Source organism: Chelonia mydas, chromosome 26, assembly GCF_015237465.2.
Source record: "Chelonia mydas isolate rCheMyd1 chromosome 26, rCheMyd1.pri.v2, whole genome shotgun sequence".
Taxonomy (NCBI): Eukaryota; Metazoa; Chordata; order Testudines; family Cheloniidae; genus Chelonia; species Chelonia mydas.
In genome coordinates, this window is record NC_057859.1 from 4,902,195 (window position 1) to 5,027,221 (window position 125,027).

The window sequence follows — 125,027 nt, forward strand, 5'->3', positions numbered from 1 at the left end:
TAATTATCTCTTTAACACTAATGCCTGAGAGACTCATAGGGGAAAGATATCCTTGTTAAAGATGTGGATAGGGGTTGAGAGAGCTCTCAGTCCATATTTCCATGTTTTCAGCTAAGACCCCCCGCAAAAGATAGCATAGGAGACTGCTCTCGCTGCTGGCATGCTCCCTTGTGGCGGGGCATTGGTGTAGTAGGCTTTTCTCCATCTGACTCCCTCTGCTGACAATCTCTCCTGACCTGCAGTGGTCTCTCTTCCCGTAACTCAGCCCTCTGGCAGAGTCACGATTCAGTCCCATCCCAAGGCTCACAACTAAAAGTCCAAATGTTCCTTTTAAAATGGGCTTCAGCCCTGATTCTGGACCCCACGGCCATCACACCCTCCTCTCAGGGCTCTGAGTCATCTTTTCCCCCCTCCCAGGGCCCCACACCACCAGCTAATAGGGGAACCCAGCCCCCAGCCCCTCCACTGGGCTCCAATCCAAGGACCCCAAGACAGGCAGCCAAGGTTCATGCCACCAGATGTCTTCCTACCAGGCTTTTCTCAAGCCCTCTCCACCACAACCGCTCTAGGTTCATCCAACTGTCAGCATTGGGACTCACAGAGTCATCCCCTGGAATCTCCCAATAAAATCACAAACCAATAAGTGTATTTAAACCGACTGCCATCCTCCTTGCACTTGACCTTGCATCCTTCTCTAGCTTCCCTCCTCTATTCCCCAGTTAAAAACCTCCTGGGATTCTCCTAGCAGATCCGCTCCTGCTCTCTTTTCAGGAAAAAATCACCAGAGCCTGCTCCACCCTAGCATCATTTCAGAAAAATTTGGGTGTTGGGGGGGACCACAGGGGCAGGGCACAGATCAAAATTGCATTAGCATAGAGAATATTATATGTGATTATATTGTATCTTACAAGGTCAGGTGGGGGACACCCAAAATATGGAAGACATAATGGAGTAGATAGCCCTATGAAAAGTCTGGGTTGGGCAACTGCCCCCCTTCTTCCATCGTAAATGACACCACTACACCCTGGCTGCTTGCCAGCCTTCTCTACTCCGGCAAGGACCCCGTGACTAGCTAGCTCTCCGTCTGTCTCCCAGTGTTTCTCCTTGACCCACTCTAATCCCCAAGCAACAGTGCTTGCAAGGTTCCTCTCTCTTTCCCTCCAACCCCATTTCTGGGCCACTCTTTCTCTCAGCCCCTTCCCAGCTGGGCTTCATCTTCAATTAAGCAGCTGTGTGTTAGTTGGCATCTCAGGCTCACTTTAACCCTTTCATCACCTGGATAGGGAATACACCCCACCACAGATCGAGATTACCATACTGGCTCAGACCAAGAAGGTGCAAGCAGCTCTGCAGTAGGCAGATATGGCATATGGGGGGGAGGGATAGCTCAGTGGTTTGAACATTGGCCTGCTAAACCCAAGGTTGTGAGCTCAGTCCTTGAGGGGGCCATTTAGGGATCTGGGGCAAAAACTGGAGATTGGTCCTGCTTTGAGCAGGGGGTTGGACTAGATGACCTCCTGAGGTCCCTTCCAACTCTGATATTCTATGAACCTGCCTCTAAGAGAAGTTTCTTCCTGACCCTCACCTCATTAGGGGTGACAGGTTTCAGAGGGGTAGCCATGTTAGTCTGTATCAGCAAAAACAACGAGGAGTCTTTGTGGCACCTTAGAGATTAATAAATTCATGTCCGGAAGCAGCAGGGTTGATATTCCCTTCCAAAATTTGGATATTATTTTGAACAAGGTTTGACATTCCTGATATTTCTAGGGTTAAAAAAAAACAAGCAGGGAAAAAATGCAGACCCCCCTCCCTCCCCCCCAAAAAGAAGACCCAATCCAAGTTGTTTTTCCTTTTGAAAATCAGCTTTAGGGGCAAAATCCTTCAGTCCTTTCTGAGGCCCGAGATCTGCTGATTTCTTTGGCATTTAGCCAGCATAAGGCACACAAACTTTGGCCCTAAATACCCCACATGCCAGGCATCCAATTACTCCCTCTGCCCCGTCCTCTGGAGTCCCAGATAGCTGTTGATATTTTTCAGCACCAAACTGCTTTGCACATCTGGCTTTCTGTTTACAGTGCCTGTCATTCCCTTAGCTGTTATAGGAGTGAATATATTAAAGAGCAGTCTGGGTTTGCAAAGTGACTCCTGCAAGAGACGTGACATATTTATCTTCCCCTTGGCAACTTCCACATCAAATCTGTTTAGTTTTACAAATTTCAACGGGGACATTTATTTCTCCCCACTAAATTTTCTGGCTCCAACTCACTCCTGGAAAACGGAGCTGTGCTCTTCTTGCTCTGCTCTCTGCATCATCCCTGATCATGAAGATGAGGGTGGGGGAAGAGAATCAGAATTTAGCAGGTAACTGGGTTAATGCAACTGAATCCTGCTTCCTCTGCTGGGCTGAGAGTAGTAGCTACTGGTTTTGTCAGTAAAGGAAGCATATGTGACACATACGGCTCAAACGGCGAGAGGGTGTAGTCCAAAGAGTTGGGCACTGGTCGGAGAGTCAGAAATAAAGATCTGTTTCTGGCTCCGCCACTGGCTTGTTGCGTGACCTTGGGTGAGTCATTTTATCCCCCCCCCCCACTTTGTTTTGTTTATTTAGACTGTAAGTGCTTTGGGGGCAGCCAGTGCTTTCTCTTACTATAGGGGTGCATCTATGCTGCAGCTGGAGGTGTAATTCCTAGTTTGGGTAGATGCACACGCTTTAGCTCTGCTCAGGTTAGCATGCTAACAATAGCAACCTGGCAGTGGCTGCTCAGGCCATCTACTGGAGTATGTACCTAGGATTCCAGATGGGCTTTTACTCTGGCAGCTTGCTTGAGCTGCCATCTGTGCCAACGTGGCCAGGCGGCTGAGTTGGCATGTCGCCATGTATCCGAGCTGGGAATTACACCTCCCCGCTGTAGTGCAGGGATACCATGTGTATGTGCATCTCCCAGCACAGGGGAGCCCTGATCTGTAAACATTGGTACTGGCACCCAAGAAATGAACAGTTTCACTTTTTGTTTCTCGGAGGAGGGGCCGTGCAGTGCTTGATGGTTACTGTTCACAAGAGGATCCTGCCACCTGGCTTCATTCCATGCAGAGCATCAAACCCAGCATTCGGTGCTGAGGAACTGATGCTGAGAGCTGCAATGTCCCTTGAAGTCAACTTGCAATGCAGGTGCTCAAGGCATTGTAAGGGGTGAAATTCACCCTGTGCGGAGTGCCAGTGCAAAGCCCAGACATCAGCGAAGTCCCACTTCGTAGCGTGATGCTGGTCCTATACCCCAGAATGAATTTCACCCTCCCACTCCTGCAATGGGAGCTCTGAGCACAGAGCTGAGAGCAGCCATTTGCTCCTTGTCACAGAGTCCTAGGGTTTAAGGCCAGACGGGACCACCGGATCACCTACTCTGACTGTCTATCAAGCCACTAAACACCATCGCTACACCAAGCCCAACAGCCAGAATTAGACGAAGTATTACAGTCCTCAAAAGAATAAACTGTAGTGTGCCACATGCAGAGAACTAGAGGGACCAAGGTGCATGCCTCTGCAATGGTGGGGAATTGCTTTAGTGAGCTATACCCAGATGATCCCTGCAGGCGAACGTCAGCCCACACTGCAGAGCAAGACAAAAAAACTCCAAGGTCACCGACAAGCTGACCTGGGGTGAAATTCCTTCCTGACCTTGAATCTGGTGATCAGTTGGACTCTGAGCCTGTGAGCTAGAATCAGCCAGCAAAGCACCTGAGAAAGAGAATCTCAGTACCACCTCAGAGCACCAGTCCACCCCATCCATCCAGTGTCCAGTCCCATCTATGTGTACAAGAGATCCCCTGTCTTAACGGCAACTTTGCTTATGAGAAAGCTTGATCAGCTGAGCCTCCCTTGGCCCATAAGGAGTTATGGAAAGCAGGAGTGCAGCCCAAATTGGTCTCAGAGGATCGTACAACATGGTGATGAAAAGAGGACTGTGGAATTGTGATTGTGCAGGACTCCAATTCCTGCAGGAGGCTGAGGACTTGTGGCTAAACAACAGGGCATCTGGTGTTCAGTGCAGGCTCTGAGAGGGCTTATCTCACCGCTCTTCACAAAACCCCTCCCCTGGCAAATTTCAAGTAGCCTTGGGGACAACCTTGGGGATTCTCCTCTTTGAGGGCCTTTGTCGAATGTGTCCATGCCGAGGGTGGGGGCTTGCATGTGTGTGGCAGGATTCGGGGAAGATTTCTGTGATTTTCTGCCCCACTCCATTGAATCACACAGTTCTGTGTTTCATAAGGAAGGAGCTGTTTCCCCTCCGGTGAGGGGGGCCCACTTCTGCAGAGTAAAGAGCATACATGGCCATAGCAGGGCTCTTCCTCCCATAATGCAACTCTCTCATTCTGCAGGGAGCCTTCTCTCTCAGAGCTGTAAGGTAGCAGGGGGAGGCCCAAAGCAGAAGGAGGTTCAGTCTCGCCTCACCCTGCAAACTCCAAGGGAATCTGATAAACAGGACATAGATCTGGCTTTGCAAAAAAACCTCAGATCTGATCAACTGTGTTATGCAAGCCCCAAACCATGCTTCATTCTGCCGAATCTGTATCACACAGCTCCACCGAGTCAAGCCCAGCGGTTGAAGAGAGCAGGCACTGAGCTCTCTCCCGAAGACAGGCACTGCTGAGGGTAATGTTAATGCCATTAGTAAAAGGTGTCGTTTCCAGAGCACACTAGGGATCCTTCATGTACAGCAAATAAGTAGGCAGGTGTGCGAGTAGCTCATCATCCCCAGTGGGAAACACCTGAAGCTACTCACACAGGTATTGAGAAGCATCTCTAAACAGTAAACAGGGAGAGGAGCTTGACGTATATACAAACCAACTGTGCAGGAGTAGTTCTACAGGGGAGGTCCACAAAGAAAGCCCAGACCCCTCCAAACAATGAATCCTGATGGGGAACCTCGAGGAGTGGGGTGGGATTCCAGAGTGGATGGGCCAATATAGCTGAAGGTTATAGGAAAGGATGGGGCAGCATTTAGGTGACAGGACTCAGGAGACCTGGATTCACTTCCCTGCTCTGTCACAGACAACATGACGAAGTCACTAGGGGCCAGATTTTTAAAGGTGTTTAGGTGCCTATGGATGCAGCTAGCACCTACTCAGTGGGAGTTGGGCACTTTTGAAAATCCCATGATGCGCCTAGCTGCTTCATTCAAGGCCTAGATCTCTTTAAAAATCTGGCCCTAGGTACCTAACAGCCTTAGGAGCCCATGTCTCATTTGCAGAAGGGACTCGGGCACTTTGGAGCCTAACCACATTGAAAGCCAATAGAACTAAGGCTCTCGGTACCTCAGTCAGGTTTGAACATGAGACATAGACTCCTGAGTCACTTAGATGTGTTTGAAAATCTCCCCCTTAGCCTCTCTGGGCTTCAGTTCCCAGGGACAACAGCAGTGCCCGGCCTTATAGGGGTGTGGTGAGAATAAATGCATAGACTCTGTGAGGTGCACAGACACTGTGGTAATGGGGCCATATAAGTACCTAAAATAGAGAGATTACCTGATCTCACATGGAACGTAAGATATCCGACTACCCAGTGTGGACAAATGCCTTCTCCCAGCCCAGTCATCCCTCTGCTTCCAGTTTCCATGGACTGGGTCAAAAATGACCGTTTAGAAGCCACACACTTTGACTGCTGCTGCACTTGGCGGGGGCACTGTCCACAGCCAGCACGAGGACATCAACAGAGCAGCAGGGGCCAGGCGCTTTGAACTAAACAGGACGCCATTTGCTTCCTATGATGTTTATTTTAGCCATTGGTTAAACTTATTGGTCGCTCTCCTGTTCCCAAAGCCCCATCAGCGGCTGGGAGAATTAAGGTTTTGTTTTTGTTCTTGGTTTTATTTTATTTTTTCCATTATAGACATTATTAAAAAAAATAAATTTTACAATAATACATTTTGTTGTTGTTGTTGGTTGATCATTTTAAAAAAAGGAAAGAAAGGAATTACAAAAAAAAGCCACACAGTATATGGATATGGTTATGTATATACATACATATATGTTGATATAGGTGGTCTCTATATACATACACTATATATGTATATATAAAACAAAAGAAAACGGAAAGAGAATAACATACAGAGGCCCTCCATCCATGGATGGCCTCTCCCGTCCAACCCAAACCCAACAGGACAAAGGAAAAGATCCCCATCGAAAGAGCAATTTGGAAACATCGAGACAACCTTTTAACGGTGGAGGTTTTTGTCTTTGATTTTAAAATTTTCACCAATCCCAGGAAAGGAAAAGATTTAAAGAGACACCCACCCCACCTTGGAACTGGCAAAAGAATCCCCTGGGTTCCGAGCAGCCTGCATCCTGATCCAGTGTTTGCCCATCCAGTCAGGGATGCAGCCTCAAAGGGGAGATTGGGGTCCGCATGTGAAACGTTCATTGTTCCCCCCCACACACACCTTCCCCACCGTGGTTTGAGTGGGGGACGTAAAACACTAGCATGTGGATTTCCCAGGACACAGAATACCAGACTTCATCTGGGGTGGGAATTAAACATATAGAATTCTCAAGCAGCAAAGAGAAACTGAACATGGGAAAGAAAAAAAGTCTCTGTCCTTCGCTCCATCCTTCCACCAGCCTCCTGCAAACAGCTATAGTGATTCTGGCACTGCCAGAGTCCATCCAGGAAGTGGCAGGTCATTCTCTGTCCCTTGGCCTTCACCAAAGCTTCAGTAGGTCACTGCCTGTTCCCCCTAGTTCTGTTCACAGCTTTGGATCCATTGTTTGTGTGTGCACACGTGTAAGTTTGTTGTGAGTCTCAGGCTCTTGCTTCACAAAGGAAAAAAAACATAAGTACCTATAAAAGAAAATGATCAAAGTTCATCCGCTGGGATGCATGTCCACGCAGAGGTCGGTGCTCCCAGGGCCGGCGTTAACTCTATTCTTGCACATTAAGTGTCTGACACAAGGATTCTCTTTTATTTAATTTCTCAAAAGCAGAAACCCTGGGAGAAAACAAGTTGAGAGAGAGAGAATTCTTGCAAGAGTTTTTGGGTGTGTGTGCGCGCGAGTGTGGGTTTCGTTGGCATTTCCTTCACAATGCGGTTCCTCTCTCCTTTATAACGCCAGTTTCACAAGAAGGAATGGGAGACCAGAGAGGATACCCCTGGCTGAATGTCGGCTGCCAGACGCCTTCTGGTCCACAAAAGTCTTCTGGTCTGGCATAATGTCTGTGGTCAGCAGTGTCTGTGAGCAGAGGAATGGAAAACAGGAGTTTAGTACAGTGGCAGAGCTCTGTGTTTGCATAAGGAAAGCATCTGATCTTATCTTGGAATAATGTATCTGCTGTAATAAACACTGTTTCTACCTGCTCATAGATTTTAAGACCAGGAGGGACCAATACATCTTCTAGTTTGACTCCTGCATAACTCAGGCCAGAGAATAATAGCCAGTTATCTCTGTACTGTGCCCAGTAACTTGTGTCTGTCTACAGCATATCTTCCAGCAAGGGATCCAATATTGACTTGAAGACATCAAGAGATGGATAATCTACCACTTCCCTTGGTAGCTTGTTTCAGTGGCTTTTTCCCTCAGCGTTGAAAAATCGTGCTACCAACTGTAGCCAGATCTGGTTGGCTACTAGGGTAGGGTGGGGATCTTTGGGAAATAGCTTTTAATTTCCTTCTGAATTTGGGAGGGGATTTAAAGAAATCAAAGAGCTTGCATTTTTCTCAGATATCGGAATTTTTTTTCCACATTTTTGATTATTTTCAAAACTGAATTTTTCATTTCAAAATCTTGATTTTTTTTCAAAATTTTTAGGCATTTCTCCCTCAAAATTTTTTGAAAATGTCAACCCTGCTCTGTCATTTGTTAAAAAAACAGGTGAATTTTTTGTGTGTGAAAATTTCATCCAAAATCTCCCTTTTTTTGGTATTTAAAAATGTCATCAACATTTCAGTAGCTGAAGAAAAAAAACATCATGTCAACCAGCTCCTCACAAAGCTGCCGGGTCACAGCTGTGCCAAGCCAACTCTGCTACAGCAGATGTAAACAGAACACTTTGAGTCTCAGTCATTATGGTGCCAGTATGGACGCATCTAGCTGAACAGTAATGCTATGCCTCCCACTGCTATCCTACGGTGCACCAGTGGCCTTGTGAAATCTCCCAGAATGCACTGCATATAGAAGCTGAGCTGAGTACTGTGGGAGAGATACCCAGAGGGCATTGCAACTGAATTGCTTTAGTGCGGATGAGAAGCAAACCTTCAAGGGGTCCTTAAACCGATTCAGCCTGGCTAATGTGGACACACTAAACGGTTTGTGCTTAATCCAGCTGAATAGAAATGGTTCCGTTCTCTCGTGGAGACAAGGCCTAAGATGCTAAGCACTCTCTGGCAAGATGATTGGCCCCTTCAACTTCCCATTGCTTCATTGCCTGGACAATGCCTAGATTCCAAGGTGATAGGGGTTATGGATAGGTCTACACAGCAATTAAGCACCAGTGGCTGGCCTGGGTCAGCTGACTTGGGCTCGCAGGCTGTAAAATTGCAGCGTAGACACTCAGGCTCAGGCTGGAGCCCTATAGGAACACTTAAGATTGAACACATAGAACATTGCAGAATCGGGCCGTAATTAGGGTTAGCACATATTCTAGAGCCAGCAAAACACAACAGGAGTGAGTAGGTGTTACGGGTACACACATACAGTACCACTGAGATGTGGAAACGGAGTAGGAACAGGCTCATGGGATTTTAAAAGCCTGGCTTTTTTCTTTAATTCCTTAAAGGGTAGCTCTGTAGATACAGCAGTTGAAGACCAGCTCAGCTTAGAGAAATCTTACAGTCCCAGTAGATATGCTGAGCCTCATTTGTAACTGAATCTGGCTCCATCTCTTGCCTCTATTGGCATGTATGCATGGCACAAAGCACCCCTCTGCTCACACTTCCATGCTCTCCAGCCTGCCCCTTTCTCTCTTCCCAGGAGATGCCCCTGACACATACCTCCGAGAAGCAGAGACTGTGCTCTTTGGATTTGTTTAGCTTCGGTCCATGTTCCTGTGGAGGAGAGAGAACAATCCAGGAGGTCTTGCCAAAGGTCTTAGGGTTTCATGCAACCTGAAATCAGACCTGGTAGCCAACTATCATTACCCCCATTTTATAGATGGGGAAACAGAGGCAGAAAGAGCTAAAGTGACTTGCCCAGGATCACACATGAAGTTTGTGGCAGAGGGGGACAGAGCGCAGGAGCCCTAACTCCCAGCCACCTTCTCTAGCCACTATATTACATTCCTTCACGGAGCTGGGAACAGAACCCAGGAGTCCTGACTCCCAGGCACTTGCTTTAAGTAATAGGCCATCCATGCTGCATCGTAGACAGACTGTGCTTGGTCAGAGATTAACACCTGTAACGGCCATGGAACATCACTGGTCACTCCTCACAGTCTGCGACAGACTAAAGGGGGTGCAAGGAAGCATCTTTGTCGGGCAATTCCAGACCAGGCTTCCTCCTTCCTGTCACTTCTCTTTAATCTCCAAAAAAAAGCAGTAAGATCTACCTCCGGTGTTACGCTGCGGATGAGACAAATCATTCCCTTTAGCTGGTAAGAAAGGAATGTGCTGGCTGTTCTGTGCCCTTGGTTCTAAAGGCCTGACTCATTCCACCAGCCCCGCTCAAACATGCTGTCCCTCTGGAGCACACTAAGCCCAATTTCATGGGAGCTGAACTTTTGTCATTTTCCACTGTCCTTGCAGAGCCAGCCTGCAAGGGCACCCCAAACTGTTTTTATTCTGATCACAGGCCTGCAATTACCAGGCTTCCACATTTGCATGGGGCATTTGAAGGCAGTTCAGAGTGTGTGTCTGGTGTTGAAACATTAAGTCTCTCGGTGTGCTCTGCGTACGCTGGGGCTGCCAGAAAAGCTTTGAGAAGGAGAGAAGAAAGAAAATTCTCATCCCTCACTCCCTGGGCTGCTTAGCCTCTCTGCTGGACTCCTGCCTAGATCTGGGCAGATAGTGCAAACAAAATAAATCTGCAAATATCCATTCAACTTCTGCAAACTCCGATTGACTATATTCACATCTCTCATATTCCTTGCCTGAAAGTCTTCCAGCAGATGAATCCAGATATCATTATTATTTTTTATATGGCAATACTGCTCGCAGGCCCCACCCAGGTTGGTGGCCCCACTGCGTTCAGTGCCATACAAACATATAGCAAGAGACAATCCCTGCTCTGAGGAACTCACGGCACAAAGACTCACAATGTAAAATTTCACACGCAGGGTATGTCCACACTGCAATTAAAAACCTGCGCCTGGCCTGTGCCAGCTGACAGGTTTGCAAGACTCAGGTTACGGGTCTGTTTAATTGCAGTGTAGATGTCCAGGCTCGGGATGGGGCTCAGGCTCTAGGACCCTGCAAGGTGGGAGGGTCACAGAGCTCAGCTGCAGCCCACGCTGAATCATCTACACCTCAATTAAACAGACCCGCACACCAAGCCCTGCAAGCCCGAGTCAGCTGGCACAGGCCAGCTGTGGGTCTGATTGCAGTGTAGACATAACCTTTGAGAGGAAATTCTGAATCTGCATCAGGATGGGCTTGTTATCTAAGGCCCTGTCTTCCCAGCAGTGTTATCTTGAGGTGTAACTCAAGTGTTTCCCCTACACCAATTTCCTTCCACACACACGCATCTCTAGCTTAAGATAAGTAGTGCTTTCAACTGAGGCTAGCTGGCTTGTTGGGTGGGGGCTGGAGGTCAAGCACTGCAGATGCTGGAGCTAGTCATGCAGTGGGGATACAGCTACTCTGTGCAACTCGAGCGTTGTTTGCTGTGTGGCCACTCGCACGCGAGAGGCATTAACTCAAGTGTCAATAACTCAAGCTAACCCTGCAGTGAAGACAAACCTGGAAAGCTTGCCTTCACTGGAATGCCAGGTTGTGTTAGAACACATCCTTGACGAGTTATGTTAACTGACATGCTGTCAAACACGACTTTGCTGGGACTGTTGCTTTGAGCATTGTGTTGTAGGCAAACCCTTCTGGATCTATATATAGGCTCAACCCCTGGCATGGTATTAAACACGGAGGCCCCTGTGGACCCTGACACAAGTTGTGATTTTTAACATTGTGTTGGTTAACGGGACTCCTGATGGCTGTGTTCTAACATCACCTACATTTCTAGGGAAGACAAGCCCCACATCAGAATCCAGCCAGGGAGCAGAAGCAGTTCAATGTAGCTTAGGCAGCAAATGGCGCTTGTTGCGTGCTGCAGCGGAGGGACCGTGGGGATGGGGAAACAGCCCTGAGAAGAGTTCAGATTCTGTATCAGGTGGGTTGCCCCTACAGACAATTTTGTGACTTGTCTCCCACCAGTAACAGCCATATGGGCCAGCACAAGCATAGACAAGGGCAAGCCGGGGTTTGCATGAACTGAGCTAGCTGGAGGTGATTCCACTTACAAGTTTCCATGGCTTCTGAGGGCTGAGCTAAAAACTGGAGCATAAGTGCCGAGGGGCCACAGCCGCTGCTTGTGCTGCATTTGGGTTTGGCAGCGGGGCAGCTACTCCGACTTCGGGCCATCAGGGCTACTCCGGAGCATACACGAGCCTAAATATCCTTCCAGTTTGTGTCAGTCTGAAAGGGGCTGTGGGTTTAGCCCCATTCCAACCACTGGTTCTAAGCCAGCGGACTGGCCAGTCATACCCAAGCTACGCTCTCCCATGAAACCCTTGTGAGAGAGAGCTGAGAAAGGTAAGCTGAGGGAGGGGAATAAGCCTCTGAAAGGAGCAGGTACAGTTCACGAACAAAAGCACTAACAAGAGGCTCTCCCAGTCTCGCTGCAATAGGGCTTTTAGTGCCGGAGATGGCCATAAAAGCACTGAAGTCTCTCTCTGTGAAGTGAGATGGGGTCATTAGACTTATCTCTTCCTTTCATCCTTTTGCGGTTCCAACAGTTAAAGGGGAAATGGGCAGACTCAGGAAAGTGGGATTCACACTGTCTGAGTGAGTTGCTGGGGCACGGGATTTTCATTCACACTTCAGAGCCCACAGTGCGCCCGGGGAGGCCACCGATGCACAATGGTCAAGTGCACGCACACACACAAATACACACGTGGACACACACATGGGGCTATTGCTGCTCTTCCAAGAAAAACATTTACGGAAGTTCAAAAAATACAAGCTAACTTTTTCTTTTCATTTCTTGCCCAACGTCAGATAGTGAGTCAGAAGCAGACCGAGACATGAATCCCAGGAGTGTTTTCTAGTCCCCTGGCTCTCACCGACAGAGCACACCCTTAATTCTTGACAAAGGGGTACAAACTGAAAAGCTAAGTGCATAGTACTCTTCTCAGCGGCCCTGATGTAAATGTGAGTAACCCCACTAAGGTCAATGTTGGTGTCACTGCACTGGGCTTAGTTCTTCTCTCACTTGCATTAGTGTAAATCTGCAGTAGCTCTGGTGAGGTCAATGGAGTCACACCAGTGCACATGATAGGAGACCGGGCCGGCTCCAGGCCCCAGCGTTCCAAGCAGGTGCGTGGGGCGGCGGTTAGAAAGGAGCGGCAGTGTTTCCGCCGCCGCGGCAATTCGGCGGCAGCTTCTCCCTTTTGCTGTCCACGGCAGTTTTTTTCACTGCTTGGGGCGGCAAAAACTAGCTGGCCCTGATCAGAGAATTAGGCCTAATGACGTTAATGGAGATACTCCTGATTTACACTATTCCTGATGTACCCAGTGGATCAGTGCTCACTCGGGGTCAGATTCTGATCTCACCCAAGTGTACGTCAGGAGCAACTCCACTGACTTTCATGGAATTATTCCTGATTTTGGAGTAAATCCAGTGTCACACCACTGAGGTCAGTGGAGTAACACAGACCAAGTCCTCTGTTGGTATATTTGGGGCAGCTTGGCTAAAGCCAATGGAGCTGTGCCTGTTTTCACAAGTAGAGAACACAACCCTCCTCACCGTATAGAGGATCAGAATCAGGCCCTGTGTGTTCCTCAGGTATCACTCCTATTAGGGTTGTGCTAATAATGGGTGTTTTGGTTCTCTGGCAATTCTGAAAAAATCAGGGAAAAATTGTTCCAGGGCAAACCGAAAATGATTTTTTTTTTTAAAAATGTCAGCATGTCGAAAAACAAAAAGAAATAAATAAATGTCAGGTCGAATGAAATGTTTTGTCTTGACAAAATCACAGTGTTTGGGGTTCTGGACCATTTTAAAATATCTGGAGGGTTTTTCCAATAAAATTACAGGACATTTCAAAGCACAAAGTTGTTCTTAACCCCCCCCAAAAAATCGAAACATTTTGTTTCATAAAATGTCAAAATGAAACGTTTTGATTTTTTCCGATTTTGTAAGGTGTTTTTCAACCAAAACTTGGTTGGATCTGACTCCAATTCCCAACCAAATCTGCATTCCTCACTGAACAAGAGTTACGGCGAAACCATTTTACCTAGCTCTCTTCCCACTGAGTTCTCCCTGAGTAGCAACTGAGCTCAGGGTCTGACCTAGTGGAGTTCACTGGGTTTACTACAAGCAAAACTAGTCCACTAGTAATTGACTCCAGCAATATACCGCCACAGCACCACCACCAGCCCTTCCGTCATCAGGTGGCAAATGGAGCAGAAGATGCAGTAACGCTGATAACAGCGTTGTTTTTCCCTTTCTTCCCACTTAGAAGGAGAACAATTCTGCCAAGCGTGTCTCACAATGAAAACTGAGCCGAGTGCCCACCAAGGCAGCGGCGGGGCCCTGATGTGCCGCAATTCTAGCATGAAATTGAGCTGCTGATTGTCTCACGGAGTGGTAACTAGAAAACATAAGATGTAATTACTCAAGCATGCCGGATCTAATTAGAGGCTGCCCAAGGGTGACATTGCTGCCTTCACATGTGCTCGACAGCCTGAAGGAGAAGAAGAGACTTACTTTGTTTCTGCAGAGGTGGATGGAGAATCATCCTCCGGTTGGGACTGTGAGTAGGAGATGCCCGTCTATCTATCTAGCTCTTTGGGGCAGGGACTGTCTTTCTATGTGTTTGTACACTTCCTAGAGCAGATCAGGGCCTCTGGGCATTACCATCTGATAAACATTAAAAGACAGGGGGGCCTGCAGAGCGATTCCATTATCTCTCTGTACATCACCCCAATAAGTGTGGTAGCTTGATGCTTCCCCTGCCTTCAGCAATGCAGCTTCAGGTGCAGGGATGAGGGGAGCAGTAATTTCCATATGGGTCTGAGGCTTCATCTAGACTAGGATTGAAGGTTATTGGACTGAGTTAGCTATCTCGATTCCAACACCTTCTAAAACTCTAGACCAGATGAGGTAAATTGTACTAAAGCACGTGCTAAACTAGCTGAGTTAAAGCCTTGCTATAGTGCAACTTGCCTTGTCTTCACTAGAGTTTTAGAAAGCGTTGTATCGAGCTAGCTAACAACACATCTTTCAGTCCTAGGTATAGCTATACTGCAATCATTGGGCAGAGTAGACCTACTCGAGCTGGCTTTAAACTAGCGAGCTCAAGTACCTGAATAGCGCAGCAGCACCCAAGTTGGACAAGTCCACCTGGGTGGGTAGCCCCTGCTGAAGCACATGCTGCTGCCATGTCACTGCTCTCAGTACCCGAGCCAGCTAGATTAAAGCTAGCCCAGGTGTGTCTCCACAAGCTGCAATCACACCCCGTGACCACCGTGTAGACAGATCACTCCTCTAGGCAAAGCTGTGAAGGAGAACGCCAAATGGGCGTGGCCAGCTCCTGCTGCAGGATGAGGATAATTCCCAAGCAACTGGAAGTCTGCAGGGCCAGAGGAATTTGAGGAGGCCAAGGATGGAGCCGTGAACTGTGGTTTGAGGTTTAAATTCTAAGACCCTTACCAGCCCATGTGGGTTTGTTGTTGTTTCTGGATTTGATTCAAAAGCAGAAGGGACCTTATTTTCCAGTTCTGGTTCCTGTTTGATTATGGCTGAAATCTCAGGAGGGTAGCTCAGAAGGTAAATCCCACAAAATCAGCTATAGTCCTAAGAGATTAGCTATTTGGGGTCAACATCTTAACAGAACCACTTGCCAAGGTTTCAGTGCCCTGGAACCTGAGGACTGGCCCTGATTCAGCCTCTGACATAACCTTAATCTTGATCCAGATCCAACCACCTCCTCTCCAGCCCATCACCAGAAGGATTACATAGCAGTGTATGCACATAGGAGCATACGTGCGTGCCGTAAATCCACGGACTGAGGGGCACTTTCAGCTCCCAGTGCTCAAGACTAGCCTGTGTGTAAAGCCAACCTGGGCAAAAACTGGTAGCCAGTGGGCCACTGCATGGGAAAGCATTAGCCTATGAGATATCCAGCCCAAGCAAGAGAAGGCTAAAAGAAATCAAACCATCTTATACACATAAAGTGAGCACAGCACTGGGGCTGTTCAGGAGCCCTGGGGGATTCTGGGTAATAGACATGTATCAGGGGTGGGCAGAGCCCGGTGAGATTCTGGGTAACAGAGAATACAGTACTGGGCAGGGGTCAAGAGGATTCTGGGTAACAGAGAATTTGGCGCTGTAACAACTCAAGAGGTACACTTGCAAACAGCAGCCTTCAATAGACAACCCTCACTTTCCAAGGCCGTAGGCTAAGCCCCGGCAGGCACATCGATGTGGGGAAGGCTTTGGCCAAGGTAGGTCCATGCATCCAATTAACATGCGTCTTCTGTAAAGAGGGAGCAGGAGCTGGAGCTGAGGTCCTACCTGAACAGAGGTGCAAGTTGTGATCACACTTGTGTCATAGATGGTGTTGCTGTCATTGATGTCATCTGGCAAAGCAGGGCTCTTTTCTGTCTCAGGTGGCAGGGTGACAGGCAGTGAGGGGTTTTTGGGGGACAGGTTGACATCCGTACCATTGCCGAAGGCCTGAATGGCATTTCCTGCGAGTAGGAAGAGAGACAGTGAAACCACATCCCCAAAGCCCTATCAGCTTCTACGCAGACAACTCACAGGGCACATAACAATAAATACTGAACATGCTGTGATTCCCCATGGATCTGAAAACACTTTACAAACATAGGAATGGATTAACGCTCACAAACGCCCCCTCCTCATGAGACAGGTCAGCATAATCCCCATTTTATAGATGGGGAAACTGAGGCACACAGAGGGGCTGCAGCTTGCCCGAGGCCACACAGCAAGTGGGTGGTAGAGCCCAGCTCAGAGGCCATGGTGGACGTAACATCCAATCACTATACAGCATTACTTCCTTAGACTGGAAATGGAACCCAGGAGTCCTGACTCCCAGGCCACTGTGCTAATCACTAGACCACAATCCCTTCCCAAGGCAAGGAGTAGAACCCAGGAGTCCTGACGGCCAATTCCCTGCTCTAACCACTAGAAATATTGCTTGCTGTGTTTTGGGGTTGCTCCCAGCTGGTTGTATCAAGCTTCATGGTCATCAGGGATCGGGGCCAGAAACTGACTTAGATAATGACTGAGAGGCAGCCACTACCACCTCACGCCCAGACTCTCACACCAGCAGACCATGAGAGGAGACAGTTGCTGGGGCTCTGTTGGACCAGCCGGACAGCCTCTTCCTCGGGAAGGGGTCTGCTTGCTTCGAGGCAGCTGCAGAAGCAAAAGCCCTCAAGCTTTAGTTGCACACATCCCACTTTGAGAAGCATGCCACGGCAGAGAAAGCCAGGAGCCCCTAGCTGGCAGTGGGATGCCAGGGCCAGGGGTGGGAGTGAGCTGGCATCAAACAATGTGGGCAAGTTATTTCTCTTCCTGTCAGGCTGTCATCACTCATTCATATGCTTCTTTCTTCCTGGCCGCGCTCCTTCTCTCTCTCACACACGCTCTCTATCCACCTATTCTTCCAATTCGCTGCTCCTCTCTCCCGCTTCTAATTCCAGCCCTCCTTCCTGCCCAGACTTCATTGCTCTGGGGCCTGTCGCCTTGAGGTTCTGCTTCATTAGCTCTGACACAGACCCTGCAGATCAAAGTGTTTTCCTCTCCTTAACCCCTCCTCCCCCCTCAGCCCCAAGCCCGTTTCTCAACTATCACTAAATCCCACCGCAGAGGGGATATGTCTTACAAACTCTCGTCTCTAGCAGGGACCCCACCCCCTCCCTGAGCCCACGGAAGAGGGTTGAGGGCAGCAGTGCTGGAACTAGGGGTGTTGCCACACCCACTGGCTTGAAGCAGTAATAATAAACACCAAATGCATGATTTCCATCATCAGCACCACCACCCCTGATCAAGGGGACTCTGTGTCGAGCATTTACACTTCCCACGGATCCCCCAGGACGGTCCTGGAGTCCTCCCCACTCCAGCCCGTTGCTGTGCAGAGCTTGTCAAGTGGCTCTCCCATGCAGAAGATTGGGCTGGCAGCAGTTCTGCTGCTCCCATAGCAGCTCCTCCTTCCCCGTCTCTCTGTCTCTCACACACACGCACACGAGGCCCTAGCCTGTTTCAAGGTGGCAGCTTGGGGCAATTCTACCCAACGGTACAAGAAAAGCTTCCAAAGGGGGTCGGCAGGGGAAGGGGCAACTAGGCCCCGTGCCCAGCGCAGAGATAAATGCTCAGGTGCACTGCCTCCAGCCCCGCTCCCCCCTGCGGCGCCGTCACAGAGCATATGGCAAATGCTGACGGAAGTGGCACCAATTACGTCTTTTCCATTGAGCCCCGATTCCTCTCCAGCTCTGCATGCAGGAGAGGCATCTCGGGGGTGCGGCGGCAGCGTTTAGGGAAGGCAGAGAAAAGGAGAGAGCGATGGGATGGGAGTGACTGGAAAGCAGAACTAAAAATACCGTCTGGTAGAGGATCTTCCACCTCCACCTCTACCCTCTCCCTATCTTCCTTCCCCATCACCTCCCATCCTCCTCTACCTCCTTCTCATCCGTCATCCCTCTCTGCCCCTTGCTACACTCACCCTCATCCCCCAATTTCAGCATCCCTGCTCCCTTCACCAGGCTTCTCTTCCTGCCCATAGGCATTCTCATCGGTCCTAGATGCACCATGGGCAAAGCACACCAGAGGCAGAGGTTTCCAGCTCCCCCAGACAGGGACAATGCACAGGAGCCAGAAAGCTGGAAGAGATCAGCTGCCAACCACATGGTTCAAAGCCACTGAGTTCAAGATGCTGCCCTTCCCCCCGACACACCTTAATCTTTCCTCTCTCCACCTTCTGCGCCCTGAGACCCCTATTGCTCATTGCAAAGGAAAAAGAAATACCAAATGAGCAAGGGGGTAGAAGAGTTAGGTAGCATTGCCAGGGTATATGGTTTGATTGTGAGTTTCATGGTAGTCGGTGTTTTACTTAGAACCCAGTATCTAATGTAAGTGACTGCATGAGGATCTCAGTTCTTTTGAAACGAAAGTTAAGATTCCAACCTTCCTGGTGTGACAATCACTAGTCAGCCCATCAAGATACATATAACATTTATAAAGTCAGTGTAGTAGTCTTTGAATATTCCATGTATCTACAGCATCTGTCACACCTGGTTACAGAGAAAAGCTTAAAAACATGACCCAAGTGTTCCTTAAAGGCTCAGAAACTAGAAGGCAAAGAAAAAAAAGCCCCAAAGTTGTGGGAGTATGGGGGTTAATCTTATGCATATTAAACTTATTTCATTATATTGCGGCCCTGACTCAGGGGTTGGGGTTGGCAGTACTGGTAATAGGAGAAATTGAGAAGAGCTGAGGAACTCGGAGTTCACAAACCTGGAAGGAATTATACTTGGAGTGGAGACAGGGACTGGGGCTTAAGGACACAGGGTACAGGAAGGCTAGCAAGTTAAAGAAGTATGGACTGGATGAATGGACTATAAAGTGAATAGAAAGCTGGCGAGATCATCGGGCTCAATGGGTATTGATCAACGGCTCGATGCCTAGCTGGCAGCTGGTATCAAGCGGAGTGCCCCAGGGGTTGGTCCTGGGGCCCATTTTGTTCAACATCTTCATTAATGATTTGGATAATGGGATGGATTGCACCCTCAGCAAGTTTGTGGATGACACTAAGCTGGGGGGAGAGGTAGATATCCTGGAGGGTAGGGATAGAGTCCAGAGTGATCTAGACAAATTGGAGGATTGGGCCAAAAGAAATCTGATGAGGTTCAACAAGGACAAGTGCAGAGTCCTGCACTCAGGATGGAAGAATCCCATGCAGTGCTACAGGCTGGGGACCGACTGGCTAAGCAGCAGTTCTGCAGAGAAGGACCTGGGGATTACAGTGGATGAGAAGCTGGATATGAGTCAGCAGTGCGCCCTTGTAGCCAAGAAGGCTAACGGCATATTGGGCTGCATTAGTAGGAGCATTGCCAGCAGATCGAGGGAAGTGATTATTCCCCTCTATTCAGCACTGGTGATGCCACATCTGGAGTATTGTGTCCAGTTTTGGGCCCCCCACCATAGAAAGGATGTAGACAAATTGGAAAGAGTCCAGTGGAGGGCAACAAAAATGATTAGGGGTCTGTGGCACATGATTTATGAGGCAAGGGTGAGGGAACTGGGCTTATTTAGTCTGCAGAAGAGAAAAGTGAGGGGGGATTTGATAGCAGCCTCCAACTACCTGAAGGGGGGTTCCACAGAGGATGGAGCTAGGCTGTTCTCAGTGGTGACGGATGACAGAACAAGAAGCAATGGTCTCAAGTTGCAGTGGGGGAGGTCTAGGTTGGATATTAGGAAAAACTATTTCCCTAGTCGGGTGGTGAAGTACTGGAATGGGTTACCTAGGGAGGTGGTGGAATCTCCATCCTTAGATGTTTTTAAGGCACGGCTTGACAAAGCCCTGACTGGGATGATTTAGTTGGGGTTGGTCCTGCTTTGAGGAAGGGGTTGGACTAGATGACCTCCTGAGGTCTCTTCCAACCCTAATCTTCTATGATTGTATGTAGATGGAAACAGACCTGAGTCTATCTAGCATATCAATGGCATGTTGCAACTGCAGTGGCTTAACTGAGCTACATGATGAGGTGGGGAACGGGTGTTGGTGGGACAAGGCAATAACACATTTGTTACCTACCTCTGGACTCCAACATCTCTAGCACTCACAAGTGAAATGAGCTTTGGCAGATCTCAGTCTAAACCCTGGCAGCCATTGAGCCGTACAACAAAACGGACACACGCTTTTGATGGGACTGGTAAGCTCTCCGGAGAACCTGGAGTCTGGAACAGTGGAGGATGAAGCCAGTCCAAAAGTTCCATGCGTCACGCATCTCACACAATGAGATTTGGCAGATCTGTTGTGCCTGCCTCCGTAGCTTGGAAAATGCCATGCCACTCTCAAACGTGACATAGCAAGTGTCATTCACTTTGTGGGTTGGCTGTGGTGTCACCGACCACCAGGCCACACTCTGGTCCCGGGGCTAGGAAGCCTGACACCCAGCATTCCAGTGCTGCCTCACAAAAAGTACTATAACCCACTGATGAAGTGTGTCTCCCTGTATGGGCTAGTCCATGTAGAGAATAACAGCCTGCTTAGCGCAACAGCTCGTCTTAGATGGCTGAGGTGTATGCTGTGGCACTAAAGGCCCTGGGTTCAAATCCTGATAACTCATGTGGGGAAAAACAGCGTGTAGTGGTATAATTAAACACTGGGTCCTAATGAACATGCATAAGGGGGCTGTATAGGTAACCTTATCTGCCCAATACCTTTCATCAGCATGAAATCCTCATGATATTTTAAAGGAGAAGTTAAAGAGTAAATGCAAACTATCGGTGAATATGCCCATTTGCATAGTATGTCCTACATGGGGCTGTACAAAGTGTGGCAACTGTGCACATCTGGATGGAGGTACACTGGTACAGCTGCATAGGGTGAGCAGGCAGGAATAGCAGGAGGGTGGGGTCTGCAGGCCAGGATTATGGGGCAGTGGAAACATTGGAGTGCGGTGGGGAATGGGGCCCCATGACTGGAATAACAGGTGGTGCGCTAAAGGTCAAGAGTGAGGGGAACTGGCGGAGCTGCATTTGGGGAATCCAGAACTGGAAAAACAGGGGTGCTGCTGGTCAGGATTGAGGTGCATTATTAATAATAATTATTATATTATTTCTTTATTTACTATTACAGAGTACCAAGGGAACCAGGGCTCCTACTTCCTTTTCTACAGTGCCTCCTGGTGTGAAAGCGTGCTTGGTAACAGTGCCTTCTGTTTCATGAGTGTGCTAGGATAATCCTGCAGGGCAGGGCTAAATTGCAATGGCAGAATAATCCAGGCCTGCTTGCACCCTGTTGTTATCCCCAAAACAGATGAAATTAGCTTGGCCATTAAGCAGGAATGGGAATGTTGTTAGCACTAAGGCGAGAGAGCTTGACGGTAACATTTTCAGACGATTAAATTGAATAACAACTGATTAAATGGATACCATTATAATAAGTAACGGAGAGAATGACGCTCCCGGAGCTCAGCACACCAGAGCCTCCTTCATCAAAGGGACCTTGTCAATAGCAATCTGGAAGGTTGTAACGTTTCCCAAAACTCCACAGAAAGCAAGCCCAAGCCAGAAGGAATGTCCTACATCTCCTTCCTGTTCAGAGACATGGAGCAGGAGCTCTGACAAGGTCTCGTGGAGAGGCCAGAATAGCTAGGAGGTTACAGACACCTGCAGCACGACTGCTGAAAGAAGCTTGCAATACTGATGCTGTGAGCTCCCACCAACACAAAAATGAGTGCTTCTGCAGCATAGCATACGGCACTCCTTGGAGTCCTTTGCACCGGTACTCTTAGACTGCTTCCCACAGCTTCTCCTGCTGGGAGAGGCTGGGACTGGAATAGCTGGGAGCTCCCCCACAGCCAGAGCTCCTGCCCTGCTCCCTGGGCAAGGCCAAAGCCCTTTCAGACAAACAAAGAGTGAAGAGCGGTGCCTTACGGAGACATGGATTTTCCGTGAAGTCTCTCAGGAACTTCTCACACTCCTCCTCCATGTTGCCGCTCCCTCTGCAGGAGCACCAGGGTGACACCGTGATGCTGGAGATGCTCGAGTCAATGTAGTTGGGCGTCATATCAAACCCTGCTCAGGAGGAAGGAAACGGAAAGGGAATCAGGGGCCAGTAGAGCAAAGTCTGACGGAGAGAAACAGCTCTGCGCTCCCTCCTGCCCCGACAGCCTCCCCTCACAGCAGGGTGGGCTTTGCACCAGCTTGGCTCTCGTCTTCCATGCCCAGTGGAATCCCCATGATCCAGGCAGATCTAAAGGGAACTGAAGATGGCCCATTCTGGCCCCCAGCTCTCCCCAACCCAAATGGCTCTGAGAGACCCCCACTACTAGGGACTCTCCCTCTAGCTGCTCACTCAGGAACCAGCTCAGGGTCGGATCCACAGGACAAAAGGGGAAGCAGGTAACTCAGTGGGAGATGAAGGGAGGGTAACAATTTGGTCGTGGGCGAAAGGCTCCGTGTCCCATAACTAGCCCCTGGTATTGTCCTGTCTAAGCAGACACATGGCTCTTGGTCCCTCTGAGCTGGCCTGGTCCCCTGCTCCTTCCTTCTCTCTGTGGGAATCTCGTCTGACTCAGACATGCTGCTTGCCTGCTGAACCTGCCCCTGGGTCTCTCTTCAGGCCCAATGAGCAGAGCTGCCCTGACAGCTTCACGCGGGGACCGGGCCCACCCATCATCCCCTCTCCGTTCCTGGTGTCAGGATGCCTTTGAGTCCTGGTGTCAGGATCATAACAACACTTCCCGGTTGCCCTCTGCGGCCCCTGTGACACTGCGCATTAATTGTGGGGCAGGAGATGCGCTCCGGGTCAGAGCGAAGCCGAGCAAAGCGAAACCCTGGACTGAAGAGCGAAACTGAGTTGGAGTGACAAGATGGCCGGATTTGCTATCCCTGAAACTCACAGCTCTCTCTCCTGCAACCTGCACCCTAGGATCTAACCTACTGCCAAAGACCGAGGGAGCACCCCTCTGGGGAAAGGCCAGTCGGCATGGGCTGAGCATGGCAAACACCTCTGCCACCTTCAGTTGTTTTCTCCCAGTTGCGCCTCTAGAACCAGATTTGTCTCCAGTAATAATACATCCTCCTTTAGCAACAGAGCTTGCTGTACATAGCAAGGCCAGAATCACTGTCCCCCTTTAACACGGGGAAACTTGAGACTTACCCAAGGTCACGCAGCAGGTAGAGCAAGGAATAGAGCCCAGCTCTCCAACCTGGGCCCTATCCACTGGACCACAGCATCTCCATAACCCCACCCCGCAGCCAATGCACAAATGGGTTTGGCGCCTTTGCTCTTGTGAGCAAAGTGGAAGGCTCCTGCAGATACAAGTGGTTGTTCTTGCTGGCTGCAGCAGCCTTGCTAAACTTCCAACATCTGCATCCACTACCACCCCTCCAATACGCCCCAGCACTAAGTTATTCTGTCTCTAAAGTGTCAAGTCCCCCAAGCCACGATCCATAAACCAGTCCCCCCCAAACCCAGACACTGATTGAGAAAGGCAACTCCACTGTGCTCTGCATGATGAACAAGACAGACTCACCTATCATCCCTGCGTAGGCGCCCAGACACGCCTGGTAATTATCCCCGGGGCAGCTGGTAAGTGACTGGAAAGAGACTTGACAATTTGTGTGAAAATCTGCCAGTCTCGACCTGGTTACAAAACACAAGAGAGAGAACAGGGTTTGGTTGGTTTGTCTGTTTTTTTTTTTCTCCCTCAGAACTAGTAAATTCAGTGGTTTTAAAGCAGAGAGAAAAAGAAGTGAAGAGAAAGTATTAGAGAAGAGAGCTACAGGAGAATAATGGCTAGGATCTGCCAGCAATATTTTCATGTATATGATCTCATTCTGTCATCGATCACACTCATGCAGCATCTACCGATGTATATCAACCATGGCTCAACACCGTTCAGGGAGATGGTGTTACTGCATCACCGTAACAGGGCATTTATGTGATTGGGAGACAGATTTGAGTGCAAACACGCACAAATACATTGACACATGGTGACTTACATCAACCTAACTTTGTAGAGTAGACCAGGGTAGGTTTTGAACATAGCTCACACCCAGAACATGAGGATGCTCTGAGGATCAATTGCCCTCCCACCCCCTTAGATGGGCCAACTTGTGTGAAAAGCACCAGCAGACTCAAGTGAGAGGTTTCTGTGCATGGATGGGACTCTGGTTAGGGCCAACACTTGAGTAGAACTCAAGTTAACTTTGCACTAAAAACACAAGCCCTCAGAAGCAAGAATCAGAATACACAGAAACCACAAAGGGGACAGGGTGGGCTGAGGTCCCAGGCCTGCCCCTCAAGAACAAGCAGGTTCCCAGATCTCTTTGCTGATTACGGCCATGCTGATCACCGCAACCTTACAAAATTCCACTCCTCACAGGGAGTAAGATTTCCTGATGGGCGAATGAGCTATTTATAGGGGTTGGGTTGTTTGGGGGGTGGGGAGTGTTGTTTTTCAGGATCATGCCAAAGGTTGGGTGAGTAGATTCAAAGCCTGGGCTAGTACATTTCCATTGGGCTTTTGTAAGGCTGGATTTACAGTGAGGAAATGATATGGCTATACACATATGGAGAGAAAATCAGAGTGCCTAACCCAAGCAGACCCATGCAAATTTCATATGGCTTCTCATAGGAACATAACAATTGCCATAGCAGATCAGACCTGGCTCTGACAGTGGCCAGCATCAGCTGTTTCAGAGGAAGCAGCGAGAAACCCCAGTGGACAATTAAGGAATAATCTGCGCACAGGGGAAGATTCTTCCCGATCCTCATCAGTTAGTGGCTGGTTTGTGCCCTGAAGCAGGAGGATTTATAACCCTCAGCTACTCAGCAGCTCACTGGGGACAGAATGAGACAAAGCCCTTCTTTTTACACACACCCACACTGGGAAACCAAAAGGGAAATATTTCACCTTGTTTCCCCATCGTTGTTTTAAACAGGCTCTCACAAACCCAGCGAAACCCAGGCACAAAGGCCACCACTTCCCCTGCCAGTAAGAGACGCTGGTTTGGAGCAGGAAAGTCTGGGGAAAAGATTCTATGAAACATCAGTGACCCATTCTCTCCTGCCCGGCACCCAGCCACTGTACTATGCACTGCGCACACAGCAAAAACCAGGAGAATTCACATCAGGCCTCTTGCAACCTTGCTCGCAAGGAGAGACACAGATCAAAGCTGTCCTTCATGGCCTACTTTTTCTGCAGCTCACTTGGCAGCTGTCCTTGGGGTCTCCCTTCCTTGCTGCTCCTAGGGATGGATGACACACTGCCCTAAGGCCCACTGAAGTCAGCGAGAGCCTGGCACGCTTTTCCTGACAATTGATGGGGTACGGATTTCTGAGCTGTTTACAGTTTGTTCCTAAGCCAGGATGGGAACAGGCACTAAGGGACTAATTCTGTGAGGTGCAGAGTGCAATCAGCACACCCCGGCTCTAGAGGGAGCAGAGAGTGCCCAGCACCTCGCAGGATCAAGCCTTAACGCTTTCAAAGCCTGAAGGGCTGGACAACCATTGAGGGGGTTGGGTGACAGGCACATCAGAGCCCCTTCCCGCTCCTCTGAGTGCAAACGCTCCCCGCCTAAATGGCTCGTGCTTGCTTGATCTCAGAGAGATGTGGCTTCTGAGCACAGACGAGGCTGATGTGCCTGTCCGGCTCGTTCCGAGTGGCTGGGTCCTGCCATCCCTCAGCCCCCCGGGGGGTGACAGAAACAGAGGGCTTCAGAGCCTCGCCAGCCAGAACAGCAGGAAGAACTCCCTCTCTTCGCTTCAAACCTCTCTCAACAGCCTGACCTGCAAGCTCCTCTCTGACCCACTCAGGGGATGGTGAGAGCAGCCCTGCTGCAAGGCGTGGGGCCGACTCTCCCCGTTGCAAGAGCTATCGCTGTGCTCTCACGTTGCCACAAGTTTCATGCCATTAGTGTCTGGGTCCACGTACACCGAGAGGTGTTAGCATTACGGATGGGCCGAAGCAATAGCTCCTTCTGGGAACATCCCCGCCCCAGCAGTCACAACTAATGGCTGCAGCCAAAACAGGGCTCCCATTGTGCCAGGTGCTGTGACCCCATAGAGCGAGAGAAAGTCTCTGCCCTGGAGAGCTTACAGACCGAAGCAAATTAGACAAACGAGGGCAGTGCCGTCCCCCTGTTTCACAGAGATGCAGAGAGACTAAGGGTCACCCAAGGAAGTTTTCAGAAGCACCAAGAACTGAACTCAGATCTCCTACATCCCTGTCCGATGCCCAAATCACAAGGCTACCCTTTCTTGTGTTTGACGCTTTGGATTCAATAAAACCTGGATCTAAATCACCCTTTGCTGGTTTACACCACGCTGCTACAGTCACCCAGTTACACGGCTGGCTGTGTATGTTACCCTGGGCCATAGTAGCTACACTAGAAATACTAGGAATAGCAAAGCCATAGCTACACCATTATACAATTACATTGGTATCCATGCGTGTTGCATTATTATTTACATTGCATGTACTGTGAGTAACCCTATACTCATTGGTCCTTGCTTACTCAGGGTTCTTCCACTGAGGAAGGAGTGGTGAGCTGGGGCCATCATTCATGTTGGTGTCCATGTACTGCACACAGATTCCTAGTTACCCTGTAAATACTATAAGGATGGCATACAAGATACTGCCCTAATATGCTTAGCTAGTTACCAGCAGTAGCTGGTGTGCTGGGACATTGCTCATTCTTTAAGTACTGCCTAAATTCAGAGTGCTCTGTAAATTTCATATCCTTGTTTGGCCACGTTGCTGCCAGCATCGTTACAGGATTGTATAATTTCATTGCTGGATCTTATCGGCCCCTGAAATGTTAGAGGTTGGCGTGCAGTTGAAGTGCCTGGGGTTGGGTTGTTTTTGTGATTTGCCAGTGACATTGACATACAAAGTTGCAGGTTTACAAAGGGAATAAGAAACCAGAGGCTCCGCTTCCCCATATTAGCTCCCCTCTAGGCTCTCATGCTCACCCCAATGCACCACTGGCAGTAGCTCTAAGCTACAGGGTAGGCAGAATGAAGGTGAAAAACAGGCCATAAGAAAGGGAAAGGATGACAGTGGTATCAGGGACTAGGGGCAGTGGGGGAACGGACCAGAACATCCTGCTTCTGAGCATCACATAAAGATGCAAATAAAGCCTCTTCCCTTTCTTCCGTGCCTTTGCTGGGGCTAGTGGCTAAGTCAGTGGATTGAAAGCCAGGCAACTTCAGTTCTATTCCTGGCCCGGCCTCAGACTGCTGGAGAAGTCACTTTGCCTCTGTTTTCCCTCACACCCCTTGTTGTCTTCTCTTGCTTCTCGGTGGCAGGGGAGAGACAACCACCAGAATATTTGTTACGTAATGGGAGGCTCTCGGACACCAAGGTGATGATGGCCACGTGGGAGCATGGCTATTATTATTATGTGTGTTATGGTAGCACCCAGGGACCCCAAGTGAGATCATTGCGTGAGGTGCTGTAAAAACACAGAATGAGACAGTCCCTGCCCTGTAGATCTTACAAAGACAGAACCAAGGGCTGGGGTGAAGGATGGCACAAACAAGCAGAGCGAACACAGTGATGGTCTGCAAATGACACGTTAGTGCCACCATTTCAATTGGTGTCTTCCTTTCTTCGGAGGATGGGGTTTTCTTGGGGCTGGCTAAACAGGGAGAGAAAGGGAGGAAGAGGGGACTCTGAAGAGAGGGAGGTGAGAGGAACGAGGATAGATAGATAGATAGATAGATAGATAGATAGATAGATAGATAGATAGATTTCCAGAAAGGCCGATAACAGGAGCTCCATATGGAGTTAAGGAGTTTGCTTACATTACAGCCTTACAGCTGTAAGGCTTGCTGCCGCCAATCGGGATTTTCTTCTCAGTTACATCAAAGCTGCCTTGCAAATCGTATCATTTCAATCTAAAATTGAACTGGCAGCGCTGGGCAGGGAATTTTCTACAGTTGGGAAAGCTGGCCAAGAAAGAAATGGGGTTTCCTCCCAGGAACAGAAGTAATAGTTGAACAAGAGATGAGTCAACAGAAAAAACCACAAATCCAAGCATAGAACAGCTTTGGCATCTCTAAATGAATACTCTTCTCGATTCAGTTTAGTCAGTTCCAACCATCGAACCCATGGTGCCTTATCATTATGTATATTGCAGTAGACCTGCATGCCCCACTGTGCATACACCTAGTGAGAGACAGTTCCTGCCCCGAAGAGCTTACAGTCTAAACAGACAAGACCAGCAGAGGAAGCAGTCTACGTGACAGACCCACAGTCACAGGCAGAACATGGAATAGAACCTAAGTCTCCTGAGTCCCAGTCCAGTGCCCTAATACCTAGATTATACGGCCTCACCATAATACCTGGAATAGGTGCCCCATATGCACTGAAAAAAACACCACATTGTGGAACTCAGAAACAATAACAGAATCTCCCTCATCAGGGTTTGCAACATATTGAGGACTGAATTGTGACTCAGCCAAACCGGGTCAATGTAGCCAGGTCCCCTGACATCATATTGCTCTGTGTAGTGAAGACCTTGGCTTTCACAGGGGAGTCTCCCCTGAGCGATTTTTTCTTGCCTCTTTCCCATTTTTTTCTTTTTGCTTCCTTGTTAATTAAATGTCAGCTCTCTACAACCAGTGATTGAATTATCCAATACTACCTGCCTACAGCCATCCAAATGGATCAAAATAAAGGGCGGAAATTGTGTTATTTTTTAAATACGAATGATTTGGTTCCACAGGTTTTTGATCACATTAAATGGAGGAACAAACAAAGCCGTGATTGAATGAAGTGGAAGGATCTGCAGTAATACCCTCCATTTATACAATGCTTTTCGCCACAACAGATATCAAAGCCCTCTACAGAACGAGTGACAGATCCTGCCGAAATGCGGCCGCTCCTTGGGTGGAACACAGCAGTTGTTTACGAGCACGTAGCAATAACAATTGAGGGCAGGATGCAAGTGGTTGGAAAACAAGGGTCAGAGGGAAAGTGGTGTAACTTGTGCCAGTCTGGCATTCCATGTGTGTCCAAAACTAAGTGTGGCTGGCTCTGCTGTACATGCCAAAGGATTAGAAGTGAAACATGCAACAGCCACCAGGAAACTGGAAGATAAACAGTCGTCCCATGCGCTGTATCTTATACCCTTCTCCTGCTGCTTATTAAGCCCTTATGTGTAAGTTACACTCATTTTTGCTCTGAATTAGCACTTACACTTACACCCATTTGCTGACTCACTTACTGCCTATCTACAGACTACATTTTCCAGGGCTATGTTAATGGGATGTGCCAATCTTAATGGGATTGGGGCCTTTAGACACTAGGGTAATATAAATAATTAACAGTAATAAATAATAACATAATAACAACAGTAATAATAATAATGCAGATGACACCACCATTTAGTCCACTGATAAATCTGGCCCAGAGACCTGCCGTGGAGCTGCATCTACTTTAGACAGAGAAGAAAGCTCGTCTTGTGGTTAAGACACTGGACCTGAGAGAAGGGGGCTCAATTGCTGGCTCTGCCACAGACTCCCTGTGTGACCCTGGGTAAGTCACTTAGGGAACGTCTCCGTTGCAACTGGGAGTGTGCCTCCCAGCCTGGCTAGGCAGGGTTGTGCTAGGGTTAGCCTGAGCTAGTGCCCTAAACACAGCAGTGTGGACGCTGTGGCACTAGTGGAGGCTTGGGCTAGCCACCCCAGCTCAGATCCACCTGAATCCCTAACTCTGAGCTCTGATGGCTTGGCCAAATCTCCACCAGGGCAGCAATATACACACAGCTATTCATAGCACAGTTCTGTCTACCCGGGCTGGGAGGCAGGCTGCCAGATGCAGGGCAGACGTACCCTTAATCTCTCTGTGCCTCAGTTCCCCACTGTGACATGGGGTTACTCATCTTCCTCCTTCTCACTGCTCATCTATTTAGACTGTCAGATCTTCAGGGCAGAGATTGTCTCTCACTCTGTCTGTACAGCGCCTAGCTCTGGGCTTTTGCTACTGTAATTACATAACCTGGGCCCAATTTGCCACGTCTCCCATAAACTCATGAACATCTCTACCTGCAGAACACAGGAGACTACAGGACTGGGTATCCTGAACCCCTCCTCTTGTGGCTTCCAATGTGCCTGCCACAGACATTCTGTACTGAGAGTAGAGAAGCCCTGACTTCAGCATTAGGGTTAACGATATGCACTACTATCCAGTTGGATCATGAATTCTGGAGTTGCTAAAGCTAAAAGGTCCCAGGGGATTCCTGGATTTGCAGAGCAGCCCTGGTAAAGGGCAATGAAGAAATCTTTCTCCTCCTCTGGATACAACATTCTCTTGCTGGAGTTAGGCAGCGTAAAAACAATAGTTTCCCTCGATTCATTACCAGCCCGGAAACAAACAGCAAGGTATGATACAGCTCACCAGAATTAATGAGCTCAGATATCACTTCCTCCTGCATGTCTCACCCCTGGCGTTTTCAATTCTCCTAAGCAGGCGAGGCGACGCTAAAGGACACAAGTGCTCAGGCAGGAACTTAAAAATGGATCAGTCCTGATTCTCAGTGACGCTAAGGCCTGTTCTATGCTGCTCGGGAGTGGAAAGGAGACTTAATGTGGGAATAACTGGCCCCATGAGAATAACCTCTGTGCAGAGTGTCTTCCCCGGCTGTTGAATAGCTGGTTTTATCAGGTCCATACATGGAGCCTGCTTCCAGCCCACTTGGGTAGGGACGTGTCCCCAAAGAGCAGTGTATTACAGCTGTTCTCTGCTTCCCAGGGCCTACAGGGGGCCAGCAAGCATGGTAAAGAGTTCAGGATGCAAAATTTCAGTTTTGCCGTATTCTGAGACTCAATTGTCCTATGCCCTCTGTCTAGCTAGGTGCCTATATGGCCTTTGCCACCACAAGATCTGAGTGCCTCTCTCCTGTTTGAAGGGATTGCCCAAGAGAAGTATTCTGAATAACCAGCAGCATAACAAATTTGTCTTTAATGACCAAGGGGGAATGGGCAGCACAGAGGACAGCAGGGGAGAGAGAGAAACAGCAAAGGGAAAGGAGATTCTCTATTACACCTTAGCCACCAATTCCCGGGCTTCCACCTCCTGGCTAACGCCTCCCGACATGCTGCAAGCAGAGACACCAACCGAGGGTATGTCTACACTGCAACTGGGGTGCGATTGCAGCTTGGGTGGACATACCCACAGTAGCATAACTAAAACTAGCAGTGGAGATGTGGCGGCAGGGGTTTTGCAATGCGAATAAGTACCCAGTGTTCCCGGTGGGATTGTGCAGCCCACACTGCGGCCTGCGCCGCTACGCCTACGTTGCTGTTTTAAGCCATGCTACCGTGCGTAGAGCTAGTGCAGGGATGTCTACCCAAGCAGCAATCACACTTCAGATTGCAGTGTGGACAGACTCGGAGAGAAAGGAGTGCTTGCTGCTTGCGTGGCGGGAGTGTTCCATTCAGGAGCCACCGATGTGGGTTTTAATTCCCTCTTCTCTTGTGGAAAATGTGAGAACAAAAGCAAATCGGAACGTCCTGGCCCCTGATCCAACTCCCCCACCCTTCAGTACGCGAACTGTACATGTTGTCAGCCCTCAGGAGGGAAGGACGTCAACGCATACATCCGCCCCCCCCCCCACCTCACCCCCAGTTCAGAGCCAGCTCCCACTCCTTGCTGGAAACAAACCTCTCCTTCCTGTCATGCTCAGCTCTTTTGTTTTAGTGCCACTCGTAAATCCAAGGCAAAGCTACCCTGATAGCACTCCACTCCTCCTCACAATGCAGTGGATTAGGCTTCAGTAAACCTGCTTGTTTATTTCCCTGGTCTGTGATATTATGCTCCCAAAGGCAAAGACACTTTTCCACAGCCTGCGGCAGAATCAACACAGTGACAGGCGCCCTGGGCTCCAGCCTACAAGTCTCTGAGCACTCCATCCCATACCCAGTAAAGCACCTACACACCTGTAGAGTCTCAATGACGTCAACTCACGTGTTTAAAGTCAAGCACGTGTTGAAGTGCTTTACTGGAGTGGCTTTGGAGCGCTCAGAACCTTGCAGGATTGAGAACCTCCAGGGTCTTCACTGAGGAGCTAATCCGGGCTCTAACCAGTGTTTTAGACTAACTCTCCCTCCCGTCCACACCGAAAAACCGTTTACCCAGGTCTGGAGGTGCTTCAAGCCCGGGCTACCTGGCCCAGCTGGGGGGTGCAGGATAGAACCCAGGCTACACTTTCACTTGGGCTTTGCAATGAGGACGCAGGCTAAATCACTCGAGTGCTGATAGTCCTGTAATGTTTTCCCATAATTCCCTCGGTAAGACAGACAAGTTCTCCCACAATTGACAATTGGCTGGGAAAGAATCAGACTATCTCTGCTCAAAGAACCATTGGTGGGTGCAGAAACAGTGAGGTCACAGTAACTCAGATATGGCTTTTCGCAGCATGGGTACTCACACCCGAGCGAAGCTAACACACGTGTTCAGACAGCCATGCAGATCAACTGGGCTAACTCTGCAGTGAAGACACACCCTAAAAGGGGAAGGAAAGTTGTGCCACCCCTCTGCAAAGATTTCACCCTTTCTGCAAATTTCCTAGCAGGAAGGTATTTTCAAGGACACAGCCAAATTTAGGAGAATATTCATAGGAAGCAAATGTGGAGGGACAGAACGTCCCCTGATGTAAACCACTATAGCTCCATTGATTACGCCAGTTCGCCCCAGATGAGGATAAAGCAAACTGAATTTGCAAACACAGCCATTCATGCTGGAAATCTGATTGTAAGGGTGACACTCCTCCCACCAGGGAATGGAGTTAACACCATGTGACTTAGGGGCGCACGACACTATCTCCGGCTATGGCTGCGGCTGCAGGTGTCATTTCCAGGTTGGGTGGATGCACATCTACTAACGGTGTGGACAGAGGCATGGACTAACCACCCAAGTAGACACTGAGGGTCTTGGATGGGATTGTACTTGAGCGGCAGCTGCTGCTTCTGCTGCCTAGCACCATTCCAGCCACACTGCTGTTTTTAGCATACTAGCTTGATCAACGCTAGTGTGTGTGCATCTACCCGAGGTGGAAGTTACCCCTTCAGCTGCAGTGTGGACATACCCTCAGTATTTGAATACGGAATGGTCATGAAGAGCTGCTCACCAACAACCCACAGACCAAGAATTGTTCTGCAAATAATCTTGAACAAGGGTCTGTTCACAAACACACAAAAAAGTAAGAGGGAAACTCACAAGAAAGAACACAGGGATTGCCAGACTGGATTAGAACTGTGGTCGACCTAGCCCAGTACCCCATTTCTCTCAGTGGCCAAGACCAGCTGCTTCTGAGGCACGGGCAAGAAACCCTGCAACAGGCAACTGTGGGATAATCTTCCCCCGACAAGAAGTTTCTTCCTGACCCCCATTAATTAGAGGTTGGTGAATGCCATGAAGCATGGGGGTTTCTATCCCTCACTGAATACATATTTTGGTACAGATCAATCTGAAAAGGCAGCATCTGTGGAGAAACAAGAGGAAAGGTTTGCTCTTGCTAGTGGTACAACTGGAGATACAACAGCAAGCAGGCTGCAAACAGAAACAGCTCCTGCTGAGAAGTGACACGTGAAAGGAGAAGGGATGCCAGGATAGATGCTGAAGGGAAAGTTAAGCAACAAAGCCCAGTACCAATGGAATGGAAACCTGTGGATACAGCACCCCAGGGGGGAATGAGAACACCAGTTTGTATCATTCTGATGTGGCTGAGCCACCTTACTGAGCATCTGCTCAACCCCACAGAGTCAAAGACATCGAATGCAACCAGCTGTGAGCTTTGTCAGCTCTGGGTGTGAAGAGCCCTGCCTGCCTTCCCCAGAGAAAGAGCATCGGCAAGGGTGAGGAAAGAATACGGTGCTGCTCAGGAAGCCACTGCTGCTGGCACCTGAGAAGGCTGGGTGCCACTCACCGCTTCCATCTGGGACTTACATTTCACAGCTGGAGTGTGCGCTCTGCTAAGTGGGTGCTGTCTAATAAATAGAGCAGGGGGACTGTGACTCAGAGGACTTGTGCTCTATTCCCTGCCCTATGCCACTGATCTGCTGGGTGACCTTGGGCGAGTCATTTCACCTCTCTGCACCTCAATCTGCCCATCTGCAAAATGGGGATACTACTCCCTCCTGGCGTGGGATGGGGGGCATTTGTGAGGGTCAATTCATTAATGTGGAGCTCAGCTACTATGGTGATGGGCACCAATGCAAAAGCACAGATAGCATGCTTGCAAGGTGCCTAGAGATCCAGAGAGGGCAGGGACTAGAGAAGGGCAAAGAATTATTATTAGAGATGATCCTGGAAGAGAAATCTAGATCCAAACCAGCCCTACGGGGGTTGTGCAAAATCTGTACCCAGATCTGGATTTCCCAAATGGCCCCTAGCTTCATAATGGGCCAGACCAAATCCCTGAATCCCAGTTGCCACCCAGCTCTGGGCCATTCAGCATCCAGGCAGCTTGAGCCCATCTTTGATGATGCAACATGAGTCGCAGACCATGTGAATTCAGAGCAGGGGAGACCTAGCTCCCACATCTGCCACCTCTCTTCTAGCACCCATTGCCCTTGGTGTTGCTATTACCACCTCCAGGCTGACCTCCATGGATGTCCAGCCTGCGCCTCTTCTACTTCTGCCTGACCCCTTTCCTCGGTGCCCATCCCAAACATTCCTGCCCTGCTGCAAAGGCATGAACCACCCTGCAGGAGACAGCCAAAGCTGCAGCTAGACTGCAGGGGACAGAGGGCTGCAGAGTCCTGACTCTAACGGATGGGCAAAGGGGTGGTGTGAGAAGCTCTAACCCCATTGCCCACCGATGCAGGGAATAGTCCCTGTCCCTGAGCTCCCTGGGGGTCTGATCCTCCTTGCAGATGTGCTGGTGTAAATCAGGAGTGACACCACTGAAGTGGTGCTGCATTGGTGTGGACCCAGTGCAAGCAAGCTTAGAATCAGACTGCATGAATGCAAGCAGCAGGGAGCGTGTTAGTGCAGCCAGGGGTGTGAGATGCTCCAAAGTAGGTGTGCCCCCCCCACACTTCTTTTTCACATCAGCTGGTGCAACTGCGCTATGCATTGGAAAGCGTGCTGTTCCCATGAACAGGAGGCCACTTCTGAGCATGCACCTCCTAGGGCATTCATACCCACTGCAGGTTGTATGTTTCTAGGGGCTGCAGCAATGCCTCCCCATGCACAAGGCAGAGAGAAGGGAGGGAGACTAAGAACGTAGAGTCTAGTCTACCCTAGGAGTCTGGAGTCCTGGGCTAAGGACCTGATCCAGCTCCCACTGAAGTTAATGGGACCCTTTCCACTGACACCAGCGAGGTTAGATCTGGCCTTAAAAGCCCCCATAATCTCTTGCCAATCTGCAGGCAAGGGGGGACTTGCCCCACTGCAGAAAAACTCTGATGCTTTCTAAACATCCTTGTGCTAAGAAGGTACTTGAGCTCCTTCTTTCCCCCACCCTCACCCCCGCCCTTCCTCAGGAGATAAAGTTCATGACAGCATCTCCCTCTCCCAGAATTAGAGACAAAGTTATGTCAATTCCCTTAAAAAACTGTGGCAAGTTCATCACCGAGCGTGATGGAAATTTGTCAGCCCACTCCCCGGGGCCCTGCTCCTGGCTTGTAGAATCCTCTAAGGCAAATGTTATTCTTTTCATAATACATGACAAGCCAGCTGGTAATCTTTCCATAATATCCAAGCCAGATGTCACTCTTTCCATTATATACAATGAGTTCACAGTCATTGGATGAGATCCTAACTGCCAGGAATAAACCTTATTGGAATAGTTCCATGGCTTCTCAGATTTCTGCCTTTAAGTGCCTCGATGAATAGAGACATAGCCAAGTCCATTTTAGCAGCAACGCGGGGAACTCATGCCAAATTGCTGCTCACAACTCCAGGCAGCAGGTGGGCCCGGGCAGTCTTTGCCTAGAAATCTGAGATCTACTTTGGAGTCAGCTTCCCTGGCAGCTGAGGTCAAATCCCATGAAAGAGGGAGGAGGAGGAGGGAGAGAGAGAGAGAGCGTGCACCAAAAATCTTGGCTGTCAAGTTTTTTTCCTGAAATCCATCCAAGAAAAAAAGGAACAAAAAAGGATTAAAACAAAAGAACAAACAAGCCCAACCCAAATGCTGAATTTCAAAGTTAAAATTCTCCGGCTTGTTTCCCCTTTGATGAATTCATCTCGGAAATGTGTTTTCCTTCTGGACGAAAAGGCCAGGACAATTCAATTTGGCCGGGATTCCCTGGCTAAGGTTTCCTTGTGCCCTTTAAAGGAAAACAGGCAGAGCGCTGTTGAATTTGACCACATTAAGTTAGCTAAGTCACCTGCAGCTGTTCCAGTCATGGGAGGTGGGAAGGGTGCAGTGCCAAGATTTTCCAAGTAACTAGTCATTTGGAGTGCCTCCATTGTCTTATGACCAACATGGGACAGCTTGAAGGGGCTTGAATGTCAAAGTATGGAGCACTCAGGTCCCTTTAAGACATCTGAACCTGGACACCCAAAATCACTGGTCACTTTGGAAAATCTTGGCCTGCGGTTACTGATATCAGAGACAAGGTGGGAACAACAAACCACTGCCAATCTGACCTGGGAGAAAATTCCCTCCCGACCCCAAATATGGTGATCAATTAGAACCAGAGCATGTGGGCAAGACCCATCAGCCAGACACCTGGGATCATCTACCAGGATGATCAAAGGAATGGGGAATCTACCTTAGGAGAGAAGACTTAAGGAGCTAGGCTTGTTTAATCTAAAGAAACAAAGGCTGCGGGGAGATACGCTTGTTCTCTATAAATACATCAGAGGGATAAATACCAAGGAGGGGGAAGAGTTATTTAAGATAAGGGCCAATTCTGGCACAAGAACAAATCAATATAAACTGGTCTTCAACAAGTTTAGGCTTGAAATTAGAGGCAGGTTTCTAACCATCATGTGTTGGTAATCCATCGCTGACCATAATGTGGAACTGTATCAAAAACTTTACTGAAATCCAGGTAGATTCTATCTACTTCATTTCCTTTGTCTAGAAAATCAATTACCTTCTCAAAGAAAGAGATCAGGTTGGTCTGGCATGATCTACCTTTAGCAAAACCATGTTGTACTTTATCCCAATTACCATTTACCTCTATGTCTATAATTACTCTCTTTCAAAATTTGTTCTAAGATCTTGCATACAATTGAGGTCAAATTAACAGGTCTGTAGTTTTCACTCTTTTCCCCTTTCTTAAATATAGGTACTTTGTTAGCAATTCTCCAGTCACAGGGTACGACCCCTGAGTTTACAGATTAATTAAAAATCTTTGCTCTTGGGCTTGCGATTTCATAAAACAGTTCCCTTAAGATTCTTGGATGAAGATTATCTCCCTGCACCTTTTGGTCCCATTAAGTTGTTTGAATTTGGCTTCCAGCTCGGATATGGTAATTTCTACTTCCAAATCCTTGTTCCCATTGGCCACCCTGCCGCACCTCCAAGCTCTTAATTACCCCTATTAAAAACTAAGGTCCCTCACAATCTTGTAACATATTTATCCTCACAGCACCCCGTGAGGCAGGGCAGTGCTATTTTCCCTATTGTACAGATGGGGAACTGAGACCTGATAGACTAAGGCCCAGAGCCTCAAAGGTATTTAGGCACCTAAATCCCATTGATTACACTTACATACCTATGAGAATCTGGGCCTCAGAGACTTGCTCAAAGTCACACAATGCCCCCCCGCCCCATCATGTTTGGAGGCAATTCTGGTTTTTATATGAATGAACGTTCTTCGAACCTATGATTAGGCCACAACTGAGATCACAGCCACATTGTGCTCATTGTTGTATAGACCCAGAGTGAGAGGCAGTCCTTGCTCTAAAGAGCTAAACAGACAAGACAGACAAATGGTAGGAGGGGAAACAGAGGCACAGGGAAGGGAATCATCTTACCAAGAGCCACACAGCAGTATAGCCAGGAATAGAACGCACATCTCCTGAACACTAGGCAAGGACCCTAACCATTGGGCCACGCTGCTAATGCATATAATTGCCTAGTTACCCTTGTACATTGCTCTCTAATTTCATGTAAGCATTTCAGATGCCGTTTGTCAGTGCCAGCAAGACACCCACACACCAGCATTAAAAGTCTCTTCCAGAGCATTTCTTAGCCAGCAAGGACTCCTGAGGGCTGTAACACTTTGGTCTCGTTTCTGTGGTTGGGTTTAGCATGGGGGTGCGGTGGGTGGCCTGTGCTAGACAGGATGTCAGACTAGATAATCTGGTTGTCCCTTCAGGCCTTAAACACTATGACTCCATGAGAATGGATGCCAAAGTGCCCAAGTGGCCCTAACTGTGCTCTTTCCTGAGCGCCTGGCAGGGTCTCCACATAGCACCAGAAACAGTTTGAGGAATTCGCTGCCCCATGAACCATATCACGCACTTGAGTATTTCACGCAGAAAACATCCACAATGTGGAAATTATTCAAGATGCGTTTTCACGGGCCCTTTACAAGGACTGAGGCAAAACGGCTTTAATAGACAAAGGCGTCCACACACCAGCTCTGACGTGCCCCTCCCTCAGCAGTTCAGCGCCTGTCTGAGTAGCTGCGATGCGCCATGAAACTCTCAAGAGCGCAACCCGAGGCAGAAGATTTTCAGCCACCCACCGGGTGGGCAGGACGAAAGTGCTAGAAAGACCAATACCCTCATTGCTGCCAGAGAACTTCCGCGCTCGGCTCGGCCTCTGGCGCCGCATCCCCCTGCCTTTGTTTGGTTAGGGGGAGGGTTGGCTATGTCAGAGCATCCCGGGAGTGTGCACCTCACACAGACAAGCCCCTGCTCACCAAGAGCTTTACAAACCCAACAGGGCACACAGTAAACTCGCAGTTGGTAGGCTGGGCTGAGATTTCAGGAGGGATCTGTAGCGGGAAGAGCAGGACTGCACGGGAGGCCGAGAGTGTTGGGAGCCCTGGGATTCTGCAGCAGCATTTAATGGGCTCCTCAGACACTGCCCCCTCTGAGCCCTGGGGCCCAATAAGCCATGCCAGGGGAAACCTTCCCATGCAGTATCTATGCAGACACTTGCCTTCCCCAGCTCAGCAGCGGCCCCTCTCATTCACTAGCCTGTTCCTTCAGCATAGCCTCCTCAAATTGCCACTCAATCCCCTTCCCTTATGTTCATTCTGCCTGCTCCTCGGGCAACCCTGCTCCTCGAGCAACCTCTCCAAGGTCCTCCAGGACACATGTCCATGATGCTCAGTTTGCACCCTGGGTCCACCAGGGTGTGTGCGCAGAGCACAAGTGGGGAGTCAAAGGAAGGGTGACAGATTGGGTAGGGCCCAAGCCCGGGACTTAGACTGGATAAGTAACCATGGATAAGTCACCTAGCCCCTCTATGCCTCAGTTCCCCCTTTGTAAAACAGGGATAACAGTACTGCCTTGCCTCACAGAGGTGAGTTGAGGATAAAGAGTGCAAGGCCCTCAGATAACACTGTAACAGGGTGAGTATAAGTCCCTACACAGATAGGAACAGAGCTGGGTGGATAACTTACACAAAAATGAAATTTGTAGGGAAAAAATATGTTTTCCATTGAAAACAGAAGCCACTAGATGGATGATGCAGTTCCATCAGATGACCCTGGCAAAACGTATGACCAATAAGGAGAATGATTCTTTTTGCATTTAATTGTTCAAGTTCAGAAGTGATTTATGTCTGAGATGTTGTTAAGAATGCATGCCCGTGAAAACATGTGTGCAACACAGAAGAGTTTGGTGTTTGTGAGGACTGTGGTTGGTTAGCTAAAGGAGTCCAAAGGAAAAGAGAGGGAAGCAGGGGAAAAATCCACAAGAGGAGCATTTATACATGTTTCCTCATCAACATGTCACTCAAAAAAGTAATATGGAAATTTCACTTGGCCCACGAAGAGCTATTGGCCCAGATTTGGAGACTAAAGTCAGTCATTAAGGTTTCAGAGTGTGACACAGAGGAATCTTAGTCATGCTTTAAGTGCAAATCTCAACTGAACCTTAGCTCTGGAATCTGTACCAGGGAATATCTTGTAACAAATGTACACACACCTGCCACTTTATAAAAACCTTCCTGTCATAATGGAAGCTGATGATGAACAAAAGCAAAGAGGGGGAGGGGAAAGAAGAGGAGCACAAAAAAACTAGACCCTGTAAAAACAGCTAAACCTAGAGGCAGTGAATAGCTGTGTCTTTGATGATAAACTTAAGATAAGTTATTATTTAGAGGACTAAGGATTTTGGGTACATTAGATTAGAGAGAGAAATAAATTAGGTCAGATAGCCAATAGGTCGGCTGCAAAGATAAGTCCACTTCTTCTTTGAATTAGGAAATAAAGTCACCCATATTTTTAAGGACACTCCATTTTGATTCATCACAGATAAGTGCACTTGAAAGATTTTTTTATCCACTCGCCTATGTTCAAAACCTATTATTACCCAGGAAGAGACGGAAAGAATTAAATGCACACATCATTTGATTTTAATTGAAGGAATGTTCTATTTCATTGAACTGCTAACTAAGCTGAACAAGAGATTGTGTTTACATAAGCAAACCCTGAGTCAGTATAGACTGGCTGTCACATTAAGTCAATACTTATGAAGGTTCTCTATTTAATTATTCAGTGAGAATTGACTTATTATTGTGTTAAGAGTGTGGTTAGCCTTAAGCAAGGTAGCCACTGAGCTGAAAGATTTCTTTAAACTTTCTTTGAATGCTGATCTGGTTTCTGCTGAAGATTTGAGGTCTTTTATCATCATCATCTTTCCGACTAGTGCAGCCACCTCTCTTGTGCAAAGGAATGAATTAGCGGGGAGGGGAAGAGGTCTCTGTTTTTCCTCTCTTTCACCTCTTCCTTTGGTTCTCTTTATTCCCCTTCAGCATTGCACAGGAGGACAGATCCAACAACCTCCATGCAGAAGTCACTATGCTGGGTGAAGAAGGGACTTTGCATTTTTCTAAAGCACATTTAGGTAAATCATCAATTATTGTGAGTTGGGAGGAGAATTTTCCCCAGGGGCAGGTCATTCCATCACTGCAGGGTTCCTTGCACCTCCCTCTGAAGCAGCTAGAGCTGACCACCACCAGAGACAGGATATTGGGCTAGATGGAGCCCTGCTCTGCTCTGCTTTGCTCTGGAGATTCCTAGGTTCCTGCTGGAGATTTGCATTTAGGAGTGACTGGCTGGCTCAGAGGAGCATGATGGGCTGTAGAACCATTCACCTCTAGCTCACGAATTCAAACCCAGCCTAGGTCATTACTGGTGCAACTCTGCTGCCATCTGACAGTTGTACAGAAGTGTGCATGTGGTGGGATGCCGTCCTGCTCCCAACACACAGGCATCTGCATTGCAAAGAGCTCTGCAATCATTAGCAGTCTCTGCTGAGACGCCAAGGACTCAGTGCACCGTGGCAGAGACCCCTCCAGTGAGACTGAAGTCATTCGTAGGGGCAAAGCACGAAGGAAGCATGTCACATTGTGTCTGTTGTGTGGATGAGCAATGGGGTTTTTCCCCCTCTCAAGAGCTGTCAACCCAGTGCCAGATTCACCCTACAAGACTGTAAACTGAAAATATAAATTGAGCAAAATTTTAACTGGTGACTGGATAAATGACCCCTTGGCCTGTCCCATTTGGGACCAGTTACTTTGGCACGGTGTGAACAGCAAGGCAAGGAGCAAGGCAATGGAGAATCTGGCCCTCCATGTTTTCCATATACCCATCTGCAGCAGGGAAGGGACAATCCTTGCAAATGGATTGAGTGAGGCCCAAAAGAAGGCTGGAGGTTTCAAGCATAGCAAGCATCCCTTGGTACCAAACCAGGCTGACTAATCAGGGAGTGATGCTGAAGGAAGCTACCATCTAGGCCCCCCTCTCACGCCCAGGGATATCTAAACCTCAGTCTGGGGCCTTAACGGGAAAGGAAGGATTCCTTTATCACACACAGATTTTACACGACAGTCGGAGCATCCTTCATCTAAAGCAGTGCAGGCGTAAAACAGAGCAGGTTGGGTAACAGCCTGAACCCCTTTGGATTCCCTCTTCACAGTCACCCTTTGAGACCTTGATCAAAAGGTACAGCCCACCAGAAAAGCACATCGGTAGTGGCAATTCCAGTGGGCTTGCTGTCAGCTGGTTTCTACTGGTTTCTACTGATCCCTACTGATGAAGCAGAAGGCCGAGGAACCAGTAGTCTGACCCAAGTATTCTGAACTCTAGTTGCCAACAGGAAATGGCTAACATTTGGCAACTGGAATTTCAGCGACAGTGCAACTAGGCACAACTGAGTGCTAACCTGGTGGCATGACAATGAGCAATGGGGAGTTCCCTCTCCCTTCACCATGCGGATATGAGCATCCAAAGACACTCAGCCAAATGCAAGCCTACCAAGTGGGGAAAGCAACCCAATAAGATCTAGTCAAGCTCAGATGATAACGTTAAACCATGCCATAATCCAGAAAGTCCCCAACAGGCAGTCAGCAGGAATGCCTGCTTCCCATCTCACTAGATAGAGAGATTTATCTATTCTATTCATTTCTTCATTTATTTTTCCGAACACTAGGTAAATCCATGTACATATTTTTCCCCTTCTTCTTCTTTCCGGGGGAATATCTTGACAGCTAAACAGCAGCACTGAGCCACTCTCATTACATGTTGTAATGAAAAAGTTGAGCTGCTCCGATGCTGTTTATCAAGGAAACATTCATTATAAACGACATTTTGCTTGTACTAGCAAAGGATATGAAGCTGGGGACACAGGTTAAATACTATAATCAGTGCCAGAATCGAATAATCACCCTCTCCCCATCCCATAAGTCAATTGTTTTAGGGGGAGAGGATTGGGAAAGGGGAAAGAACCTGAAGAAGAATTAAAAGCCTCCCTGCCTTTGGATGCTGTGGAAATTCAGTCTGTAGAGGATGGGAAATTCTTAAGCACCAGCATCAGTGAAGCATATAAGACCAGATTATTTGTGGTCTTGACTTGCTGATGCAAGATGAAAAATACAGCAAACTGCAGCTGCTGAAATCAGCTTTTTTTCCCCCTCTTTCCTTTCCCCTTAGCTGAGGTTAGTGTTTTGCAAAAGGCTTTTATATTCTGGGAGCTAAAACCTGTCCATTGCAATCAGACACACAGCACACGGAGTTTGTCAGAATTCTCAGTGGCAGAGGGGAAGGCTTCCTGGCATAAAAAGCCTCGCAAATCATAACGCTCCCTCCTCTCACTCTTCAGCACTCAGAGAACGGGAGAGGGCCAGGGCTTGGGAACTGGAGGGTCTCTCAGGGGCCTTTCAAAAGGCATCATAACATAAATGAGGAGGAGGAGGAGGATTTCATGCTAAGGCACCTAGAGATCTGGCCTCTCCAACCTCCCCTCTCCACATCCCAAATTTCTTTGAATCCAACCATCTGGTGAGGAAGAACAGAGTTTCAATAAGACTGAGCAATGAAGAGGCAGAGTCGATTGAACAGAGTCGATTTACGGATGGGCTTAGACTGTGCAGCTCACTTCACCTGTACCCTGGCCAGCATTTCAAGCCAAGTATCTGGTGGCAACAGTTAGTGTAGTAACCCTAGTGCATGCCCAGGCATTCCAGCTTTGCACTGCTGGTCTCCACACTGCAGCGAGGGATCCAGGACTAGACTAGTAAGGAATGCTGCAGTCTAGGACTGATGTGTCTCATTAGAAGTGAGAGAGAAGCTCAAGACTGGAGGAGCAGGGGTCAGCTCAGGTTGAAAAAGGTGCATTGGCTGAGCTACTGGGACAGGGCAGGAAGACTAGAAAAATCAATAGATGCTAGAAAATGAGAGTAAGGCACATTGAGAGACTGGGTAAGTTGCACCAGGGCTGGAATAGCCAAGGGGGCTGCAGAACACAATTACAGTGCACTGGGAAAGTTGGATGGGTAGAGGCGGTGGTCCCAGATCTGGAATAGCAGCGTGGCTTCAGGTTGGTGTTAAAGCACATTAGCAGAGCTGTGGAAGTGCCCAGGACTAGCCTACCAGGGGGTGCTGCAGCTGAGAATCGGTGCAATAGTTTGTGTGCTCAGAACGCGGATTTGGGAGTGTTGGGCCTCAGATAGCACACTGAAGGCAGGTCAGGATTGCACGGCATCAGCAGAACAACAGCCCAGGACAGGCGGCAAATCAAGGCTCTGGCAGAGCCGGAGAAGGAGTGAGGGGCCGAGGCCTAGGATGGTGCTACAAGTCCAGAGAGAAGGGCATCAGAAATGATAGGTGGAGGGCTTGGGCAGGAAGCTTGCCCAGCACTTATCCACGTTGGCCCAGGTCCCAGTCCTTTATGTTTGTGAGCCCCATACTAAAGAAGAGGTGGTGTGTGAATTACAGAAACTTGGAGACCCAGCTAGCAGAAAGTCCTGCTCCTTTAGGATTTGGCTAGGATTGGTCACAGCTGTTCAGGGTATTTCATTGGAAGCTGCAGTTTGAAACAGTTCTAGCCCATGGCTTAGGGAGACATGTTTGCCTCATTCTCCCCCCAGAATCCTGGGACTTTAGGATTTCTTTTACCCTACAGCAGGCAGGAGAGTCCCTTGCCCAAACCATTGACAACCCTCAGGAATAACCAATCCGAGAGGTATTGGCACCAGGTCCTTGCGGCAGAACCAAGGGAGTGCCCAAAAATCATGGCACCTGCTGCCATCCCATTGCTTCCTCTGCTTGTGTGTTACAGCCCCTTCCCCTGCCCTGAGTCTGCCCTGCGTAGTTAGTTTGTCAGCTCTTCAGGGCAGGGGCTGTCTGCTCCTCCGTGTCATGCAGCGCCTGGCACAGTGGGGCCCCATTCTTGGCTAGTCCGTAGGCACTACCATAATAAACAGGATTAATGCTAATAATAATGCCGAGGGCATTTTGCCTTTCAGTAGACATCTGCAGCCTGTAAACTAAAAAAACGTAGCACAGAGGCACACAAACCTGCCTGGAACAGAGTCTAATCAGAAACGCTGATGGCACGGGCACGGCCATTGCACTCCAGGAGACAGCTGACCTCTTTGTATTGCTCCTGTTACACTGCAAGCAAATAAACATGCTTCAGCTAGTTCCAAAGCCTAGGCTTGTACCCAGGGGCCCTGGGAGCTTTCTGCAAACTTCCCTGTCAACATTCACGCAATAGGTTGATACACAACTAGGACCCCAGGTACCTGAGTTGGTGGAGTTCCTGGGAACCTTTCCACTGAGTTCCATGGGCTTTGGATTGGACATGAAGGGGCTGGATTTTTTTAAAAAATGGGCTGAGGACCTCCAGCTGCCAGTGAAGTCAATGGGAGTTTGAGGTGCTTAGCACCTCTGAAAATCATGCTGTACATGCAGAAACAGTGTCGGTACCTGGGGGCTGCACTCAAGCCGGTCTACAGGTGTTCGGTGTCCAGAAGTAGCATGAACGGAACCGATTCTCCTTGTTGCGCACCCTAGTGTAAACCAGGTGTAACGCCACTGAAATCCACAGAGTCATATCAGGGTGCAGGCAGCACAGGTGTGGGAGCAGAGTCAGGCCCAGAGAGGCTTCTTGCTTCGATAGAGCCCCAGGAAGCTCTAGCTCAATCCAAACTCATTTTCCAGGTGAGCTGTTCTCTGGGGTGCTAAAGCACATGGTCCAGCAGGCTCTATGTCTAAAGCCAAGTCCCGTATCAGAACTTCCCAGAATGGGGTGAGCTTGGAAATCCAGGCCAGGCTCTGCAGCCTGGGTGCCCTTTCTAAACCCATCACAATTAGGTCATTGAGCCGGACCCAGGCAGTGCTCAGTGACGTCAGCGGGGGCTGCAGATGCAGCTCAGCACCTCTTAAGATCAGGCCACCAGGTTGCGATTCACCCCAGCACCAAGACCGTGCACCATGTCAGCCTCCCTGGGCAGCACAACTATAAAACGGGGCTGCTGCATTTGCAGGCCCATTCCAGCCGGCAAACTAAATCAGTTCCAAATCTTCTCCTCCCACCAGGGAACTATACCCAGAGCCAATTCCAGATGGGCACAGAAATCCAGTCCATGTTTCTATTCTCTTTATTCCAGGTGCATGAATCCTCTCTGACTGTAGGAAATGCGTGCTCAGCCTGAGGGCCGCAATGATTGACTTGCGTCAGTTGCAAGTAAATCCAAGGGTGGATTTTAGTGCCCAAGAGGAATGGATGCTGGCGCTGCCAGAGCCCTCAGCCAGGAATCTGGGGCTCTTGTAGAGTGTGTGGCTGTGGCAAGACACCGATGGTAGCGTATGCAAACTCACTGCCGGCACAGACCTACATCCAGCTGGCTGGTTAGCAGAGCAGTAGAGAGCGCAGCTGTGAAGGGCAAAGCCATGGAAGGGGAGCTAACTGCCTGGGCAAGGTTTGCGTCAGCTGGCACGGCCTCCGATGGTCTAAGGCAGGGGAATAGCTGATCACGCCATGGTGGGAGTGAACAGCATCCCTATTGCTCTGGCAGCATTTGGCTTCACCAGTGCAGGGGTGAAGCCGTTACTGGTTTTGAGGCCCTGCCCTCTTGGCCCTCTACAGTTTGGACTTTTCTAATCCTGCCCTTGCCCATTCGGGGCAGCCTGGGGCATCCGCAGAACACAGTGGGTGTCTCTGGGTAACAGCAATCCAGCCCTCAATGGAGCAACGTTAGCGGAGACTGGAGGTAAAGTGCAAGCAGCACGTTGTTCATTTCACCGCCTTCTCTCATACCCACAAGGCCGTTTATATGAGCTGCAGCCCTCCAGGCTGGTACACTGCCTGCTAGTTAAAATACCTCCATCTCCAGCATTCAGAAAATAGCTGTCTACAGTATTGCTTTCAGCTGTAATGGAAAACTGATAGCTTTTATCTCCCCAACTTTATGACTATTGATGGGACAGAGGCCAGTGTCTGACGACCATTTAAAAGCCAGCCCTGTGCAGTCAGAGAGCAGCAGCAAAAAGCAGTGAAATCTCCAGAATGATTGTCTGGCTGAGCATATGGCACCAACATCCAGTAAACAAAGCAACTAAAAAAAGAAAGAAAAGAAAAACTTTCCATCTGGGGGCAGGGGAGGGGAATCAGAAAAAAAATATTCCAGTATTGACTTCTGCAAGCATTACTTCTCCAAGGTCAGTCTCAGTCCCGTGGTGTTAGCCATCCTGCCTGCCCAAGCTTCATAAGGGGAGGATGGGAGTTTAAGAACGTCGGAATTGCTGTACTGAATCAGACCAGTGGCTCACCCAGCTCAGTCTTCAGAGTTGCCCACTTTTGCTGTTTTATTATGAGTCTTGCAGCATTTGATGTTTTTTCTTAAAGCTCCAGTTCCTGGATTCATGTCATTACATGAAAATTTCACTTTATGGTTAAAAAACTAAGTTTCAAGCCTTAGCAGTTGGGAAGAAAATTGGGAAAATGTGAGTGTAACCCTAGGGGGTAAGAAAGCAAACGGCAAAGAAAACAAATCCAAAAGTATTGCTGGGCATAGGTCAGCAGTTCATTTTTCTGCAGGATTTTGAGATTTGGACGTTTAGCTGCATTCTAAATTGGAGTAAAAATTTCAAAGGAAAGAAAATTCCAAACCATTTTTTTTGTTGTTGCTGGTCAATCAAAATGTTTCGATTTTGACATTTTTTAATTTGTATTACAATATATAATGTTAGACACAAATAGTATGTAACACAACATTTAAGAAAACCAGCAAATTGGAGAGACAAGTTTCTGCTGGGAGACAGCCAGTCAGTGCACTAGACTTATCACCTCTAGAAGTCTCAGTGTGGGTCTCAAGAACTAATCAGTTTGCTGTTTCCTTGACCTGTTCACCCCCACATGCGCTTCTCACTCCTGATCTATCCTGATGCTCCATTTCAAGGCTCCTTCCACACAGCTCTACCAATGGGTCTCAATCCTGACCCTCAGAACCCTCTGCCATCCCAATGTGATTCTTCCAAACTCTGCCCTCAGTCCCGAAGTACAGCTCTTCCTGGGGTCTGCACACAAGTCTGCCAATGCCCTTCCAGCCTGCCCAGCAACCACAGTCCTGGGTCTTTCCTGAGCAGAGCCTGCCTCTCATTCCAGACTGCCTGGTATTTCTGGGATAAGGAACTCCTGGCCACCCATGCTGCAGGCATGCATTCACTATTTTGTAGCAATTGGCTCTGAACAGCTTCCGCTGCGATTCCATGCAGCTGCTTTCTCGCTGGTGGCTATGCACCGAACCCTCCGAGAATAGGCAGAAACCTTTTTGTAGCTACAGCGGTGTCCATAGCCAGCTCGCGGTCACCGCTTGTGTCTGTAATCTAATTCTGTACGCTCCTTCTACTAGCACAGAATTTACACATGCTTCATCTCCTAACACAGGCTACGGCATCCGGCACCGCAGCAAACACCCCCTTCTGCCTTTTGCCACCACAACCCCGTTCAGCCTGCAAACGCCCCTCTTTTCAGGGACTGGGGCCACACATTGCACTAAAACCCAGCCTGTTCCCAGGTGACTAGGGATTGGAGTGAGATTTTCAGAGCTGACTAAGGGATTCAGACGCACAACTTCCATTCATTTCCATGGGACGGAGTATCTAAATCCCTGTGACAAACCTCAGAGCTGACTCTTGGCAGCCTGAGCTGTGGTGGAAGATGGGACTGGAACAGAGACCTGCTGTCTGCAGAGACCTGAGTGGCAGTGAAAGATGAAACTAGAATTCTGACTAGAAAAGCACCAGTGCTTCCCAGGCTGCACTGAATAACGGCACTGGGTTCCCAGCTGTTCAGCTCGTGTGTGCCTATTTCTTTGAATGCCCGCTAATCCTCTCTCATCAGTTGAGTTGCAGCGCTTTCACCAACTGTTGCATCAGGGCCTGCTCCAAACACTGGAGGGTGTTTACCTGCACATCCCACTCTCCTGGCTTGGGGATGTTTTGAACTGGGCCATCCTGAACGTGGGACTCCCTCGCTTGCCATTTTGAATCTCCGAACTCTGATTCTAACTCATCAGAGCTGTAAATTCTGACTGACCTTCGAAACTGAGCTGCCAACCGAAATCTAGCCCAGGCCAGATGTAAATACTGCTTGACAGCAGTTGAGTTGCCTCTGTGATAAGTTGAGGGGTCTCAGCCAGACCAGTTTCAACTGGACAAGTCACAAAACCAAACATTTTAATGGATGCCGTTGTGGGCAGTCTCAGCAGAGGCCAAAAACTGAATGGATCTTGGAGTGGGAACTCCTCCCTTGGCTCTTACCCTAGAAGAAAGTCCCTCCAAGCCCAGGATGAATCTTGCCCTGCTGTTGCCCATGTTAGATTTGTTCTGTAAAAACGTGACATCAGAGCCTGATCTAAAGCCCATTAAAGCCAGTGGGAGACTTTCCACTGATTTCTAGTGGGCTTTAGATCAGACCTCCTGGCCAAGATTTTCAAATCTGATTTGGGGGGGGCCCAACTGGAATTGGCTTAAAGGGGCCCGGTTTCCCAAGGCCTGGTGCTCAGCATGAGCTGAAAAAATCAGGTGAGCTGATCATCTTAAAAAACAGAGGTCTCCAAAAGCCCTAGTCACTTGGGAACAGCATCTGTCTCCAAGAAGGTGAGAGGCTTCCCCAGCATGAAATTCACCAAAGTCTTCCGTGAAAAGCACGTCTCTCCGGGTGGCTCTGCTTTTTTTGGTTTGTTGGGCTTTTTCCTCTTGCACCAACTGCTGTGAGATAACAGCAGATATCTCTGCTTAAAGGTTCTCCAATTACAGTTCATGTTGCCTTGCATTAGCAGTGGAAGTTGGAGGCTTAATTACCTCCCATCCTGGCAGAGAAGCTTTATCTCTTCCTTGTGTCGCGATTAGGTAGCATTGCTGCTTGTTGATTTGCTTCAGAGTGCAATCAGCACTCTTGGCCCCATGTAAAGATTAACAAGATGAGCATCATGCAATGACTCAGGACTGGTAAGTACAGGCACATATCAGATTCTCAGTGGTCCAGTCAATGAACTTACTGTACGTGGCCCAGTTACCCTCCACTTTCAATGGCAGTTGACTGGTTCTAATTCCATTCTGTACAGAAAGTAGTGTTGCACACTACCCTAGCTGGGTCATTTTCACAAGGACATCTAAATAAAGGTCACGTTCTCCAAAGGGTCCAGCACCCAGCAGCTCCCACTGTCACATTCATGGACAGATTTTCAACCAAACCCAGCACCCAACGTGCTGAGCTCTTGTGAAAATCTGGCCTCAGTTGTGGGTGCTGAGCACTTAGAAATCTGACCCTGAGCTCTGGTCCCAAAAGACAGTGCAACTTTATTTGGTATAACCCAAAGCTTGCACTACTTCCAAAAGGGGATTAGGGAGAGGGACAGAGGCACCTACCCAGACATCACTAGGCCAAGACTGCATCTATTCATAATACTGAAGGAGTATCCACCTTACAGACCTCTTTGTCTATACTCCTTCCCTGACACCTCCTGGCCTTCTCCTCTACAGCTCCTGCCATCCGCCTCCCTGAACCCTCTCTGACTGCCCTCCGTCTCTTTTCACCTTCCTTCACTCTAGTCCTATGTAGTGCCTCTTAACCTCTTCCCACATCCTCCAATCTCATTACCTCTTTAAAACATGTTTTGGAATAGACAGCCCATAGAGAAGATGCTCCACTAAACTAATTTGCACTACTTTACACTGGCCTGGCTAGTGTGTAAGCGCACCACTGCCCTCTATTGGATGGAATCTGAATTGCTCAACTGTGTGTCCCAAGCCCTGTACTGCAAACAGCTGGCGGAGGTTCTTTCTGAGCTCAGGAGGGTGGGCTCTGTGCTTCCTCTGAAGCAGGAAGATCTGTGTCAAGTCTTAGGCAGCTCCCAGTTTGTTAGAGTATCCAGAACTAGCACAAATGTCTGGCCACCATAGTGACACCTCTGTGCTACCCACAGAGGATCTAAGAGGAAGCCACGCCAGCTGGTCCTGAGGAACGATGAGGTTGACATCCTCCAAAGGAAGTCATCAGAGTTTGTTACTGTGGCAGAGGTTCTGGAGCCATGACTATTCTACGCCACCATCACTGCACTTGGAGGGGTAACCCGGGAGCTGATACAGGCTGCCTGAGGCTGCAGCCCAATTGAGACAGATGCAAAGCAAGCAAGGGCAAAGCCGGCATGCTCTATTTATACACATTCCCAGCATGCTGAGGTTGGAATTACAGCCTTGGCGGTGGCTCACGGCCAATGCCTTGTTATTTATAAATGTACAGCGCCTTGGAGACAAACAAGGGAGAGGAGATGCCTTTCCAGCAACAAACAGAACTACAAACAAACATCAGGCTCTTTCTGATGCTCCCAAGTGAGTGTAGAGCCTGCCTGCCAGCACATCTTGCCTGGAGCCAAAGAGGATGCGTCTGATACCAGGGGAAAGGTTACCATGCATGGCATCTCGCTTCCCTACCAAACCCACCAGAGCTTGATAAGGCTCTAATCCTCCATGGGTTGCTGGGAAATGGCTGCTAGTGACTGGGGAGGTTCCGTTCAGATAAGAGTCTGGCTGCTTAGTCAGCCCCATGAGGTTCCCTTCTGAGCTACCCAGGCTCCAGCACATGCTGGAAAAGCAGTTTCTCGCTCTCTGTGTTCCCACTGCCCTGTCCATCTCATACTAGTAGGAGCCACGTGAAGCAGATGTTCTCAGATCTCAAAACCAGGATGGGTCCAGCCTTCTGGGGCAAAGGGTCGGGGCAGATTTTGTGTCTGAACCCCGTCCGCCCATCGCTAACAAGAGTCTGATTTGGGTTGGATGCCAACTCATTACGATTGTAAAGATTGGGCACGGCCTTGCTGAGATGGTCAGGGAAGCCCGGACTGACCTTACAAGTTAGTGCTGATATTTATCAAATGGCTCCACCTACAGTGAGGGCTGGGAACAGTTTCACAGTTGTAGTGAGTGATACTTCACAGGCTGGCACAGCTAGGCTAGCGACATACAACTGCAGTGGGCACTGGTTCATCCATCGCTGGCTACGTCTTGTGCATGTAGGAATCAACGGCAGCTGCACTGGAGCTGCCCACACAAGGCCATCACATGGACTGCTCACAACCCTCACACAGAACCTTCTTAATTCAGTGCAAACCCAGGGAAATGTGGACTATATATCTGCACAGCTGACTGTCCCTTAAGGAGCTTGGGCTGCCCCAGCTCCATAGGGTATCTCTACACTGCAATAAAACACCTATGGCTGGCCCATATCAGCTGACTTGGGCTTGGGCTGCAGGGCTATAATATTGTAGCGTAGATGTCTGGGCTTGGGCTGCAGACCGGACTCTGGGGGAACCCCACAAGGAGGGAGGGTCCCAAAACCCAGAGGTCTACACTGCAGTTTTATAGCCCTGCAGTTCAAGGCAGCTGACACGGGTCAGCCGCAGGTGTTTAATTGCAATGTAGACGTGCGCTATATGAGCAGAGACTGATTCTGTCCAGCTTCAGTGCATTGCATAGGGAAGTAGAAGTGGTATCCCCAGGAATGCCGAAATCTGCTCTCCCCAGCTCCAAATTTACTGCGCCATCGTGGGAAATGCAAATGAAATCCCTCGGGGAGCAGAAACCTCACCTGAGCAGCTCCAGGAGATTCCTGGATGCTCAAGACTCAGCTGGCAATGGATAAGCCAGTGCCCACCACAGCCAAAAGGCTAATAGCTTTGGGAACAAACCTGTAGGCAAGTGTTCACTTCTCAGCCTTTCCAACAGAGAGAGAGGGCTGGGTGCAGGTTCCAGTGGGAACAGCAGGTTCCTAACCCTTCTGCAGGGACAGCGCCATAGTTAGATGCCATAGACAGAGAGTCTCAGCAGCTAGATAGACAGACAGACAAAGTCATATAGACAGGGGCAGCGGGAGACTCAGATACACTGAGACAAGTCTATCGCTAATGATGTTTTTCCTTGGCCGGTTCTTCCGTGCATCCTTGTAACATCAGTCAAGATTTTCCTCTCTCTGATCTCAGATGACACTCTCCTCCAGCCCGCAACACAACAAAAGCGCACAGACCAAACCAACTCAGCTCCCCACGTGCCAACCTCAATGGTCACATCCCCAAACACCCCCTCCCCAAACTGCCTCTGTCACACAACACTCACATTGTCCCGACCCCCAAATTGCTCACCCCAAGGTGCCCCTTACGACATTCCCGCCAAATCCTCCAACCCCCACAAATCATCCCAAACACACCAAAGGGCCCCAGCATCCAGATAACCCCAACACAGACCACCTAACCCACACATATGCGCCTAGATTTATCTTAAGACACATGCACCCCAACACACACACCCCTGGGAGAGACAGTAAATGCAGGGTTTGCCCTCCTTTTGGTAGTCTGATGCCCATGTCACAGCTGGCCCTGTGCACTCATGGTGCCTGACACCCAGAAGCCTCTTGGCCTCCATCAGAGGATTTTTATTACACTGCCAACAGCTCTGCTCTGCTGTTTGTCCACAGTGGGACTGGCTGGGTTGCTGCCTTCCCACCGTAAGACTGGCGCTCACAACATTGATGCCTGCTTCTAGCCCCAAGGCCCAAAACACCCCCAAAGCAAACAACACTGAAACTAATCAACCTACACTCCCCCCCCCCCGCCCAGTATATTAATAACGGTTTTGAAACAACCACCCTAACTCCAAGCAAAGATTGTTGGGATTTTTATCCCAAAAGGGGAGAAGTGCCAGAGACTCCAGGAAACCCACCAGGGAGTTCACTATTGCTATTGATTTTAAGTGGAAAGTGCTCAGATCCCACACTGATGGCTGGCACCACAGAACCCACAGAGAGTCTCTCAGCACCATTAATGCTCAGGCTCAGACTGGCCCGAGAAAGGCCCCCAGAGCAAGTATCACCAAATTCCACAGCTTGGCACAAACGCCAGCTTTGTTGCAGGGATAGGAGAGCAAGTTACGAGGCTGGGCGGGGGTGGGGGAGGAGCAGAGCCAGATTGAGGGTCACTGGCAGAGCTGTGGAGGGTCCCAGAACTCGAATAACCAGGGGTGCTGCTGATGGGGATTGAGGCACCTGGGCAGTCGGGCGGGTAGGGAATTTTTCAACAACACTTACTGTAATTGAAAAAGGCCAATTTGTCGAAACCGAAACTTTTCACTGAAGTGGTGCAGGATCAACAAAACTTTTCCCTGGAAGGTTTCTTGGGCCCAGGATGGAATTCCTCATCAAAATGAGAGAGCCCCAGTGATCAGGGCATGCAGCAGGGATGTGGGAACCCACGTTCAGGTCCTTTGTCTTCCTGATTTGGAGCAGGGACATAACCCTGGGTCTCCACCATCTCAAGTGGGTGCCCTGACCCCCAGGGTATTCTGCGGTGGGGGGGGTCTCTCCTGCTGGAGCTGTTGCATGTTGCACTGGGTCAGGGCCAGAAAGACTGACTCTATAGCCCAGTGGTAAGGGCACCAAATCAGGGAGAGCAGGGACTTGAACCTGGATCTCTCGCATCCCAGGTGAGTGCCTGGCCACCTTGCTTTTCTGGGGTGGCACTCTGGCTATGTCTACACAGCTAAAAAACTTCAGCGTCCAGGTCAACTGACTCAGGCTCGCACTGCTAGGATAAAAATAGCAGTGTAGACATTCAGGTTCGGGCTGGAGCCCAGGCTCTGAAACCCAGCAAGATGGGAGACAGGCTACAGTCCAAGTGGGAATGCTGACATTGCTAATTTAAGCCTCGGGCATGGGCCCCGTGAGTCCAAGTCAGTTGACCCAGGCTCTGAAATTTGCTGCTGTGGGTACTGCTGTGTAGACAAGTTTCTCTCTCTTTGGTTTTTCTAAAGGTCTCAGTTTTGTCCCAGCGTGGAATCAAGCCAAATGCCAAAACCTCAACTTTTTTCACAAAACAAAGTGCTTCTTTTCTAGGGCTGCCAACCCTCGAGAATGGTCCTGGAGTCTCCAGGAATTAAAGATTCATTTTTAATTAAAGGTTACGTCATGCACAGACACAGAGTGGTGCACATAAACACCCACCCATGCACGCACCCCAGCTATAAACTCAGCCAGAGGATCTGCTCGAGCCATTTCCATTTCAAACGCCAGGAACGAAATCTCCTCTCTAGCTCTCAGCCTGACAGTTAAAAAGAAAATTATTCTTTGTTTTTTTTCTGCCTGCATCCCGCAGGGAAACACAGCTCAGGTGTTGGGCCGCATTTGTCCGCAGACAGGTCTCTGCTTTTAAACAGCTTTACAGCTGCAAACAAAAGCAGGTCAAGTGAGCTGCCCAAGCATGTCAGAATCCCATCGCATGTGAACAGGGCTACTGGCTACTCCTCACTGGTAGCTAGGGATGCCTTGGATAGATTAACCCTTTGCAAGGCATGACATTGCCGTGCAAGACCAGCGCTATCCCTTCCTAAGGCCACCAGACAATAAGGAGTCTAAGTAAGCAGACAAGCATGACGTGCCCTCAGGGCTAGAGCAAGGGACTGGGAGTTACAACTCCAGGTGCTATGCTAGGATCTGGAAGGCAGTGTGGGTCTAGCAGGTAGATCAGGGGCACCGGAAACCAGAATTCCTGAGTTCTGTACAGGCTGACTTCAACATCTACTTTGTACTTTCCTAGCATGTTCATGCAATGTTCTCCAAGTGTTTAATTAATTAATCACAGCTATTGGTGAGGTAGGCCGCTATCACTATCTACATTTTACCAAGAGAACGAACAGGCAGAGAGGATAAGCCCAAACTTTTCAAATTCAGTGGCAAAAGATAGGTACCTAAATAAAAATTTAAGTGCCCGTGTTTAGCTACCCAAGTTTGAAAATTTGGCCCTAAGGGCCACCCAGCTAGCCCATGGCAGAGCCAGGAATGGAACCTCGGAGTCCTGCTTTCACACTCCCTTACTCTAACCACTAGACCCCACTGCACTCCCTGAGGCAGACATAGCATCCTGCAGCCCTGACTCCCCGTCCTCTGCTGTAAGCACTAGACCTGCGCTGCCCTCCACGAGCTAAGGCTAGAACCCAGAAGTCTTGCTTCCCCAGCCCCAGGGCTCTGACACACCATTGTACATTCTCTTCTTTGCCAGGAACATATTTCAAAGTGAAAACACACAAGGCAAATGTCGCACACTTTCCTGCACTCCTGCTGCTCTCCCTCCCCTTTCAGTCTAAATTTCGTTTCATGCTGGAAAGGGTCTATAATTTGTGCTCTACAGAGCTACATTCTCTCAGGCACTCTCTTTCAACTCTTTCCTAATGCAGGTTATTTCCCTCTGCGAGTCGGACACATCCACAGCATTTAACTTCTGACAAGTGTCGGGCTTGCAGACCTGCTGACAAAGAACTGCCGTTAATTTGACGCTGCACAGAGCCTGCCCCGTATCATTTATTCATAGACACTGGTGTATTGTATTACTGGTGGATTAAAAGCCACATTCAGAAGTTTCAAACTGACTCATTTGCAAGGAGAGGAGAAGTAGATACAGCTTTACGAGTGCAGGGACTGGACTAGATGACCTCTCAAGGTCCCTTCCAGTTCTATGATTCTATTTTGACACTAACCACCGAGAGCCTGCAGCCATGCGACAGGAAGTGGACTCTTCTCCGATATTAAACAAATTCTTTCCGGGGCCAATCTTCCACTGGGGAGAGCAAGGGGAGTTTTTGCTGTATGAATAATAATGCTCAGAGGAAAGTCCGGAGCACTCTCGATTTGGTTTGTACACAGGGGAACCAAGAGCCTTCACTAAGAGTGGAGACATGGGTGTGGGTTTTTAAAGCAAGAGCTCATCTCTGAGTGGTATTTAAATGGTGCCCATTGCTGTAGCATTTGAGCAGTGAGCACCACACAGGTTTTCATGGGGTTATCCCCACAGCACCGCCGTGAGGCAACGTAGTGCTTTATCCCCATTGTACGGCTGGGAGACTGAGGCCGTGTGGACACGTCTACCCTGCGTTTTAAAACCCGCCGCAGAGAGTCTCAGAGCCTGGGTCTACAGACTCTGGTTCACATTACAACACTAAAAATGAAGCCAGGCTGGGCTTCAGAGCCCAAGCTATACAGCTCTATTTAGCGCCGTAGCATGAGACCGAGTCTGTAGTCCTGGGCTCTAAGACTCACTGCCGCGGGTTTTAAAATGCAGTGTAGACATACCCAGACCGGCTAAGTCTATGGTAAGTCAGTGGCAGGGCAGGGAATTGACCACAGGTGCCCAAGCTAACACCCTAATCATCAGGCTGCCTTCCTTCTCCCTACACCCACCTGCCACTGAAAGACAGCTCCCCTACACCCCAATCCTCCAGGCCCAAAGCATCAAATGAGGACTCCTTGTTACTTACTATGTCTTACTATTTATATTACTGCAATGACTAGGAGCCTGAACAGAGCTCCAAGCCGCAGCATGCTAGGCACTGTACAAACACACAATCAGAGACAGCCCCAGGCCCAAAATGCTCACAATGTATATAGACAAGACAGAGAAAGGGTGGGAGGGGAACGGGAGGCCCAGAGAGGGGAAGTGACCAGGCCAAGATCTCACAGCAGGTCACTGGCTGAGCTGGTGAATAGAACCCAGATCTTTGGACTCCCACTCCCTGGCCTTAACCGCTAGAGTCTAGACGGTACTTCCCCTTAAGACTGGGCTTGTTAGTAGTGCTACTGAAATAAAAACCAACAGGGAAAACTGTCTTTCCCTGGTTTGTCAAAGTTCAAAATGTAATGAGGAAGGCGGTCACACACAGAAATACATCAACCAGCTCCCCCCATAGAGCAGATTCCGTAAAACCCTCTTTAGCTCTGGGCTCTAAATTCCCCGGCGCTTCCAACAAGCCAATGACATTAGACAAAGACTTAAGACAAATTCCTAAGTACAGTTGTAGCCCTTCCCCCTGGAAGGTCGGATGACGTGATGATGAGACCGGTGTAAATACCTAGAAAGGTTAGGCCGGGGTAGGCTAGGCAGACAGAGAGACAGATTAAACATGCCAACAGACAGAGGAAGGAATCTGAGCAGCTGTGACAGAACATCACTGCCAAGGCGATGATTGAACCAGCAGAGGGGACACCTCTAAGCATCCAAGTCTTTGGATAAGGAATAAAGCTCCTCTCCAGCAGCAGACGGAGCCTGGACTACACAATCAAGCCTGAGTTCTTCTAGTATCCCACCAAGGTCTAATGGAACACTCAGTCCGCAGGCTGTACCACTGTATACCGAGTGGCTCTACCTCAGTACAGGATCCCCCAGACACCAATCAGCAATCAGTGGAAATGCTGCAGCCATCGGGGATTGTTTACAACACCACGCACTCATCCAGCAGCAAGAGGGGTGACCAAGAAGGATCTGAGTTAATCTCTTAAATCACAGGCTCCTGTGAGTTAAAACCAGCAAAGGGAATCCACAGCGGATGGACTACATAGCAAGGTGCCTATTGGGGAACATGGAAGCACCATGTCATGACAAGCATGTCAGAGACTAGAGTTGCACCGCCCTGGTCTAAGGGCATGCCAGGTCCCTGGAGTCACTGAGTCCATGGAACCGTGCACCAGTTCACACCAGCACACAATCTGACCCAGACTCAGTAGTTTAAAAACCTAGAAGAGAGCCAACCAGCCAAATGCAGCATGGAGCCAGAGAGCAACCAAACAACCAGAACCAGGATAAACCCAGCCGCCAGCGGCTAACCAGCTCTGCCAGAGCATAGTGCAGAAGAGACCACTGCAAACCTGTACACAGACCAACTGCACACCCCAGCACTGCAAGGGAGCCAGAGGAGGCCACACAATCATTGCATCATTGTATTGATGCGGTGCTGTGACTGTTCTGTGCCTCCCTCCACACTCCAGCACAACATCCCCTCTGCCCACTCCTCAGCTTGGCGTGGGCAGGTGGGAGGTGAGAAGAGTTGTGAATGGAAGAGGAGGCTTCTCTTACCCCGCCTCCAATGTCCTGGCTCCTTGCAGGGACCGGGAAGGATCCAGGTTTGTTAGGAGACCAGGCAGATGGAAAAGTATTTGCCATCAGGCCTTTGGACCCCACCAGCTCTGCAGGGAATGCCCCATGAGGGTCTGTGGGGCATCCCTGTTCTAGTCTCCCCATCATGCCATGCAGGTGGAGAACCAAGAACAAAGCGTGCACGTGTACATGGCGGGGGAGGGAGGAAGGACAGTTCTTACCGGCAGAGATGGTCCGTCCGGCACATGTTCCGCAGATCCAGGCAGTTGGGCTTCTCCTTGTCCTCGTAGGAGCAGCTGGGGACTATGGTCTGCCGGCGGCGCTCGGCACAGGCCTGGTCCTTGCAGGAGCAGAAGAGCAGCCGGTAGGTGTATTCGCTGGGCACCCGGTCGAAGAACTGGCGCAGGGCCTTGTGGCACTTGCGGCGGTTGCAGTGCTCGGTGGCCGAGATCTCCTTGCTGCAGGTGGAGATGTAAGCTGAGCGCAGCCTCTTGCAGTTGTCATTCAGGTTGCAGGCTTTGGCTGCATCTAGGCAGTGGTTACTTTTGGAGTTGGTGGCAGGATCCATTCCTGTCCAAGCAGAGAGAGGGAGAGGGGATGGGCGTTACTCAGAGGGGTGGCAGAGTGACTGATGCTGCTGACATGCCCCGAGACTAGAGGTGAAGAGGAGAGGGTGTATGTAACTAGGGGGTCCAGAACAGGGTGGCTACAGCTACAGCATTCTGGCATGCCCCCACACCAAGACACAGCTGCAGTGTCCAGGCACACACCACACTGTGCCTATTACACTACGAATGGGATAGGCATCACCAGAACCCAGTTGAGCGACTCATTCAACGCAGTAGTCATCAGCCACGTTCCTGCCAGCCGGGATGCCACACAGCAGTGTGGCAACTGCATGTGGTGAGGCACCGAACTGGTTATTTGGCAACGCTTCCTTCCATTGCAAATCCATGCCTTGAAGAGACACCTCTGCATTGCAGGTACCTGTGGCAAGGACAAGAGGAGGGCAGCTGCTAGGGTGCCATAAGGGGTGAGGGGTGGGGAAGACAATGGTCCAGCTAGGAATTTATGGCCGTTTTTAGCTTTCCTGGGTGCTTTGCTTCCCCCTCTCCCAGCATATTCTTTCACTAATGCCGCTGTAATTACAGCTTGGCTCTTTCCCAATCAGAGCCTGAACACAGAAGATATTTGCTTTTAAAAAAAGTGTCTGTATATAGACATAGGAGCATAGGCGACAAATTGGTACAAAACCATGTGAAAATGCAGCAGTGGCAATGGCTCACTGTGTAGCTACTGGGTAAATAAACCCCCGGGGAGAGTGTGGGAGGCTGGCATCACTGCACAGCGAGAGGCATGTGGTGAATGACGTGTGTTACAGTTGGTGCTACTTTACGGTCTCTGTGTAAGCCACTGCAGCCTGACCCAGAGGTGCTGGGCCAGCTGCCACTAGCAGGGGGTCGCCTCAAGTAACAGGGTGAAATTCTCCCTTTCGGCCAGAAGTGAGATGCAAGGACCTCGCCTGTGTTATTTACCTAGGGGTGAATTGCACCGTTCATGCAAAGAACAGGGGATGACAATCCGGTGCCCTGCACTGGGCGCAGTCAATCCCACCAGTAAAGCGTGGGTGTAAAGTGCTACCACGCTGGTAGCATTTTGCACAGACAGTGCACTGGTGACTGATCACAAGAGGAATCTGGTTCCTATTTACACTAAGGCCCCAGGCTCCTTTACGCTGCCTAAGCTGTGTCAATAAGAGTGCAAAGGCAGGCTCAGCGGAGCATCGGGGTCAGGGTGTCTCGCACAGAGAACTGATTTCCAAGGATGAATAGATGCTTGGAACCCACTTCTCCAGAGAGGGTAGCCCTTAGGAGGGTACAAGTCCGCCAACAGGTACAGATTTTACCCTTCATCCACCAGCAAGGTGCCCCAGTTGAGCAAATGGAGCTTTGGGAAGAAAAGAGCATGGTCCATCTGATTGGTCATGCACTGTAGCAAACCACCTGCCCCTCAGAGACCCATCCACCAAGGCAGCACCCCGGAGGCCTAACCCAGACCCCCCGAGCCAGCCTGTCGCTGGAACTCCAGACTGAGGGCAAAGATACAGGTATACTAGGTACACTATATTCTAAGTGTTGCCCCAGCGCAGAGGGTGACCTCTTGTGGTTCCTTCCAGACCTGTGCGTCTATGATTCTATGAGCAGCTGCAGGGTTCATTGTTGTGGGCAGCTCAAACCAAGAGCCATTTCCTGTTCTCTGCCGAGGAAACACCAGGAGGTTGGGGCATTTTTTTTAAAGTGTGTTAATACTTAGGAAAACATATTTGCCAACTTGGCACAGGACCCCGCTCTGCCCCCATCTGCTGGCAAACTCTAACCCTCAGCATCACAAAGGGCCAGACCCAGAGCAACCGCCACTCCCCCAGTGACTTCAATGAGAGTCACAGGAGCTCAGAGCCCCTTAGCCAGGCGCTCTCAGGCATCTGAGTCAGAAAACGTGGGCACTGTCACCCAACTGAGACCTTGGCGTATTCACCCCTGCGATTCGCATGACCAATTCCTGTTAGGAGGGTCACAGACAGCTGCCACCAGATCAGTGTGTATATCTGCAGCCAGAACAGGACCTGTATTTACCACGAATTTCCCTAAGGTCTGCTCAGACTAGAGGTATGCAGCTGGCGTGGAAGGGGTTAACCTGAGCCAGGTGAGAAGCAGCAGGGGGATCAGAACTTATCAAATAATATTCAGTGCATAATTTATGCCATGAATTTGCACTATTTTTCCAGTCCATTATTCAATGAATAGGGATTAATTATTTGCCCAGCACTAGAACAGAATCACCTCCTGTGATGGGCCTGGTCCCGGCCAGCTAGCACCTTCCCCTCTGGTTCCCCCAGGGGGCTGTGTGACCCCTGCCCATAGACCCGCTGTATACTCGGTGCTTCTGCAGTGAAACAGCTACCTGGGTGCAACCCCTCCAGTAGGGGTGCCCTGCCCTGGCGCAAGACAGGGCTGGCTCTGGTGAGGCATATCTGGAGTAAACCACTCCAGCACCAGCCCTTTCTTTTTTTTTTGCCTGCATTAGGCACTTGCACTAGCATTGTCCCATGGACACGGACAGCCCCTAGTCTAGCCAAGCCAAGAGCACTGAGCTAGAGACCAAGCAGGGCCGCTTGCAGCCCGGCAGGGCCAGGGAGAAGGGGAGCGGTGAAGTGAAGAGAGCTGCCGGAGAAGCGGAAATGCAGGCCTGCCAAGTGCACAGCTGGATGTGCAGCATCTGCTCCCGGAATCCCAGCAATCAGCAAAAACAAAAACCAAACACAGACACACACACCCTGGAGAAGGAACATGGGCTGAAATTTTTGTCAAAAGGATGAATTGCCCAAGGAGAGCTGGGTGCTATTTTAAAGTCATCTGACTGCATCAGTAATTTCTGCCCTAATTTCCCCTCCCCCGCAAACCAGCCAGGATCCTGGATTCGCCCATTGTTCCCCAGTTTCCACTGGCAGAGACAGACGGCAGCATCAAGGAGGGTTTCCTAACAGAAATATTTGCAGAGCCCTGGTAATTAGCAAATGGCAAGCAGCTACCTAGATGGGAAACCTTGGCTTTGTTTTTTCCGCTCCCTGCTTTGTTCCATCAGTGCTCACAGGCCCCACCAAGAGCTCCCCCACAGCCAGCCCTCCTAAGCTGTAGCCTACCGAAGCAGCTGTTAAGAGAATCAGACGGCTTCTAAAGCCATCTCTGCAACTGAGGCATTTCAGGCCTTCCAACACCTCTCCCTGCAGCACCGCCTGCTGGGAAAGGCCAAAACTGGAATGACTGGGTGTCTCCCGACAGCCAGTCCACCTGCACCATTCCCTGCTGCGCCTCCTGCTCAGAAAGGCTAGAACTGGGGTAGCTGTGATCGCACTCGCAGCTGGCTCTGATGTGCCATGTCGCACACCCTACTTAAAAAGGCAGGGACAGAAGCAGCTACAATCCCCCCACCCCCAACGCATGCACAGCCAGCTATTTATCCCACACCCTTCCCCAGCAGTGGCTTGGGGAGTGTTCTCTGCTGGGACAGTTGCTTGCCAAGCTCTAGACAAGTGCTAAGTACTAACACAGCATATACGCTAAAAACCTGCCCTGCAAAATACAATACAGAGCACAGAGTTTGCCCAGATTCCTGTCTTCCCAAGCTACATACGTTCTACCCTGCAACTTCCCCTTCCCTAGATACCACAGTGAGGAGCAATAGACAGATGATAAGCAGGCAGACATGCCTGGGGGCAGCACGTATGGTGGTAGACACATGGCAGTTGTCTCTCTCCAGCTCCCAGGGCCTTCTTTCACCTTGTCCCGCACTCGCTGAGCATTTGATCTGAGATCTGGTTTAGACCAGAAGGAATCAGGCACTGGTGCAGCTGGGTCATGCTGGCTCCGGCCGACCCTCCTCAGAGCCCTCAGAACACTTAACAGAGCAGAGCGTGCAGCATTCTGATGCACTGGCATGCATGTGGGATCGATGCACAGTGCTGGCTTAATGTAGAATCCTCGTGAGCATCTGCTTCTGTCCTGCCTGAGACCTGCGGGGACCTGGATGCATTTTAATAGAGCCTGTACTTGGAAAAGCACAGTTTCTGGGGAGCTCATTAATAAGGTAGAAGCATTAACATTTCCTGAGGCAGAAAGGCAATGGGGTCTGTGAAGCTGGGGTTTCTGAGGGAGCTCTGGGAGAGTGGCAACTCCAGTCCCCTCCAACTCCCCGAGCTTATCCCAACCCTCACAACAGGTAGGACAGGGCCCAGGGCCCTCCAGGGACAGGAGATGATCCAGAGACTTCCAGGGCAGGAAAGGGGAGGTCACCTGCAACCCCTGTGTATGCTGCCCACTGTGCACAGATCAGGGATACAAGAGCTCGAGCCTGCATCAGGGTCTCCAGGACAGAAGTTAGGTGCTTAGCAGTACCCCAGATCCATCTCCCTCCCCATCAGCCCCTGTACAAAGAGGCTTCCTAGAATCTCCAGGACAGGTGGGTCCAGGAGAATTTTGAGGCAAAATACTGGTACAAAGTCTGAGTCTCGCATGAGTCGCTGCTAACGTCCCTTAATGCCATCGGAAGCCATGTCTGCTCTCCCTGGGTCTGCCTTTGGCTCCTGGGACAGATGTGTCATTATTCACACTTTTGCCAAAAGCCAGACGCTGCTAGCACACAAAATGAATGAACGTTCACCACCAACTTGCGGCCTGAGCTCAGAGCGCCCCCTTGTCCAGCATGGGTTCCCTTCACTGCAAATATTGGGCAGAGACAGTACCAGGCAGTAGAACACTGTTCTGGCTTGAGCTAAACCTCAGAGAGGGTCACTGCCTTTCATTCAGAATAAATGTAAAGAATCCATTGTGATCATGTGACTGAAGCTACAGCAGCAGCACCTAAAACATAGGCACATGGCAAGGCTGAGCAGAAGCTGAATCATGCGGCTCAAGGGGTTTCAAGTGCAGGGCTAGGGCTTTGATTGGGGGAACAGTTTCTCTGGTCTGTGGGCAAATGCAAGAGGCACAACACAAGGAGACAAAAGGCAGAGGTAGAGAGAAAAAGCCAAATAGACCTAGCCTGGAAGAACAGTAATGTGGTCCTGAGACAAAGCTAAGAGACAAAGCTCTGTGGGTACAGAGTGCTGACTGGAAAAGGCAGGTCTGGGACAACCAACAAAGAAAATGTCTGTGGGTTTGTTTTGTTCCTCCTGTGTTTGGGGAAACAATTTCTCCTCCCAACTAGAACAACTGCCAGGGTCCCAAACTTTAGCCAGCTGCTCAGGCCTTAAAGGGGTACCAATAAAATGTAATGGTGTCTACTGCAAGGGAGACCTAGCAAGCTTTTAATGAAAGGGGAGGAGAGATGGAATCTGGGATAGAGAGAGACAGAGGAAAGCTGGTCTTGTGCTTAAAGAACTGGATGGGCACTCAAAAAATGTGGGTGCAATTCCTGGCTCTGCCACAGACTCCCCTATGTGGCCTCAGGCAAGTCAGTTCATCTTTCTGGGCCTCAGTTCCCCCACCCCAATCTGTAAAATGGGGAGAATAATCCTCCCTTTGTCCCACCCTGCGTCTGCCTCATCTGTTCAGACTGTGAGCTCTTTCGGACAGGAACTGTCTCTCGCGATGTGTGCTTGCGGAGCTTAATGCAAGGGGCTTCTGAGCCAAGTTGGGACCACTGGGCACTACAGTAAGGATACCAGAGCCAGAGGCACAGAAAGCTCTGGAGCCAGCTGGTCTCCAGAAGGGAAGCTGTGTGCACAAATGGAGGAGAACAGAGCTGAAATTGACCCCATGATGGAAGTGCATTTAGCAGCTTCCCCCACATCACTGTGCCAACGCCCTCTCACCTGCTCTGCAAGCACCCTGCTGTTCCAGGCCTGCTGGGCTCTCCACAAACAGCTCTCCTGAGGCCTCTGAGTCCTGCCCTGCAGCCCCCTTGCCCTTCCACTTCAGAACACAGGCTGCTAATTGTGCCAACTTGGGCACTGGTTCTATTGATGCAGGAAACAAACACACACAAGGGGCTAGAGGGAGACCCGCCACCGAAGCCATTGGTGATGGTATTTCAGGAGTTCCCAATCAGGTCAGCTGTTCTGCAGCCAGCAAGCGCGGCGTATGTAATATCTCCCTCTTTGCTTCCACAGCCCCTTTTAAAAAGGTTACCGTAATCCCACGGCTATCCCCACAGACAATCAATGCCAGGCTGGCCCAGCCTCGTTATCGACAAACAACAGTAATAGCTCGTTTGCTTCAGTTGCTTCAGCTTCAGATCGGGGGAAAGCGCCCACTCCCTTCGCAGCCTCATTACTTCCATGCATGCATGGACACAGCACCAAGGGTGTAGGGCAGAAGGAACAAAGGGAGGGGCTAGGAGAAGCAGCTGCACCGAGCCACAGCCTCAGCTCTTAAAAGACACTGGAGAAGAAACTTGTAGGAGCACAGGATAGAGGGAACATCCTGGGCAGGAGGACAGGATAGGAGAGAAGCCCTCAGCAAACGGGCACACAAGGTGGTGGACCAGGGCAGGAATGGGGATGGAGTGGCGTCTGAGGCAGGACAGGTGGGGTGGAGTCTAGTCAGGGCAGGAATGGTTGGATCATCTGCAATAATAAAATAAGAGCACCAGAAGGGTAAGGGATGGAGCTGAACAAGGGGTGGGAAAAGGAAACTGCAGGCAAGAATGTGTGCAGGCAGATGGGTGTAGGACATTCAGGCTTTAGAGATTCAGGCTTTTCAGTCCCTGGTTCAATCCCCGCTGGGTTGGCCAAGATGGTGACAGTCACATATGCACCACTTAATCCATCAAGAGAGGGCTAAAGTGGGACTTGACTGGGACACAGGCCTAGCGCAGGCTCCTCCACCCAGGGCTGAATCCCACGCTATGCATAAGTGAGGTGCAAAAGACCAACATACAAATGTCTACCCACTCCCCGTGTTCCCAAACCGGCACCTCTTGCTCACGTTCCCTGGAGCTAGTGGTGATTCCTCCAGGAGTTTGGAGAGACGCCCAAGCAGCAGCTCTAACCTGCTTTGCGGTGACACTTAGCAGCTCTGACAGCTGTTTGGCGAGGAATCGGATCTTTTTGAAATTTAAATAACATGTTTTCCGCATTTGGCTTGGGAGACAACCTGAGGATAATCACATTATGCCCCATGCAGCCGTGAAAGCAACACTCTCCTTTGCTGAGCATTTCCCCATCCTATATCCCAGCCTCCCTCTCTGGCTGGCAGTGCCGCCCCTCGGTATAAGAAGCGTCACTCCTCCCCCTCCCCACCAAATTGCCAGAAACGTTTCCTGTTAATCAGGGGTTGGATTTCGGAATAGATCAGCCCATGAATTAATAATCCCCGACTCCAGACACTTCACTTTTCATATTTTTCCACCAACTAAATATTTCCTTGATGATAATTTAATCCAAAATGTGGGGGGGGGAGAAATGGCTGTGCTGTCTGGAACCCAAAGGCTGAGCTCCCTGGAGCACCTTTGCTTCAGAAGTTAAAACCAGGAGTTCAATTCAGCAATAATATGATCCTCCCTTTGAGCCACCTCTCAACTAGACTGAGAAATCTTCAGGGTAGGAATTAGGTCAGCCAAGGCATTTGTACAGCACCTAGCACAATAGGGGTCCTGATCCTGCCTGGGCATTACTTCAGGGAAAACAGTCTAGCCGCTGCCTTCAGTTAGCCCTTTCAGAGCTCAACCGAGAAGGGCACTGATAGGAGATCTATGATCCCCTTCATCTGTGACCTGTCTGCTGAGCTCTTCCCCCCGCCCCACTGTGATGCTGGATGTTTTGTGAGGTGGATAAAACTGAGAACTGGCAAACTCATTTCACACAGGCCACTGAGCTGACAGACAATAACAGCTTGATCTCTCTAAGCCTGTGACCAAAGAGCATAAATAGGGCCCTACCAAATTCACAGTCCATTTTGGTCAATTTCACAGTCAGAGGATTTTAAAAATCATAAATGTCATGATTTCAGCTATTTAAATCTGAAATGTCACTGTGTTGTAATTGTAAAGGTCCTGACCCAAAAAGGAGTTATGTGGGGGGGAGGGTCACAAGTTTATTGTATGGGGGGTTGCACTACTGCTACTCTTTCTTCTGCACTGCTGCTGGGCAGCCGGAGAGCCGCGGCTGCTGGCCGAGAGCCCAGCTCTGAAGGCAGAACCGCCGCCAGCAGCAGCGCAGAAGGAAGGATGGCCTGGCATGGTATTGCCACCCTTCTGCATTGCTGCCTGCAGAGCTGGGCCCTCAGTCAGCAGCCGCCGCTCTCCAGCTGCCCAGCTCTGAAGGCAGCAGTGCAGAAGTAAGGGTGGCAATATCGCGACCCCCCTAAAATAACCTGGCAACCCCCCTGCAACTCCCTATTGGGTCAGGGCCCCCAGTTTGAGAAACACTGCTCTCCCCTGTGAAATCTGTATAGTATAGGGTAAAAGCAGACAAAAGACCAGATTTCATGGTCCGTGACGCAATTTTCATGGCCGTGAATTTGGTAGGGCCCTAAGCATAAGGCTCTGTGGTCTATTACCAACACCCCAGAGTAACCGGTCACTTGTTAGTATCTGCCCACTGTTCAGCAGAGTCAAAAATCTAATGGTGGCAGGCTGCGCTCGCGCCTCCCCTTTCCTTCACCCATGCCCTGAGCTACAGCCCTGGCCGTGGCATGTGAGCTCTCTAAGGCAGGAGCATTCAGATGGCCAGCACAGTGTGTAACCATTATAGGCACACGAGCTACTTCACTGCAGTTAAGAGCATTAACCTCTCACCGGAGCAGAGCAATATGTCACTTCACTGCTGACAAAAGCAGCCGCTTGTGCCCTTAACTGGTTTTATTTGGAAGAGTCTGAAGGGACATTTTTCTATTAGCCTACCCCATTGCAGGAACATGCTCTTAAAGAAGCCCTAACCTTCCAGACAGTGCAATGAGCCATGTAATGTACCTCTGAAGAGTAATAAGGTTCCGGCCCTTCCACTCCTCTCCTGCCTCGTATATTACCACAACCGAACTCCGTAGCCATAGTGACACGGCTGCTGGCGAGAAGGCAAATGGTACAGGCTTGGCTTTCATCTCCAGGGTTAAAAGGAGAATGGGTGAAAAGAAGTCAAGGCATTGCAAGTCCTCGTTTTAGCTGGCTGGAGATGTAGGGGACTTGAGAAGAGGGAGAAGCCAATGGAAAGGCAGCACCGATGGGTGGTCATGGAAACTGATGGCCAAAAGTTACAAATGGACTGGGATGATGTTCCAAAGGATGCTCAGTGGGTGGCACTGAAGGAAAGACACTGAGACAGAGAGAGAAATCTGAGGTTCTCAGATTCCTCCTTGGCAGACAGACCACTGAATTCTGTACAGCCAGTCTGCTCTTACTTGATTTCAGTTGCCAGGGCTAATGAGTGACTTGTGGGTCCCGACCTGAGACTCTTTAAAGGGTTTAAAGATTTTCCAAGGGAGGGCACTCAACCTTGTTTGAAAAGTCAGGCCCCTTTAAGTTGTCTTAAACTGCAAACACCCCCAAAAATAAAGATGTAACATCCTTGTTTGGGTTATCGGTAGACATTGAACCTGGGACCTCTGTATCTAAAACCATGAGCTGCTACTGCCTGAACCTCTAAACCTGAAACAAGTAGCAAATTCAAACCTATTTTTCAAGACAGAGACCTAAATTATGATGGACGTAAGATGACAATTCCTATCAGTAGCTTAAGAGTAAAAATCCTTACTAGGATGTTGTGATCCCAAACCCAACTATTAAATATTCAGGAAATCAGTGTTAAGGTTATTAAGGATTGGAAATGCACAGTTATAGCACCTAGACAACCTTAACTCCAGGCCCACAGTGACAGGCAGAGAGCCCCACGGTGTTAGCATGACTTACAACTAGAGCTGGGAGAACTTATCCATCCAAAACTTTTTTCACTAAGAAAAAAATGGAGATTAGGAGACACCAAAATGCTTCACAAATTCATGTCAAATTCACTGACTTGTTTCAGTAAAAAAAAAAAAAAAAAAAACCTGAAAAAAGACCACCCCAAAATTGAAGTGTTTTGATTTGAAACAATTTTTCATTTCAAAATGTACTTCAATCTTATATTTTAAAAGTTTAAAAATACATTTAAAAAGCTCAAAAATGAAGCATTTTGTTCAACCGAAAATACACTCTTTCTTCAACTTTTTGGTTCACCAAAACATTTTTTAAAAGTTTGTTTCAGGTTGACCAGAATTATTTTTCCACCCCGATTTTACAGGACAGCCACAAACTGAAAAATTAGTTACTGACACAGCTCTAGTTACAACTAATCTCTTTGGCACACCTAGACCCAGGAGTCCTGACAGACTTGACCCCAGCTAAGGGTCTTCCCTCCTCTTAGCAGTTGCACCCAGAGTCTGTTCCAAATACAGCATTGGGTTCTTCTCCTGGGAATCAAGACAAAATTGTGTTCCTGGTCCTTCTAGTCCATTCTCCCTCACTGTCAGGGCAGAGAGCTCCCACTAAGCAGTAGGATAGACCCAGGTGTATACAGATGTTTATATCCTGAGTGTACAGTTGATCTGTCTTGCTTTTAAACCCACTGACTGGAGCAGATCGAAAGCTGGAATTTCCATTCCCTGGGAAATTCCAACACATCAACATTTGCTTTCATCCCGAAATGGGATGAAAAGTTGAAATTAAAAAAAAAAAAATGATGGAATGGAAATTCAAAAAAAATTGTAGAAACTTTTCATTTAGACATTTTTGAAAAACATTTTGACATTCCTGAGGGAGCCGCATTGCACTGTGTAAGATATAGTCCTCCAGGGAGCCCTGCTCGTAGGAGACAACAGGGACCCAAATTTCAACACCCATAAGACAATGAGCTAGAAAAATGCAGCTTAATGTTATTGTTTAACTGATTCAAAATGAAACATTTTGGATCAATTCAATAAAATATTCTGATCTGGGTCAAACTAACCCACAACAAATATTTCATTTTAATTTTCCTCACTGGGAAACTGAAATGAAATATTGCCTGCAGAAAATTTTGATTTTGCAGAAACTTTGTTTTCTATTGGGAAAATCATTCAACAGAAGATTCCCAACCAGCTCCACTATTTGTGGTTTTTTCATAGAAACATAGAAATGTCGGGCTTGGAAGGGACCTCGAGAAGTCATCAAGCCCAGCTCCCTGTGCTGTGGCAGGACGAAGTAAACCAGGACCTGGCAGGTATGTATCAACCTGTTCTCAAAATCCTCCAATGATGGTGATTACACAGTCTCCCTTCAAAGCCTATTCCAGAGTTTAACTACCATTACAGTTACCAAGTTTTCCCTAATATCTAACCTAAATCTGCCTTGCTGCAGATGAAGCCCATTACTTCTTGTCCTACCTTCAGTGACATGGTGAACAATTGATCACAGTCCTCTTTATAACAGCCCTTACCATATTCAAAGCTGTCATCAGGTCCCTCCTCAGCCTTCTTTTCTCAAGACTAAACACGCCCAGTTTTTCTCCCCTTTCCTTATTGGTCAGGTGTTCTAGACCTTTTGTTGCTCTCCTCTGGATTCTCTCTCCAGTTTGTCCACACCTTTCTTAAAGTGTGGCACCCAGAACTGGTCACATTACTCCAGCTAGGGCCTCACCAGTGCAAACTAGAGAGGGACAATTACCTCCCAGGTCTTACATATGATTCTTCTGTTAATACACCCCAGAAGGATATTAGCCTTTTTCATAACTGCAGCACATTGACTCATATCCAATTTGTGATCCACTATAACCTCTACACCCTGTCCAGCAGGCCTACCACTTAGCCAGTTACTCCCCATTGTGTAGCTGTGCATTTGATTTTTCCTTCCTAAGTGTAGTACTTTGCACTTGTCTTTATTGAATTTCATCTTGGTGATTTCAGACCAATTCTCCAATTTGTCAAGGTCCTTTTGAATTTTAACTGTGTCCTCCAAAGTGCTTGCAACCCCTCCCAGTGTAGTGTCATCTGCAAATTTTATACGCATTTTCTCCACTCCATGATCCACATCATTAATGAAAATATTGGCTAGTACCAGGCCTAGGACTGACCCCTGTGGGACCCCACTAGATACATCTCCCCAGTGTTCTTTAACCTGTTCTTTCACGATTTTGCCATGGGACTAGCATGTGGCTGGATGTTCCTCACTCCTACTCTGCATTTGGGCAACCCTTAGACAGGTGAGCACTAACTCCACAAGGGATCTTATAGCCTTCCACAGGCAAGTGCTCACCAGTGAGACACAGGGCTGCACAAGCTGGCCCGCAGAAAAGAAGTCCTTTCTCCCAGTATAACACTTAAGGCTTAGGGTTCATACTGGTACCCTTCTTCAAACCCTACCACTACAAGGTCCTTTCGTGTCTATTTTGGGCATCTGGAAATCAAGATCCCTCAGGTAAAAAAAAACCAACCAAACCAACCAAAAATCAACTCTGCTTTTTCTCCACACCTCTTGCTTTGAATCCTGCCAGCTGGACCTGCCCCCACCTCTGGACTCTCTCATAAATCACAGCGTGTCCAGACTGACACAAATGCAGGTGACACAAATGGCCATCTGCCCTCTCCACCCAGGCCTGGCACCTGGTCAAACAGCCTCCTGGAACTCCAGCACAGACGCCCCATTACCCAGTCACTCATTCCCATTCCTGTTCCCCTCGCTGCTGACCCCCCTGCCCAAAGAATGGGAGTGGCAGCAGGGTGTCAGCCCCCCCCAAGAGAGGGGGGAGCTGTGTCTAAGTGTCTCCCTCTGGGAAAATCTTTGCTTAATGGACTTGACACTCCGCTGGGTGAGAGAACACGTTTTGTGTGTCTACGAGACAAATGAGCAAATTACAAGATCTCCAGCCCACTTTATCAATTCCTTATTATCTGATGCTTGGAGGCAGCTAGGTCCAAAGGGAAAAAAAAAAAGTCAAACACCAAACCACAACAGCTTTGTAAAAGAAAGAAAGAAAGAAAGAAAGAAAGAAAGAAAGAAAGAAAGAAAGAAAGAAATCCACTCCAAGGAAGAGCCTGCGCTCCTCACGCTGATGGTCATGCCACAGAAGATGAGAAGGTAGCAGGTTCCAGTTTCAGTTCCGTCTTGCCAATTTCTCCTCATCTGCTTAAAATTTAGATTGACCTAGCTACATCACTCAGGGGTGTAAAATGTTTCACACCCTAGTGCCATAGTTAAGCCAACCTAACCCCTGGTGCCGATGTGGCTAGCTACCACCACTCGGGGAGATGGATTACCTCCATCAGTGGAAAAACCCCTTCCATTGGTGTAGGTAGCATCCACACTACAAGAGCACAGCAGCACCACCATATCTGTGCCCCTGGCACCCATAGCTTAGACATGACCCTAGGTAAGTGACTAACAGAGACAGACCAGGAAAATTCTGTGCTGCTGGAAACTGGCACATCTCCACTGAAGTTAATGGAGCCCTGGCGATTTCCATCAGCAGGGAATTTGGCCCTGGATTCATTGCACCTTTCTGGCTATTTCCCCAAGCTGTCCTCTCCCAGGATTCCTCAGTATCTGTTAAAAGAAAAGGAGTACTTGTGGCACCTTAGAGACTAACCAATTTATTTGAGCATAAGCTTTTGTGAGCTACAGCTCACTTCATCGGATGCATAAAGTGGAAAATGCAGTGAGGATTTTTTATACACACAGACCATGAAAAAATGGGTGTTTATCACTTCAAAAGGTTTTCTCTCCCCCCACCCCACTCTCCTGCTGGTAATAGCTTATCTAAAGTGATCACTCTCCTTACACTGGACCAACATGAGTTAACTAATAACACTTTGCTGCAGAGTCCAACAGGAGGCAAATGCAGAGAGTAGTGCAGGGGTGACCCTACATTGGGTCACCCCTGCACTAAAGTGGGTCTAAAGTGATCACTCTCCTGAAACCTGTCAGTATCTGTTAGTCATCCATTGACTTCAGCGGGAGCAGGAACATTTTGCTTTGCTGGATGCATTTGGCAGATGGATTCCAATGTCAGGAAATGTGAGGCACCAGACACAGTTATAGACCCCTGCTCCCACGGAAGCCAATGGGAATCTTGAATGTCTGAATGGAATGGAGCTAGATAAGAAAGGGGAGGAGCTGCAAGCGATGCCTCACAGTTACTGAGTTCCTAGGAAAAGCTGCAGCCGGGAGGCCCTTGGAGGTGCATAAATCAAGGAATGCATTTCAAATAGAGAGGAAGAAACAATGCAGCATAGAACGCACACGTGCACATGGGTCGTCTGGCTTGGGAAAGGATCCCACAGGCCTGGAGACAATACAGAGGGGGCAGAGAGAGGGAAGAAGAAAGGAGACACAGAGATAGAGGGAGCCCTTGAGGGCCAGGAGAGAAGGCAATGTCTAGCTGCAAAATTAGAACTACCCTGAATACCCAAAGGAAGAGAATAACACCCAGAGGTCCCGTGCTGCACCCAGACCCCATCTCTGCAAGGTCTCTCAGGACTAGAGCACTCCCCAGAAGATCCAGTTACAAACTCTCCAAGTCTCACGCAGCCCTGGGATCTCAGGTGGTGGTGCTACGTAACCAGCTCCAACAACTGCACAACGCCGTTCACCATTTCTAATCCCCCTCACCACAACGGTTAGTTACCAAAGCCACTGTGTGGTTGCAAAGAATACTCCTCACAGCTCAGAAAAATTAGCAGGACGAAGACCCAGGAGACCCAATGTAGGGTCACCCCTGCACTACTCTCTGCATTTACCTCCTATTGGACTCTGCAGCAAAGTGTTATTAGTTAACTCATGTTGGTCCAGCACTCTGCTCTCAGTTCCACTGTTGTAAACTCCAAGTAACTCCACAAAAATCAGTGCAGTGCCACCAGATTGGCACCAACATCACTGAGATTAGACTCTGCTGCAACATGCGTTAATTATATATCTATACACGCTAACCCCAAGAGCCTGCTTCTGGTGCCCTGTATTTCGTGGCATCACCAGCGCATGGTGTGAACCACTACCGAATGAGAAGAGTAAGGCTCAATTCTGCTCTCAGTCACACCAGCACAATCGAAATCTCCCCTGACTGGAGCTACTCTCGATTTGCACTTTTACTTGCTTGCTGCTTTATGTGAAGAGCATCTGCCCTGTAGTGTTTCACGCCTGCTTTGCACGGGTGGAAATAACAGCGTGAGGTGCAGGGCAATTGAGAATGAGGCCCAAAGCATTCTCAGTAGCAGCGCTAGAGATGTCACTGTTATCCATAGCTCCAGGCTGCAACATCTTAGTCACAGAATTATGATTGCAAGGCAACCAGGGGAAGGGGAGCACAGTATGAGATATTATGGGGTGGGAGATAGGCTGGAGAGGAAGGGATTGAGGAATGGGAAAGGGAGCTAATGTTTTATCATTCCCCTGGAGGTTGGCAGAAGGTCTATTCACAGGCGAGAGGAAGAGAATATAAAACAGTGAAAGCATGTTTTGTTTTGCTTTTATTACCTGAGAAAATTGAAGCGAGTCTGAATATATCAGAGAGACGAGAGGTGACCGGCTCGTAAGGGGAAGCTTCATAAAATTCTTCTCCTGGAGTAGGGGAAAAAAATAAAATAAAAGAGATTGAAACCCCGCACTGAATAAACCCAACAACCACCCATGCTATTACTGAGCTGCCTCCCCCAGCCACTGTGGGGGAAGCCAGTCATAAAACACGAAGGGGATTAGGTGCTAAATCCCACTGAATTTCAGCAGGATCCAGCCACGGAAATTCCTTTGACTCCTCTACAAATCCTATTCATCCTGGAATGTTCTGATGATTCATTTCTGCAGAGCTGGTCAAAAAAATTTGACCATAAAAATTTGCCCATAGGAAAATGTAATTGTCAAAATTGAGACTTTCCCCACAGGAAAATGTCAATTTCACCAAAGCTTTTTGATTTCTGTTTCAGGAGAATTGAAACAAATGTTCATTGCAAATGGACACTTCAAAACTAAATGAATTTTTTTTTTCAGTTCAAAAAAATCTCATTTTGCCATGTCGCTCAAACCTGTTGACGTTTTCCCAGATTCAAAACTTCGGGGGATTTTTCTCCCCTGCTTTGCAGAAAGTGTCAGTATTTTGACAGTACCTTCCGACTCAGAACAGAAAGTTATTTCAACATGTCAGAATTCTCCTCTCACCCCCGAACAGCTCTCGTTCAGGGCTTAGCCTTTGTTAGAATTATGGCCGATTTGGTGGGGAAGAAAGGGCATTTCCAACCTTGATTCGTATTGATAAGCAGCCCCCTACAGTTCCTGGTATCATTGGGTCCCTATCTAAATAATTTTGCAGCCTTCAGCACCATCATATCATAGCTCCTCCCAAACATTAATGAATTTACCTTCAGAGCCCCACTATAAGTCTGATGTCATCCTCATTGTACAGATGGGGAAGCTGAGGCACAGAGAGGTTTGTGTGAACTGAACAAAGTCATCTTGTAGCAGAGCTCAGAACAGAACCCAAGTCTCTTAACTCCAAATCCATCTTCTCACAAACACTTTCGCACATAGCAGAAAGGTGTATATTCGGGGGAAGGGGGGAATTTGGGTATTTTAATTACAAATCCAAATTTTTTGCTTCCAAGACCTTAACTGGGGTTTAATAACCCAAATCTACAGACCCTAAACAGGCTCAGCAGAACGCAACAGCCCCTTGCTAACAACCCCACCCACGGACCATAACTCTGCCAAAGATCATGGCATATTAACCCTTGGAGCATTGGTTTGCAGAGAGCTAAAGAGCTCGTGGCTTTTCTCCAGGGCGGCTGCACAACTCTGTGGAACTGAGCAAAGCTGCCAGTATGACCAGTATACATAAAGCACCACACTAGGGGCCAAACCTTGGGACCACTCCCATTGACTTTAATAGGGTCAGAATTTGGAGAATTGCTCTCCAGGGCAATGAGCCCATTACTAAATTGCCTTCAAGCATCTCCAGGAGCGATACTAAAATTAGTTCCAGGTGATGATCTCTCTTGCACTCACACACACAAATTCCTAAACCAAACTGCACCCCAAAGAGCAACCGTCAGCAAAGTTAAGGGTGGGACGACAAGCAGAATAGGTCATGAGAGCATCTGTCCTTCTTAAGGAGAGATTCGTGAAAGGACCATTAATATTAGTCGTGGCCCCGAGTGCTCCCATTGTGCAGGGGCTCTTGCTAGAGAGAGAAAAAGAAAAAAATCAATGGAAGACCACTCCAAGCTCCCAGCAGAAGACTGACCAACAGCCTTGTGCATCGATTTCCATTGTACCTAGCCATGCTTTCAGTGAGCTCCCAGCACATCTCTGTGGATTGGGAGAGAGCCAGGGCTTGTGGAGAGGGCCTGTCCGAAGACATTTCCTGCCCAGAGGAAGGGTTGGCAGATGCTGAAGTGCCCATCCTGGTGATAAGTGAGCTGGGGTTGCAGTGGAGGGATTAGGAGCAGATGAACTGCCACGCCACACATGGACCCATAAACCAAGGAGGACACTGGGTCTAACCACACTGCCCACACCGGCTCCCTGGAGGTGGAGGCTGGGCTGGGGATGGCTCCTTTCCAAGCTAGCTCTCTGCTGATCAGCAAAGGGGATTCTCCAGGAAAGGGGCAGATGATTAAACAGAGCGGCCTTTTTCCAAACCCAGCAGCCAGGCCCAGAGCCTGCTCTGGGTTACATCAGTATAGACCATTGTCTTCGGCGGCATTGACGCCGGCATAGCGGAGAGGAGAATCTGGTCCTGTCTGCCCAAACCCGTACTAGGAACTGTGGTGCTAGAGTGGGAGGGTGTCTTGTGGATAAGGCATGGTACCAGAACTCTGGGGAGCTGGTTCAATTCCTGGCTTGGCCATAGACTCCTTGTGTGACCTGGAGCAAGACACTGAAGACCTGATTCTTAAAGGTATTTAGCTGTCTAACTCCCATTGCAGTCAAGGAGAGTTAGGTGCCCAAATACCTTTAAGAATATGAGCCTTAATCTCTCCATGTCTGTAAAGCAGGGATGACCATTCTTCTTTCGGCTGTTTAGACTGTAAGCTCCTGAGGCGCGACTGTCTCTTGCTATGTGTATGCGCAGCCCCTGCCACAATAGGGCCCTGATCTCAACTGGGCCCTGAGGGCACTGCTGTAACACAAATTACAGCTAGCTACTTTTCACTGTTGGCATCGGCTTGCACCCGTCACAACAGACCCCAGAAATAATCATGAGGATCTCCAAGCACTTGGATCCGTGCTGAATTTAGCCTCCCCAGTCCTTGCCAGGACAGTAGGTATTATTCATCTCTATTCTACATTACCCCCACCACGTGCAGTCAGCAGGAGCTGACTCCACCAAGTCCAATGGCAAGCACAAGCCTCAACCACTAGAGCTAAAGGAGTCACTATTAACTAGCAGCAATAAGAGGCTCTTATCCCCTAGGTGGGCCAGCCATTAGCATGAAAACACAACATGATTTGGCAGAGCTTACAGAGGGGGAAGTGAAGCATGAAGCGATGGGTATGGACGGGCGACTCTACAGCAAACCAAGCCGTGGGGTTGGGATGACAAGTGGGTGTCAGGAGTAACAGGGGACCTCCAAATTCCACCTTCCGCCTGGGTTTCAGGTCTACAGATGTGAAGAGAACCGACTCTTTTCAGTTCACTGGTGATTCCAAAATGTTTGTTTTGAGCTGAACCAAAACTTTGAGCAAATCAAAACACAGCTTGATTTTGAAACGTTTGAGTTTTGATTTTACCATCTTTAAACTGCTTTGATAATAAAATAAAGAATTTTGAAACAGTCGCTTCAAAGCAAAACACAAACATCGAGATTTTTCACAATTTTTTTTCGCAAAACAAACCTCTCAATCTGTCAATTTTGGTAGACCATGCAGATAGTGAAAGAGAGGCATGGAGGATTCAAATCAGCCCTGATCTAAGCAGCTGCAACTCTTTGAAATCAATGGAAGTTCCATCCTCTTGTGCCAGAGCTGATTTTGCCCAGATAGTTCAAGTGATTTGCCCACTATTCTCAAAGGCAGAGCCAAAATCAGAACCCAGGAGTCCCAATATGGGGTTCCCTGCTTGCTCCCCAACATCAACTCACACCGATATCCACACTCTCGGATCTGCTTTTTCATTCTCTTGCTTCAAATTCAAATTTGCAAGGCTGATCTAAAGTAAGGCTACCTGCAGAAAAAAGGGGGCCCTCTCCTCATAAGGGAAGTGCTGGGATACCGCCCTTTACCACCAGGTCACGGATTCAAATCCAACCTAGGTCCATAGTGACCAAAAGCAATCGCTCCCATGAGATGTATGTGACGTGACTTGAGTGGGATTCAATTTCATTCCCAGTGTTTTAAATTGTTGGTATGACAGTATTTACAATCCCGCACCACGCTCAGGTTTCCATTGCACTAGGTGCTGTACAAATACAAAGGAAAAGATACTTCCTTCCCCAGAGAGCTTACAGTGTCACTAGGTAAAACAACACAGAATTTGTTCCCATCTGTAGGGTGGGGATAAGGCACAGAGAGACGAAGTGACTTGCCCAAGTCACAGAGGGAGTCTGTGGCAGAACCGGAAATAGAACCCAAACCTCCGGGCTCCTAGTCCAGAGCCTCAACCATCTCTCCAACTGTTGGCTGTTAAACCATCTCTCCAGACCTTGCCGTCACAAGAACACTCATCATGCTAATTGTCCTATCTCAGACTCGGTTGCCCTGGGGGTCAGAGGGTGTCTCTCTCTCGAGTGAAGGGGAACATGAAGTGAGCTTGCTCTGGCCCACAGGGGATGCACCTACTCTGTGGATGAACAGAGGTCTCACACGGTGACCCAGCTGTTAGTTCCCTTGACAGGGAAGATGCTCAGCCAGAACAGGAGGAGACAGGAGGCTTCTGTTTCTAAAAAGATTTACAAGCCTCCTAACAGACTGTGGCCCATGCCCGCTCTTCCAGGCTCTTCTGGATCATTCAGGATATTATTAGCCTGAGCAAGGCTGCTTTTGTCCCCCATAATTAAGAAGCCACTCAAAACCTTCTGCTGGAAAAGAGGCCTATTAATAGGCAGGAAGCAATCAGGCAGGGCTGGAGCAGCTCCTCCACGGACAGTTATAAATGCATTTCGCTACAGGAAATCCTTCAGAAAGATCGTGAGGCAAAACTGGATGCCAGGGAGCTGGGATTGAGCCACCCTCCTTCCCTGCTGCAGAGCAGAAGCAAGACCGGGATGGGACCTGGATAGTGGGGAGATCAGCAAGAGGACAGAGAGAGAGTCTACCACCTGGCTCCAATAGCTTCCACCGCCATTCGGTGGCCTCTGAGAAATGAATTGGTGGGTCTCAGTCTACTTCCCCCTGGCCAGGTGTCTTCATGGCACAGAGGGGCTGGAGGACTAACTCACGCTTAGCGAGCATGAGTGACAACAACACAGCTATCGCGCCGGGAGCTGAAACACAAGCCTCCAGACGGGGTCGTGCTCACGCTGGCCACTCCAGACCACCCCATCTCAAGTGAGCCCAGCTCACCTCAGCTCAGACACGGTACAGCCAGTCTCCCACAGGCTGTCCCATGGCCTCACTCTCTGTCCACCTACCTCACCTCCACGGCCCAGGGACCAACCCGGCCGAAGCCGCCAGGAATACACATTACACAGCACAGACACACCAGCCCCAGTTCCAAGCTGTTCCCATGGCGACCGGCTCCTTTTGGCAATGGACTCCTGCCCTGCCCGCTGAATGGGCCTTGTGAGGAGTCCCGCGATCGGGTACCCAGCAGCCAGGAGGAAGGTGCCAATCGCCTTTTGGGAGGGGGCAGCAGCGCTGCAGGCCCACAAGAGAAACCAGAAGGCGCCTGCTGGAATTAGAGACCACGGACTGACCTCTTGGAGGTGATCAAAGCAGACTGAGGGGAGCCTCAGTGATGTGAGAGAACAGAATTCCAGCCTCCAGGCTGGAAAGGAGAAGAGCAGGAGGAACACAGAGAAAAGGCAAGCTACAAGGCGGCAGTGTCATCTCGTGCACAGAGCACTGGACTGGGGAATCACGAGACCAAAATGCTATTTCTGGCTCTGCCCCAGACCCTGCTTTTTGTCCATAGAGGAGCCGCTTCTCTCTGTGCCTTCCCTTCCCATGTCTGCTCGAGCTAGATTGTGAGAGCTTTAGGGCAGAGGCTGTCTCTGACTATCTCGGTTGATGCCTCTGCTACAGTACTACAAACGAATATTGAAAACAACAACAACCCCACCCTCCTCATGTGTTATTTTGGCCTGTTACCACGGGCTGGTGAAATTGAAAGGCTGTTAAAAGGAAAGGAAACACTTACGATCATTCTGTAAGAGTCCCTCGTTTAAATCCTGCCAACACGTTCGCCATGCTGGGTTTGCTAATGCTCTGATGACAAATGGCACCTTTATTAAAGTGTGTTTAGGAAACACTAACCTCTCGCTATATTGCTTTGCCAATGCAATAAATAATTAAACACTGGCTGAACCTTGCTGCTCGCTAGGAAAATTACCCAGTATTAAAAGGGCATCGAACTTCCCCTAAGCTGGCTGAGATGCAATTAACCGCTGGGAAAGGCACTGGGGTGAAACGAGCCAGGCTTAATGCAGGGGACTAAGCTGCCATGCACCAGGAGAATGCAAAACTTGCTCACTTGAGAAAGGTGAGCGAAGAGCAGGCTATTGGCCAGATGCATTGTGGGAGAATTAGCCTCTCTGAAGCATCACATATTGGCAGTGTCAGAGACAGGATACTGGCTAGATAGACCACTCTGATCCAGTGTGATAGGTGGGGGATCACTGCATTGAGAGATCTAGTTATGGAAGGAGATGGGAGACCTGAACAGATTGTCCAAAAGTCTGCTGCACTACAGTGAGTCTAGCTGCATAACGAGGTCTCTGAAACAAGATGGGATTTTGTATGATGGCTTTGGATGGTCCTGCAGCAGCTCCCTGCTATCCTAGTCCTGGGTTCCCCACATCGCTCTGCCAATGCCCCTCAATGATGGGCATCAGCACAACCTTCTACAGCTGGTCTGTTACCTACTGGTTAGACCACAGGAGAGGAGTCAGGAGTCTTCCTGGGTTCTATTCCTGGCTTCCCCACCGACTCTGTGCATGAATTTGGGCCCTTTGGCCTTGTCATCACGATGGGAAAAGGTGTGTTCTTACCCCATTAGCTAATATGTGGTAAGACAAGGTAAAATCTGAGTGAAGGCAAAGCCGTGCCGTTCTCATGTGAGTTAACAAGTTGAGGTAAACCTAGGATCCTGGCCAGAGTTGCCATCTCACCCTGCTAACCTGTGTGAAAGCTACAGCCTTCCTTGTCTTCACTAGGATTTTACCCCATGTTAGCCAACACATGGTAAGAACACACCCTTTTTTTCCCTTCTGTGTCTTAGTTTCTTTCTGTGCCTCAGTTTTCTGCTCTGTGAAATGGGGCTAGTATTCTTCCCTCCCTCCTGAAGTTGTTGTTAGGCTAAATTCATTCATGTGTGCAAAGCCCTTTGAAATTGCTGACTGCACGGTGCTGAGGGGCAAATCACCATTAAGTAGAGATTCCTGCTTCCCGCCTGACTTTCTGGCCATCCAGCAGCAGAGCTGACCTAGAGGCTAGGGTTTACCTCCACCAGCTGACACGTGTTAAAACTACAACTTGCCTCATCGTCGATTGCAATTTAACATCAGAAAAAAGTGTGTTTTAACCAAGCATGGGTGAAGGTCTAAGGGAGTCACCAGGGGCCAAAGGTTTCAGAGGTACTCAGCACCCACAGTCAGGGCCAGATTTTCAGCACGTTGGGTGCTGAGTGCTTTTGGAAACCTGGTCCCAATGTTGACTGCACACAAACTTACAACACTTTAATTAAATGAGTGCAAACCTCTGGACGGACACTCTTATTCCAGTTTAAAGCTGGTTCTATTGGTTGAGTTTACCCCTGTACGTTTACCCACACACTGTAAAACAACACAAGCCTGGTTTAACCTCACTGAACAGTGTCCACACACAAAGTTTCACTGATTGAACTAAACTAGTTTAAAAATCACACTGATAGTTGAACAGGTGCCACTTTGTGGGTAGGCCGCGTTCTATTCTATCTCCAGCCTGGAGCCGCCAGGGAGCCACCGATGGAGGAGAGACCCGTGTAAGGAAAAGAGGAGGGTTACAGTTTTGGTTGCGCCGCATGGTTAGAAAGAGGAACTATTCCCCTTTCACTCCCCACCACACTCCCTTGGCTCTTAATTACATGAGAGGAAAAAATGAATTGCTTTCACTTGCAGGATGCACTCCTATGACCCTCTCTCTCCCCAGCTCCTTTCATCCTCTCTCTCCTGTTCTACACTCTCTGCTTTATCCTTCCTTCCCCCAATTTTTCCTCCCTCTACTCCACAATCAGTTCCCACTGAGGCACCTAAATAAGGGCTGAGTTTTTCATGGGACCTGCTGTGTGCTGAATCTGCTGGTCGCTCCATTCAGGTGCCCAAGCAGGAGCCTTCGGGTACAGAGCTCTTTGAAAAACCTGGCCCTGAATCTTTAATGAGGCAGCATGGTCCAGCGGCTGATACATCTGACTAGGAGTCAAGAGACATGCGGTATAGTCCTAGCTTTGACACTGACTTGCTGTGTAACCCTGGGCAAGTCATTTAATGTTCGCTGATTCCATTTCCCCACCCATCTTTAAAATGGGATAGTGAAACTCACCCCACTTTGTAAAACACTTGCAGATCCAATGTCCTTTGTAAGTGGCAATTATTATTTCCCCAGGGCTCTTCTGAGTTCTCTACATGCTACCTGACCCTGGGCACTAGAATGTTGTCACTCTTTATACCTGCTTTGTGTGTGCAAGACACCCCAGTACACATAACCCACTTTTCACCTCTCTCTTACAAGGAAGCAACATCCACCATTTCATCTGCATGTGCCAGGAGCATTCCCAGGCACCCAATGGTCTGCAAGCCACATTGTGGGCAAACGTATTAAGGAAAAGCTACAGAGATTGCTACGGATAGGGCTGGACATTTCTTGGCTGGCTCATCGTTGCGGGACAGCAAGGATGGATGATGCACCTCTGGCTGGAAAAGATCGTCCAAGGGGCAGCACAGGTGCAAGGGAAATGGGAGGGAGGAAATTTGCTCGCTACAAATAGCAGCCCAGTGGCAGCTGGGATTGAGGCAGAGACTCAGGCTCATTCTAGTCACCAATGATACATTTTCCCATATCACAGAGCAACCCACTGGGGGATAGTCAGAAATGACTAGCGGCCCCTGCTCCATGCAGACCCAGGAAGGAAATGACCAGGGGGGCGGCTACAGACTCAGGATTGAGGGGTATGGGCAGAGCTGCGGGAAGGAATCTTGCCAGCACCTGCCCACAACACACCAAATTCCAGCCAGCACTCCCAGCCCCTCAGGTCTGGGGGGTCCCCAATTCCACATCCTAGCACAGCCAGTCAGCTGAGCCACTGATTGTGATATATAGCAAGGAGGAGGGGAGGGCCCCCGACTTGCTGATGTAGGGAGGGGAGGGATGGGAAGAGACAGCTTCCTCCCCCTTCCCTTTGATGAGGAGGAGAGAGTAGATAATCCTCTCTCCAATAAACAAACCGGCCCAGCGCTGGCAAAATCCAATTTCAATTACCTGCACCGCTCCCCTCTCTGATTTACACCCTCACTGGCCTGCAATCACAGCTGCCTCTGGTGCATCTCGAGGCAGTTCATTTGTGGAAACAGCCAGCTCCGAGATCCCCTCGTGCCCTTCCCACTGCTCTCGCTCAACCTTGCCAGAGAATGGCCAGTATTAAGAAGGTGCCTGGTTTTCTCCCAGAGAGCAGACTTAGGGCAGCTGACAGACTGCACATGGGGCTTTAGTACAGCCTACAGCCTGTTCCCAACACATGCCCCTCTATGGCATGCACGCAGCATCAAAGGCCCGTAAAGAGTCAATGAAGCCTAATGGCCAAAGCAGTAGCTTGGAAGCCAGGAACTCCTGAGTTGTAGTCCCCTTCCTCTCTCTTCTTTTGGGGGAAACTGAGGCACGGGGAGCAGATGATCAGTCCCATCCTGAACTCAAGCAAGAGTTCTGCACTCACAGGGGTTGAAGCCGGAATCATATTGTAACAGACACAGGACCACTGAAAGCTTCTTGTCCTGAACGGGGATCGAACCCCAGCCCTCTTGCTCCCTGAGCACAGGCCCCTGCTGCTTGAGCTAAAGGAGAGTCTGCATAAGCTGCAAGCAGTGCAGGGCCTGTGGCACATGGCTGCGCAGTTCCAACACCACCCACCAGAACTGGCACATAGCACTGTTAGAACAATCCTTTCTGCACTTATATAGACTCTTGTACCCGAGGATCTCAAGACACTTTACAGAGAAGGGGAAGGAACTTGCCCAAGGTCACTCATTGAATCAGTGGCAGAGCCAAGAACAGAAGCCAGGGCCATAGTTTGCTCGCACTGATGCCAGCATAAGTCTGAAGCAACTCCACTAACTCCAGTGCAGTTGCCATAATCCAGGCTGGAACAGAGCAGAGTCTGCTTCACCAGCCACGAGCCCACCCTGCCTGGCAGATGAGAATTCCCAGAGACAGCAAGTAAGGGGATAAGGTGCCGTTCCCACCTGGCGAGCCTGGGCTTCCACTGGACACAGACAGGCAGGAGCCAATACAGTGCAGGAGAGGGAAATGCTCCGCAAGCAAGGCCTGGGGGACACTCATATAGATACACGAGACTAGATTGACAGCCCGGAGCCTGCTCTGAGAGGGGGGCAGGCAAACAGCCCATGCACAGGCACCAACTGGAGACCTGGCCCTTTGACCCCACTAATGCAAACTGGAAATTAACTCCCCGCTCCCTGCGCGCTGGGCCCCCCTCTCCGTGACCTGTCTCGATGCCCCGACGTGTCTTCTCATTACAGCCCAATCTGCTCCACCGTGCGCGGCCCCTTCCGGGGTAAGGCTGCCTAGGATCAGCCTGGCATTCGCAGCTTGGATATGAAAAGGCAGCCGCACCAGAGAGGAGCCCAGCCCCATACTCCTCTCACTCCCATCAACCCCTGTTCCAGCCCAGTGTGGTTCTTGTGAGGATGCTCCTTCCAGAATACTAATCAGCTGTTTAACATGGAGAGAGAGGCAGTCCCAAAGCCGGTCAGCCTGGGACTGCCCTCTGCGTTGGTGCAGCTCACCGAGCTCTCAGCCCCTGCCATTGGCGATGATGGTGGGGGTGTGTGCAGGCACTAGGAAGCCTCAAGTCTGGCAAATTCCCAAGGCAGGGATGGGATGTGCCCGAGTCTAGGGGAAGAGAGAGTCTGGGAAAAGGGGATGGTGAGAAAGAATCTAGAGGAGGAGAGTGGAGAAAAGGGAGAAGAGTCTGGAGGGGAAGGGGAGAGTTTGGTTCTTTCTTCCCCATCCCCACCCATCGATTTGGCTTCTGTCTGATAATGAACAAGGTGAGAGATCTACCTGGGATCTAAACACTGAAACCTTGGGGGTTGAAAGCTGAGACATGCCAGTCCAAGACAGCCCTACTGATACCACTCCAGCTCTACCCAGGCTTACACCAGCCCATGCTGCACAATAAGGCACAGAATAAACTTGAACGTTCCCCATGTAATTCCACTAATGCCCCATATTCCTGACCTGAACAACACCCCCTGCTATTCCAGTCCTGGACTCCCCTCACAGCTCTGCAAATGCCCCTCAGTCCTTTCCTGCTGTTCCAGTCCTGGACTCTCCCCACACACACACTGCTCCACTAACACTCTTCACTCCAGACCAGCTGGCCCCCCTGCCACTCTCGTAGTAAACCCTCCTCCGAAATACACTAATGAAGAATCTGATTCTTCGCTGCCTGGCACTTGTGTCACCCGTTATCCCACCTGTGCAGAACAGGTGTGAATTGCTCCCAAATCAGGACACCAGCGGGAATGTTTTACTTCCCCTTTGCACAGGTGTAAATGGCAAAGAGGGAGAGAGAGAGTCAGGCTCTGAACACATCTCCTAACTCACGCCTGCTTCATCAGCTCCCAGGACTAGCCACATGGGGTTCCTGGCCTTTGCCAGAGTGGATCAGAACAGCTAGTGGATCAGAACTGTTCCCTCTCCACCCACCCCCAGCCACACACACCACTACTGAGCTAGAGGATCAGAACCCACCCACCTACCAACAATCCAATGGGCCGAAACCACCCCTCCAGCCATACCAAATGGATCAGAAGCAGAACAGCCCCCAGCTACTCCTGAGCAAACAGACTAGAACATCGCATAATGGTGCAGAAGGGCCCCTTTACCACTTGGCCGTGGGATCAGCCCTCATCCTCACATAGCTCCGACGGGGCTAATCCATCAGAACAACTGCATATGGGGCACCCCCCTCCCCGTGGACCAGGCCCGCCCCACGCAGGACGCTTACCCTCCGTCAGCCCGAGGTGTATACTCCAGTAGATCTGAAGGCACTGCAGCTCCTTCTTCATGCCCCGCTTGCAGTGGCAGTCGTAGAGTGAGCTCTCCTGCAGCACCTCGAGAGCCGCCTGGCACTCCTTGTTAGCCAGCATGGTATTCCTGTCCCGGCCAGCCAGGCACTGGCGCAGGGTGCGGTAACGGGAGCTGCAGCTCGACTCGGCAGCGCACAGCTCATTGGCCCGGACACAGTCCACTGGGGTACGCCAGCCATGAGGGTCTTGGCCAGATGCCAGGGAATGGAGGATCTTGTCTGGACAAGGGGCAGGGGAGGGGAAGAAAAGAAAGGCCAGAGCGAGGTGAGTGATGATAGCCACAGGGCAGGGACGAGAGCCCTGCAGCAAAGCAACGCACTGCCCTTTCACAGCCCCTCATACTGACAAACAGCCCCCTGCCCAGCCAGCCTCCCGCTAGACCTGGGTCCCCCTCTCCCAATCCTGCTGATGCAACATGATCCTGACCCATAGTTCCTACTGCTCCACCAGCCAGGTCCGCACCCCGCCCGAGCTCTGCCTCTTCAGCTGGATCCTGACCTGCAATCCCTCCCCCCTCCTCCTATATTAGCCCTGGGTTCCCCACCCCCCTCGGTGCTGCTCTGCTACACCCTCAGCTATACCAGTCCTGGACCAAGGAATCCATTTTGAAGCACTTGGAGGAAGGAAGGTGATCAGGAACAGTCAACCTGGATTCACCACGAGCAAGTCATGCTTGACTAACCTGACTGCCTTCTATGATGAGATAACTGGCTGTATGGATATGGGGAAAGTGATGGACGTGATATATCTTGACTTTTGATACGGTCTCCCACAGTATTCTTGCCAGCAAGTTAAAAATGTATGGATTGGATAAATGGACTATACAGTGGACAGAAAGCTGGCTAGATTGTCGGGCTCAGTGGGTAGTGATCAACGGCTCAATGTCTAGTTGGCAGCCGGTATCAAGCGGAGTTCCCCAGGGGTCAGTCCTGGGGCCGGTTTTGTTCAACATCTTCATTAATGGATGATTGGATGGATTGCACCCTCAGCAAGTTCACGGATGACACTAAGCTGTGGGGAGAGGTAGATATGCTGGAGGGTAGGGATAGGGTCCAGAGTGACCTAGACAAATTGGAAAATTGGGCCAAATCTGATGCGGTTCAACAAGGACAAGTGCAGAGTCCTGCATTTAGGATTGAAGAATCTCATGCACGGCTACAGGCTGGGGACTGACTGGCTAAGTGGCAGTTCTACAGAAAAGGACCCAAGGATTACAGTGGACGAGAAGCTGGATATGAGTCAACAGTGTGCCCTTATAGCCAGGAAGGCTACTGGCATATTGGGCTGCATTAGTAGGAGCAATGCCAGCAGATCGAGGGACGTGATTATTCCCCTCTATTAGGCACTGGTAAGGCCACATCTGCAGTATTGCGTCCAGTTTGGGGCCCCCCACTATAGAAAGGATGTGGACAAATTGGAAAGAGTCCAGCGGAGGGCAAAGAAAATCATTCGGGGGCTGGGGCACATGATTTACAAGGAGAGGCTGAGGGAACTGGGATTATTTAATCTTCAGAAGAGAAGAGTGAGGGGGGATTTGATAGCAGCCTTCAAATACCTGAAGGGGGGTTCCAAAGAGGATGGAGCTCAGCTGTTCTTAGTGGTGGCAGATGACAGAACAGGGATCAATGGTCTCAAGTCTCAAGTGGGGGAGGTTTAGGTTGGATATTAGGAAACACTGTTTCACTAGGAGGGTGATGAAGCACTGGAATGGGTTACCTAGGGAGGTGGTGGAATCTCCATCCTTAGAGGGTTTTAAGGCCCGACTTGACAAAGCCCTGGCTGGGATGATTTAGTTGGGATTGGTCCTGCTTTGAGCAGGGGGTTGGACTAGATGACCTCCTGAGGTCTCTTCCAACCCTAATCTTCTATGATTCTATGACCCCAGTTCAGCTCTGCAGCCCACCTGCTCTTTCAGACCTGGGATTCTCTTGAGCAGAAACTGTCTGTCATGCCTAGCTCATAAGAGACTAAGTGGTGCCACAGCCTCATTTCTCCTGCGGCCAGGTTCCCACAGTTCACTACCTCTCATAGCACTAGTAGATTGGTCCTTACAACCCTCAGTTATCCACATTTTCCAGGTGGGGAAACTGAGGCACCACACCATGAAGCAACTCAAGCAACATCACACAGCAAATTTAGGAGCAGAGAGGGGAATAGAAGCCTGAAATCATTGCTCTCAGTCAGCTGCTCTAGCTACTAGAGAACATTGCACTGCACATATAAAGCCGTATATTTGTAGTCAGTGATCGCATCAATATGAGTTTCATTGCTTTTCAGTCTGAAGTGTCCTTACAATATAATGAAAATCCTGCATATTAAAAATATGAGAGGCAATGAAAAGTTGTACCATGCAATAAATCTGGCTTAGCTCTTATGGTGACAGTCACAGAAGGGTTAATTTTTCACTCTCTGAAGGACCTAGACAACAACCTTCCATGGAGGCCATCATCAGGGTTTGAACTCCCTGCCTTCAACACCAACCTCTGCCATTTGAGCTAGATGAGTAAGTCCAGTAGCTGGCAGCCGTAGTAAACTGTTATCCTCCAGGGGAGCAGCCACTACAGGGGAATGCAGCATGCACTGTGCTAGCATGAGACATTGGGAAGCATTAGCAGGTCCTCAGGATCACTGATCAGCTACAGAGAGCTCGTTTCCAGGGCTGCGATGTTTGTCACTGACTAGCCTTATTAGAGCTCAGAGAAGAGGTGGTGCAGGCCTAGTCTCTCCCGCTGAAAGAAAAGACCAGCTCACAAACCTGCAGTAAGTCATCCCTCAGTAGACACTTAGAGCAGGACTCCCCCGCAAGAGTCAAACTCCTACTGGACTCTTCAGCGCCCTCCTCCTGGTTATAAGGGTTTTACTCATCCACCTTGGGGGCGGGGAGGGGAGAAAAATACCATGTGACTTATGCAACCGATCGCAACACAGCTCAAAAAATGAAGGCCGTCTCAGTGGATCATGTGCTGTCAATCCACAGGATAAAACAAAGCCCACTGACTCCATTGCGTCACTCCAGGTGTGTCCCAGTGTCAGGTTCACAGAACCCAGGATGTTCCACCTAAAAGGGTCTTCTTCTCAGCTTGCAGCCACCCATTGAAATAAGGGCGGGACGGGGATCTTTGTAAATCTGGTCACACTCCACTTCCAGGTCTCTCTGCCCCTCCTATCCCAGGCTGCACTGATATGTCAAGGAAGGCCCATGTTGTCACCTGATTATGTGTAACCTCTATTCAAGTTAAGGGCCAGATTTTCAACAGAGCTCAGTGTCCATCACGCATCCGCTGGTCCCCAACTCAATGGGTTTGTTGGGGTTTAGTCCCCCACTGGTGACTGCAATGACTTCATTGGGATGACCCCCCCTTTCTCACCAGCGTCGGGTTATGGACTAGTGGATGGTGTGCCAGACTGGGACTCAGGAGAGCTTTACTCTATTCCCAGCTCTACCACTGCGCTTATGTGGGACCATGGGCAAGGCACATCACTGCCCTGTGCCTCAGTTTCCCCTCCTGCTTTTTGTCTGTCTTCTCTATTTAAATTGTTAGCTCTTAGGGACTGTCTCTTACTGTATGTATATACAGCACCGAGCACAATGCGGTCCAAATCTTGACTGAGACTTCTAAGTGCTGCCATAATGCAAATAATAGTAATAAATAATCTATCCTATTGCTGCTTATTACAACGTCCCCCAGTATGGAAAAGCCTGCAACTTAGGCATACTGGGAGGTCAAGATAAGCAAACCCCATGAATACGGTGGGAGTTTATTTCTCATCTTCTAGGTTGAAACCACCAGGCTTCTCTCTCCTGTGGCCAGATCTCTAGAGGCGCAATAACTCCCAAAGCCCATATGTGGCCTTTACATAGCTCGTGAACTTGTCCAGGAGATAGACAGGCACATATAATAGGCCCACCCTGACAGAGGAGGAAACTGAGGGTCAGCAAAGTGAAATGACACATTCCAGCCCCTACAGGGAGTCACTGTGAGACAGAACCCAGGACTCCTGACTCCCCAGTCTGAGTTCAACCCACTAGATCACACCTCTTTTCATTTAAGCTCTGATCCTGTATTCCGTCCTTGCTGCAAATCCCCAGTGACTTTAATGCAGGGTGGTGGCTGAGAACTTCCTGTATCTCACTGTTTAATTCCAAAGTCAACAGGGGTCCTGACCAGTTGTTTGTAAACCAGCCCTCGCACAGAGAGAGCCCAACACCCTGTTCTGTGAATCTGGAATGAGTCTGCTGAAGTGACTCTGGATTTGTAGCACTGTATCCTTGAGCAGACGGTGGCCTGGCTGCACCGGATAGGGGCAGGCAGAAGAGGGAAGAGTCCAGCTCGCCAAAAGAAATGCCTCAAAAAGTAGCAAATTCCAAAAGAAATAAATAAAGCTGGAGTATTCTGTGCTCATGGAAGGTCTTGACCTGGCAGTTTTTGTGCAAACAACAGAGAGGGGCTTGAGCATCCCCCCCCTGCTAAGAACTGGACCACAGCCCAGAAGGCAGTGCCCCTCTTCCTGCAAACCCAAATGCTGTTTCTAAAGGGAAGCCGATGTCTGGAGCAATCTGCCCCAGGAGCTGCTGGCAGATTCCACCTTCCCCAGGGTGCTGGGGCAAGATGGACAGTTAATATGCAGGGCCTGGTTCTCCTCCCACTCACCCCGGAGGGAATCAGGAGCTGCTGGAGTTCCCAGTAGGAATCGGCTGTGGTGGGCAGCTCAGAGTATCAGTGATACCGAATATAGAACCACTTTTGCTCAAGTTCACTGGTTGTAACTGATGAGTCGATTTGGGAATAAGGAGCAGATCCTCTCCCCACACCCAGAACACGCAGGGGCTCTTCTCACCTTCTGGAGCACGGAACACAGCATATCTCACATGACCCATCTCCTTCAAATGCAGGCCACCCAAGGGGCCCTGATGGACATCAGTCCTGGCTTCTCTTCTTGCCTGGCTGAGTAATGCCCTGAGCTTTCTCAGCCGCACGTCGCTAGTGGGTGAAAGCATTCAACACCCTCTAGCGTTGAAGGGGTTCGGAACCTGGCTCTGCTTCCAAATCCTGCAGCTCAGCCCTGTCTCTGCTTAAACCAGAGCCAGGCAAAGGGTTGGGTAACCTGCTGGCTAAGCGTGCGTCCAATCACCCTCTAGTGGCTGGTCCACATAGAAGATAAGAGTCTACTCCTGCTGCCAGCTAGTGAGTTGCACCTACCACTCAAGCAGTAGCAGTCTGTGCTGAACCATTGCAAGTTAAAACCCTGCTGGGAATCTGGGCACTGGGTTATTCTGTTTGGATCAAAGCACAAACATGGAGCTCCCAGCCAAGTTCACTAAGGCTCAGGCAGCCTCTGAGGGTATATGTACACTGCAGCTGGGAGATGTAATTCCCAGCTCCGGCAGACATACCCATGCTAGCTCTGCTTGAGCTAGCATGCTAAAAATAGCAGTTTGCCCATGGCAGCTCAGGCAGTGGCTCGAGCCAGCTGTCAGAGTATGCACCTAGGAAATCAGATGGAGTTATACGCAGGCGGCTAACCCAGGCTGCCGCCCGTGCTGCCGGAGTCACGCCGCTATTTTTTGTGGGCTGGCTGGAGCTAGCATATGTACGTCTACTTAACCTGGGAATTACACCTCTCAGCTGCAGTGTAGACATAGCCGAGTGAATGTGCAACTGTTTCACATCAAAATTACATGAAATTCCCCTCTGGTTTCCAAAAAAAAAAAAAAAGTGAACAAAACTCGCCTGTTTCAACGAGCAATCCTGAAGCGCCCAGCTGCTTTTATAGTGATTACATTTGCAGGAACTTGGAAGGTAAGGACATATGTAATTATCCAATAAGACTAGTGGTCTAATACAGCTTATTTGGGGCTCTAATAAAAACCAGTAAAGACTCTGCAAAACTCAAGCAGACAGTAACCAAAGGAAATATTTGCACAGAAGGGAATCACTAGGGACATTTCCTCCATCCCTTTCCCCATAACAGAACACTGTCCAGGGCTCAGCACTACCTCCTTTCCCTGCCCCAGCCTCCCCTTCATCCAGCCAGCTCCCAGATGTATTCCCCAGCAGCCCAAGTTCTGGTTTGTTGTGCAAACTGGATTCAAGATAGGCCATCAGTCAGCTGAACCATCTGGTGCTCCCTGCCACAGCTCTCTCCCAAAGTAGTTTCCCCTGTACGATTCCAGCAGACCTCACTGAAACATTCACACACATGCTTCATCCCTGACCGGTCCTCCTTCCAGACTGTGCAGGCGTTAAATACCTCCAGCCTCCAGCAGGTTTTCAAATGGGTCTCGCAGCTGTATTGCATCTGTTGCTCACTGTACAGCAAGGTCATGCTGGCCAGTTTGGCTGCAGGGTTTGCTCTGTTAGGGAAGATTGTGCAGGACGTGGCTCCTTCCCTTTGGTGTTCAGGGACATATCTCCTTGGACCAGCATCTCTGCAGTCTTTCTAAAGCACAGATCCAAAGATGGGAAACAGTCCGTCCTCCATCAAGCCATTCCAGAAATTCAGCAGCTGCAGAGCACCAGCCTTTCACCCCTGCAGAGTTCGGGACCAGTTCTAGTTCAGGTCCCCAGTGCATTGAGTCTGGCAGGTTTCATCCTTAGCCCCGGTGAAAGTTTGTCCCCCTTGTGCCAAAACATGCCACTGGAAATGTCAGCTGCCAGTACTGGAATAGCAGAGAGGGCTGCAGGCCAGGAATGAGGGGCATCAGCACAGCTGTGGGGGAGCCTAGAGCTGGAATAGCAGCAAGGAGGGGGGCTATGGGTTGGCAGTGATGGGCACTAGCAGTGTGGGAATAGCAGGGGTGCTGTAAGCCACGGCTGAACCACGTTGAGGGCTCACGGCTGATCAGTGGAGTATGCTGGAGGTCTACACTGGGCCACCAAACGAGCTTTGGTGATTCTTAGTTATGCTGTTGGGGCAGCATAAAGGGCCAGGAAACAGCCCCCTGGTTGGTGTAGTGCTGTAGAGCTGCATAAAAGCAATATACTAGCCCAGCTCCCCAGGAAGGTGGGGATGGGACAGTGGCGGGGAAGGGGCAGGGCTTGCATATTGCACTGTGGCAATTCTCTGCTTTCATGGGAAGGAGAACATAAGCTAGAGCAGCCCTGAGGTTTATTGGCTCTCCATAGGCCTCGTCCTGGAAAATGTTACTGAAGTGAGCAAACGAATTTGAGGGGAAGGGAATGTAATCCCTAGCCAATGTGGCCAGCTCCTGTGATTTTATCAGGAGTCTCACAATAATTGCTTTATTTTCTTAAAGCCCCAGCTTCTGGAGTCAGGTGAATACAGGAGAATGTCAGCTTCCATAAAAAGAAAAAGCTTGATGCTTGCCCTACTGGTTGGGAGAAAAAGCTTCAAGATGTGACGTGGAAAGGCTCAAAAACCAAAGGCAAAGAAACAAACCCCAAATGGGATTTTTTTTAATCTCATGAGTTTTGGGGCATCGGACTCAGGATTCTTGAACACTTGGAGTTGGCGATGCTGGAGATTGGATACAGCCATGCCGGGTATACTAGATACTCAGCTTACACACAGCTAGCGCTGACCTTCACATGAGCTGGCAGGAGATCTACTAAAAACGGTGTGTCTTTCCCTTCCACTTAGCTCCTGCCCCTGAGCAGAGTCATGCCTGGACTCCCTGCCTCCCCCGTCTCTCTCTCTCTTTTCCTCCTTCTCCAACCAGTATAATTGGATCCAGACATAATCATTCCATTTCTAAGCAGGGGCTTCATTGGATTTATTCGGGGGGGGCAGGGGGGTATTTCTTTATATTGAACAATATTCCACCGAATTTAAAACCAGGCCTTTCACCAACAGGTTGGAAATGAAACCCGCACGGCCCATGGACTGGCGGCGAAGATTCCATATGCTGGAGCCTAACATACAGGTGACGGTGGAAGAAAAATGCCCCTTTAAATACCCAGCCAGAAAGGCTCCCTTCTTCTCTGTGCCTGGGGTGTGACAGATTGTACCCCCCCACACACACACTTCAGTCCTTGCTAATGCCCCTGGGCCTGCTCCCGCCCAGCCTTCAAAGGTGAACTTCTGATTTTACAGCCCTGCCTTCTGCGCCACGGAAGTGATTCTTTCCCGCCGTGTGCTCTGATAACAAAAAACACTAGATATAAACAGAAAATGTCCGGCTGGGTCTAGCCTCAGTGTACCAATTCCATCTTATCCCCCGCCGAGGGTCACTCTGGCCAGGTATGGAAGTGAGACAGTGACACCTAGAGGCAGCTGGGAGGCCCATGCTAGCTTCACTCTGAGAGCAGATCCGATTCCACCTGCAGCAAGGACAGTGAGGGTCGCTTGGCTTTGTTGTGAGTGTCTTTAGCCTTGCTCACTGCTTTCCTACCGCCCTGCATAGCGGCTGAGGATGACCTTTTCATTCACTATTATGTCCATGGTTTGCTCTTCTTCTCTGCCACTCTCAGACACGTGCCATCCTGGGAGCTGAGTGGTGCCCTAGGTTCGGCACCTAACACAAGCTTTTCATGCGTAGACCTGAGATCAAACCTTCACTTACGTTGCAAGTTAGTGATTTATCCTGCGCGTCCTTTGAGAATATTAGTACACCATTCAGTGCACAGGCAGAGAGAACAAAAAGCTAAGGACTGGGAATAACCAGCCTTGAAGGGGAGTTGTGCAGTCCAGGACTGAAATAGCAGGAGGGATTGCAGGTCAAAACGGAGGGGCATTGGCAGAGCTAGAGGGTGAGGCAGTAGCCAGAACTAGAATAGCAGGGGGTGCTGCAGGTCAGGAGCGAGGTGCCATGGCAGAGCTGTGCGTGGGGAGAGGACTGGACAGGGGATGGTGGAGGTCAGAACTGAGGGGCACTGGCACAGCTTGGGGAGGGAGCCCGGGACTGAAATAGCAGCGGGCATTCCAGGTCTGAATCGAGATGCCTTTGCAGAGCTGTTCACTGGAAATGTGTCCATCACTTGCCCTCAGGCCAAAGAGCAGAGAGTAGATTTACTTCTCATTTCAGCAGATCTCTGACCTTTTGGGCCATCACTGAATCTTGTTCCATTTGGGCAGACATGAAAGGTGTCCCGGTAACTGGCACTGTCGGTGTAAGAGACCGTAGCTCGAGACCGCATCCAGCCGAGCGATGAGGAGCAAATTTACCCTTGCCCTGCTGGAAGTTCTTCTCGTCCTACTGATACTATACTCCATGTGGGCTGGAGGAGGGATCCATGAGGCAGAACGGCACTGGAATATTGCTGTCAGACCTCCGGTTCCATGCACGATCTCAGAGCTGAGCAGGCTTGTTCTCCCCATTCCACAACCGCAGCCACTCTGAGCCAGCCCCTCACATATGGAAAGCTAAACACTTTGCCCAGGCAACCAAAAACTCCAGAAAGGGCTGCTGGAGGGAGGGATCTGCCCATCTCCCCAAAGCTAGCTCTTCCTCCCAGTCCCCCATCTCTGCACACACTCAGATTTACATCAGGGATGACGTTGTCCCTTAGTTTCTCAAGGTCTCGCTGCTGAGTTAAGCCCCAGTAGGCCTAGATCCAGACCCAGGTCTCCCCTTTCTCAGGAGACAAAGGGAAATCCATGCTCCAATCTTTCCCAACAAGGTTCCACAGCTCGGTCTGAAGTGCCTTCTCCATCCGGCCATCCTCACTGGATTCCCTTCAGCCATGCTCCTCACACCCCAGCCCAGCCTCCAGCTTGACTCCCAAGCTGCACGTGTGAATGCACGGGATTGGTTTACATCAGGGGCTGAAGGGCAGGCGTGGCAAAGGGGGAGCCAGGTCCGGAGGCCACGCTGCTCCAGAAAATGTTGCCAAGGCAGATGAGAAAGACAAAAAGCCTTGCTCTGATGTAATGAAAAGAGAGCCTGGGATTGCAGAAAGAGCCCATGGGGAGGGAGGTCCAGTGTGCATATGGAAAGGCATTGCTCCTGCACTGACCCTGGCATGAGCAGAGATGCCCACCAGTGGCAATGATGGGAAATGCAACAGCAAATCTACCAATGGAGACACGGAGAGCTGGACATGGGCATGTTCCGGTGGCCCTATCTCTGCTACCTGGCCTGCCCACCCTCTAGTGCTAGGACCAGAATTTTCCCATCTGACACAGCCATCCCAAGCCAGATACTACCCCAGCATGGCTTCTTGGCTGGCGTATTTGCTGGGACTGTCCTGGTCCGGTAGCCAGTGGGGCACCATGTTGGGGCCCAATCCAGCAAAGCACCAAGCACCCTAAGCTCCCGTTCTGGGCACCTCTGAAATAGCCCCTACGCAGATAATGACCCAGCCCCTGCTTCTTAAATCCCATGGAGCTTGTGCATTTAGCTCATTACAAGCAGGGGTCGGAAACAGGAGGGGGAGCTATGGGGGACCACTGTTCCCCAAGCCTGCTAGACAAGAGGGAGCCCCCCTCTGTTTTCAGAAGAAGACTGGAAGCTGGGTATCCCTGCATGCCCCCCTTGCTTCCACCCCAGATTATGAGCTCCTTCTTTACAATGTGCCCCTTGTCATCCCAGTGCCGACCTGAATCTGCATCACAAGCATCAACGGTGCCTGTTTCTCTGCTCTGTGCCCCCAGCACAGATTAAACCTTCCCTGCTCAGCCCATCCTGCCAGGGAGGAGGAGGTCTGGGACAATCACAGACCAAACACATGAGGCCAAGTTCACTCCATTGACTCCAGTGATACATTGGGCCCTGCCCTCCACCATCCGCAGCCCAGGCCCAGCTGTTGTATCAGGAAGCCTGAAGTTATCTGATGGTGCCTTGCGCTCCTCTCCCATTCATAGCATTGAAATGCTCCTCAGAGCCCACAGGAGGGAGTTTGCATGGAGGGGCAGGGTTAGTGTTTTCCTGCACCCGGCGCATACGCACACACTGAATTTATATCAATAAAACATCTGCAGAGAATTTACATCTAATCCCCAGCAATCTCCGTGGCATCAGAGCACGGGGAGGATTTGTAGCTGGATGCACAAACCTCAGTCATAGAGCCAGCAAACATTCCAATGGGAGCACGGGCCTCAGTCAGAATACCCCTCGCTCCCCCCAGCTTACTCGGTCACATCACCTGTAATATGGGTCTAAGGTCTTGGCAGAGCCCATTGGACATGGGGTGCTTTATAAGCAAATATTCACTGCCCTAACTTAACTCAGCAGTACTGCTCTCTCCTCTTGCTACACATGCAACCCCTGTGCTCCATTGTGGTGGTGGCATTTGTTTCGCCCCAACAGCAATGGCTTTCTTTGCTCACCGGATCGAGGGGACAGATTATCAAGGGCTCAATACCTGCAGCTGGAGCCAGGCTTTCACAAGAGCTCAGCTCCCTTTTAGGTAGCTAACTAAGGCTCTGCTCAGCACCTACTGTACGTGCAGCACGGCAATTCTGGCCCCACCGTCTAGAACCATGAGTAAGCTTTGCCTGCAATGAGTCTATTAGTCCTTCAATTTGCACCTCTCCCTGATTCCTCTCCAGGCAATTCTCCTGGCCCAGCCTGAGCCACAGAAGATTGGGACCATTACAAAGAAATAAGGACCCAAAGGAGAAAGATCCTGTTTCTAAACAGCCTCCTCGTGGGGGTGAAATGAAGTGGGCTTGAGGCTGCTCCGTATCACAGCCTGCTGCTGAGCTGGAGTGTCCTGGGTTGGCAGGGCTGGGGGTCGGATTCTAGGACTGTTCCCTCCGTCCCAAGACTCTCACGTTTAGCTTCCCAACCAGCCAAATGTGCATGCAAATAAACAAGGAGTTAATGCCTAACAACTAAAATAATTTGGTGGTTGATGTTTCCCCCACCCCAGCCTCTTCTGTGAGCAGAGCCTGAGTCCCCAACACACCCCCTGCTCTCAGCCAGAGCCAGTGCAGCAGAGGGGTCTGTGCATTCACTCTCTGACCCCTTCCTCGCTCCCGCTCTCCCGTTCTTGCTGCCCGCAAAGCCCTCAAGCCATTGGGAATGACAACATGCCCTACAAGTGGCAACTCCATCTTCCATCATTCCCAGCCCAGAGCCATGTCATCCCCCGCCTCTCCCCCCACACACACCCCCTCTATGGAGTCAGGCACTCCCACTTGCTGTCAAAAGAGAACCAGGCAGCAAGCTATGTCGCCTCATACGCAAGCTTAGCCCAAAGACCCTGCTACAGAGACACTTTGATGTGTAACGCACTGATTGCAAAGGAGACCGTCACCCCCTGCCCAAGGGAACCATTCAGACTCTCCTACGGCAGATGAGAAAATATCCTCCCATCCGCCTGGGTCCAAAATGACATCCTTCCCCGACACCCTTCCCTGGCAATCAACAAAAATAGCCTTTCAAAAGCCATGCTCTTGTCACTGAAGTGATTGCAAACCTGTGCCCAGCAGCAATAGACACCAAGAGCAGACGGTTTATTCTCCTACTAGCCAAGGACACAGGAACTTATTGTGGAAATATTAAACCTAGACACAGATCTCTTGCTGGGGGCTTCCCATGCGGTACCCCCCGCCTCCCCCAGTCAAAACAAAAGTCCGGGGGAAGGCTCCTGGAGCAGATGTGTTCTCCTGAACTCCCACTTGTGCCATGGCCAACCTCCAAGTCTCCCTCATCCCTCTTTGCCCTCATGACCCAACATCCTTCTGCCCATTGCCTCTCTCGTCTTCCAACCCTAGTCCACTCCATGCAGGGTTAAGTTCCGAAAGCCAAGGGGATTTCAGCAGAGTTCCCCAGGAGTTCAGTGCTGCAGGGTTGTGTGTGAGACCCAGAGACAGAGCTGCAGGTACTGTCTGTAACTGTATCTCCATGCGCGAGTGGAATTGTAACACAGGGGACATTACCTGCCAGATGAGAATACTGAGAAGAACCCAGATGATAATTTGCCAAGGTGATAACGTGCTTTGGGGGAAAGGGGAGATTTTTTGCTTTTATTTCACCTAAAATACATTGCAACTCCTCCCTTGCCAGGGCTGCACCTTCCCCATCTCTGGATGAGGCTGCTCCAGAAATACAAGCTTTCCACTTGGCAAAATAGCCTGCTAAATAAGTCACACATGATCTAAAACAACAGGCACTTGGATTGCAACAGTGATGGCAATTCTTCCCCCCCACCACCACCCCGACACACAATTCACTTTCTAAATCAGTTCTCCATGCACACTTTAAAACCAGCCAGCAAAACCCGTGAGACTTGCCTCACATCAGCTTTGAATCACAGGGTTTTGGAAAGGGATTGAATCACGGGGGTTCTTTTAAAAATAATAATACAAAAAAGCCGCTACCATAAGGGCTGGTATAGAGGGGAATTAACACGCAGCCGGGCAGCTATCTGCAACACGCTGCCTACCAATTCACCAGCAATACTCCTCTTCGGACGGAAGGATCAGAATACCTGACTCAATTCCTCCACAACTTGGAGAGGTGAGGCTGTGCGGACAGGAGAGGCTTTCGGGGTGGGGGGGTGGCATCGTAAATCTGATAGTTTAAAAAGTTGCCCCCTAGATAAGAGCCTGATTTCTGCTCATCCCCCTCCCTTCCCTGGACCCCAATTCCTTCTCAGTAGGAATCACTGCTGAGACATTTAGCTGAATTGAAACCTATAAGCGTCTCTCAATCTCTGTATTTCATTCCGGACTGTAGCCCACTTTAAAGCGAGGGTCTGTGCCAAGCTTTGCCGTTGTGTGTTGGGTTTGTCTTTTAATATAAAACATGTCCGCTCTTAAACGCTGTCCAAGCACCAGAGCTTCTGGGGTTTGACAAAGGACTCACAACCACCAAACAAACCAGAGAGTAATGATTTGCATCCTAATCAGGATTACTCACCTAAAAAGAGGAGGATGCAGAAAACGTTTGCTAAAATCATGTTAGTAAATCCAATAGCTCCCCACGTGTAAATATATATTTATATCTCTCTCCCAAATCCAGGCAAAAAGAAATCCTGAGATTTCTCTGATGAACTTACAAAAAAAATGGTTTCTTTCAGCGCCCACCCCCCCAAAAAATACACCCCAGCTCTGCAGCCAGCCAGCTAGCCTCTCTCTCTCTCTCTCTCTTTAGCTCTTCCAGTGATGAACAATTCTGGTTCTATTCCTCCCAAGCATCTTTCGGGGGCGAAAGGGTAGCCGAGAGGAGGTGGAAATGGGGGGGGGGGGGGGATAGACGAATATCCACAGCGTGATCTGAGCAGACACAATCCGGCGGGGTCCTTGAGACAGCTGGGAATGTGGGGCGCTCACGACTCCTGCCTTCCCCCCCTTGGCTCGCACAGTTTGCTGATGGAAATTCCTGCAAACTGGGGATGTTTGCGTGTGTGTCTCTCTCTCTGCCTTCTGGGGGAGGGTGGAGAGAAGGGGCTGACTCTGATATCCCCGGCGGTGGAAAGCAGCAGCGTCAACCGGGGAGCAGCGGCGGCAGCTTCCTCCAGCCCGGCCACTGACCAGCCGGCCTCTGGGACGGGAACTGACCAGAGCCTGGAGTGAAATGCGCCAGCCCAGAACGGCCCCTTCCCTGCAACTTCGCCTCCCTGTCTCAGCTGATTCTCCGCTCCTCACCCCCCGCCAGCAGCAATCCGGAGAGGCCGGGGTCGGTGGGGTGGGGAGGCAAAGCCGGGTGATGGGAGAAGACAAAGGGCAGCCCGCGATGACCAGCAGCCTCCTCGCAAAGCGCAGCGGGCGGGTCGAGGCTGTGCCTTTGCTTGGGGAGGCGGAGAGGGGGTGTACAGATAAGGCAGGCTCCCCCCACCACCACCACCACTACACACACACACACACACACACACACACTATTTAAAGAGGCGGAGGGTCCCCTTGCTCTCAGGCAAGACGCAGCCCTCCCGCTCCAAGGAAGAAGCCAGGAAACTTTGCCACCGCACAAAGACGCAGGCGCTGGCTGGCTCCAACCCTTGCTGGGAGCCGCGTCCCCATCGGCTGGGCTCTTAAGTACTTTTCTCGCCCTTCCGTGCCACAGTGGGAGACCCCCGAGGAGAGCTACATAGCTGCAGCGCTGGGCTTTGGGATGGGGCTTCCCCCGCCTCAAGGCAGCAGGGGATGTGGCTGCATCCAACCCGGCACGGGAGAAGCAGCCCTCTCCTGCGCCAACAGTCCCGGGGATCCTTCCTCGGTCGGCGAGGGCTGGCGCAGCCGGTGAATGTGCAGGCTCCCGCGGAGCGCCTTTGATGAACGCAGGGAGAGGAAACAAGGAGGGAGGAAAGGCATGGGGCGGAGGGGCAGTTTGTCCCAAGGCAGATGCACAGTTCACCCTGCAAAGTGCATTGCCTTGCCCCTCTTTTTGGGCGGGAAGGGTGCGACATGAACTATACATTACCAATTGCATGTAATCGGAATTTTAAACATTAAATACATTAATTAATTAGGATCCGCTTCCTTGGAGGAGGGGGGAAATGAAGCGAGGTGCCAGCTGATCTCAGCCTGTGTGTGTAGGAGGAATGTCACATACACGTCTGAGCGCCCACAGCCAGTGCGATCTTCCCGAGCTCCAGCCAATGCCAAACTCAGACCCCGCACTGGGCTTTTATTTCTCTTCTCCTTTTACAGACGGACAAAAGGCTTTTTTTTTTTTTTAAATGGTGCTGCAAAGCAAGAGTACCTCCCCCAAATGTCCCCTACCATTCTCCCAAGCCTCCTGAAAGACACTGAAACGTTCCCAGTGTGCACACAGGCAATCAACTTCCCTGCTCTGGATCTGCTGGCTTTACTGCCCTCTTCGTTGCTGTGGGGACCAGACCCTGGGGTACCCCTGGCCTGGAGACACCCTGCGGCCTAGGCTCCAGTGCCTGATGGTTCTCGGCTCTGCATTGCTCTCTTGGTGACCAGCCCCCGTTTCTGCACTGGGGGAATGTCCATGTGGAGGGTGCCCTGGACTCTCCCTGTGGCCCAGACATGGGGGCTGGGGAAGAGCCTTGCTCTCTGTGGCAGGGGGCCGAAGGCTGCAGAGGCATACGAAGGCGGAAGCCGTTACCAACCTGTGTCTGAGTCATGCTGAGGTTGTGACCCAAACGGCCAAGAGCTGGGAGATCCCAGGTGAATTCAGCACCGGTGAAAGCTGCTGGTGGGAAGTCCAGGAGACTGTCCCCCCGTTCGTGCCAGAGCAGACAGTGCACAGGAAGGTGCTGTGCCAGCCCCGCTGCATGCCACTCTGCTCACCTGGAGCAGCCCCTGCTCTTCTGCTCCTGTTCCTCTCTCAGCAGCTCTGCCAATGCCCCTCAGTAGCGACCTGAAGCCAGCACCCCTTCTCTTGTGTCACTCCTGGGCTCCCCACTCACAGCTCTGCTGCTGCCCTTCAGTCATAAGAACGGCCACACTGGGTCAGACCAAAGGTCCATCTAGCCCAGTATCCTCCTGTCCTCTGACAGTGGCCAATACCAGGTGCCCCCGAGGGAATGAACAGAACAGGGAATCATCATGTGATTCGTCCCCTGTTGCCCATTCCCAGCTTCTGGCAAACAGAGGCTAGGGACACCATCCCTGCCCATCCTGGCTAATAGCCATTGATAGACCTATCCTCCATGAACTTATCTAGTTCTTTTTTGAACCCTATTATAGTCTGGCCTTCATGACATCCTCTGGCAAGGAGTTCCACAGGTTGACTATGCGTTGTGTGAAGAAATGCTTTCTTTTGTTTGTTTTAAATCTGCTGCCTATTCATTTCATTAGGTGACCCATAGTTCTTGTGTTATGAGAAGGAGGAAATAACACTTTCTTATTTACTCTCTCCACACCAGTCATGATTTTATAGATGTCTATCATATCCCCCTTTAGTCGTCCCTTTTCAAAGCTGCCCAGACTTATTAATCTCTCCTCATACGGAAGTTGTTCCATACCCCTAATCATTTTGGTTGCCCTTTTCTGAACCTTTTCCGACTCCAATATATCTTTTTTGAGACGGGGCGACCACATCTGCATGCAGTATTCCAGATGTGGGTGTACTATGGCTTTATATAGAGGCAATATGATATTTTCTTATCTAACCCTTTTTTAATGATTCCCAACATTGTGTTCACTTTTTTCACTGCTGCTGCACACTGAGTGGATGTTTTCAGAGAACTATCCACAATGACTCCAAGATCTCTTTCTTGAGTGGTAACAGCTAATTTAGACCCCATCGTTTTAGATGTAGAGTTGGGATTATGTTTTCCAATGCCCAGTACTTTGCAGTTATCAACACTGACACACAGTCCTGACACACAGCACCTCTGGCTACTACACACAGCTCTGCCAGTGCCCTTCAGTCCTGACCTGCCACTGCCACCCTCCCCACTACTCCAGTCCTGAGCAGAGACTGCCAATCATGCTGAAATATGCAGTGGGTTCTGAGATGTGGTCCAATACCCAATAGCAACAATAAAGATCCCTCTTCACCAGCCTAACCAAACTCTGACCCAGGGTCTCCAAAGACAGGTGGCCAGTGCATTAACCCATTGCGTTCCAGACTGGGGCAAGAGGAGGTGATTTTCTATCGCTACATAATAATGGATATGCAGAGGTCAAGGTGGCATGAGCCCTGGTGCAATCAGAAGGCCTGGGACTCCTAGAGCAGAGATTCAGCTGCTTTGCAGGGGGGTTAGTCTGGCTGTCATTATGAGCTGCCTGCTTAGGAAAATTCCACCTTGACCCTTAAGGAGCAAGCGTCCAGCTCACCCGCTGCCCCGTGCAGCAGGCAGCATTAGCTTCTGTTCTGTACTGGGTTATGATGGAGACCTAAAAGGTGACATGCACCCAAAATCCAGCAGGACAGATGGTTGTGAGGTCCAGACAGGCCACTCAGGAGCCTTCTCATAGCCACCACTGAAGGGTGTTTATCTGCATCAGCACCAGCAGAACCCAGGAGCCAAGCCACCTGTGGGTTTAAATCTTGAAGTCCTTCCTTCCGCACTGCTTGCTCCCCGGAGCGGGTGGCATGGCTCGGGAGCACACACTTCCTGCTTTTTTGTTTCTTCAGCGTGCAGAGCAACTAACATACGCCCCCCCTAATGTGGCTGCTGCTTCTCTCAGCAGAGGCAGCTTTGGCTTTTCCATTTGGCTTTGGCACTCGCTGACTGGGAGTGCTGCCGGCTGCCTTGAAAGCTGCACGCTCCCTGTCACGGCCAGGCACTCCCCTGTCACATGTGGAAGGACTTGGAAGGGCTGGCTGCTGGGTCTCATTTCCCTGCTCTTTAATGCCATATGATTCCTCTTCTCCATTGGTCAGGAGGGGGTGTGGATTAAAAGCCCTGTAGAATGTCATGTTCTACCAGCTGTTCTGATAGCTACACTCGGTCCCTCCAGAAGAGCATTTCAGAGAACCTATTAAAATCTGCAGTTACTAGGGCCTGGATGGAGACAGAGCAAAGTTGGAAACTCTAAATCGCCCTTTAGCCACAGAGAACTAAGTCCTTGGCTGATCATTTCTTGCATTTGTTCAGAGGTGACAGGCTCAGCGTGCTTGCAATCAGATCTATCACAGGTGAAGTGAGCCTCCACAAAGAGCACCCATCCTGCCAGCTGCTGTTCATTTCTGGGATTGAAAGCACTCAGCACCCTCCAGGATTGTACAATGATGTGTGGAAGACATTAAAAGAAAAGACACTGGCTAAGAGCCTGGGGCATTGTACTGTAACTCAGGAGCCCCTACTGCTGACCTAGGACAAGTCTCTTTGCTCCTTAGTCTATTGTGGGCACAGATTTTAAAAAAACCAATTACATTGTTGCAACAAGTGTTCTAGCCAGAGCTGGTGATTTTATCAGTTAAAACCGGAGATTTCAAAGGCAGTTAGATGCCTGTGTGTTTTTGCAAATCCCGTTAGGCACCCATCTTCATCTTTAGGCATCTACGTACCTTTACAAATCAGGCCCTAAGCCCTCCTCCTCTGAATTTGGAAAACACGGGGCATATTGTGAGCATCAGTGCAGTGTCAACAACAGGTCACAACAAGAGGTTGGTTCACAGTCCTGTTAGCTGTAACATGCTTTCCCAATGGGATGGACTTCTGCTAAGGGGGCGCTGTGTGATTTTAGTGCCAAAACACAGCTAGCTTGAACAACAATGCCTTTCCCCTTGGGTCATCTGCAGGAATTGAACCTGGGACTTCAGGATCTATATTTAAAAAAAAATAAGCATCCACTGCCTGAGCTAAAGGACCCAGCTCATTAAGTGACCACCCTGCTGCAGGCACAGCAACTACTAGCTAGCAACACAAAATCCTGGTGAACATGAACTACACTTGCATTACAGAGCACTGATTCCGTTGCATTACAGCCTTCGATTTAACATGGAGCATCCAGCAATCTGCACTTTGATTTGTAATTTACTTCAAAAACAATGTAGTGAGAGCTCCTTAAATCAAGGCACTGAGTCTTGAAAGGGACATCCATAAATGAGGCACCACGTCTGCACTGCCTGGCTGTCTGCACAGCATTGCCTAATCTCCTAGGGTCCTGACCCAGTGGGGTCAACGTAAAGGCCAATCTCTTCTTTGATTATTCCAAAATCCTAGCAAGGCGTCAGGAATGGGATGTCCCCAGGTCATCACTGAGATTATGCGTACATCCAAATATGGTCCTGCTGGTAGTGAATCTTGCATATGCAACTTTAGAAGATGCATTTGCAACTGTGGCCCTAATTGTATACACAAAGCCTAAATCATGTGCTGAATTTACAGGCAAGATGAACATTAATTGCACAGCATGACCAGATACGGGCTGACAGTGCAATTGTACTAAGGTATCTGCACCATACAGTGCAAGTAATGTGATTAATTCCAAAAATAACCATTTACACATCAACAGACCATCTTCTTTATTAGCAGTGCTGCATAGACTAAAACATGCCTTTCAGACGAGGAACATTTTACATTACACAACCCTGCTGGTGAGAGCTAGTATGCCTGGGTGCCAGCCGACGCCAGCTGCTTTCATCATGTAAAAAGATGGACAGAACCAAAAAGCAGCTCTGACCTCCTGTGAACCTTGGGGCAGTTTGTGCAAACAGGGCCCTTTCTTTACTATGGGCTGAACTGAAAACCTAGATGCGAGCATTCCTGCTTTTGTGATGCCAGGCAGAGCTGAGAAAGGAGGGATTGGACCAGGAAGGGGTGAAATGGGTCAGGACTGAGAGGCATCCACAGAACTGTGTAGCAGTCCCAGGCCTGCAATAGCTGGAGGTTTAAGGGTTCAGGATTGAGGTGCATTGTCAGAGCCGTAGGGAGGGTCCCAGGGCTGGAATAGCTGGGGTGCTGTGATGCGTACCGGCAAGTGTTGCTGTGCGATAGGACCTCACACTGTGCCCGCCTGCAGTAGGTGGCATTATCGTCTGACAGCCTCAAACAATGCATTTCCCCACAACTACTTATACATGTTTGTAACACTATTCTGTAGGTGTGCCAGGCAACTTCAATCCCTTTGTGCAATGACAACACTAATCACACAAGCCGAATTCAGAGCGAACACAGGCTGGCAGAGTGCTGGCGTTGCTTTTGGGATATTCCATCCAGTCTCCTCCTGTGCCTCAGAGATACCACTGACGAAGCCCAAAATTCAGGGCAGTACTTGATGCTTGGCCCCATTTGGAAGTTGATATTTAGGATCACAGGATGCAGTTCCTTTACTCTCCTTGTGTAACCGGCCCAGCCTTCTAATGGTCCTATAGGCAAGCCCCATGCTGGAGTCCATGCTAATTGGAAGGGACTGTTCTTCTTGGATCTCACTTTATTTCTTGAGTAAACTGATAAATGTGACCAAAGGATTCCCCTCCCTCCCCCCATTTCCATTTAAGTCCCTTTAATACATGCTGAATTTGCTTACTCTCTCGCCTTTGGAGTCTAATTCTGTAAGGAATTACCACATTAGCTAGAGTCAAGGTTGTTAAAGTGATGGATTACTCATTAACACTGTAATCCTCGGGCGGGTGGGACCGGTCTGAGCCCTGTCCAAACCCCAAAGCTTCAGCGCTGACTCCAGCATCCTTCCACCCAGGGTCTGCCTTGTCTGTTTTGACGGTAAACGCTTCAGGCCAGAAGCGGTGTACACACAGCACCTAGCACAGCGAGTTCCAGATCTGTGCTGGCAGCTCAATGGGCTACTGGAATGCTAAGAACACCTCCAGCAGCGTTCTGAGGGCTGGGGCTGGGCCTCGGCCTCTGTTTCCCTTCCTAGTCTTTTTGTCATCAGTTCATTCAGTGAACTTCCTGAGGCAGGGACTGTTTGTGCAGCATCTCATCCGCAGGGGCTCTGATCTCAGGTGGGGCCTCTAGACACCTCCTCGGTGGTACCAACAGTGAACAACTCGGGAAGGTTGCGGCTGCCATTCCCAGTGTGATGGATGATGCTCTGGGCCCTGTATGGCCATGGGATGATCAGCCAACCCTGAAGCACAATGCAAAAGAAACCTCAGTCCACCCAATGATCTTGCTCCAAGGTAGTGCTGTTGGAGTGGAAAAGCATGAGCTAATGGAATGACCACTCCAGGCCTGGCTGCCTCCCTAAATGTCTTCGTGACGTAGCCTGTCAGCAGGCCTCTCCCCCAACATCTCCAAGGTCACCCTCCTCACAGTGCCTGGGCTGGCCCCTCGAATCCCTAAGCCAAAAATATAAAATTAAACCAACTGCCACCTCCAGGTCCCCTTGGCCTGTTCCTACACTGAACACTTCCCAGCTTCTCACCACTCTGCAGTCCTGGAGAATGACCTCAGAGCTTCTCCCTCCAACCCCCTTCTACTCTGGGCTTCCTTCCTTCATAGTCACCAGCGAGTTCTTCCCCCAGTGGGGGCTCATCTGCAAATGGGGCTGGCCTATGCTCCAGCACATGTTAATTGGCCTCTCAGATCCCATTAACCCTTTCCGAGCCAGGATAGGCTATACAGCCCCGCACAGGGCCATATAGATACCATCAATGGACCACCAAGGAGATATGGAGTGGACTCATCCATTCTTTGCTTTGCTTTAATGAGCTCCCCGAGATGCATGGCTGTCCTCCATCCATCCATTGGCTCTGCTCTGTGGATGGCTGCCATAGTTCTTGGCCTTAGCGGCTGCCACTGAACCAACTACCTTTGGAAAACAGATGCTCCCAAGTGGTTATTAACAACTGCATCTCTCACCAGTCAGAATGCTGGACATGCCTTGCCAGGTTGATCATTTGTTCATTAGCCACCAAATGAATTACTTGTTAATTACAAATCTGATGAACAGCCAGCAATCCCCATCTGCCTTGGTGAAGAGAGTAGCTGGAAGTGCAGAGGTTCAGGCGGCCTTCTGTTACAGGAGTAAGGAGGCAAAGATGTGGCTTAATTTTACTACCACTATATTTCTTTTGATGTGGGGGGGGCAGTACCTAGTAGTCAGAGCAAAGGGGTGGAGAGCCAGGCTTCCTAGGTTCTACTCCCAGCTCTGATGGGAGGATTGTCACTCCTCTGCTTTCATGAGTAGATCTTCAGGACACCTGCGTTCCATCTCCTGGCTCTGGGAGGGGAACTTGGCCATGTGGTTAGAGCAGGCAACTGGTTTCTCATTCCTCCTCTGCAGTGGACCCTCTGTGTGGCCTTAGGCAAGTCTCTTCAGTGCTCTGTGGCTCGGCTTCCCTTTCTGTAAAAGACCTGGAACAATGCCTCTCACCCTGAGCTGTTGTGAGGGTGTAAAGTGATGGAGATGCTCAGATGAAAGGTGCTAGAGGAGGACAATGGACTGTATTATTTATTATAGTAAAGGAGATACTGCTTCTCTCAGGCTAATGGAAACGCACTCTGTCTGTACACCAAGTGCCTAATGCCTGGGAGTTTGCGGTATTCTTGTACCTGCTCTGCACAACAGCAGTAAGGCAGAGCCTTCAGGAGCCAGTATCTGCAGTGAGTGCTGGCTGCTGCCAAGACCTGAACCAGCTGGGTTTCAACATGCGCTGCCACTGAGGTTTGGACTCTGGCCTGTGGTGGGGGCAGAGCTGTTGCTCCTCAGCTGACCATTTAGGATAGACTTTCCCAGCTGAGGATCTCACTCTCTGGGCAATAAGAGCCAGACCAAGGAAGGAACAGGGCTTAGCTCTCTTCTCCTGGTTCTTCCTATTCCTACCAGGTAGAATTCCTACCAGATTCTCAAAGGTCCTTAGGCTCTGGACTCTCATTCAAGCTAGACTAGGTCACCTCTGGGGCATTCCCCAGCCCTTGATCTCCTGAAAAAGGAGAATGCAGAGTCCGCCCGGCCTCTGGTTGCCCAGAGAGTAGGGTTGCCAACCCTCCAGGACTGACCTGGAATCACCAAAAATTAAAAATGAATCTTTAATTAAAGATTGTCACATGATGAAACCTCCAGGAATATGTCCAACCAAAATTGGCAGCCTTACCGGAGAAGCATGTTATCTTGGAACTGTGACGATTGATGGTCTCAGTCTAGATCATTGCTGAGCCAGGGTCAGTGCTCCCAGCCATGACTTTGCTCCAGTCCCTGACACAAGTGCCTTTTCATCGTGTTAATAAAAGCGCCTGACAGAAGGGAAAACAAATGAACAAAATCCCAAGGCCAAGGAGGTAATAGACCCTCTGCTAGCATTACCTGAGCAGCTGCCCTGCCATAACTTACTTGCATCTCCTGGCACGGCACAGGGCCGGCCCCCCATTACTTACAGCCCTGCGGAATAGCCTCCAGTGATCAATACATGAGACACTGAAATGGTACGTGAGTGCCAGGCAGACCTAGGCAGAGGCTGGGGAGACACAAGGAGCTCTGAGCAGCAGTGCTCTGTCTCCATCTCTCCCTCCCAGAGCCTGGCCGGGGCTGGGAGTTCTGCATAAAGCCTAGTGTTTGCCAGGGTGCCGCTGTACACAGAGCCCCGCGCAGGATGGTGATTGTAGCCTAGCAGGCAGAGGGATCAGATCTAGCTGGCTCCGACTGGCAAAGGGCACCTAGACGTGGGGACAGCCTCTCATTCCGCCCTGCTGGATGTGGCACCATTGAGTGTGGCCACTGACTTCACGGGGAGCAGGGCCTTACATCTTCACTGTGCTGCTGGGAAAGCAAGCAGGATTCAACCAGTTCGGCCTTCAGCTTCCACCCTCCCTGAGTCGGTGGTGCCCTGAGCCATCCATTCCTCTCTGTGGTCACTAGGGGTCTGCTCACTCTGTGTCCTGTTGCCCTTCCCACCTACACTGAAGCTCCTGGGCCAGTTCCAGCACTGCAGCATGGATTCCTGGGTGCAAGAGACTGTGAACCCCTCCTTCCAAGCAGCCACCAGATGGAGTCTTGGCTTTTCTTGCCAACTGGAACTCTGAGCCAGGACAAAAACCACAGGGGACATTGCAAGAGGTGGAGAGAGGTTCATTTTAAATTGCTCACAAGCACATCAGATCTACGTCCACATGGGTGCCACTTTGTTAGGCTGGCAACATGCATCCTAGGGCAGTGATGTAGTTAAAGTGTGTTGTGGGAGTAGGGGTACAATTAATAAGCATGTGCAAAGGCCAGCTGGAAAGAGACCATTGCTATGTCTTTACTTTTAAGGGTTTACATTGCAGCAATACCTAGGAGCCCCCAGGCATGGGCCAAGTCCCCATTGCATTAAGCCCTGCAGAGGCACCACTTGCACTAAAAGTGCACTAGCCAATGTAATTCTCTCGAGGAAGGTGGGTCTTTGTCCATTTCTAGTGGTTGGTCTGAGGGGGGGAAAAAAAAAAAAGAGAGAGTCTACTACAGCTGCCAGCCCACAGAGCTGCTCTTTGGCTCAAAGTTCTCAAAGCCCATCTCATTGGTGGCCTATGGCATGTTTGTTCTACAAGCCTACAACCTGCTTGTGCAGAGGCCTGTGTGTTGTGATAGGCCAGCTGGAGGGGGGTGAGCACACGTCCCTGTGTCAGATAAAATACCGGGTTGCTCCAGGATGGGTGGTTGTCAGCTACTAATAGTTACAGCCCACAGAGGATTCAAGCCCTGTCCTTTAAGCCTGGAGCAGCTAATGGACTTAGACCCAGGTCTACAAAGCTATTTAGCCTCTAACTTCCACGGAAATCAATAAAAGTTAGGAGCCTAAATATCTTTGTGGCCATGGGCCTTTCTGCTTCAGGGTGAGTGGAAAGAGACTGTCCTTGCAGGGCCCGTTCCAGAGTCCATGGGAGTTTTTCCATGGATTTCCATGGTTGCTGGATCAGAAGGTTTTGAGCTCTAGCCTCCTTCACGACCCTGCAGCCCCTTGAGTTTGCAGTCCCGCTGACGGTAGTGGAACCGTGGTGGCCAGCAGATTGCCTGATCTTGGGAGTGGTTGGCAAGGTGTCTTGCTGTACAGGGGCATGTGCTATTTCTACCCCCACTGATGTTTTCCAAGCCAGCTCTCCCTCTTCAACTGCTGTGGGGGAATGCCCCCCGCCTTGCTGCCTTCCCTCACACAATTGAGGTCTTTCTACAGATGTAATTGTTAGTGTGGAAAAAGATGCTTGATAAGAGCAGCGGCTTTTTAAAAAAAAAAGAAAGGCAAGCAGAGGAGCCAGGCAAATATAGAATCTCCTGCTTGGTCTGACCCCTTTGAGTCAACACTCCTCTATTTGTCAAACGTTAAACCTCCTGCATATGAAGTTGATGGAACAGTGTCTGCCAGCTTGGTAATGTCCTTGTCTGGAGAGTTTGCTCAGAGAGAGACATCTGACCAGGACAAGTTTCCATTAAGCAAGCCAGCAGCTTTGTATTCTCTCGGAATGATAGTAATTAAGGCAAAGTAATTCAGCTCTGATGCTGCTCGTGAACCCGTCATTCCCTCGCTGTCTATGAGACGAGATTCTTTCAAGGTCACTCCTGTCATTCTCCTTTGCTTTCCCTTCTCCTGCTTTCCTTTCCAAACCTCCCATGCAGTGGGCGCGCACGCACACACACAAAACTTGAAACAATCATGTCAGACTCATAGAAACATGAGTCTCGAAGGAACCTCAAGAAGTCATCCAATCCATCTCTTCACACTGAGGCAGGATTGAGTATACTTAGGCAGATCTACACTACAGCCTAAGTCAATATAATTTACATTGCTCAGGGGTGTGAAAAAGCCTCCCCGCTGACATAGCTTCCGCTTCTCGCCAAGATGGAGTAATTGTGCCAATGGGAGAGCGCTCACCCGTCAGCATAGTGTGCACAACTGCACCCATAGACTTGCCCTCAGAGCATCTCCTGTCCTTCTCGGACCGAGGCTAGTTTTCAGCCAGCAGCTCTCATTGACTCCAACTGAGGTTAAGCTCAGCACAATCTAGCCCTTTGCCTTCTCTCTCTCTCTCTCACACACACGCCCACACACACACCCACACCCACCCTCAAGTGATACAACCTCTCACTTCTTCTAGCGATAAGGGCATTTGGATGCGGGGGTTTGACATCAAACCTGAACATCACAGGTGTTTGAAATCCAAACCCACAGCTGGATCTGAATTTTAGAAATGAGACCAGCATAGTCTAGAAATCAGAGCATGAGTCAGAACATCAGGGTTCAATTCCTGGCCCTGCCACCAAGCTACTGATTGACCTTGTCAAGTCACATATCCGAGCCTCAGTTTCCCCAAACAATGGCAGTTATAACCCCGGCCTCCCTCTGAGGAACTTTGTGAGGAGTGATTAAGTAATGTCGGTGAAGTGCTTTGAACATCAAGAGCCACAGGAGCGTTACCAACGGACTAAACCCACACACTAGAGCTGGGTGTCCAAAATCCAGATCTGGTTCCAAGTTTTGCCGCTCAAACCCAACTCTGGTATTAAGGGCTTGTAAGTTCAAAATAGTTCACTTCAGAAAGTTTCGCAAATATACGTTTTTTGTAACAATGTGCTTGGCTGGAACCAAGTGCTCTACAACTAACCAGTTATCGACATTATGCAGCAGCTCGAGGCCCATTGCACTCTGTGCGGTACAGACACACAGTAGTATGTGGCCCTTGTCCCAGAGAATTTACTTTCTAAACAGACAAATGCAGAGAGAGGAAGGAACTTCCCCACGGTCACAGAGGGGGTCAGTAGCAGAGCCAGGAATAGAACCCAGGTGTCCTAAGTCAGTACCTCATCCACTGGACCACACAGTCTCCCAGTGTTTATAAAAAGAACCCCCAAATCACAAGTGGGACAATGTCTCTCCCCAACACACAAAATCAGTTCAACTGTCACCATTGTCTCATCCTTTCCTTGCATTCCCCAGCTGGCTGGCTGGCTCCATCTTTTGCCTCTTGTCTTATGCGGAGATTGGAAGCTCCTTGGGGGCAGGGACCATCGTTTTGTTCTTGTTTGTACAGCACCTAGTACATCGGGGCGCTGGTCTATGACAGGGGCTCCTTGCCACTACCACAACGCAAATAATCATAACAAGTCATTGATCCCAGAGGGCTATACCATGACTTGCACCATAGACCCACACAGTGGAGCACAAATCCCTTACAGAGGCTGCATGGGTCTAGCTGCGCATGAATAAGTGGGGGGTAGGCATGCATCCTTACCTCAAGGGCACCCCCTTATGCCTGGATGCAGCATTGCAGGGGACTTCACCTCTTGCACCGGCACCCCCACCCCCCAGCAGCCACCTCCTTGGACACAAGGCCAAGCCCAGCCCAACATCAACATCTTTCCATAGCTCAGCTCCCTCGGTCAAGCCATGTAACAATTCACTCCCCTTCCTGGGTAACAAAAGGTCCAATTTAAAGTCCAAACCAAATGCATAAACTAATAGTTCTGCCCCCTCTGGCAGCCCTGAAATTTTGTGCTTCTGGGCCCCTTCAGAGCTTTTTTTGCTTTCTTCCCCACCAGGCTTCTCCCACTGCTTCCCTTGCCAGGGACTGCAGTAGTTTGCCTCTGAGGCCCTACCTCAAGGCTTCCCCCCCAGGAAGCTATTCTGCTCCTCGTGGGTAATTCAGCCTGACTTATGGCTCGTCCCGGAGGGGAACTCCCCTTGTTCCTCCCACTACCGAGTTCCCAGCTCAATTTAAGTAATGCCGTCCCGTGACAGTCGCTCACACCCTCCTCAGAGCGGATGGGATTGATGGGACAGGGCACAGCCTGGCCTCCATCCCCTCTACTCAGGGCAGGGGCCGAGGAATCGGAAAGCAGCAGCAAGGGCAAGATGCTTCAGGCCCTGTACCCAGCACCTTGCCGACACCAGGGATGAGAGGAAGACGAGAGCGCTAGTTCTTTTACACTTGTTCCTTTCTCATTGTGTGGAGAACTAACAAGGGCTGCTTGGCGGCAGCACGCTCAGAGCTATCGAGCGGGTTCCCAGATCTGCTCTGCCAGAGAGAAAGCGATAGTTGCATAAGGACATGATTCTCCCGGCTAATTGAACGCTCGGATACTGGGCCTCATCCAAGACACTTAAGGAGATGATCAATGCGTGTGCTGCTATATATACAGAATATCTACATATGCTTCCCCACATACAGAGGGCCCTTTGGAACGGGACCAGCAGGTACCTGAGTAAGATCCCCGAGGAATCATCAGGCAGAGCATTTGGAACAATTTAGAGGGCCAGACACAGGTGATCTCTGCTCTGCTCCACTCCCTTTGTGCCTTGTGGTGTGCTATTGGGAACTCCTACTCCTCTGACCCAGTGCAGGGAGGGGCAGGCTGGGGGCATGACAGGATAACAATGTGCACTAGCCATCTCCAGATGGCATGTGGTCCCTTGGGGGGGGGTCCCTCGTGGTTGCTCTCACCTTCCCCTGGGGCCAGGCAGAGAATCAGGAAACTGGAATCTTGTCTCCAATCCAGTGACAGACTAAACGGCCCATGGGGCACTCTGGGTTGGCTGTTCCTCAGTTCCTAGGTAGACAGAATCAGATATTGCCATTTCTGAAGCTTCCAGGCTTTGCTCGGAACAAGCTTTATTTATTAATTTTTCAGTGTTTACTTAAAACACGAGCGGGTCGAGGAGATTTCTCCCATGGCCCTCTGCCAGCGAGTGGTCAATTAGCCCAAAGAGTGCGGTATTAGGTAAGTACTGACGAGACCCAGAACTGAGCTGTCAAGTTTTATGTTCATACACACATCAGCCTCTGCAGTCCCAAATTATATTTGACATTTAATTAAAACCCCAAGGCACCTGAGCAAAAGAAAAAAAAATTGGGCTGAAAGAGTGGTGGATGGGGATTTTCTTCCTAAGGAAGGGATTTGTTTGACTCCAATCTCTGTTCATCATTTTAATCATTTGCTTGAATCTGGTGGCTTTAGGAGGTTTGTACAGTGCTGGGAGGGTGTATTTAATGGGCAAGGTGTGTGCGATTGTGTGTGTATGTGAGAGGAGAGACAGAGGTTTGTCTGAAGACCAAGGCCGAGGTTTGACATGGAGCGATGGTTTCTTTGAATCACCTGGACTGGTGCAATGTGGCTATAGGGCAGCTATAAGCTCACCACTGGGGAGCAGCCCTTGGCACAGGAGGGCCCTAGGCCGGCTACAGACCTGACACCACCAGCTCTGTGCCACCCCTGCAGCAGCTGGGTGCCAGCTGTGGATCAAGCTACATGCAGAACAGAGGTGGACTGGAGTGGAGCCAGGAAGCTGCACCCCAGCAATTCTGCACCCCTGAAAAGCCCCATAAGGCAGGGGTGTAGGCTGCCCTGGTGTGCACTGGGAGCTGCAGTGCCCTCACAGCCAGCGATTAGAGAAACTGCTTCCCTTCTGTTCTTGCACTGGGCCCAGCACACAGCGAGGCTGCCAGCATGTGCTTTAAAGGGGAGAGCGTGAGCGTTGGAAGGAGGGTAAGCTGCAAGCAGTTCCTCTGCCTGCCCTCCGCAGCCAGCTCTCCTCGTAAGCACAAAGCTGCTCCTGGGATACATTTTATTGGGGGGGGGGGGTAGCAGCAAAAGCCACCTCCCCCCTTTCTGCTGGTGTGTGAGCAAGGAGCCTTATAAAAGGGCTGGCTGGCTCCAAGGGACGGGGATGGGCTAGAGACCCTTCGGCCTCGATACTGAGGGTTTGAATCCATCCCACTAATCATATGGATCCATGCGAACTCAGCCCAGGTCCGAGTAAGTTAGGGCTCCCTGCCACTGCTGTACATCAGCTGAATGTGGTCCAACCACACTCGGTCAGGGGAGGCAAACGGGCTTCCAGAGGTGGATTCTATCACCCAAGTGGTGCTTTACCGTAAGCCACAGCAACCAGGGTGGACGGCAGCTGATGAATTTGTGGGGGGAGGCCTTGAGCATGTTCCTGGACTGCTGCCTACCTACACATACAGGGCTGGGCCGGGCCCCCCCGAGTGCAGCTTCTAGTCTACAGGCGGCAGCCGTCTTTCAGAGCTGCTGCAGAGGGAAACCAAGCGTTCTACCAGCTCGTCCAGCCACCAAGGAGCTGAAGTGAAGTCACAGGGACACGGGAGTCTCCCAGTACCTTGCAGAACGAGAATTCAAGATTCAGTGTGCTGTAGCCAAAGCTTAGCTCAATCAGCTCAAGCCATGGGACAACGTGGCTTTTAGGATAAGCGATTGCTCCAGAAGGTTAGATTGGCATGCACAGAGTTCCCACAGGGCTAGACACTGAAGACATCAGCTGGAATAGGCCCAGGCCATCTTGCTGGGCCTTGTTTTCCTGGCTGCAGGGCCTCTGGGGTAGTAGATGAAAAGGAGAAGAAAAGGGAACTTGGGGACATTAGAATCCATAGGTGCGAAGACTGTGGGGTTTGCTGGTGCACCACCATGCAGGTCTATGAAATATACCCCATTGGCCAGAAGGAGGGTCTCAAATGGTGGTGCCACAAAATCAAGTGACTCCCACAGGGAGTCTATGGCAGACCTGGGATCAAACGGATCTCCTGAACCCCTACTCACAGCTGCGAGCACAAGCACACCCTTGTTCTTCAGCTGAGACACCCCACCTGAGGGACCCCATAGGCCTGGCAAGCCCCACTCCTCCCTGCACCCCAGTGGAAAAACCCATAGGATCCTGCCATCACAGAGAGCAGGGAACAGGGCCAGCTGTCAGAGGAGACAGATGCTTTTAAAATGCCCTGTGAATGACTTGGGGGGGAGGAAAAGGTAATGAGAGAGGCGAGGGGCCAGTTCCAGTATCAGCCACTCAGCCTTAATCAGGCAATGAAACAAATCAAGTTTCGCTAAAAGCTCCAGAGCCCAGGCTGGGCTCCCCTCAGCACTCGGGGCTGGTCCTAGGGAATGCGATTTCCATCCATTAGCTGGACATTAGAGGAGGGTAATTGAGATGGTTTGCATCGGGGCAGGGAGCACTTGAGTGGAGATGACATAATTGAATGAACATTCTCATGCCCTCGCTGTTGAGGTGAATTAGCTGAGCCGGGCCTCATGTCAGGAAACAATGTTAAATTCCTATATATCAACATTACTGCCCTGTGCTGAAAGCCTCCACAGCGTGGGAGGAGGAGACGCAGCAAAGGGCAGAGGCAGCGAGGTGCTCTGGGCACAGGCCCTGTTCTAGAAATGGTGACAATGAAGCTTCACAGGGGCCTGAGCAGCATCAGCATCGTGAGGGTCTGCAGGATTGTCTCCCCCCTCAGGACTTGCTGCCAGAAGGGAGAGGACATACGGTGTCCCCTTTTGACACCAATTCCCCAAGGGGCCCAGCATAGAGGCCTGCATGCACCCACCCACGCTCATGTGCTGTTGCATGGAACCAGTCCCCTTTGAGCTGCGGAGCTGTGCCACACTGGGAATGTGGCACCCAGAGGCTCCGTGGCTTGGGCGAGCAGTTGCCTATTGGTGCCAGCGCTTGGCTCTTTGCCTGTTTCTCCGCTATAAGGCACCAAGGCATTCTCCCTCTTGCTGGCTGTACATCCATGACCAGCTGCACTGAGTATCAGAAAGATTTGCCCTCCAAGCACCAGCCATCTGGCTCCTCCAGCCAGCACGGAGCCCCGAGGTTCCGCTCCGTGACGGTACCTTGCCCACCTAGCAGATTGGAGAGGCCACACACCCTTCCCCTCCCCTCGTCCGTGGCGTTGGCAGCAGCTGCATCTCTTGGCTGCTCTTCCAGATGGACAGATGGGCCTGCGTCATCAGAAGCAGAAAGGACAAGCTAGGCACTACGAGCACAGCCAGTCATGTGCGGGTGCAGCCTGCAGTGGCCATACACGGCTACCCCTCTGCTCCATCGTGCCCCCTGCTTCCCAGTCGGGAGACCCCCACCGGGACCTCTTCCCCCCGAGAAGCTCCAGGAGCGAAGCTGTGCCTAGGTACAATAACCGTCTCCCAGCAGCGTGCCCCTCTGATGCTTTTTGTTCCAGCTCTTACTAGGCCAAAGCTTAGAGGGACTTGGGAATTTCTGGTTCACCTTCATGGCCAGTAAATTTCCAGCCTGCAAAAATAGGTTCCGTGATCTTGTATTCCTGCCAGGAGCCATAATAAGAGGGCTGGTTTTCCAGGCAGGCGCTCAATTCATCTGAGTGGGTTCAATTGTGGAAGATTTCCACACACAGGGAGGGGAAAGGAGAGATGAACAGCCAGGGGACGACAGGGAGGGGAGAGAGAGATGCAAAGAAAAGGCTGGAAGGTTAGAGAGAGAAGAAGCGATGGAAAGAAGGGAGAGATGGAAAAAGGGTAGAGGGAGGGAGACACCCATAAGTGGAGAAAGGAGAGGAAGTTACAGGGAGAGACAGAAGGAGAGGGGGAAATGCCTCTGCAGCTTCCTCCTCATGCTCAGCGGGCAGCATCCCACTCCTGCTCCCCTGGAGCGTCCTGTCGGCCCCCATCATGACTCTATTCTGGCTCCCAAGGGGGCTGGCAAGCACCAGGCCACTTTCAAAATTAAAAGGCTCTAAAAGGACAATGAGAGAGTGTTGCCCACCCACTGCACAGAGATGCAGAGAACATGTCCCCACTAGGCAGCCGGGCTCCTAGCAGCTCAGCTGGGTGAAAGGAACTCAGAGGTGAGCACGATTTATCCCAGAGAGGATCGCCTCGTTCTGCTACAGCCAGGACTTATGAACATGGATGTGGGGGCATGTCAGACGCACAGAGCCACCTGACCTACTGATGGCAAAGTGCCAACTGGCTGTGCATTATGATCGGTCTGTAAAGCCAGCAGACCAGTGAGCTACTGCAGTGGGGAGTGCTGCAGGGGAAGAAACAAACAACCTTGCTGTTCATTCAACAGCTTCACCGTGAAGCACTGGGGCCAGCTAGAAGCTGGAGCAGCATGAGGCTGGGTTGAGATTTGGGTGGGAGACTGCCTTGGAAAAGTTGGTGTGCTATCAGAACAGCTGCAGCATGCTGGTGATTTGCTCTCCCTTCTGAGTCAGTGTTGAGCCTGTGTCAATCGGCAAAGTGCTATCAAAGTGGTGGGGGCAATGCTGGTTTACGCCAGCCGAGGATCTGTTTGGCTGGGATGTACAACTGAGGCCCTGAGTGGTCATGAAAGATACCACTAGCACTTGTTCTTTTGCAAAAACGGAGCTCTTAACCCCAATGTCCTGACCAACCCAGAATGTAATTATCCGAGTTATATCTCCTTGCATCCCCTGTGTATTCACAATTAGGTGCAGGATTCTGCTTCACAGTGTCACCACCCAGCTGCGGCGTTCTGTCCCAAAGGTGACTGGTTTTCAGTGGGCCGGTGAAAAGATCCCTGCGTACAGTTCGTAAAGGTTGGGCGGGGGGCGGGGGGGGGGAGGAGAACCTTATTGGGAGATGAAAGAAGCTGGAAAAAAAAAAAAAAAAACCACGTTAAGGGCTAAATCAACCAGGAGCTATTGCCTAAGCCCATGTCTGACAGCATGTTCCCAGAGTTTCAAGAGGCAGGCTACAATATTACTTGCCCCATTTTCATTCCGATGCACCGAATCTCAGCACTAGGCACACTGAATAATGCCAAACAAAGGGAGGTGCTTATGAAACACTGTGCTCACTTGTGATAATAGAGGAAGGAAAAGCTTTGTCAGGGTAACTCTGATTGTCTGGGAACACGAGCTCCGTGTGTCAGTTCAAGAGAGGCGGCTGCTGCTGGGAGAACATCTCGCCCCGGCATTGTTACTCTGCCGCCTTTTTTTTTTTTTTTTTTTTTTTAAGGAGCTGAATGCCAGCATCTGTGTGGGTGGCAAAGCAACTGCCCTCATTTTATCAACCACTGGGGCTGGCGCTGCGCATGGCAGCCATGTCTGCAAAGGCTCAGCCCCTTCGTTTAGGGCAGGCTGGGCAAGGAAGGGAACCACTGGCCTTGGGATTGCCCTGGGAGAACATACGTCCGTGCTGCAATCAGAGGTGTGATTGCAGCATAGACAGACATAACCCTGACAGATTTACCCACCCTAGCATGGCTGTATAAATGCAGCAGCAGCTTCAGCACAGCCTGCATGAGCCTGCCCAGAACCCTGGGTCCGCATGCCTGTTCCTAGCCCATGCCAGGGTCGGTGCAACCACATCTAAGCTACCCTTTTTAGGCACACTAGCACAAGTATGTCCAGCTGTGCTGCAATCACACTTCAGATTGCCATGTAGACATTCCCAGGGCAGTGCGAAGGAGATGAACGTGCAGGTTGGGATTTTTAGAAGTGTTCCAGTGGAGCCAGTCAGAGTTTATACCATAGTCTTCACTGGGAGAAGAGGTGCCAGAATCTACCTTTGAGCTCTAGGAGACATAGGGAGGGTTTGTGGGCTGAGCACAGGACTGGGAGCCAGGGATGCCTGAATTTCTAATCTAGGCTCCGAAACCATCTTTGGCCACACTTGGAAATGCTCCTGACTGAACTCATGGCAACTGCAGGTACTCATCAGCCATGAGCACCACACTCCTAATCTTTATGTGCCTCAGTTTCCCATTCTATAGCAGGATAGATTCCTAGATTAAGACCAGAAGGAGCCCTGATAATACTCTAATCTGGCCTCCTGCAGAGTCTAGGCCGGAGAACCTCACTTGGGGATTCCTGCATCTGGCCCATAATTTCTGGCTGAGCTAGAGCATGGTGTTCAGAAAGACACCCAGCCTTGATTTAAGACTAAATGATAGAGAATCCACCACAGCCCTTGGTAAATTTGTTAATTTCCATCACTTGTTAAAAATGTGTACCTTGTTTCTGGTCTCAATTAATCTAGCCTCAGCTTCCAGACATTGAAACCTTGCTCTGATTTTATCTACTGCTATCAGAAATCTCCTCCCCACGTAGGTGCATATAGACCACGATCAAGTCCCCTCCTAAATTTCTCTTGGATAACCCAAATAGACAGCTTCCAAAAAAAAAAAAAAAAAAAAACCACCACACCCACACTCATGTAGCTCTTTTCTGAGCCCTTTCCAGTTTTTTCCCACATCCCTTTTGAAGGGCAGACACCACAACAGGACACAGTATTCTAACAGTCTCTCCATTGCCATACAAACCAGGAATATCAACACTGCCTTACTCCTCCTCAACATACCACTTCTTATACATCCAGAAGATCACCTTGGCCCTCTCAGGCACAGCATCACACTGGGAGCTCACGTTCAGCTGGTTATTCCCCCTTTCTAATGCCCCTGGAACTCTATGGATGAAAAGCACTAAATAATGGCTTAGTACAAATACTTATCCTAATAATTTAGAGCTTAGGAAGCCAGATAGGAACAAAATAAGACCCAGCCAAAGGGATCACAATTGGAATCTCACTAGTGTCTGGGAAAATCATGCAGGAGAAGGAGAGAAACACACAGCAGTAAGTGAAACATATCCCAGTTCCTCCTAACCAAGAGAGGATGCCCTCCCAGATGTGCGAGGAAGTAAGAGGAGCAAGCAAAGGACTTTAAAGAACATAAACAGTGTGATCAAGGGGCAGATCAGAAGACCTAGGCAAACCCAAGGAGCAAGTGAACAGGATAATTAGAGGAGCTGCAGTTGCAGAGAGCCCAAAGCCGCGCAGAATATTTTAAACTCTGTGCTCAGCAAAACTCTTCAGCTAGATCCACAGCAGAAAGGGAGAAATTGGCCCATTATAAAAAAGTGACTGTGGTAAATTAGAGACAGGGGAAATAAGGAAGTGGCAGATTTGTTAATGAGCTATTTTACTGCTGTCTGCACAGAGCAGGGAGATGGAGAGAGAGAAAGAAGGCTGAAATAGGGGGAAGACAATCTCCTGGAATGAGTGGGGAGGAGCATGCAGAGATCAGAAGAGACAGGGCCAGGGAAATATTGGAGCAAGAAATGGGAGTGAATCAACCCCCAGGATCACAACCCCTTCAAAGCCTGGAACAATTAGTTTATAACCTGAAGCCTGGGATGCGATTCCCCTTATCTCTGTTTGCATAGATAAAAATGCTACTATTGATCATAAAATGGCAGGGCTAGATCTTTGGCTGCTGTAAATTGGAGTAACTCCAGAGACAGTCTCCACTGAAAGGAATTCTACACCAATTCATTCCATTATTGTCCTCATTTATATTGTGGTCGAGTCGAGAGTCCCCCCCCATCAGGGAGCAGGGCCCCAGGGTGAGAGACACTGTATAAACAAGTCAAAGACAGTCCCTGTTCTAGACAGCTTCCAGTCTAGGATTATTTATCCATCTCTGGTATCCTGTCACAGAAAGGCTAGAGGAATAGAACCCAGGTGTCCTGACTTCCCGTCCTCTGCTCTGTCCCACGAGACCCCACTCCCCTTGCACAGCTGAGACTAGAACCCAGGAGTCCTGACTCCCACTCACCTCTGCTCTAATCCACTAGATTCCACTGCCTTTCCAGATCTGGGAGTAGAACCCTGGAGTTCTGTCACCTAGTTCCTTTTGCTAGATCTTTCCCCATTGCCCAACTTGTGGACAAAGTTTGTGGGAGACAAGGAGAAAAGCAGAATTTACTTACAAGCAGAAGATCATTCTAAACCAACTGGGAGTTCAGAGTTGCCAAGAGAGGAGGACTGGTGGGCATTCGGATAAAGCAGGTAGTGGGACTGAAATAAACCTGAAGGGGTGGGAATAGATGTAGACAACCAAGCGGCCTTTTGTTGCCTAGAATTTGACCATCTGGGTGCTTCTCTCAGGAGTCTAAGTGAGATCCCAGAATAGCAGGTGTGTAAACACTTTAATTCCCATTAATGCTCACTGGTGCTTCTGTTTGTTTCTTAGTTTTAATAAAGAGTTTACAAATGTCTTTTTCCCCTGCTTTCCCAGTAATTGAAGGCTCATTAATAAAGAATGACTAGCTCAACTACAGCTCGACATTCTTGCTGACAAGGAGGGAGGCTCATGAATATTCATGGTGATTGTATTTGCCTTCTTCTGACTTTCATAAAAATGCCTCAACAAACAGTGCTCCCCTCCCCACGCATGTTCAGAAAAACAGCTTGAGCACCAACATCTCCAGTAAACTCCTCCCAAGCCTGCTCTCTTCCTTTCATCCCCCACCCCCCAGTCCTCCCTCCCTGGTGCCTTCTGAAAGGCAGCTAGGATCATTAAACACCCTCTCAGTCACAGCTGCTCAAATACGACAATGTCCTAGCACAGGCTTCAGGAAGGGGAAGGGAAACACAAACGAGGTGTTAGTAATATAACTGAGTGCAGGCATTAGCATTGCAAAAAGGGGGCACAGGTTTTAATAAGATTGGAAAGCAGGCTGCCAAGCTGAATAGCTGTGGTCGCTACATACCTAAGCGGTGTCTATTTCAGAGACATTCGTGGGGGCAGATTTTGTCCCAGGTGGTTGCAAATATATTTGCAACCTCTTGAAAGGGGCTACTCAACTGTACTCTATTCTCATTCCTATGCTGTGCCCATCGGGCAAAGTAGAATAAGTGGACTGGCTGATCTTGCCACAGAGTTGGGTCCTGAGTGCATTGACTGCTAAAAATACAGACCAAGGACCGCCTGGAGGATCAAAAGCTCCCGGACTTTACAGAAGGTGAGAAACAGTTGCAACTAGTTCCCATCAACCTGAACCAGATGCCCGGATCTGAATATCCCAGAACTCTGCAGCAGTGGGCCCCTCACTGCTAAAGCCCAGAGGGGCAAGTGAGTGCTCTGAACCAACAGTGACCACCCCCAACCCCCTCTCAATGAGTGCGGCATGCCCCCCACAATAGAACATCCTGGAACTGTGTCTCAGTGCACTGGCAATTCAGCACCACGGCCAATACAGAAAACAGCCCCAACAAGCATATGCAGGAAGGCGAAAAACATTCTCTCCCCTTCCCAAAAGCTAACCGGCATGTGGCACGTTCCGAAGGCCACTGGGTATGCCTAGCGCCCAAGGGGTTAGGAGCCCAGCTCTTGTCTACTAGTCAGACAGCAAAGACAACAGGGAAGAGGCAAGCGGGGAGGGGGGGGGTAAAACTTGTCCCCAGTTTTTGTGGCAACCAAAGGGAAAGAGCTGCCTACTTTTACCAGACTTAAGACCTCTCCACCACAGCAGAAACAGAACTACCCCTCATTCCTTTGCTTTCATTGTTGACTCACTCCCTTTTCATTTCTGTTTCCGGGCCCTTTTGCCCAGAAATGGGGGATAGAAGATTTGGGCTGAAATTAGGTACAAGTACTGCTGTAACACA

The 125,027-nt window shown here is 49.9% G+C and overlaps 1 protein-coding gene and 1 long non-coding RNA gene across 3 annotated transcripts; both read right to left on the minus strand.

Moving 5' to 3' along the window:
- Positions 1–5,756: 5,756 nt before the first annotated feature.
- GFRA2 (GDNF family receptor alpha 2) lies at positions 5,757–101,384 on the minus strand. 2 transcript variants are annotated; one of them, XM_043536460.1, is made up of 9 exons: positions 100,456–101,384; positions 86,606–86,905; positions 74,710–74,793; positions 58,959–59,307; positions 23,430–23,539; positions 21,826–21,966; positions 15,715–15,890; positions 8,982–9,035; positions 5,757–7,224 (listed from the first exon to the last, which is right to left on the minus strand). In XM_043536460.1, the coding sequence occupies exons 1-9, from the start codon at positions 100,493–100,495 to the stop codon at positions 7,096–7,098; spliced, it is 1,383 nt and encodes a 460-aa protein (XP_043392395.1). In that variant the 5' UTR covers positions 100,496–101,384; the 3' UTR covers positions 5,757–7,095. The 2 variants fall into 2 exon arrangements, with proteins under 2 accessions (XP_043392395.1, XP_037742433.1); XM_037886505.2 differs by lacking the exons at positions 86,606–86,905; positions 100,456–101,384 and adding an exon at positions 80,082–80,231.
- Positions 101,385–103,670: 2,286 nt separating this feature from the next.
- Positions 103,671–121,302, minus strand: LOC122463884. The gene is made up of 3 exons (XR_006287592.1): positions 121,292–121,302; positions 107,708–107,714; positions 103,671–103,814 (listed from the first exon to the last, which is right to left on the minus strand). It is a non-coding gene; the product is annotated as an uncharacterized LOC122463884 (long non-coding RNA).
- Between the last annotated feature and the right edge of the window lie 3,725 nt (positions 121,303–125,027).

Bases quoted from the DNA above. Each gene is read 5' to 3' on its own strand.
- GFRA2 (XM_043536460.1), bottom strand. From the start codon at position 100,495: ATGATTTTAGCAAACGTTTTCTGCATCCTCCTCTTTTTAG. The intron at 86,906-100,455 runs GTGAGTAATCCT...CCCCTTGTCCAG, and splicing joins CTGCATCCTCCTCTTTTTAG to ACAAGATCCTCCATTCCCTG. The intron at 9,036-15,714 runs GTAGGACCTCAG...TCTCCTCCACAG, and splicing joins CAACTTGCACCTCTGTTCAG to GAACATGGACCGAAGCTAAA.